Source organism: Herpailurus yagouaroundi, unplaced genomic scaffold (assembly GCF_014898765.1).
Source record: "Herpailurus yagouaroundi ecotype Mexico unplaced genomic scaffold, PumYag 197, whole genome shotgun sequence".
NCBI classification, from domain to species: Eukaryota; Metazoa; Chordata; class Mammalia; order Carnivora; family Felidae; genus Herpailurus; species Herpailurus yagouaroundi.
In genome coordinates, this window is record NW_024412428.1 from 19,668,552 (window position 1) to 19,798,215 (window position 129,664).

General features: G+C 44.2%; 1 protein-coding gene and 1 long non-coding RNA gene across 4 annotated transcripts; one reads left to right on the plus strand and one right to left on the minus strand.

The window, feature by feature from the left end:
* Positions 1-16,607: 16,607 nt before the first annotated feature.
* LOC121012920 (uncharacterized) lies at positions 16,608-21,886 on the plus strand. Its single transcript, XR_005782403.1, has 3 exons — positions 16,608-16,826; positions 18,314-18,420; positions 21,789-21,886. It is a non-coding gene; the product is annotated as an uncharacterized LOC121012920 (long non-coding RNA).
* FAM124A (family with sequence similarity 124 member A) lies at positions 21,171-121,050 on the minus strand. 3 transcript variants are annotated; one of them, XM_040448345.1, is made up of 4 exons: positions 120,817-121,049; positions 111,262-111,293; positions 91,866-92,599; positions 21,171-24,478 (listed from the first exon to the last, which is right to left on the minus strand). In XM_040448345.1, exons 1-4 carry the CDS (start codon positions 120,879-120,881, stop codon positions 23,681-23,683), a joined length of 1,629 nt encoding a protein of 542 aa, XP_040304279.1. In that variant the 5' UTR covers positions 120,882-121,049; the 3' UTR covers positions 21,171-23,680. The 3 variants fall into 3 exon arrangements, with proteins under 3 accessions (XP_040304279.1, XP_040304280.1, XP_040304281.1); XM_040448347.1 differs by lacking the exon at positions 21,171-24,478 and adding an exon at positions 83,921-86,007 and having other exon boundaries at positions 120,817-121,050; XM_040448346.1 differs by lacking the exon at positions 111,262-111,293.
* Positions 121,051-129,664: the final 8,614 nt, after the last annotated feature.

Genomic DNA, 129,664 nt, shown 5'->3' on the forward strand with positions numbered 1-129,664 from the left:
CCTTAGCATGGGATACATACTCCGTCAGTATTTGTTTGGGCTGAAAATAGAATTCCTGACTAAAAATAATTTAACAGAATTTTTAAAAATTAAAAAAAAAAATCAGGTTTTGGTCTTATCCCATAACAGGGAATCTAGAGGAAGGTGTTTCCTGATGGCTGGACTCTGGCTTGCCTTTGCTTTCGTTCTCTTGCCTTTTTTCTTATAGTTACAAGATGGCTGCAGTGAGAGAAGCTTCATATTCTCCAACCTATCTGAATGTAAGAAGGGAAAGGGGCTCTAATTTTTTTTTTTTTTTTTTTTTTTTTTTTACCAGGGAGGAAAATCTTTCCTAGAACCCCCTGGCAGACTTGCTCAGACCTCTTTGGCCAGACTGAATCATATGCCAATGCTTAGTGGCAAGTTGCCTGGGAAAGTGAGAATCTATTTTGGAAGAGAAACTCTATTTCTGATGCATAAGGGGAGCCGCCATGACTGTAGGGCAGGCAGTTGAATGTTTGCTCCAAGAGCCTCACGTACTTTCCTGAAGCAAAAATATGACTGTAAGGTGAAATGTAAAAAATTTATTTCCTGTGACATAAGGCTGGTTGCAAACATTTCTTTTGAATTGTTATGATTTATTGGCCAGAACACAACTTACCAAAACAACCTATAGTACAGATTTTGATAATGAGATAAAACAAATAAATTTGATTTTATTCGCAATGTATTTCTTAATGCTCTTAAAACACATATAACAGAAGAGTATTATTTATTTCTGGAATGGGATAGAGTTTAGCTTCAACTGCATTCTGATTTTTATGTTGTGGATTTTGGTTTTGAGTAGCTTAGCTCACTCAAAGAAGTTGATGGAGATGGAAGGCATTTTATAACTGCAAGTTCAGGTGGTTCTTTGGACCCTTCTGAGGTCTGTGCTAAAATCCACCAGGTGATCTATAATAAAAATCAGATTCAAAGTTCCAGGTGGGTGCGAGGCGTTCAGGAGAAAGGCAGGTGGAAAGGAGACCCTCCTAAGACCTCCACCAAAGGTTGATAGATCAGTTATCAGCAGAGGGAAGAGGGCAGAGGTTGAGAGCTGAAAATTGATTCTCTTAAAACCATCCGTGCTCAGTGTGCCTCTTGGAAAATGTTTGGAGACCCCAGTGATACATGTACCCCAGTTTAAAGACCACTGACTGTAAGGATCAAATGGGATAGTGCACATGAAAGCCTTTTGTGTGCTATAAGAGTGTTACAAGTGACATTAATAATAATCTGTTGCATGGTTTGTTATTCCAAAATTGTGGCTACAACCCACAAGGAAAAAAGCACTAAGTACTTCATGTTCTAAGTCTTGAAAGCCACCCACTATCAGGCAAGTCAGCTCCCCCACTGGGCTTGCTAAGAACCACCCCCAACAACCCTCAAGATAAAAGAAGGTTGGAGGAAGGGAGTGAGAGGTCACTTTTTCTGGGTGTGTTGAGTGTGGTTGGAGCAGGTGGGGAAGGTGATGGGAGAGGGTATCCCCTTGTCTTCTGCCTGGGTATCTGCTTTTCCCTGGTGTTTGCTGAATAAGTCTGGTCTATGCGAACAGAAGGAAGAGGCTTGGAGGGAGCCACTGTTACCCCTGAGGTCCCTATTCTAGCCACATAGAAGACATAACCTGCCCGGGTGCTCTGACCCAGGGGGCCAGACAAAACTGGGGTCTGTAGGTTTGCCAGGCTGCGGAGTGGGGCGAAGCGGCTCACCCGATGGTGTGAAGTCACCAGCTAGGGACAGCCAGGCCACAGGGTCACGCCACTGTCAAAAGTAGGAGGGAGATGCCTGGGGATGTGTCCTCTGCCAGCAAAGCTTGGGGACCACAAATCAGATTGGTGATAATGACCAATAAAAGGTGGAGAGTGACCTCAGTTCCACCACCATGCAATTGCTACGGATGGAATTGTCTTTTGGCCTTCTTACCCTCTTTCCTAGTCCAATACCTGGAGAACAGGCCCAGGAAAGGGGGTGGGAATTCAGGCCACACAGATCCCTCTGTTAACTCCACAAAGTGTTGCTCAGCTTGCAACAACTCCAAGTTCAGGGACATCACCTTGGCAGCTTCAAATCTACCTGGTGGGACTATTTATACCACAACAACAGCAAAAGCTAGAGGTCAGTGCTTCTCCCCTTTCTTCCAAGTTGAGATGGGTGTTAGGGTGTCTAACGTCCAGCAGCACATCACTGACTCCAAGTCCCTGGGCCCAGGAACGTAGCATGTGGTGGCGGGGAAGGATGTAAGTCAAATATGAACCTGTGATTCAAAAATGGACAGGGCTGAGTAACCAAAATGAAACTATGTTAATAATAGGAAGTGATTGAAAGCTGTTAATAGGACTAAAATGTCCTTACCCCGCAGAAGAGTAGAGTTTGGTAACGGAATGATGGTACATTCGAAAAATGATCTGTCTTATGACTATATTTCGTAAATTGAAGATCCACAATCAAATTGTATATCTCCTCTCAACACAACAGTAGATACTAAAAAGGGCCCATTTAAATCAAGAGCTGCTGAACACGGTAAAGTGTCAAGGTCTTAAGGAATTGCTCCCTAACATGATCTAGTTGGCCTCAAGCCTTTTTTCTCCCCTTAGATTTAGCCTCTGTGGCCCCTTGACCACAAAGCAGCCCCGAGGGGTTAGAGGCCTTGCCTGGCCTCCAGCCCGAGGCAGACTCCTGCCTGGCTAATCTGCTTCTGGCTCCAGAAGCGGATTCTACAGCAGGATCAGGATCACCCTCCCTCTGGTACTTGGGCTAGGCCATTTCTAAGGATGAGCAGCTGTGCAGAGAATGAGTTCTTTTGCAGAACAGAATCCTTTAACGAGACTAATTGTTTTTATAATAGGACTTTCACAGGAGAAGAAAAAACCTCTCTCATAAAAGCAAATGGATTCTCTGCTCAGAATGCACATCTTCAGCCCAGCAGGTACTGAATTGCAGATGGTGTTTTCACATTCCCAACTGGGTATTTAATGCAGAGGGAAAAGGGTCTAGCCTTCCTCCTCTCTCCCTGCCACTAACACTGGCGAACGTACTTCTGTTCTTTGAGATTCACTCTGAGAAGGAGAAAAATCTATTTTAAACAAAGGTAAAAGATTCAAGATTCAGATGGAGTTTAAATCTGGTGGGGGGCGGGGGGCCGGGTAGGGTAGAGAAGGAAACTGCATAGTTGTTTCCAGTCTGACAATATTTTAGGAACCAAGCCTGTTGTCCATAAGCTGCCGATTCCAGGTGATTTCAGAAACACTGGGAAGGCTTCTGTCTGGTTAGGGCTGAGCTCGGCTGACACAGCAGCATAACCAAACGGGATCTATTTTTCTCACACAACGAAACGTACGGCGTGGACAGCCCAGGGCTGATATAGCTCCTCGACAAAGCTACTGTGGGCCTAGGTCCCGTCTAGCTTCCAGCTCCTTCTTTAGTATGGACCGCCTGTACTTGGAGTATGGCAGGCTGACCTCCCTTCCTCTCGGTATTGCTCCCCAGGTGCAGACGGGAAGAAGGGCAACCAGCAGAGTCCAAAAGCGATGGGTCATGAGCCAGGGTTTTTGCTTCTCGCTATCTACCCAAGTTAGTTAAAAACTGCTATTCATACAAAAACCTGCACCCAGATTTTTCTGGCAGCTTTATTCATAATTGCCACTGGAAGCAACCAGTATGCCCTGCAGCAGGTGAATGGATAAACAAATTGGTACATCCAGGTGAAGGAATATTGTTCAGTGCTCAAAAGAAGTGAGCTACGAAGCCGCGAAAAGACACGGAGGGACTTTCAACCCACGTTGCCAAGTGAAAGATGCCAATCTGAGAAGGCTGTGTGTACTGTGTGATTCCGATACCTGACATTCTGGAAGAGGCAAAACTGCGGAGACAGCGAAGTCAGTGGTTGCTAGGGGATGTCGGGGAGAGAAGGACGAATAGAAAGAACACAGGAATTTTAGGGCCGTGAAACTTCTGTGTGAAGCTCTGGTGGTGAGTACATGTCATCATACATTTGCCAAAATCCATAGAGTATATACACTGGCAGGAAGGAGCCTGCTGCAAACTAGACTTCAGATGCGAACGATGGTTTCATGATGGTTCATCAGTTGGAACAAATGTACCACTCTGGGGCAAGCGTTCATGTGTGAGGGCAGCTGGTATACAGGAACTCTGGACTTGGTGCTCAACATGCTGTGTACCTAAAATGGCTCTAAAAATAAAATCGGGTGGGTCAGTTGGTTATGTGTCCGACTCTTGGTTTCGCCTCAGGTCATGATCGCACAGTTTGTGGGACTGAGCCTTGCACGGGGCTCTGTGCTGACAGCGTGGAATCTGCTTGGGATTCTCGCTCCCTCTCCCTCTCTGTCTGCCCCTCCCCTACTTGTGCGCTCTCTCTGCCTCAAAATAAATACACTTAAAAAAAAAATCTACTTAAAAAAAAAAAAATAATGGGCCAATTGAATCTATCCCTTTTCATCAATAAAATAGTAACTTCTCCAGAAATCCTATCCAGTAGACTTCTGTTTGTATCTCATTGGCCCAAACTGGGTCACATGACCATCCCAGGCTGAGTGACTATTTTATAATTGATTGTTGTCCTTTTTGCCCCCTTCCAGGTTTATTGAGACATAATCAACAAACAGCCCGGCATGTTTAAGGTGTACTGCATAATAATTAATATGTGTGTTACAAATGATTACCCCATTAGTTTAGCTAATAGCCATCTCCTATGGTTACAAATTTTTTTTTCCCTAGTAATGAGACTTTACACCCTTAGCAACTTTCAGGTATGCCACACAGCAGTACTAATTATGTTCATGATGTTGTATATTCTGTTCCCAGTACTTATTTATCTTAAAAAAATTTTTTTACATTTATTTTTGAAAGACAGAGACAGAGACGGAGAGGGAAAGTGCAAGTGGGGAAGGGGCAGAGAGAGAGGGAGACACAGAATTCAAAGCAGGCTCCAGGCTCTGAGCTGTCAGCCCAGATACCAATGCGGGGCTCGAACCCACAAACCGTGAGATCGTGACCTGAGCTGAAGTTGGACACCCAACCGACTGAACCACCCAGGCGCCCCCCCCCCCCCAGTACTTATTTATCTTGTAACTGGAAGTTTGTACCTTTGGATCACCTTCATCCAATTCCCCCACCCCTAATCCTCCTGCCTTGGTAACCACAAATCTGACATCTGATTCTATGAGTTTCTAGTGTTTTTGTTTTTAAGGTTTCACATGTAAGTGAAATCCTGCAGTATTTTTCTCTCCCTCATTTCACTTAGCATCATGCCCTTGAGGTCCATCCCTGCTGTGGCAGAGAGCAGACTTTTTTATGGCTCAATAGTATTCTGTTTATATAGATTCACTTTTTCTTTATTCATTCATCAGTTGATGGATACTTCAGTTGTTTCCATGTCTTGGCTACATAAATGTGGGGATGCAGATATCTCTTTGGCATAGTGGTTTCATTTCTTTTGGATATATACCCAGAAGTGGAATCGCTGGATTATATGGTAGTTTCATTTTTGATTTTTGAGGAACCTCCATACTGTTTTCCATAGTGGTTGGACTGATTTCCATTCCCCTCAATAGTGCACAAGGGTTCCTTTTTCTGTATCCCTGCCAGTATTTGTTATTTATTATCTTTTTTATAATAGTCCTTCTAACAGGTATGAGGTGTGATTAGGGGTATGGAACACCTTTTCATGTACCTGTTGGACATTTGAATATCTTCTTTGGAAAAATGTCTTTTCAGGTCTTTTGCTCATTTAAAAAATATTTATTTTGAGAGAGTGTGAGCAGAAGAGGGACAGAGAGAGAGAGAAGAGAGAGAGAGAGAGAGAGACACACACACAAGAGAGGGAGAGAGAGAATCCCAAGTAAGCTCCATGCTTGGCACAGAGCCTGACGCAGAACTTGATCTCACAACCCTGGGATCACGATCTGAGCCGAAATCAAGGGTCAGATGCTCAACTGGCTGAGCCACCCAGGCGCCCGTAGTGGTGACAATTTTTAAAAAGTACATTGCCGTCTTCTCCCACCCAAACTGCAAACCCACCCAAATTGCAAAACAATGAGAGAACGGAATCCAATGCCTTTTGCCTGGTGGAAGTGTTTGCCACAGCCTCCCTTCTTGCCAACTCGAAAATATTTGTCCCGTTGGCTGCCTCCTACCAAAAAAGTAGCCAATTGGCCTATTGTCCTTTTTACTTAAAGTACTGTTTTCTATCAGAGAGCAGAATCCCTGGGAAGGTAGCATCTAAGCATTTTTTGTCAGTCACATTTCAGAATGAGTAACTGCGTACAGATTCTTAGTTTTCCTCAAGGCGTAGGTGTCCAGAAGCACCCCACTTGGAGTCTGGGGCCCTTGCGTCTGTGGCTGTAGGGGATACTGCCTCCTGGTCAGAAGATGCAAAGCCAAGTCCAGCGTTACTGTGCCCTAAGCTGATACAAGAGGCCAGCTCGCACTGTGCCTTTGCCATGGACGTTTGTTACGAACGTGGCCTCCCACATCCTTGAACGATATTCTTATGATGTTTGTCTGCTTCCCAAAGGGAGAAGGCAGAACTCATTTCCCCCACCTGGCAGTTGAGGGCACAGGCTTGTGAAAAGGCACCCACAGAGAGCTGCTCCTGGATCAGAGCACGTGAGCAAGCTCGTGCTCGTGGGATCTATTCCTGGAAAGAATGGGGGGCTGGCTCTGGGGAAAGAACTGTAAGCTTTGAGGGGGCTGTGAGTTGGTCTCTTAGCGGCAGCAGCAGAGGGTCTTTGCTGAAATTGTCCCAGGTTGGAGTCTGGGTGTGGTTCCCGGCTGCATAACCTCTAACCTGACCCGTTGGCCCTCCCAGAGGTTTGGTGAGCAAACTAATGTCATTCACAAGTTCTGGCTATTTAAACAAGCTAGAGTGGGTACTGTTGTTTGGAATTCCTAACACTGCCTGGCACAACCTTACAACCTGCCGTCCTTAGGCCACTATCCAAAATGCAAGACGCTTTGGACCTTTATCCTCTTCCACGCTTGCATGATCACCATGCTCCGTGCTTTCTCTCTCCGTCGGTGGCCTCCTTCTCCCCTCACGGGCCTGCTTAGCGATCCCTTAAATACTACAGTGAAGTTCCTTCACTCTTGGACCCTCTATTGTCTGGCTAAATTTAGATCCTAGATCTCCCTCCTCTGTAGAGGGGGTGTGGTCATTCTTCCCTGCCCCACACACGTGGAGGCTAGCATGGAGAAGAGGGCCAGCATCTCTATCCATTTCTCTTCTCTCTTTGTGGATGACATCTGTGCCTTTCAAGTGAAAACCCTCTGGAGAGATCTTTTCATCCATTACATCTTAAAGCCCCAGCTTCTAGGAATCGCACACAGCTCTGCTTATTTGGCTTTTCCATGGGTGGCTGCCTTGGGTGATTGGTCACATTATCCATTCAGATTCCATTCCTCCAGGGACCAGATCTCAGACCATGTTTCTTCATACTTGAAAGCCTTGAGTCTAGTGTGCTGTTCTGCACGTAGTAGGCTCTCAGTAACTGCTTATTTAATGACATTTTTAGTGGACCTAAATCTTTTCGCTCACTCTCTCCTTATTTTCATAGTTTCCATATTGTGAGTCTCACCTTCCCAAGAAAAATGTCCCTAGGATACATCTCCCAGCCTCCCTTTCTACCTACGGGTGGACACGGGATTCAAAGTCCCCTAATTAGAAGCACTCACAGAAGATCTGAATGGAAAATCAGCAATGGCAGGCGACACAGGGAGACTGATCTCTTGGCAAGCATGGCGGCAGAGGCCTCTGGCTCTTCTGGGGCAGTTTTAGTGGAGAATCTGATGTCCAGTCCTGGGCATAATCTGCGCCCGTCACGGGTCAGAGCAGCAGCGGTGTTTCTGCCGGAAGAATGCCACAGAGCAGTTGGGCATCGCTCCTGGCTGTGTTATTCCTGGCTGTGTGGCAGTCAAGCCCGGGTCGCTGCCTCTTCCAGAGACTCTGCCTGGCATCCTTTAAGAAATCTCTTTCCAGATTCAAGTAAGAGACTGGATTCTGTTGCTGGCGGCTGAGAACGACTTCGAACCAAGCGGTGGGGAGGAAGTACAGTGTAGTGATTAAGAGCCTGGTCTTTGGAATCAGACAGATCTGGGTCTGAAACTTGACCCAGCCGTTAACTAGCTGTATGCCATTGGACAGCTTACAAAATCCCACCGAATCTCTGTTCTCTCATAGATCAAATCAAAGCTATCACACTGGGTTGTTCTGAGGATTAAAAATAGAATGATTATAAAGCTTTTAGCATGGTGCTTGGCACGTAGTTGATACTCAGTAAATGAAAGGGTAACTTTTCCAGTGAACCATACGTATATTTTCTCTTTTAACCTACTAGATTATTTAAAAACGTTTTTTTTTTTTCCAGTCATAAAGATGAAAAGCAAAAGGTTGGAAGTGGCTGGAAGTAAAAGCTCCTCCTTCTGTCCCCTGTAGATATTTTTCCACCTGTCATGTTTCAGAGGGCGTTTGGAATTCTCTGGAAGCCAGTAATGGGGTCAGGTACTGTCTCTCTAGAATGTGGTCAGGTCTTTCTACACTAGACGTTGGTTTTATCACTGGCTCTGATTAGGCTAATGCTACAGTGACCCTGAAAGTAGTAATTTGGATGGGACAGAGGGGGAAGAACAAAAAAAAAATGGTATCAGTCATGACTTCCTCGAGCCTTTTGCAAAGATATTTTATTCCACATTATAAAAACAGCTTCTGCTTAATTCATATCTCTTTGTTCCTTCATCATGCATTTTTCCTTCGTGTTTAAATCTTTCCTCCTGGTCTCCCTCTCCATTTGGTCCAAACATCCTCTTCGGTTATTTCTGGTTCAGCCGTTTAGAACATGCTGATTTATGGTGCCTTGCTAAAGATATGTGGTAGGGGAGGAAGCTGCCAAATGCAATGGAAGACATTTGCAATTCAGCAGAACGGCCTTAACTACAGTGCTATGTTTCCGCTGCAGGAATTTTAGACAGTGTCATTAAATGAGCAGACGAAAATCCAGACAGGCAGGATGGTTGCTTTGAGGACCCTCTATTTGTGATAGGAAAATCAAATACTCCCATTCCCAAATTGATTGTGCTTAGCTGGGGAAAGGCTGGATGAACTCTGATGGTCCGAGGGAACTCTGACAGGCTTTGCGCAAATGGCCCTCATTCAGGAGTGAAATCCGTGTGTGGGACCGTGGGACTCGTTTGCCTGCGCGTTCCAGATGCCTCATCTCGTTGCTTCATTTGTTCTGATGACCCCTGGGCTCAGCTGCATGCTCCCAGCCCTCTACTCCACTCCTGATTCCAGAGGTAGACATTGTAACTTTCCAAAGAGAGCAAATGAAAATGAATTTTGTTTTGAAAATTTTGTGACCTAATTGAAAATGTCACAGATCTGATTTTTGTAAACTATGTGATCGTGCACACATTATGATGCCTTTTCAATGCCTGATTGTGCTAATTTGTGATCAGTGTTTTAATGTTTTTTATATTTATTTATTTTGAGAGAGGGAGGGAGAGAGAGAGAGAGAGAGTGAGTAGGGGAGGGGTAGAGAGAGAGGGAGACAGAATCCCAAGCAGGCTCCGCATCTTCAGCGTGGAGCCAGATGTGGGACTCGAACCCACAAACCGTGAGATCGTGGCCTGAGCTGAAATCAAGAGTTGGTTGCTTAACGGATCGAGCCACTCAGGTGACCCAATGATCAGCGTTTTAAAATACCTGCCCTCCATGGCCACCAAAAGGCACTGTAGAGATGCAAATTCTCCATCCCACTTTGAAGTAAAGAGTGTGAAGAGTGCTTTACTGGTGTTGATGTACAGGGTTGAGTCAGGGCCTCCTAGGAACACCCAGGTACCCTGCTAAGGCCTCCCCATGTCTCTTGACCCTCAAAACCACAGCAGTGAGGAGCTCAGTGTGGAGCTCTGCTTTCATTTCTTCCGTCCTCGCTCCTCTTACCCCATAGTTATTTCCATGTCTTCTTCTCTTCTGCTTCAAGCATCAAAATGGTGGGAAGAATTTGGTTTTTGGTTGAAGGTGGAAGGAAGGCAGAGACTCCTCCCCCTTTCCAGGCTCTGTGGTTGCAGAGAGAACAGCTGGTCTCCCAGTCAAATCACAAATGTGACCGAGACTGTTGAAACGCAACTATGTGGTCCTCAGTGTGCCGATTATGGATGGGCCTGGAATTTTGTGTATTTGACTCTCCTAGAACCAGATCTTTCGTGTGTTATACCTGGATATTCCTGATGACCTTCCAAAGGCAGGGTCAGACTTGTAAGTTGGCACACCCCACTTCCATCTGATGCAAGCAGGGCCTTCCTATTTAAAAGGAGATGGGTTTCTCTCTAGTTAGTCTTGTTAATGACCATAATTAAGTCACAGGGATAGAATTCTAATAGAATCTGCTGATAACTCCTGAAACCTGAATTTAGCCCTGGACAACTGTGTGCTGCTCCTCCTGGGCTATCCCCATCAGGTGTCGTGTCTGAGAAGAACCATCCTGTGAATTCTGCTTACAGTTAAATTTGTGAACAAGTAAATAAAATGCATTAATATTTTGCTAACAAAAGAATGAGAAAATGATGCATGCTATACTGGATGTTGCTGGTTTAATTACTCCTGTTTTGGGAAATCTCAACTTAAGAAGTGTTTCTGCCTAGAAAAACTTTCTCACATTTTATTCTTAAAATTTCAGCCTTCTTCACAACGCAGCTCAGTTGTTACTTGCTTTCACAGGAGTGATTCCTCACTTCTTTACAAGAACAGAACGCTCCTATCACTTGCCAGGCACCTCACTCTTCCTCCTAGGTTGTCTGTGTTGTTTCATTTCACCTGTTGTACCACAAATTCCCGAGGGGGAAGTTCAAGTTACATAGAACTTTGTATGTTTTGATGTCATTTAGAAATTCTGAGTGTATTTATTTAACAGAATGAATGAATGAATGAATGATGATAATGTATTATTTCCTAGCTATGTGATCTAGGACAATTTCCTATCGACTCTGTGCTTGTTTCCTCGTGAGTAAAATGGTGAAAACTACAACTTTATACGTCTAAGATTAAATGAGATCATGTGTATAAAATAGCACAAGGCATGGGACATTGAATTCTCAATAAATGTCAGCTGTTTGTTTTATCATCATTGACAAGGAATGCAGTTTTTCAGTGGCTTCCTGGAGGTGAGGTGGTTTCTTTGCTGACCAAGGGCTTAGTGGTAAATGAAGGATAGACATGATCACAGTATCTCATAAAAGCAAAGTAACACCAATAAAGCTAGAGTCATTTCAACTGGTAAAATGATGCTTCAAGTTCTCTATACAATAATGGGCAGGTTTCCAGAAGGGCCCAATGTACTCTTAAGCATACATTCACCGCATAAAAATACAACTCAGCCTCATCATAAATTTGATCTATAGCCAAGATAATCTTGTCCATTATCAAGTGAGTGCATACCGCGTTGGTCTCCCTGTGATCCAGTGTGCCTTTGGTGGTATCTTGAGTAGTCTGCTCTTTGAAAAGGACTCTACAAGGAAGGTTGAATTAATGCCTTATTTCTCTCTGCATTCATTTCCCATAGCAAGCAGAGACCTTTGCAATCTATGACCCTCAAGTCAACAATCAAGTAGGTTTGGCTAATATCTCTGGACAATGAGGTGGGGGCACTTTCTTCACTAGAGATTCTTTTTTCAAAAAGCTGTATCCAGCATGTTTTCTCTTCATGTTCTCTACCTTCCCTAATTACCCCAAAGCCATTCTGTATCACTTTTCTCTGGCATCGTGGCTTTCACTCATCTTCCCCAACCAAACTCAAACATTCACCTCCCCCAGGAAGCTTTCCTTATTCCCCAGGAAGAGTTATTTGTCCTCATTCTGGGCAACGCATATGGTTCTTACTTGGGTCACTGCCATTATCTTACCGTAGGTCAAGGTTTAAAGGTTTGTGTCTATTGGTAGACTATGAGCCACTAAAAAGTGTGGATTTGTTTATGTCTCTAACACTGTAACAGGAGGGCTTGGGGACAGTGAGAAGACCATCTCTGAAGTCTTCTTTGAGCCTCCTTGGGGCAAAGTGCCTGTTATACTTGGGACCAGAGTGCTACTCCAATGGCCATGATGGCTACGACAATGGACCCAGCCCCAACCCCTCTCCTGATTTCCCAGCACCAAGTAAGCCCACATTATTATGTGATTCCTGGAGAGGGTGTGGGAGCCCCAGTGAAGGCCAGGATAAATTTCCTATGGGGACATGGGGATGGCAGGTCAGTGCTTCAGTAGATTACATTTGATCTATGGAAACAAAGGAGTCCAATAGATCATGTACCCTAGAGATGTGGATGAATGTCATTCAATACCAAATAAGTGCTCCTCATTTGTGTGGATATTCATTTACTCATCCTTTCGACAAAAATTTGTTGAGCACCTGTCAAATGTAAGGACAACGGTATGCGAGTTAGAGGAGGGCCTTGCTGTCAGGAGGGTACTTTAGTCAGGGTGCCAAATAAAAAATAATGCAACATATGGAGAAGACACTTAAAAATTGTGATCCATATCTGGAAGAAAGGCCAGAGGCTGACTGGAGAAGAAAAGGAATGCAGGGAAGGGGATACATGTGTGTATAGATAGGTGGCAAGAAGACACAGACAAGTGGTCCATCAAGGAAGTCCTTTCAGAAGAGATGGCATTTGCTTGGAGTCCAAAAGAATAAGGCAATCGAGGCGCAAAGCAGAGGCAGAAGAGCATCGCGGGTGGAGGGACTGCATGTGTAGATTGTATGGAGTGTTGGGTGACCTGTAAGAAGTATGTTGCATCAGCAGAGAGTGAGGCAGGCAGAGAGGGGGGTTGGGAGGGAGGTTGAGAGAGATGAGGGACCAGGTCATGTAGGCCTCTGTGGCTCGGGGACAGGCAAATGGAATTTTAGTCCAAAGGCAATGAGAAGCCACGGAAGGACTTGAAATGGGACAGTGACATGACCCAGCACACAGATCCCATCACCTTCTCCTCTTTATTTTTCTACTGGGCTGTGAATGCCTCACCAGCTCCTGCGGTGTCTTATGCAGGGAGGTTCTTACCTGCACGTTCCCAGGCGATCTGGTGCTGCCTCTTCTCCCAGGGTAGAGAGGGACACGCTGGCCCTCCTGAGGTCTGACCAATCTGAGGAAGGTGGCCTCAAAGCTGCTGGTGCACTAAGAGGGAGGCCAGGGCTCTGAGAAATGCCCTTGAAACAGACAGGTGGCCTCCCTCCTCCTCGATCATTGTTTGCCTCACACTGCTGGGTTATCGCACCACATTTCCTAGTACCCAAGTGTTGAGTCTGCTAGCTGTTGGATTTTTTTTTACTGTTTTATTTATTTTTGGGTGGGTGGGGGGAAGAGAGAGGGGGAGAGAGAGAGAGAGAGAGAGAGAGAGAGAGAGAGAGAGAATGAGCGAGCAGGGGAGGGGCAGAGAGAGAGGGAGACACAGAATCTGAAGCAGGCTCCAGGCTCCAACCTGTTAGCACAGAACCCGACGTGGGGCACAAACTCATGAACTGTGAGATTATGACCTGAGCTGACGTTGGATGCTTAACCGACTGAGCTACCCAGATGCCCCATCTGTTAGATTTTTTAAAGTATATGAATAATTGCATGGTAAGTGCACGGGCATGGTGAAAATGGGACCCGCAGCTCCAGGGCGCGGCTGTGGCTCTGAATGAGATTCTCCATGCACAGCCCCATCCGAGGGGACCCCGGGCTGTTTTGTGTTACACATGTGGCATTGGAGGGTACAAAATCTCCAAGGGCTTGGGTTGGTCTACCCTGAGGGAAATCTTGGAAGGTGATGATGGAAATGATTTTCAGTCTGAGGCTAAGAAACAGGTCAAATACCTGAGCCCTCAGATCTTCCTTGAAAGGCTGGGATTCTAACCTGAGGAACATTAAAGAGAGCAAGTAAGTGCGTTTATGCCATTTCAGTGTTCTTCAAACATGTGGATTTAAGCCAGCTGGGTTTGAAATCCATTCAGTTGGTGTTTTTGCCAAGAGTTTTGTGGGTGTAGAGTTTAAAAATAGCTATGTACACATAGGATGTCTGTAGGGAAATATGGGCAAATTCTAGGCTGGAAAAAGGTTCCGTGAGCAAGTGCCCTCAATGTTTAGCCCCGAATGTTTGTAAAGACCAGAAACATTTTAGAGGTCAGAGTAACAAGTCTGTGTTACTCTTGGTCCAAACCAGGGTGTGTCTGGATCCAAATGTGGGTGTGGATAGAGTGACTCAGAAATACGTAATGGGGAGAACGAAGGGCCCAGAAATAATAACTGAAATTTAAACAGAGGTGAGGAGGGAGGAACAGAGAAAATTCCATACAAACAGATCAGAAAAGTCAGGGTTTTTCAGTCTGGAAGCATAAAGGCAGATGGGATGGGAAACAGAAAACAAAGTTAAAAATGGCGGAGGTTCTGTGTACATCCAGACTTGCTCAGCATGGCCTCGTGAGTCTTCCTCCTTGCCTACAATTCCTTCCTCTCCGGCCCCCCCCTGCAGGACAGTTGGGTTGAATAACCATGAAGTGAACAGCCTGAGGCGGGTCAGGGGCCTCGACTTGGGAATGTGAAAATGGGGATTAATCCTGAATGGCACACCAGCGAGGCCGCTGAAGAGCTGTGACAAACGTGAATGCCTCCCTCATGTGCTCATTTGAATCTTGCTTACTCAGGTACTGCTTTGGACCAAGGACTAGTTTATAATTTGCCTGGGTAGATCAGCCTTGTACCTAAACAACAGCGAGACTACCTGTGATTTGTCCTGAGTTACGGGCGACCGAGTGCTTACACAGAATGGCACCAGAAAGTGCTCTGGCAGCAAGAACCGGTCAGACTTCCTGAGGGAGGCGCTGTTGGCACTGGCCTTGGTGGAAGGTAGGGTTTGGGTGTTGCATGGGCGGAGAGTTGGAGGAATAAGCTGAGCTTTGGCATGCGGGCGGGGAAGCTCAGGGTATATTTAGTGGAGAGTTAAGAGCCTGTTTGGCCAGAGCATAGCATAGTTAGTGCTAGTATGTACAAGGTGACGGGGGCCAGGTGGTGAGAACGTTGAGGGCGTATCTGGGGAGTGGGTACTTTTGCTTGGTTGGCAAGAAGGGGCCATGGCAGGAGGGTGTGCAAAGCACTTCTCAAAAAAAAATTGGCAGGAGTGGGGAGATGTGGGGGCCATGAAACTAGTTGGGAGTCTGTGGCCGTAGACGAGGGCAGTGGTAACACGGTTTATAAAGACACTGGATAGTGGGCGTGGCTCTCAGGCAGCAACATCAGGGGTGCAGAAATACTTTTGTAAATCAAACGGATTCGCACGTGGAGCCATCATCCTGTGCGTCGTAGGGAAGTTCCACTGTAGTTACAATTGAGTGCTGCCCTCCCCCGAATGGGGACATCCAGGAGTCCAGGAGGATTAATGGTAGGTGAACTGGGGAAGGGTCTCCGGTCTCTTGTGGTCTTACTGACAACCTTGTCATCCTTGCTGTTCAGCCCCAGAGGCATTCTTGAAGCCGGTTTCTGTATGGTGTAGACAAATTTCTTGAGAGGCGAAGTATCTGACCACCCTCACTTTACAGATGAGGAAATGGGAGTCATGGAAGGTTACAGAACTTGTCCAGGGCTTCACAGCTAGTAAGGAAGGAGCCAGGATTAGAAGACCCTTGCTCTAATCACTAGTCTACAACACCTGTGTGGCTAGGGTTGGGGGGAAGGAACAGAAGGCACGTAAAACCTGGAGAGGGCAAAGAAGCAGGAATGGGGACAGACGTGATGTGAAAATTGAGAACCCTCAGATGGCTGGGTGTCTCTAGTTTTACAATCCTTATTTGTTCATTATAAAATTAATAAATGTTTATCATGGAAAATGTGTCAAGTGCAAAAAAGAAAATGAAACAGAAAAAATACCCCCCATGATGATACTATCCGGAAGCAAAAGCTGTTCTGCTTTGACCTACTCCTTTGCAGGCTGTGTTTCTCTGCACTGTTTTACATGGTCAAGGGCAATCTATACACACGTGTTCAGGTTGTTTCCTAGTGGTTTGCTATTACAAATTGTACTATGACAAACAGATGCATAAGGCTTTACTTCCGTCTTGGATAATTTCTTTATCCATCCAGGGATAGAGGCCTGGAAATTGAGTTACAAGGCATGAGCATTTGTAAGGCTACTGAGATCTATTGCCACACTTCTCTCCAAAAAGGTTGCACCAATTACTGCTAAGAGCCACGTATAAACATAAATTGAGTATTAAGAACCTTTGCTAACTTGAAAAGTGAAAATGACCTCTTGCTGTGCCGGACTTGGCCACTTGATCTCGTTTGTTCCTTAGAATGACCCTATGAAGAAGGCCTCGTTTCTTAAAATATTATTAACCTTGCTGCCTCAGTTTGCTCCTGAGGCTAGTGCCCTATGCCCAGCTCTGATTTCCTCCACTTTATAAATGAAGAAACCAAAGGTGAGAAATGAAGGTGGTTTGTTTTTGTCTCTTTTTAAAATTTTTTTAGAGAGAGTGAGCAGGGGAGAGGAAGAGAGAGACTCTTAAGCAGGCCCCACACTCAGCCCAGAGCCCGACGCGGGGCTTGATCCCACGACCCTGAGATCATGACTTGAGCTGAAATCAAGAGTTGGACACTCAACCACCTGAGCCACCCTAGTGCCCCGAGAAATGAAGTATTTTGATTCGGGTCACACGGCCAGTATGTCTCAGTGATGACATCCAAATCTGTTTTTTTGGATGTGAATGCTGAAGAGAGAAGAAACCATGAACAGAACTGAGGACTCATATGGCGGAAGGAGCTGGTCTTGCCTGGTATGTGAGTGTGGTGCTAGTTGGGTGTGGGTCACACTGATTTGGGAACCGGATGTGTCCATGTGGGGTATGTAGCAGGAAGCTGAGAGTTCCGGGCTGGCCCACAGGAAAGAGTGTGACCAGATGTGTGAGAGAGGCAGGGTTTGGCAGACCTAGGGCCCAGCTAGACCCAGAGCAGGACCGTGACCAGGCAGAATTCCTGGGGGTGGTCACATGTGGTTGGGTCACGATCCTGAGTCTGCCTCCACAGCTGCCGCCGGTTCCCTGGATCCAGCAAAGGCACAAAGGCGAAGCTGGACAGGGAATCACTCCTGGGAAGTACGGGGCAGAGCCGTGAGCTCGGATACTGACCAAAGAAGCAAAGGGGTCCCTGTGGGTCCGCACAGCCAGTAGCAGCTCAGGTCATAGACCCAGACTGCCACTGAGCTTTATGGCTAAGGAGAATTCCAGAGCTGCTGGCATGGGGTGATTTACTTGTATAGGGCACAGGAGGCTCATTTTGCAGGAAGTGGAACATAACTGTTGGAGTGGAAATAGGACCAGGACTCTCCTTGCTCAACAGATCGGCTTCCTCTGTTGAGCTGGGCTGCATTTCCGGTCTTTAAACCACGTCCAAGGGCAGAGGACCTGGCGGTCAATCCGTTCTACCCATTAGTGTTGTGTCCTCTCTGATGAGAGTCAGACACACGGCAGGTGATGAGGAGGGAGGCCAAGGGGACGGTAGGCAGTTCTGGTCGTGGCCGGATGGGGGGCAGGCTCACTGCTGAGGGTAGTGCAAACCCAGACAGTTGAGGGGCGGTTGGCAAGTCGGAGCAGGTGTGGACGGTTGGAGCTTGTGAGTTGCGTGGAAGTTGGCCAAGCAGCGATGAAGGTGGGGTGGACGGTGAGCCCCCCCCCCCCCCAGGGAGGCCGGGCAGTGAGGCCGGGCCAGCGCGTGCAGGGGGCAGGACAGAGGGGAGCGTTGCAGGTGCCACACGGCCCACAGCGCCCGAAGGAGAGAAGAGGCGGGAAGGCACAACAGGTTGCACAGGCTTTAGGCGTTGGGGGTTGGTGAAGGGAAGCTCAGCTGGAGATCTGGGAGCAGCAGCGGCGGCAGGTGGGCACAAGCACAAGGTCTGGCTTTGCCGGCAGCCGCTTGAGATGGAGGAGAGACAGAAGCCGGGAAGCTGAGGATGTGATGACGGACAGGCACTTTCCTGTCGGGGGGAATTGTCCAGAGAGACAGTGGCGAGGGGACAGCAGAACTTGTGTTGTAAAAAGCGCTGGGAAGCCAGCCCTCACCGTGCTGCCTGCACTAGGGAATGTGAGGAGCCTGGAGCCCTGGGGTCAGAACACATGCCATCCTGCAGCCCCAGTGTAGAAGGAAAGAACCTCAGCCTTCACTCAGTATGGCTGTGCTGTAGGCATCGCAGGGCTTTTATGCAGATTACACAATTTAAGTCTCCTAATTATCCCCCAAGGTAGGTATTGTTGTCCGTATCTTACAGATGGTGAAACTGAGGCCCAGGAGAGTGAAATAACTTGCCCTCAGCTCACACAGTGGGTGATGGTCAGAATTGGAAGCCAGGCCTGGTTGATGCCAAAATCTGAACACGTAGGTACTTGCACCAGAGGTTAATTCCATCAGAGCGATCAGCGGGACTATAAAATCTAAACATTAATGATGGTAGTAGGGGCGGCTGGTTCTCTGAGGGAGAGATGACGTCTCTTCTGTTCAGTCCCGGGTCCCGAGCACCCAGCCTGACACGTAGTGGAGCTCAGTAAATGCTTGTTGGATGAATAAGTGAATCTCTTCAGAGCAATGAAGAAAGAGGTACGGGGACCTGAATTTGTATCAATTCTCAGGAAGCTCGGGGAGGGATGCTGAGGGGATTTGTAACTTATCAGGAAGGGCTTCCAAATGCCAGGGAGAGGGGTAGAGAGTGGAGTAGACTTTGGAACCACAGAGCACGGGTGAGGATGCAGAAGGGCCTCCAGAAGATGTAGACTCTCTGTGTAGGCGAAAACCATGGATAGAAGCCTCTGCTTTCTCAGTGGGATGTTGGCCTCATCACCTGCCCTCCACGTGCCAAACTATAGATTTGGTCTCCAGAGTGGAGGAAGCCAGCCTTCAGGCTTTCTGCCCTCTCCCCACAGTGTGGCTGGAGATGTCTAGCAAGGCTCAGTCAACCCATGGTTGTGTCTGCTCCTCCAGATCTTGTAAATTCCATCCCTCAAGAGAGCTATCAACTTGGACCAAGCTAGTATCCCTTGAGAGAAAATCACTCCTGGAAATCCCTTTCTAAGTGATTTTTAGAAATCTGTGCTAAGGAAAACTTGGTTCCCATTGAGGAATACCATCAGGGCAACTTAAATTATAATGAATATAAGGCATTGTCACTAGATTTTCAAATCCTATGTGAGAACCAGGCTATTCACGTTTCCCTTTTTGCTTTGGCTTCTGGGAGAGTCATCCACAACAGTTAGGTTTTTCTTTCTTTATGGTTGGCATATTTATGGACCCTTTAGCCCTTAGCCCTGCTTTTCTACTTCTATTTGCATTGTCTTCAGTTGTGATTTCAGTTGCTGTGATACCTTGTAGAAATAAAATAAATGCAGAATAATAAGTGGAAACGAAATGCTTTCTTGTTCATCTGGGTGGAGCCGTCTTCAACGAAAAGGGTGGTTGCTGGCCCTCCTGGGCATGGCGGCCAGCAGGTGGCACCAAAGCTTTCCCACGGCCAGCTAGCTAGCGAGGTGAGTTGGCCTGAAGGATTTCGTTCATCAGGCCCTTTCTTGGACTGTGCCACACAATGTGGAGTTGCTCCTGTTCCACAATGCTCTGGGTTTTGTTCTAGAGATTGGGCAAGGCTGACCTCAGATGCTCTTCTGGCTGGCTTCTTCCAGACGCTCAACTTCTAAGACCAGTGTTTCAAATAATGGGGTGGTTGCAGCAATCTCCAACTGGACTAGGCCAGTTGGGGCCTGTGCCTCATCTATCTAAGCATTTCTTCTATACCATCTTAGGCAGCTGGAAGTGGGACCCTCATCACAGATGGAGAGTTCAGAAAACATGTCATAGGGACCCAGAGAAGGGGCCTTTTCAGTCTCACCAAATAACTCTGGAGACTTCTGTCTGAAATGGATATGTCGATCCTAATTTTGGGCACATAATTGGACAATAGTTATCACATCTCTAGAAAAATTATTAAAAAAAGACCAAAGTGTGCCAGCATTACCATTGATATTTCTTCCGTTATTCTCTCAAATTATGTGATGTAAAGACATTTTGTATCTAGACTTCTATGCCCAGGATTAGAAAACAGCCTTCAGTAAAAGTTGGAAGAGTTTAATTATATAAAAATCTTTAAATTCAGGTTCCTGACCCCTCCTGAATCCATTTTTATAATGTAAAGTCAATTTCTCATGTTATTTTTCTCAAGCCTCTACTGTATCTGATCAATTATATTTCCAAGGAATTAAAGAGAAACAGAACCCTATAAATCATAAGAGGCATTTGTGTTGAGACCAGAAACACGGAGAGATGCGGTGGGCAGGGAGGGGGAAAGAGGACTATTCAGCTCTCTCCACTGCTCTCCTGAAATCCAGATTTGAGATTTGAGATCATTGACCACAATGGCTCGTTGATAGCATTCTGGGGGTTTGGGAGGGAGGAGCTCTTCGCGATTACTTTTATTTGTCCTTAAGAATCTCTTCCAGGAATTCTGAATGTACTTAGGTGTTTCTTACCTGATGAATTGGAGAATTCATTCATCTACACAGACTCCAGCAGGGGGAAGAAAGACTCCTGTATTTCTCCTGATGTACATGGTTTTCCCAATAAAAGTAAACATTTGGTCTTACTTGGAACGTACTTTACGGCACGGTCCCACTGACTTCCATGTGACCGTTCCCCTGTTCTTGGGTCACAGGGCTCAAAGAACACCCAGGACTATATTCCATCTTGTACACACGTCAGCCCTCCGATCACAAAATTATCTTTGGTAGCTCACCAACCCACCCCCCATGGGTGACCCAAGATGATTTCTGTAGGGGCTGGCAGGTCAGTTAGGAACTACCTAAGAAGCATTTGATCTTTCTAGCCCATACTGGGTGGTATTTAGAGTAGACCATGGTGGGACCATAAGCAGTAATTTGAGGAGTCTTTTTGGAAAAGAGACAAGACATGGGTTGTCCTAGACCAGGACATGTGGCACCATGCCCCACCCCCTGTGCAATGCTGGGGGGAGATAGAAGGTCAACAAGAGATTGGGTTCCATTAAATGACAAAAAACTAGGGCTAAAATCTAGATTTCCTACACCATGGAGCCTAATCCAGGAGGGAAATAATTTGAGACTGCCTCGTGTGTTTCAATTGAACAAATTTATTGAGCACTTACAGTATGTCAGCATCTATCACAACAAAAGTAATGCGGCTCCCCCAGTGGGTGTCAGGAGACTTCCTGGATGAGGAAAATGCTGGTGCACAGCCAGAAGTTGAAGCTGGGGCTTTGTCAATATCTCTCTGTGACATTCTTCTGCACAGGGTGTATGGCCACTTCTGACCACAGCCTGGGAGGGAAGGGGGGGGGGGGATGCATGAATGTGTGTGGTGGGCTTCCCTCAGTGCTCCCCTTGTGTTACAGGGGCATCTTGCATTTCCTGCTTTTAAATGGAATCACTGACATCCTTTGGGGTCGCTGAACTGGGTACACTGGACTGTGCTGAGGGTGGGTCACAAAGAAGGGATCGGACCAGACAGCATCAGGGTTGGGCTCCGAAGCAATCCTGGGGGTGCATGCAAGTATAATAAGGGTACTGGTAGGGGGGAAGCCAGGAGGAGCCAAACTTGGCAGTTGGTCCACTTGTTTATGTCTGATGGACCTTTGCTACTCACGAGCTTGCCTCCTATTCCTCAGAGGCTGCATCGACACCTCGGAGTTTTCTCTTCCCTAACGTTAACATGTTGTTTTTCATCCTCAGCTGCCGTGAGTCACATTTCCAGAGGGGAGGTACACAGCTAGTGGCTTTCTAGGAACCATCTCAGCAGAAAGAAGTCCCTCACTGCTCTGAGCCCTGTGGTTCTGTAGTCACTGGCATGACGTGAGGACCCCACAGCAGCAGAGGGCTGCAGACTGAGAAGCTTATTGTGGACTGTGCCCGAGATCGTAAATCATCCTCAGTCCAGCACGAGGCTTAGGCCGGTTCTTGTGAAGAAAGCTTTACTGGAACTCAGCCACGCCCATTCACGTACACATCTTCCATGGCTGCTTTCGCACTGTGATGACAGAGTTGAGTAGTTGCAACAGAAACCCAATGGCTGGCAAAACCTAACATGTTCCTTACCTAGCCCTTTCTAGAAAAAAGTTTGCTCTCTCCTGGCCCAGAATTATAAGAGATCGTGTTTTTATTTACGTAAAATGGAGCATATTATGATTTGGGAGGCCGGGAATATCCAGGATGTTTGGGACAGGATCTGAGCTTCTCGTTACAGGGAAGGCAAAGGCTTAACGACAGCTTGGAGGACAGTGTCGACGAGGATTCTGAGGCGGTGTCTGGACTGGTCTGGGCACTTCCAGAGAGGTGAGAGCTGGGCTACGAGTCATGTAGGCGAGGAGCACCAGATGAGGAAATGAGCAAGGCAAATAAATCCATGCCCTTCTTTCCCGAAGGCGAAAGCACTTGGCACTGCTGAGTTTGGAACTGTAAACATACCCTCACTGGAGTGAGAAAGGTGACACTGAACTACCATTCAAGCTTGACAGAGGCAGACAACAGGCAGAAAAGGCTAAGGTTGGGCTAGGCTAGCAATGAAACAGTGGTCGTCCAGGGTGGCATTTCCTATAAAGCTTCCCATTTGGAGAAGACGGGGGCATTTATTAATCTGTGCAATCGCAATGCCGCTTAAAAAATGTTACAAATTATTTAAGGACGAAAAGATCAGGGTGTGTGACAATGCACGTTTATTGGAGAAAGTGGTATAAAATGTGGCTCCTGTCATTTATATAGAGACGTATATACGTAGCCCTTGGACTGTGGGTTTTAAAGTTGAAGAATCTTAACACTACCTACTCCAATGAGCAATTCTTCAGTGATCCAAATAAATCCGGGTAGTGGAGTGGTCCTCCGCAGACTCTCCTTGTTGCGGTGAAGGTGTCATTGAAAGGTGGATGCCAGTCTGGTTTTGGGAACTCAAATCACAGAGTCTGTCACTCAGGATAAATCCTTCTAAAATATATTAGCTACCTTCGCATAAATCCAGATTTCCCAATGTTGCACGGCATCCAAGTGAGATGCTACCATAGTCTGATATATGTTTACTGTTTTATCAAGCTGAGGTTTTTCACTATTAAGCACTCCCTGGAAATTCTCAGGGCCACTGGTCCCTGGTAATGCAAATACGTACGCAGAATCCAGTAAGCTGTACGTTACGTTATTGTGCACTAATCTCTCCTACAGGTCACTTAGTATCTTTCCCACATTCAACGTTTTGGCTTTAATTGTTTTTCCTTCACAGCATGAAAAATTGCCAAATCAGCTCCGGCTGACTAGGTTTTCTTTTCATTTCAAATAATTATAGGAAGCATTTAAATTGTATTAAGTGCACTAGACCGTATCTCAAAGGGAACGGAGGATTCAAAAAATTTTTACAACAGAAGCTTGAGAATTTATTTGCATAAAAACGCTGGTATTTTTCCACCGAGTGTCTAGAAACCTGCCCCCTCTCAGGTAAGCATGGGCCGTGCGGCCAACGTGTGATGAGCCGGATCCCAGACAGACGGGGGAGCGGGGCTGAGAACGCGGGCGGGGTTCGGGGCCCAGCGGGGCCAGCAGGACCCGAGCCAGTGTGTCTGAAAAACAAGGGCACAGGGTGTTCAGATGTAGAATTCCTCCATGGCATTGTCCACAGGTCCGGACAACGCTGGCGGCGGTGGGGCATCCCCGCCGGTCTGCTCGGCGCTGGGAGCAGCACAGGGAGGCTCCAGCGCGGACTCTGTGAGCGAGGAGGGGCCGGAAGCAGTGGGAGCAGCAGCAGCTGTCGCGGAGGAGCTGGCGGGCCCTTTGGTGAAGAAAGGGAGGGAGGCCCAGGAGGTGTCTGTGGTCACCCCGCCCCCAGCGGGCAGTGGTCCGTCTCTGGAACCCCTGGGCTTGGACCAGTGGCCGCTGCATCTTGCAGAGGGGAGGGCTGCTTCCCCGGTGCCGCAGAACCTACTGGGTGCGGAATACGCAGAGACCACAGAGAGGTCCGAGGAGGACAGGCGGAGGCCTGTGTCCACGTCCGTCTCCTGGGCCCCCTCCAAGTCATCGATGGAGAGGAGGCAGCCATGCCTCCACTCCGATGCCCTGTGCCCCGCGTCACCTGTGTTTGAGAACCACTGTGGTAGGGCCGAGGAGCCCGGGGAGGGGTCTCCCGTGGGCAAACAAAACAAGGACTTGCTTCTCTGGAAAGACCAGGGGAGGCTGGGAGGGCCGCTGGCTCGTTGGGGCCCAGGAGGCAGGCCCACGGGGCCGGACCCCAGGTGTGACCCTTCCGGCAGGGGCTGCTGGCTGCCGCCAGGTGTGCTGCTCGGGGCCGGGGCCGCGGTGCTCGGCGGAGGCGCGGGATGAGGTCTCTGCTCGGACGGGGGCTGAGTTCTGCCGGGTTTCGGAAACTTCCTGTGCACCCTTTGCGCCTGTAGGGGGAAGAGGGCGCATCAGGTTAGCGGTGGGCGGGACTGTCACGAGACACACTTCCTGGTCACTGGAAACTTCCAGCAGGGTCAAGGCCATCAAACAAGACCAGGAATTTCCTTCTCCGAACTCTAACGCGAAGACAGAGGCGGCAAGAGCTCGGGGGAGTGTGGCTCACACTTCTCAGCCTGAGGAGCCCTCTCTGAACCTGGGAGGAGATGCAGGCCCTCGCCTTGCAGGGAGTAACTGCTCGCTCAGTGGATTAGCCACAAGAATGAGGGTTGGGCTGCACACGGAGGAGGGAGATAAGAATTACCAGTAAGTGCAAACAGGATGCTGGGAGGGTGTGTTTCTCTCCAACCAGAGCACCACTATTTTCATGTAACTCATGGGAAGATGAGGGCGATCAGGATGGGGTAGCACAGGGCATCTCGGCTCAGAAAACACGGGACTTGATTCCAGTACATGTGTGATTGCCAGGACATATCCTAGGGGTGGCCCGTGGCTCAGGGCAGTATATCTGTGACGAGTAAGGGGCTATCAGGAAATTAGCATTTATTTACTTGCCGTCTGGGGCCACTGATCCTCTACAGACCTTGCCTTCCAGGACCTGGACAGGAAGTGGGGGCTGCTGACTACTGCCTGACACCTTGGATGCCCCACAGACCTTGGATAAGCCATCTCTCTGCCTTTAACACCTCACCCTGTTGTGCTATTCCCCCACCCTCCCTGTGGCGCACCAGGAGCCTGCTTCCGTTGCACAGAACTGGGGACTTCTCTTTCCACTGCACATTCCCACTTGGGTCTGCTTCTCTGAGATTCTCCGCCTGGCCTAGCTCAGTGCCCAAGCTTACGGGCCAACCTTACTATGCAAAGTTTCCATGAAATAATGGTTTTGGGAATAGCAGGTCTGGCTCTATTAAGTACAGGATCATCTGATTTATGAATCCTTGAGATAAGGATTAGGAGGATGGTTTACTATCAGAGATATTTCCTGGCACCCACCAGGCTATGAGACACCGGCCCTTTCCTACACAACAAGCACCCTTACCTCCCTATTAAATGGGAACTGCGTCTTCCCACAGCCACTTGGGAAATACAGTTGAATGTAATATACATTTATCGTGCATCTGTTACAGGCAAAGGAGGAAGGACTGCGATGAGACTCAGTCTTTGACCACATGAAACTTACATTTCATTGAAAGGATAGGAGACAAAAAAGAAATTGGTCAGACAAGAACGAGACTGTGATGACGGGCACAATAATAGGGCTATGAGGGCGAGACCATGCCTGCCCGGTAGGAGCAGAGGAGTCTTCAGGGGAGGTGGCCCTCAAGGTGAGCCTTTGAGATGGGCAGCTGTTCTGCTGGTGGATGGCATGAGTGGAGAGGAGGCTGTTCTGGAGAGAGGCCAACTCAAACAGAGGCTGACTGTTGGCAGGTAAGCAAGGAACTTGCAGGGGGCACTGAGTAGTTTGCCTTGATTACAGTGCAGGTGCATGAAAAGCAGGGATGGAAGATAAGTTGCAAATGGAGTCTAGTGCCATAGTGGTCAAGGAGACCTTGACTAACTGGGTAAGAAATCTACATACTTCTCTTTATGTTGAAGTCTTAATTGTTGGAGTTTTTTTGACCAACAAATATATGAATATATGACCATTCCTTTCATCGATTTCTAAGATCTTTGCCTAATTGCAGATGTTGCAATCTTTTTTTAAAGTTTTAAAATTTATTTTGAGAGAGAGCATGCGCATGTGGGGGAGGGGCACAGAGGGAGAGAAAGAATCCCAAACAGGACCTTCGCTGATGTGGGGCTTGATACCACGGCCATGAGATCGTGACCTGAGCCCAAATCAAGAGTTAGATGCTTAATGGCTGAGTCACCCAGGGGCCCTGATATCTCTTACTCTTATAAACAGACTCAGTGACTCATTCTTTCAATCAACATCAACGAGGGTCTTTTATGCAGGGCTTCCTCACTGGTGTGTTTACGTTTTGAATGGGTTATCAAAGGCGAGCTGAGATCTGGATCTCTTTCACCAGCAGCCTGTTGCACTATATAAATATTATTATCATTTTCTATGTACTCTTTGGTGTGAGAAATGTCTGGAGGGCCAGGCCAGATAATTTTGCGTAAGACATGGTCTTAGCAAACAATTACCAATACAATGTTCAAGTATAATAAAGTGAGCTCTGATGATAAAGTGAATGGCAACATACAAGCCATGTTAAGGCACAAAGGAGGGAGAGGTTGAATAGGGGTGAGGCAGCATGGGGAAAGGTAGAGAAAGCTTGCCTTGGTAAGTCACACTTGGATGCAATCTTAGAAGTGGAAGAAGTGTTTGCCACCTGGAGGGCAATAGGTGAAGCATAGAAGCACACTCAGGCACAAAAGCAGCCTGATCAGAGGCTGGAGGCAGGAACCAAAGCCAAGAGGTGAGCTCTGAGAGGCGAGAGGAGTCTTGTCGTGGTGGGCCCCAAATCATGTGTACGTATAAGGCACCTGCATTTCAAAACCCAAAGGCTTGAAAGCAAGATGGTGGCATGGCCAAATCTGTGGCAGCAGGGTAAAGGAGAAAGGACCGGATGGGGGGGCAAGACTGGTGGCAGAAAGAGCATTTGGAAGATACTGCTGTAGTCTTTCACTTGTGAAGATTCATTTCAAGTAAGCTGTATTTTCAGTTGCTCGCATGAGTTTCTTAAACATCAGTTCAGATATTCAGGATTTTGTATGGCTTTGCTGTCCAGCCTTCCTGATCCTCTCCTTAATTCTCAGTCTCTACATTCTGTAGCGTGGATGTGTACCCTTGTCCTGCCGCTTCTAGTCCTGCCCTCCAGGCTCTGGAGAGCATCCTGAAATTCCCAAATCATTCTGCCAAGGGTGGCTTAAGGAGCTAAAGGTGAAAGCGGCAATTGAGATCTCTGACGGTCTGAAATTATTGACGCTTGAAGAACGTGACGCAGAGTGCTCTTAGCGCAGGTTCTAAGCGGGTTCGGTGTCAGTCTTCTAAAGATAGCACTCCACAAGGCCGTCCTCACCATGACACTTCAGTTTGCAGCAGCCCCAGCTTTTATGTGCACGAGGGACCTTGCTGAACATGGCAAGAAGACTTGGAGCCGAGCTGGTTCCTGCTGGAGGTATGATCCACTCAGTAGGGCTTGCTGCTCCGTGCTCCGGCATCTCCCGGACTCCCACCCAGCCCTTCGGACTCTGGAAGGGTAAGCATGAAGAGTCCTACCTTTGGGATGGGGACAGGAGCAGCCTCTGAAGGCACAGCTGTGCCCAGGAGGTATCACAGCGAGGTGGCTGTCGGGGAGGCAAACTGATCTTCTTACTCGCTGGAGTTTGGCCAAACAAGAGAAGATAAATCATGAAGCTCTTTACAGAAGGAAGTCCTCGGGGAAGGAGGATGCTTTGGGAGGGGAGAGGCAATGTTTATTAATTAAAATGTCTATCAGGGCCAATTCCCCGGGGTGCCCCAGTGTATTTTCTTACTTGGAAATTTTCTTACACATTACCCTATCACTTCCATCTTTGGAGACTTATTCGAGGAGCATGCTCTTGGCGAGCATGTTTGCATTCTCAATCTGCTTGAAGAAGGGAGGCTCTGAATATTACTTCCTGAGAAGCCAACGGCCAAGGTTCCCAAGAAAGAAAGTGCTAGGAGACATCTCAATCTTTCCGCTCTCAGGGACAGAGTGGTGTTAACTTTGACTTAAAACCAGGAACAACTGGCAGAGGAGGAACACTTGATGGCAGGTATTGTCATCGCTGTGCTTGTTTAACAAACCTACCTGTGCTCTCTTATTTTTACTCCCTTATGAAGGCAGGAATTCAGATAAACCCTAAATTATGCTGCTTTGAAGAGAGGAGGAGGCACCTGGTGTTTGTCACCAGAGGGGGGCCCAGGTGCACCGTGGAAGTGCCAGCTGGGCAGGTGGGCCTCCAACTGGACCGGTGTTGGCTGGTGGTAATGACAGGGTCTGGGGGCAGGGAGCTGCAGGAGGGTGGCTGCGAGCCTCCACACCCCAGCTCTCGGGCTGAGCACACGTGGGATGTGTTTGCAGCACATCTGGTATTCGCTGGTGGTATTCCCCAGCTCTGTACAGAAGAAGCAGGGTCTTGTCTGTCTGAAAGACAGGTCGCGTAGACCAAACACGGAGCTGCTTTCTTGTGTCCTCCTGGCTGCGGTAGCTGTTTCCGGCCTCTCTCGTCTGCTCGTCTAACTTGACCAGGAACACTAGAGGCTGAGAATGAATCGTTGGAGATGTTTCAGGAAACCCCTCCCCAGGTGATCTTTCCAGAGTTGAAACAATACCCTATGTGCCCTCCTTCCTTGGAAGCCTCTCTCTGCCTTCTGTGACAGCAGCAAAATACCTCGGGGTCACCTTCCTTTCTCTTTGAAGCAGTGCAGGCTAGCTGACTCACTGGAAGCCAGTGGTTCCCCCCTTTGCTATTTATGGAACGGAATGGCATTAGGTAAATGAATCTGCTTAAGGCAGCTAGCCAGGAGATCTGATTATGTCTCTGAAATCATCAAAAACCTGAAATTGCAGTAATCAACCCAGAAGCTTCTCATGCAACTTTGAGCATAGACAGTTTGCAGTTAGGGAGGTAGAGGAGTCTGAGCCGAAGCATCTTTTTCAATGATCTGGGTGTCAGTAGGTTCATTCCCTGGCACATGGGTAGACTCCCCAGTGAAGGGGATTCTGCCCCTGACCCAGTGACCCTGGGCAGTGTCATACCGGAGTTCACGTTCATCCTCATACTTCCTCTTTCTGAGAAAGGTCATTTCTTGTTGTGTCCTTGGCACGAACACAACGACTGTGGCATTCTCTGCTATGTAATGAGCCAGCAATAGAGCTTTTAACCCAGGGACTAATAAAAAAAAAAAAAAATTAGGGGCAATTCAAGGAAATTGGGCAATGGGTTCACATGAGAAATCAGATTTTTGTTCTAAAGAAAAACACATCTTCCTTCTCCTTTCACTGTCCTTTGGGAAGTTTCCATAGAACCACTAAGAGGGATACCCACAGGCAAAGCCTACGTTGTTTGTGAAATTCTTTAAAATTTTTTGAATAAAATTATTTTACCAAAACAATTCTTATTGAAATATAGTTGATATATAACATCAGTTCCAGGTGTACATAATTTTTCGATGTTTATGTATATTGTGAAATAAGCCTAGTTAATCCATCACCGCAGATAGACTTTTTTTTCATAATGAGAACTTTTAATTTGCTCTCTTAGCAACTTTCAGTATACAGCCCAGGATTGTTAACTACAGTCATCAAGCTGTGTTACATCCCCAGGGCTTATTTGATAATTGAACGTTTACATCTTTTGAACAGCTTCACCCCCCATCTCCCAATACTGACAATCACCAGTCAGTTCCTTGTATCTATGATTTTTTTTTTAATCCACATATAAGTAAGATCATATGGTACCTCTCTTTCTCTGACTTATCTTGCTTAGCATACTGCCTTAGCATAGATAGACCCTATGTTGTCATAACTGGTGGAATTTCCTTCTTTTTCTATGGCTAAAAAAAAATATTTTTCTTTACACGTTCATCTGCTGGTGGGCACATAGGTGGCTTTCGTACCTTGGCTATTTTAAATAATGCTGCAGTGTACGCGGGAGGGTGCGTGCAAATATCTTTTTGCGTTACTGTTTTCATTTTCTTTGGAAGAACGCTTACGAGTGGAACTGCTGGATCACATGGTAGTTCTATTTTTAGTTTTTGAGGAATCTCCATGATGTTTTCCACAGCGGCTGCAACAATTTACATTCCACAGCCTTTACTCCTCATCCTTGAGAACACGTTGTTTCTTGTCTGTTTGGTAATAGCCGTTCTGATTGGGGTGAGGTGGTAGATAGCGTTTGTGGTTTAGATTTGCATGTCCCTGATGATTAGCGACGTTGAGCACCGTATTATGTACCTGCTGGCCATCTGAAAGCCCCCTATAGAAAAATCTCCATTCAGCATCTCTGACCCATTTTTTAATAAGATTTTTTGTTTATTTGCTACTGAGTCACGTGAATTCTTTATCTGGATATCAACCCCTTACCAGATACATATTTGCACATATTTTCTTCCACTCAGTAGGTTGCCTTTTCATTTTGTTGACGGTTGCTTTTACTCTGCTGTGCAGAGGCCTTCAAGCGTGCAGCCTCACTGTTTATTTTTGCTTCTGCTGCCTTTTCTTTTGGTGTCAAATCCAAAAAATCATCACCAAGACCAATGTCAAGCAGCTTACCACCTGTTTTCTTCTAGGGATCTTATTTCAGTTCTTAAGTTCAAGCATTTAATCCATTTCGAGTTTGTTTGTGTGTGTGGTATAAAACAGTGGTCCAGTTTCATTCTTCTGCATGTGGCTGGCTGTCCAATTTTCCCAGTCCCAGTTGCTGAAGAAACTGTCCTTTCTGCATTGTATATTCTTGGCTCCACTGTTGTAAATTAACCAACCACATAAGTGTGAGTTTATTTCTGGGCTCCTTATTCTGTTCCATGACTCTTTGTGTCTGTTTTCATGCCAATACCATACTGTTTTTATTGTTATAGCTTTGTAATATAGTTTGGAATCAGGAAGTGTGAAGTCCCCAGATTTGTTGTTTTCTTACGATTGCTTTGGCTATTCAGGATCCTCTGTGGTTCCATACACATTTTAGGATTATTTGTTCTAGGTGTACGAAAAATACCATTGAGATTTTGATAAGGATTGCACTGAATACGTAGATTGCTTTAGGCTGTATGGACATTTTTTTTTTTTTTTTTTGGCAATACTGATCATTTCCTTCCAAACCATGAGCATGAAATACCTTTCCATAATCTGTGTCTTCTTCAATTTCATCAATGTCTTTGGTTTTCAATGTATAGGTCTCTCAACTTGGTTAAATTCATTTTCTGTACTTCATTCTTTTGATGAAATTATAAATGGTATTGTCTTAATTTCTCTTTCTGATAGTTCATTAGTGTATAGAAATGCCACAAATTTGTATATATTGATATTGTATCCTGCAGTATTACTGAATTCATTAGTTTTAACAGGGCTTTTTTTGTTTTTTTGTTTTTGTTTTTTTTAGTATAGGCTTAAGGGTTTTCTATTTATAGTATATCACCCATCAATAGTGACAGTTTTACTTTTTTCTTTGCAATTTGGGTGCCTTTTATTTCTCTGTCTTCGTTAACTGATGTAAGACTTCCAATATTATACTGAATAAATGTGGGGAGAGTGGGAATCTTTTGTTTCTGGCCTTAGAAGAAAAGTTTTCAGCGTTTTACCACTATGTATGATGTTAGCAGTGGGCTTAACTGTTATATATATACACCTTTATGATGTTAAGGTGTGTTTCTTCTATACCCAACCCCAGTTGTTTTGTTTTTTTTTTTTGTAAATGTGGAATTCTGTCAAATGCTTTTTCTGCATCTATTGTAATGACCATACAATTTTTATCTTTCATTTTGTTAATGTGGTATATAACACTGATATGCAGATTTTGAACTATCCTTGCATCCCTGGAATAAATCCCCCCTTGATCATGGTGTATAATCCTTGTAATGTATTGTTCAATTCAGTCTGCTAATATTATTTTGTTGAGGATTTTTCCATGTATGTTGATAAGGGATGATGATTTGTAATTTTCTTGTGGCATCTTTGTCTGGTTTTGGTATCAAGGCAATGCTGGCCTCGTAAAATGAGTTTGGAATGTTCCCTTCTCTCCTATTTTTTGGACGAGTTTGAGAAGGATTGCTATTTCTTCTTTAAATGTTTGGTAGAATTCACCAGTGAAGACATCTGGTCCTGGACTTCTATTGGGAAGTTTTTGATTATTCATTCAGTCTCCTTATTAGTAATTGGTTTGTTCAGATTATCTATTTCTTCATGATTTAGTCTTGGTAGATTTTATGTTTCTGACAATTTATCCATTCTTTCTTTTCTTAAAATTAAAAAAGAATGTTTATTTTTGATAGAGTGTGCAGGGGAGGGATGGAGAGAGAGGGAGACACAGGATCTGAAGCAGACTCTGTGCTGACAGCAGAGAGAAAGCCCAATGCTGGGCTCAAAGTTATGAACTGTGAGGTCATGACCTGAGCCAAAGTTCAATGCTTAACTGACTGAGCCACCCAGGTGCCCTGGCATATAATTTCTCATAGTAGTCTCCTATGATCCTTTTTTTTCTGTGGTACTCAGTTTAACATCTCTTTCATTTCTGTTTTTTTTTTTTTTTTGAAGGATGTCCTTGGTTTTTTTTGTGATGAGTTGAACTAATGGTTTGTCAATTCTGTTTTAGCTTTTCTTAGGTTCATTGATCTTTTTATTATCTCTTTTCTACTAAATCTGGGTTTTCTTTTTTCTTTTTCTAATTTCTTGAGGTGTAAAGTTAGGTTGTTTATTTGAGCTCATTGTGGTCTCTTGATGTAGGCATTTATCTCTATGAACTTCTGTCACAGAAATGCTTTAGCTGTGTCGCACATTTTAGCATGTGGAATTTCCATTTTAATTTGTCTCATTGACAAATGAGACACTATAAAATCATTATAAAATAACCTTTGTCTCTTACTACAGTCTTTCTTAAAGTCTGTTTTGTCTGCTAGAAGTATAGCTTACCCCTGCTTTCTTTCCATTTCTATTTGTATGGAAAATCTTTATCCCTTTACTTTCTGTCCGGAAGCATCTGGTAGGTAGTATATAGATACATCTTGCATAGAGATATGTTTTTTAAAATCCATTCAGCCATTCTGTCTTTGAGGGGAGAATTTAGTCCATTCACACTTGCTTATTTATTTGCTTATTTATTTATTTTGATAGAGACAGAGAGCAAGGAGGGGAGGGGCAGAGATAGAGGGAGACAAAGAATCCCAAGCAGGTTCCATACTGTCAGCATGGAGACCAATGCAGGGCTTGAACTCATGAACCCCATGAGATCATGACCTGAGCTGAAATCAAGAGTCAGATACTTGACCAACTGAATCACCCAAGTTCCCCCATTTACATTTAAGGCCATTATGGCCAGGTATGTACTTATTGCCATTTTGTTAAAACTGTTTTCTGTTTTATAATCCCTTTCTTTTCTTGATCTCTTCCTTTATGACTTAATGATTTTCTGTAGTGGTGTGTTTAGATTCCTTTCTCTTTATCTTGTAGTTTATATACTACAGGCTTTTGCTTTGGGGTACCATGAGGCTTACAAAAAAACAACTTATATACTGTAGTTTATTTTAAGTAAAACAACTTAAGTTTGAACACATCCTAAAGCTCTAAATATTTATGCTCCACCCCAACATTTTTGTTTTGATGCCATAATTTATATCATTTTATCCTGTATATCCAATAACAAATTACTGTAGTTATAGTTATTCCTACAACTTTTGTCTTTTAACCTCCATACTAGCATCATAAATGATGAACCCATCACCTTTACAAAATTAGATTTTTCTGAATTTTACGTATATTTACTTTTAGCAGTGAGATTTATACTTTTTTGTTTTCCTGTTACTCATTAACATCCTTTTGTTTCAACTAAAAGTAGTCCCCTCAACATTTCTTGTAAGACTGCTTTAGTGGTAATGAACTCTAGCTTTTGATTGTGTGAAAAACTTTCTCTTCTTCAACTGAAGGACAGCTTCACCCAGTATTCTTGGTTGGCAGTTTTTTTCTTTTCCTCTCAGCACTTTGAGTGTATCATTCCACACACTTCTGGCCTGCAAAGTTGCTGCTGAAAAATCCAGTGATGGTCTTACAGGGGTTCCCTTGTATGTAAGAAGTTGTTTTTCTGCTTTTAAGATTCTCTCCTTGTCTTTAACTTTTAACACTTTAATTATAATGTGTCTTACGTGGGTCTCTTTGGGTTCATCTTCTTTGAAACTCTCTGGACTTCTTGGATATGGATGTCTGTTTCCTTCCCCAGATCAGGAATGTTTTCATCCATTATTTTGTCAGATTTTCTGCTCCTTTTTCACTTCTCCATCTGGGGACCCTTATAATATGAATGTTAGTTAGCTTCATAGTGTCCCATAAGTTCCTTAAGCTATCTTCACTCTTGTTCTTATTTTTTTCTGTTTGCTAGTCTAATTGGAGGAATTCCAAAGCCCTGTCTTGAAGTTTACTGATCCTTTCTTCTGCTTCATCTAGTCTGTTGTTGAACCCATCCAGTGCATTTTTCAGTTCAATAATTATTCTTCAGCTCTATGACTTCTTATGTGGTACTTTCTTATATTTTCTTTTTGTTGAACTTCTCCCTTTGTTCATTCATTTTCTCCTGAGCTCAGTGAGCATCTTCATCAGGTAAATAACTTATTTCTGTTTCATTAAGGTCTTTTTCTGAGATTTCATCTTGTTATTTCATTTGGGACATGTTCTTTTGTTCATTTTCTTTGATTTTCTGTGTTGGTTGTGTTAGAGAAAAGAGCCACACTTCCCAGTCTGAAGGACTGGGATCATGTACGAGATGAAACTATTATTCATCCTTGCTCTAGCTCTTTATCTCAAAAATTTTGTGTTTGTCCAAGCAGCCCATTTTATTCCTAATTGCTCCAAACAATTGAGGGCGCTCTAAGACCTGTGAGTATCCCAGAGGGAGGATCTTGGTCAGCACCTAGATTCAGGCTGATGGAAAGCAAGAACCTCAAGCAGCACATTTGAAAGTATGCAAATATACCTCTTTCAGCAGAAGACTGGGTGACAGGCATTATTGTCTGCTCCCTCTGCACTGAGCTCTGGGATGACAGCCAGTTAAGAACCATTTCTTTGTTTGCTACCATCCCACTGAATCTGGGAACACAAGCCCTGCCGGACACCAGAGCCAAGCCACAAAACCTAGGGCACCAAAAAATATAAAAGCTCCTTTCGTGGAGACACTGGCAAACTTGGGCCAGGAAGAGGAAAAGTGTGAAGATGGAGAGCACAAGGATGGTGCCCACCAGCCCTCCCGGTCTCTGGAGAGGACGGTAGTCAGCTCCTATACAAGTGTTTAAATAAAAGCACGCCCCACAGGCCATAGCTATAAAGATATGCTAATAAGCTTCTTTTAAAGAGTATTTCAGTCTGATGCTTCTTTGCTGTGCCCTGACGTATAGCTGGTTAAGAACTCTTTTTCAGTTTGTTAAAATCCTGTAGAACCCATGAAAGTAAGACCCCCCTGGACACTAGAGCAAGCAGCCAAGGAGTGTCCCCTGGATGACAGCTGCAAAAATCAGGGCACTGTCTAGCCCTTTAAGAACTATTTCTCAGGGCGCCTGGGGCTCGGTCAGTTAAGCATCTGACTCTCGGTTTTGGCTTAGGTCATGATCTCATGGTTTTGTGAGTTCAAGCCCCGAGTCAGGCTCTGCATTGATAGTGCAGAGCCTGCTTGGGATTCTACCTCTCTCTGCCCCTCCCCTACTCACACTGTCTCTGCCTTTCTCAAAATAAGTAAACTTAATTTTTTTTAATAAAAAATTAAAAAAAATAAAAAAGAACTATTTCCCAGATCACTATAGCCTTGTGGGTCTCATGGACATGAGGCCCATGGTTTTCAAAGCTAGATGTTTTGGGGACTTATCTCCCAGGTTCAGGTCTTAGAAGCTATAGTACCGTAAGAGGAGTTCAAAGCCTTTACTCCACAGGGAGAGATTATGAGTTGTGAGATCCCTCTTGATGGTGGGTTACCTTGCCAGGGCTGAGATTCATTGTGAGACTGTGTCTCAGTCTCTCTGACCAATTTTTTTTTTTTTTTAAATTGAAGTAGAGTTGGCACACCACATTACGTACTTGCAGGTACACAACACAGTGATTCAACAAGTCTGTATGTTACACTATGCTCACCTCAATTGTAGCTACCAACTGTCACCATAAGACACTATGACAATAACATTGACTGTGTTCCCTATGCTGCACCTTTCATCCACAGGACCTAGTCATTCACTAACAGGAAGCCTGTATCTCCCACTCCCCTCCCCTCTGGCAACCATCAGTTCTCTGTATTAATGGGTCTGTTTCTGTTTTTTCTTTCATTTTAGTTCACTTAGCATAATAACCTTCTAGGTCCATCCATGTTGTTACAAATGGCAATCTTATCCTTTCTTATAGCTAATATTCCATTGTCTATGTATGCATTTGTGTATACGCATGCATACACACACGTATCTTCTTTATCCATTCATCTATCAGTGGACACTGGGTTGCTTCCATATCTTGGCTAATGCTACACTAAACATAGGGGTGCATATATCTTTTTGAATTAGTGTTTTTGTTTCCTTTGGCTAAATACCTAGTAGTGGAATTACTGGATCATAGGGTATTGGCTTTTAATTTTTTGAGGCACTTCCATACTGTTTTCCACAGTGGCTGTACCAATTTATATTCCCAACAGCAGTGCATCAAGGTTCCCTTTTCTCCAGATTCCTGCCAACAGTTCTTTCTTATCGTTTTGAAACTAGCTGTTCTGATAGGTGTTGATATTTCATTGTGGTTTTGATTTGCATTTCCCTGATGATTAGTGATGCTGAGCATCCTTTCATGTGTCCGTTGGCCATCTTTATGTTTTCTTTGGAGAAATGTCTATTCCGATCCTCTGCCCATTTTTTAATCGGATTATTTTTCTGATGTTGAGTTGTGTAAGTTCTTTGTATATTTTGGATATTAACTGCTTATCAGATACATCATTTGAAAATATCTTTTCTCACTCAGTAGGTTGCCTTTTCATTTTGTTGACAGTTTCCTTTGCTGTGGAAAAGCTTTTAATTTTTGGTGTAGTCCCAGTGGTTTATTTTTGCTTTTAGGAGACATATCTAGAAAAATGTTGCCAAGGCTCATGTTCAGTAGATTACTGCCTATGTTTCTTCCAGAAGCTTTATGGTTTCAGGTCTCACATCTAAGTTCTTAATCCATTTGGAGTTTATTTTTGTGAGTGGTGTAAGAAAGCTGTCTAGTTTTATTCTTTTGCATGTAGCTGTCCAGTTTTCCCAGCACCATCTGTTGAAGAGACTGTCTTTGTTGTATATGCTTGCCTCTCTTGTTGAGATTAATTGACCATATAAATGTGGGCTTATTTCTGGGCTCTCTATTCTGTTCCATTGATCCGTCATTTTTGTGCCAGTACCATCCTGTTTTGATCACAATAGCTTTGTAGTATAGCTTGACATCAAGGATTGTGATACCTCCAGCTTTGTTCTTTCCCAAGATTGCTTTGGTCATTCAGGGTCTTTGTGATCCCATACAAATATTGGGATCATTTTTTCTTGTTCTGTGAAAAATCCTATTGGTATTTTGATCGGGGTTGCACTGTATTTGCAGATTGCTTTGGGTAGTATGGACATTTTAACAATATTTTTCTAATCCATGAGCATGGAATAGCTTTCCATTTGTTTGTCTTCAGTTTGTTTCTTTCACCAATGTTTTGTAGTTTTCAGAGTGTAGGTCTTTCAGCCCCTTGGATTAGTTTACTGGCACGTATGTATTCTTTTTTTTTTTTTTAATTTTTTTTAACGTTTATTTATTTTTGAGACAGAGAGAGACAGAGCATGAACGGGGGAGGGGCAGAGAGAGAGGGAGACACAGAATCAGAAGCAGGCTCCAGGCTCTGAGCCACCAGCCCAGAGCCCGACGCGGGGCTCGAACTCGCGGACCGCAAGATCGTGACCTGAGCTGAAGTCGGACGCTTAACCGACTGAGCCACCCAGGCGCCCCCGTATGTATTCTTTTTTAATGAAGTTAGAATTGTTTTCTTAGTTTTTCTGCTACTTTGTTATTAGTGTATAGAAACACAACCAGTTTCTGTGTATTCATTTTGTATCCTACAACCTCACTCAATTCATTTATCACTTCTAATAGTTCCTTTGGTGGAATCTTTAGGGTTTTCCACATATATAGTATCATGTCATCGGCAAGCAAGTAGTGACAGTTTAACTTCTTCCTCCCCAATCTGGATAACCTTTATTTCTTTTTCTAACTGCTGTGGCTAGGACTTTCAGTTCTATTTTAAATGAAAGTGGCAAGACTGGACATCCTTGTCTTGCTCCTGATCTCACAGGAAAAGCTCTCAGGTTTTCATGAGTAGCAGGTTAGCTGTGAGCTTGTCATATACGGCTTTTATTATGTTGAGGTATGTTTCCTCTGAACTCCCCACACTGTTGAGTTTTATTATGAATGAATGTTGAATTTTGTCAGATGTCTTTTCTGCATCTATTGAGATGATCATATGATTTTTATTCTTAGTTTTGTTAATGTGGGTATCGTGTTGATTGATATGCTAATATCAAAGCATGCATGCATCCTGGAATGAATCCCACTTAAGGTGAATGATCGATCCTTCTAATGTACTACTGAATGCAGTGTGCTAGCATTTTGTTGAGGATTTTTACATCTGTGCTTATCAGGGATACTGGCCTATAGCTTTATTTTTTTCATAGTGTCCCTGTCTGGTTTTGGTATCAGGACAATACTGGCCCTGAAGAACATGTTTGGAAGCTTTCCTTCCTCTTCTATTTTTGTTTTTTGGAATAGCTAGTGAATAGGTATTGACTCTTCTTTAAGTGTTTAGTAGATTCACCTGTGAATCCATCTGGTACTGGACTTTTGTTTGTTGGGAGTGTTTTGATTACCAACTCAATTTTGTTACTAGTAATTGGTCTGTTCAGATTTTATATTTTTTCCTATTTCTCCTGGGTTGTCCTATTTGTTGGCATATAATTTTTTTGTGGTGGTCTCTTAGAACCGCACATTCTGTGGTGTTTCGTATTTCTGTGGTGTTGGTTTTTACTTCTGTTTCTGATTTTATTTGGGGCCTCTCTTTTTTTGAGTCTGGCCAAAGGCTTATCAATTTTGTTTATATTTTAAGGAACCAGCTCTTGGTTCCATTGATCTTTTCTGTTTTTCTTTTTCTTTTTCTTTCTTTTTCCAGTCCCTATTTCATTTATTTCTGCTCTGGTCTTTATGATTTCCTTCCTTCTACTTAACCTTGGGCTTTGTTCTTTTTCTAGTTCCTTTATTTGTAGGGTTAGTTTATTTGGGATTTTTTTTATTTCTTGAGATGGGCCTGTTTCACTATAAATTCCTCTCTTAGAACTGTCATCGTTGTGTCTCAAAGATTTTGGACCATTGTGTATTCATTTGTTTCCATGTATTTTTCGATTTCCTCTTTGATTTCTTCACTGACCCATTCATTGGTTGTTCAGTAGCATGCTGTTTAGCTTCCATATATGTCTGGGGTTTTGTTCCAGTTTTTTTTTTTCTTGTGATTGATTTCTACTTTTCATACTGTTACGGAGAAAAAAGATGCTGATTTATTAAAACTTGTTTTTGGCCTATATGTGATCTAGTCTGGAAAATATTCCATGTGTACTTGAAAAGAATGTTATTCTGTTGTTTTTAGGTGCAGTGTTCTGTTTACATCTGTTAACTCCATCTGGTCTAATGAGTCATTCAAAGACACTGTTTCCCTATTTTCTGCCTGCAGGATCTATTCATTGATATATGTAGGGTGGTAAAATTCCCTACTATTCTTGTATTTCTGTCAATTTTTCTCTTTATGTCTGTTAATAGTTGCTTTATGTATTTAGATGCTCCAATATTAGGTACATAGATATTTACAATTGTTATATCCTCTTACTTATGTAATGCCCTTCTTTAAAACAAAAGATACAGACTGTAACAAAAGAGAAAGTCTATTTCATCTGATAAAGCACTGCTATCCTATGCTTTGTTTTGTTTTTGTTTTTTTTTTTTGCATGGAATATATTTTTCCATCCTTTCACTTTCAGTCTTTAGGCATCTTTAGATCTGAAGTCTCTTGTAGGCAGCATAAAGATGGGTGTTTTGTTTTTGTTTTTAAATCTGTTCTGCCACCCTATGTTTTTTGATTGGAGCATTCAGATTATTTACATTTAAAGTAACATTGGGACACCTGGGTGGCTCAGTTGGTTAAGCATCTGACGTCGGGTCAGGTCATGATCTTGTGGTTCATGAGTTCGAGCCCTGCGGCAGGCTCTGTGCTGACAGCTCAGAGCCTGCTTTGGACTGTGACTCCTTTTCTCTCTGCCCCTCCGCCACTCATGCTTTGTCTCTCTCTCTCTCAAAAAATAAATACCACGTTAAAAAAATTTTTTAAAGGGGGAAGATTTATGTGATCTGAAGAGAAACCAGAGTTATTGACATGTATGTCCTTATTGCCATTTTGTTCGTTGGTTTCTGGTTGTTTTTGTAGTTTTTCTCCGCTCATTTTTTTCTCTTGGTCTCTTTCCTTGTGATTGATGACTTTCTGTAGTGTTATGCTTGGCTTTCTCTGTCCTTTTATCTATTACAGGTTTTTGGTTTATCATTACTATGAGCTTTATATATAGCATCATGTCTATATCAAGTGGATGGTCACTTAAGTTTTAGAATGTGTCCAAAGAACTTTTCTACTCCCCCTCCACATATAAAAATGCTGTCAGTTTTATATCTTTTTATTCATAATTTCCTTCTAATTATGGCCTTTTCCACATCAACATGTCCCTTTATCATTACTTTTAAGGCTGGTTTAGTGGTGATGTACTCCTTTAACTTTTATCTGGGAAACTTGTGATCTCTCCTTCACTTATGAACGATAACCATGCCGGGTAGAATATTTTCGGTTGTAAGATTTTTTTCTCTCCCAGCTTTTTGCATTCCAGAAGGGAGTAGCATGATACATTCCATTTCTGCTGAAAAATCAGTTAATAGCCTTATGGGGTGTCCTTTATAGGTAACTTTTTGCTTCTTGCAACTTTTAAAATTCTCTTGACCTTTAAACCTGTGGTATTTTAATTATTATGTGTTATGGTGTAGAACTCCGTGGGTTTATCTTGTTTGGAACTCTTTCTTCAACTTGGATGTCTATTTATCTCCTTAGGTTAGGGATGTTTTAAATTATTTCTTCAAATAAGTTTTCTATACCTTTCTTTCTTATTCTTTTGGGACCCCCCTATAATTCAAGTTTTTGTCTGTTTGATGTCCAAGAAATCCCTTAACCTGCTTCACTTTTCAAAATTATTTTCTCCTTTAGCTGTTCTATTGTTTTCCAGATCACTGATCCGTTCTTCTGCATCTGGTAATCTACTGCTGACTCCCTCTAATATATTTGTCATTTCAGTTATTGTATTTTCCAACTCTGATTCTTTTTTACATTTTTTTCTTGGTTGAAGTTCTCATTGGGTCCTTCTACTTTTCTCTCCAGTCCAGTTAGTATCTTCATGTACCATCACTTTACACCCATTATGAGGCATGTTGCTTATCTCCATTTAATTTGGGTCTTTTTCTGAAATTTTTTGTTTTTATTTGAAACCTATTCTTCTGTCTCCTCATATTGCTTGACTTTCTGTGGATCCATGAGTTAGGTAGAATAGCTACTTCTAAACTCAAAGGAATGGTCTTGGGTATAGTCATCCCCTTTGTAGACTGTGGGTGCAAGCCAGGGTGTCCTGGGGCTCTCCAGCAGAGGGCACTCTGGTAGGGCACCTGGAACTAAGGCATGGTGCCGCTGGGGGGTCCTGGAATGTTCTGGCAGTGTAACTAAGAGCTGAGGCAGGCATGAGCTGCTCCAGAGCACTCTGTACTGGGGGTACCCAGCTGAAGTTGAAGTGGTATGAGCCTGGAGTACTTCAGGGTGCTTGTGCCTGTGTCACCTTCGTGCAATAGCTGAAAATGTAGTAAGTGCTGAGCAGGGCTGTCCTGGTGTGTGCAGCACTGTGTTGAGGTCACCTCAGGGGGACAGCTGGTGTGCTGTGGGCTAGGGGCCTGGAGGTCACGGAGTTAGGCTGGCTCGGGCACATGGACCCTGCTCCCACCCATACTGCCAAACTTAGGGGTGGGGAAGCCTGCCCCTTAGACCCAGGGAGAGGTCCAGTAGCTCTCTTGCCTTGCGGCTGGGTTATAGTGCTAGTTCCTTTGTATTGTAGTTGCTGTTTTAAACTGCAGCCTTTTTTTTCTGTGCCCTAGGACAGAAGAATCAGCTCACAGCTCCTCTGTACTAACTCTTCCCACTTCAGTTCATAATGTCAAGGGTTGGGGGGGTTCCCTTCATGCCCCCAACTCTCTTGATTTGTGACTTCTCGGTCTTCTGTTATGCAGAAGCTGTTCATTCAGCCCTCAGGGGGGAACTGCTCCATAAACAGGTACAGATTTGATGTGCCCATGGAGGAGGGTGAGTTCAAGGTCTTCCTACATTATCATCTTGGATCAGAACTCCCGCTCTTACCCACTTTAATGTGGGTGTGCTTCTTGTTTGCCTGATCTGGGGGATCTGCTTACCTGGTTTTTGGGTTTCCTTCAGAAGAAAGCAAATCTCACAGCTGTAGTCTTAGTGTGTCCAGGGAAGGAGGTGAATTTGGGACCCTCCTGTCACCATCTCAACCTGAAACCCTGTGTTGTTTTTTAGAGTGGTCATTGGAAAGAAATGAGGACGGTTTAGAGGAAAATCGCACTGTAAAGGTAAACAAAACCTGGTGCATTTGGTGAAATCAGTGACATTTCTAGATAGGACATTTGAATAGTGTCAAAGAGATGTTTCTAGGCCATATAAATCTTTGCTAGATGGTCATTTTATCCTGTGTGTCATTCTATAATAGAAGAAAAGTACTTTTTCTCCAGAATTGGCCAAATGGCAGCCAAGTGATAACCATCCACACTGCCTGGCTTCCTGCTAACAGTCACACAGCCTCCCTAATTTCACTGCACACACCAATCTGCGTGATGTGGAGAAGGACAAATCTGAACGTGTCCCTTGGCGGAACAGACCGAGTAGCAAGCTCTGCAACACCGTACAGTTCCAGAAAGACACAAGACCGAAGGAGTAATCTTTGTGTTTTGCACCTATTTGGAAATGATATTGTTCCCCAACACACCAGGTAGGCTTATATCTCCATGACTTCATGCTTGTCTGCTTAGAGAACACTTGCCCATCTTCAGAAACCAAACTCAAGGTGATGGTGGGAAGCCTCCTATCGCCACCTTCCCTCTTTTGTGAACAATGTGCACTCACTTCTCTTGGGTGTATATCTAAAGGTGAGCTTATTTTTTTAGCATTAGAAGGTACTGGAAAACAAATGTCCAAACTGACTGTATCAATATATACTTCTACTAAGAATTTGTTTCAGTTGCCTCACATACTCACCAACATTTGGTGTTATTGTTCTTTAAAATTTTTGCCATCCTGGTGGGTTTGGCATTTTCCAGATGACTGATGATATTGAGTATCTTTTTATATTTTTATTGGCCTTTTGGATATCCTCTTTAGTGAAGTGTTTGTTCTTTGTGTATATTCTGGATTCAATTCTCTTTTCAGATGCATACATTCGGATGTAAATATCATCATTCATCATTTAAGGCTGGTACTTACTATGCTGTGTTTTAAGAAATTGTTGCTACCCATCTAGCAGCTATGCTAAGTCACAGGGTGGAGAACCTAACACAAAAAAAGCTTGGAACCCTGACGACTGCCACACATAAGACAGAGAAAGCAGCATGTATCTAATAAAGCCACTATTTGTCCTTTCATAAGCCTGACCTTGCAAATCGCCGAAACAGAGCCATTCGGCAGAAATGTATATTTATATGTAATTAGAGGGACTGGGTTAACTGTAAAATCCCAGTGCTGCAAGGCTTTTAGCAACTGGGTTGAATGACTTCTAATATTGGTATAAATGTTCATATTTGCACATAACAGTCACTTAATAAATTCCTACTGAATGAATACAAAAATACATGGGAGGTAAAAATACAGATATTCTAAAAGTGATTATCAAGGGAATTTTAAAGTGCTTATACATATATATATATGTGTGTGTGTGTGTGTGTATACGTATATATACACACACACAAATATTCATAAATGGTTTTTGTAGGAAAAGAAATCATGAGAACTCTGGGATTATGGTAAAGTGGCAGCAGCATCTATGATAAAAATAAATTTTTCAAGTCAAGGAATGCCTCAGGGACCAGCTTTGTTTAATATCAGTGGCAGCTCTTGGGAATATGTGGCAAGTATCATAGAAGATACTACATAGAAAGGGACTATAAACCGCTGGAACTGCTAGGAACCTACCAGGCTATTGGATATATATTAAAAAGCTATCCATTTGAGGAACAATAGAGAAAATCTGAGAAAAACAGATCTGAGGATTGGGAGCTGAGGCTGATACATTTAATGACAGAATCTGTATCTAAAATATGATTCATTAGAGGAGCATATCATGCCCAAAAGTTAAGCTTGGTCTAAGTCCTACAATTTTCCCTGAATGCTTTATGTATTACCTTACTATTGGCTGTAAAGTAAAGGGGCAACCCGAGCTGAGTTTTGTATTAACAAAGGAACGTTAAGAATTTGATTTCAGGATTTTCAAAAGAGAAACATCCCCTGTCATAGTTCAAATAAAGAGATCTTAGAAGTAGCTGGCTGAAGTGATTACCAACAACTTAAACAAAAATCCCATTTTTTGAAATTCAAAGAAAATGAAGAAATCCTATTTGAACTATGGGGCACGATCAAAGAAACCAACTCCTTCTGGGACTTCTAAAACAAGGATAAGAGAGGGAGAAAGGAAAAGAAATCTTAATGGCTGAAAACTCCCCCAAATCTGGGGAGAAATATGGTCATCCAGGCACAGGAAGCTCGAAGATCCCCAAAAAGATTTAAGCCAAAGAGAAGTCTTCACCAAGACACATTATAATCAACTTCTGAAAAATCAAAGACGAAACTTGAAACCAGCAAGAGGAAAAAGAACCATCATTACATACAAAGAACTCCCAATAAGGCTTTCAGTAGATGTCTCAACAGAAACCTTGCAGGAGAGTGGGGTGATATATTCAAAGTGCTTAAAGAAAAAAAAAACTCATCCAAGAATGCTTTATCCTCATTTCTTTTTTTTTTTTCGGGACAGAGAGAGACAGGGGGCAGGGGAGGGGCAGAGAGAGAGGGAGACACAGAATCGGAAACAGGCTCCAGGCTCCGAGCCATCAGCCCAGAGCCTGACGCGGGGCTCGAACTCATGGACCGCGAGATCGTGACCTGGCTGAAGTCAAGTAATGCTAATTGAGTCTTCAAACTGGAATAGGAGGATGCTAATTAGTAACATAAAAATATATTAAAGTATAAAATTTACTGTGAATATATATTGAAATTCAAAATAGTACAATGGTGGTACATAAATCACTTTGAAATCTAGCATACAAGAGACAAAAGGGTTGAAAATAACCATGGCTACAATATTATGTTAATGGACACAATATAAAAAGATGTAAATTGAGACATGGAGTCAAGGGGTAGAACTTTCTCATGCAATTGAAGTTTTTACCAGCCTAAAATAGAAGGTTATAAGATACCTTAAGAAAGCTTATGGTAACTGCAGAGCAAAAGTCTATGACAGATAAATAAATGATAAAGGAAGCAAACCACTACAAAAAATGACAGCAAGGAAGGAACTGTAAGGCGATCAGGAAGCAATTAACAAAATGGCTACAGTAAGTACTTACTTATCAATAATTAGGCTAAATTCTCCAATTAGAGGACACAGACTAGCTGGATGGGTTAAAAAAAAATGACCCATCTATATGCTGTCTACACAGGACTCACTTAAGCCTTGAAAGACACACAGGCTGAGTGGGAAGGGATGAACAAATATTTCAAGTAAATGAAAACCAAAAGAGCAGAGGTAGTTATATGAGATAAAACAAACAGTAAGTCAAAAATTGTAACTAATGGTGAGGCGGTCAATTCATCGGAAGGATATAATAGTTTTAAACCTCCATGCACCGAATATGAGAGCACTTAGAAATACTAAACAATTGTTAACAGAGAGCAACAGACAGCAATACAAATAATAGTAGACGTCAGTATGCCACTTGTAACAATGGGCAGATTATCCAGACAGAAAATCGCTAAGGAAATGGATTTGATGACACTTCAGACAAAACGGATATGAGACAGATACAGAACATTCCAGCAGAATATACGTTCTGAAGTGCACACAAAACATGTCTTAGCAAATTTAGGAGTAAATAATACCAAGTATCTTTTCTGATGCTAATGCCATGAAATCAGAAAACAGTAATAGGAGGCAAGATTCACAATTCACAATTGTGGAGATTAAACAACATAGTCATGAAAAAGCAATGGGTGAAGAAAGAAATCAAAAGGGAAGTAAAAAATATATATCAAGACTTATGGGATGCAGCAAAAGCAGTACTAAAAGTTCAGAGCAATAAATGTCCACATCTAGACACAAAGATCTCAAACAACCTCCCTTTAACCTCAAGGAACTTGAGAAACAATAAGCTAACACCAAAGTTAGTGGAAGGAAATAAAGATCAGGGCAGAAATAAATGAAACAGTAACTGAAAAGTTAATAGAAAAGATCAGTGAAAGGGCCCCTGGGTGGCTCAGTCGGTTAAGCATCCAACTTCAGCTCAGGTCTTGATCTCAGTTTGTGGGTTCGAGCCCCATGCTGGGCTCTGTGCTGACAGCTCAGAGCATGGAGCCTGCTTTGGATGTGTGTCCCTCTCTATCTGCCCCTCCCCTGCTTGTGCTCTCTCAAAAATATACATTAAAAAAAATCAGTGAAACCAAGTGTGGTTTTTTTGTAAGATAAACAAAATTGACAAACCTTTAGCTACACTCACCACAACAAGGACTCAAAATCAGAAATGAAAGAGTTGTTAAAATGGATACCACAGAAATATAAAGAAACATAAGAGACTACTATGAACGATTATATGCCAACAAACCGGACAACCTAGAAGAAGTGGATACATTCCTATAAATATACAATATACCATGACCGAATCATGAAAAGATAAAAATGGGTTAAAGACTTCTAGAGAAAACATAGGAGGTAAGCTCCTTAACATTGGTCTTGGTGATGATCTTTGAATTTGACACCAAAAGCAAAATAGACCAGTGGGAACACATCAAACTAAAAGGCTTCTACACAGCAAAGGAAACCATCAACAAAAGGAAAAGGTTACCTATAAAATGAGAGAAAATACTTGTAAAAATTTGCACATCATATATCTGATAAAGGGTTAATATCCAAAAAAAATAAAGAAGTCCTAACTCAATAAGAAAAAAAAAACAAAACAATCTGAGTAAAAAAGGGGCAGAGGATCTGAATAGACATGTTTCCAAAGAAGACCCACAGATGGCTAGCAGGTATATGATAAAATGCTCAACCTCAGGAATCATCAGGGAAATGCAAATCAAAACCACAATGAGGTATCACCTCACATCCATTAGGATGATTTACAGAAAAAAGACCAGAGATAACAAATTTTGGTGAGGATGTGTAGAAAAGGAAAACTTTATACACTGTTGGTAGAATGTAAACTAGTATAGCCATTATGGAAAACAGTATTGTGGTCCCTCAAAGTACAAAAGATTTAATTACCATATCATCCAGTATTCCCATTCTTGGATATATACCCAAAGGAATTGAGATCAGTATCTTGGAGAGAGAGCTGCATACCCATATTCACTGCAGCAATTTATTTCCATATCTTAGCTAAGTAACCATCAATGGATGCATGGATAAAGAAAATTGGTACATATACACAAGAATATTATTCAGCTGCAAAAAAGAAGGAAATCTGCTATTTGTGACAACATGGGAGGCCTTTGAGGGCATGATGCTAAGATAAGTTGGACAAAGATAAATATCACTTAGATATGGGGTCTAAAAATAATGAACTTGTAAAAATAGAATACAGTGATGGTTACCAGGGGCTGGGGGAACTGGGGAGACATTATTTAGGATAACAAACTTATAATAGGCAAGTTCTGAAGATCTTACATACAACAAAATGATTATGGTCAACAATACTGTATTATAACCCTCCACGTTGCTAAGAAACTAGATCTTAACTATTCTCAGCATAAAAAGAATTATGTCATGTGATAAAAGTGTTAGCTAATGCTATTGTAGTAATCCTACTGCAATGTTTTCAAAGCAACACATCGTGCACCTGAAACTTACACAATATGTCAATCATATCTCAAAAATATGGAAAGAACTCCGCTTTTGTTATTTTTGGTTTGAATTATCCAACTAATTGCTGCCGTTCTTCCTTTTAATTTTCTAGTGCACTAATACTAGACTGGGGGACTCAACCTTGGCCAATTAATATACTGCAGGCTATGGGGTTATTCATTAAAATAAAAACAAAAAACAAAAAACAAAAAACATTTGGGGGCCTGACTGGATCACAGGGATTAGTTTAATTCAAGGTTTCTCTCCTTCAGCACAACTAACATCTTGGGCTCGATAGTTCTTTGCTGTGGGTGGGGGGAGGTGTTCTATAGATGCCAGAAGCATCCTACTCACTGCCCCCGCCCCCCCCCCCCCCCAAACATGTTACAACGAAAACTGTCTCAGGACTTTGCCAAATGTTCCCAGACAAGGCAGGGGTGGAAAGATTCCCTCAGTTGAGAAGCACGGCTAGTCTTTTGTATTATGGAGACATAATGCCCTTTTATTAGCTCAGGGATCAAAATTCTATGGGAATGTCTCTCCATCATTTTTTTCTAAACTAAATTTTTATCAACTGAAATGTGGGCAGACTTTTAAAAACAAAGTAGTGCTGGAGCACCTGGGTTGTTCAGTTGGTTATGAGTCTGACTTTGGCTCAGGTCACGATCTTGAGGTTTTTGAGTTCAAGCCCCACTTTGGGCTCTCTGCCCTCAGTGTGGAGCTTGCTTGGGAACCCCTGTCTCCCTCTCTATGCCCCTCCCCTGCCGGCATGCGTGCACTCTCTCAAAAATAAACATTAGGAAGAAAAAGTTCTACAAAGCTTATGATGGAAAAAAGAAATGTTCTGCTCTGACCCCTGAGTCTCCTTTCTTAGAGCAGCACTGTTCAATAGAACTTTATGCAGTGAGGGAAACATTCTAGATCTGTACTCTCTGGTATGTTAGGCACTCAGCTGTCCGTTTTCCCTAGTCTCTCTCCATCTTTTGCTTTGGCATTTTAGAAATCTGGTAGCTTATATTCTTGAATCCAGTCAGGAAGGACGTTTGGCTGGTGCATGGCTGTCAAGGCCACAGAATTCCACTTGTTTTTTTCTGGGTTCAGTACAGCACTGCTACCCTCCATTAGGTTTGGTGTCCCCCCTTTCCAGAGAATAAACTTCAGTATTCTGATGGAATCAGGAAGAGGCGGCTGATTTGGGGTTCAATTGCTGTGTTTACAGGAAGAGGCAACAGGCCAGATGTGGCCCATGGTTCTGCTTTGTTGAATTCTGTCAGCAAAGCTTTTTATACCAACTTTTGAACAATTTTACCACCCCCTCACCTAGGCCAGAAATACTGTGCGTGTACTCCGGCCCATTTACCTTGGTTATCCTCCTTCCTCAGGGTCCTGGCGACACTGGGCCTGGGCCATCCAATCTTGGGCATTCAGTGGGTCGGAATGATAGTTTGTGGGGGGAGGTAGGGCGTGTGGTTTGGGGACCCTTGATCCTGTAGGGAGCAGAGGGGATGTGTTCTCCCAAAGATAACCTATTGACCTGACATGCCCCCAGCACTCCTATATGGAGACGGGGGTGGAAGGAGCTCTGGTTCTGCTGAATTGGGCCCCCCAGCATGCTTTGAAGAGGGAAATGGCTGGTTTCACAGTTGGAGCTTCTGTGAACTTCAAATGTGGGGTACTTATCACCTTCTTTGTTTTTTGGCCTGGACTCCAATTACTAATTTATGGATAAGTGTGTGTTCCTTACCACGTTCTAACATAAACCAATAAAAATGGGTTATCAAAACTCAAAGGCAGTGGTATTTCAAGGCTGAGTTAGCTGTCCATATCTGACAAGGAACTGCACCTAAAATAAGGCAAGACAGAGGCACGTCTACTAACCACCTTCGAAAACTTAAAGTGGGCTTGGCCAATGTACATGACTGCTAGACTACTGCTGGTCATGATGGTCCCCTCCTGGCTGTCTTCAGATTTGGCCCCCGACACCATCATCAGGATCACTGAATACGTGTTTACCAGAACAAATTTAATACATTAATTTTCCAGAACAGAGTCCTTAAAACCCAAGTTGTCTGAAAGCAGAATGTATCATATTGCATAGGTCGGTGGTTTACAATCCTGGCTGTACACACCAGGGAAGCTTTTAAACAATATTCCACTCTAACTGAAACAATCTCTGGGGTGGGCATCAGTTGAAAAACTCCCTAGGTGATTGTAATGTGAAGCCAGGACAGGAACCGCTGTTTTATTTTTTTTAAGTTTGTTTATTTTGAGGGAGAGACAGAGACTGTGTATCAGCATGTTGTATCTGAATGGGGGAGGCGGAGAGAGAGGGAGAGGGAGAATCCTAGGCAGGCTCTGCACTGTGAGCGCAGAGCCCAAAGTGGGGCTCAAACTCACAAACTGTGAGATGATGACCCAAATGGAAATCAAGAGTCAGACGCTTAACGGACAGCCACCTAGGCGCCCCCAGGGACCGCTGTTTTAGTTCAACTTCCTGATTTACCCTTAGCCCTGGCTTTATTTCTCTTGGGCCTGGTCCCACACCTATTTTTATGGCTACTGAAAGTGTATATTTTCAGGGCTGTATACTTTTCAAAACTTTAAAAACCCTTCTTCTATTGCTGGGAAGATGGACCCTAAGCTCATCTTGTCCACGTACACAATTACGTAGCACTCACATCAGTGTAAGTAACCCGGAAAATGACCCAAAGACCGGCAGAACAAAGTCCACAGCTAAACTTAGGGAAGAGGGTAGGAAGGGCAGGAGAGGCGGTGGGGAGCTAAAGGATCTGGACGACAGTCTGTGGGAAGAAGGGGCCTGTGGGTGAAACTGTCACACCAGTGAGCTCATGCTGGGAGGATAAATACCCATAACATTTGGCTTTGAAAACCAGAAGGGCTGAATTTCATGAGTTCTTACAATCAGCAGGACTTAAAAACTGGAATTAAAAAAAATAAGCAAGCTCAGCTCTGGGAGAGCTGGTAGGGCAAAAGGAAACTGAGTCCCTGCCTTTAAAGAGACAGCACAAAAAACAGACTGGGGAGATCACTTAAGCAGCAGTTTGAGAAATGCCTGGAGCATATGGGAGGGAGAATTGTTTACTAATTTCAGAGCCTATCCTAGAGGGCCAGAGATCATTGGAAGACTCTTCCAGGAACAAAGGAGCTGGCTGGTGCCATTTCCCTCCTCAGCTCCCCACCCCCCCAAGCCTGGCAGAAACACAGAGCCACCTGCATGAACCAGCAGACACTGACTCTTGTTACCTAACCTGCTAACACCGCAAATCCTGCTTTACCCACCCCCCCACACTTCAGTGGATCCATCTCCTCTAGCCAGGCCTGCCTCAATCCTGGCCCTGCAGGTCTCCATCCCCCAGAAGACCAGCTCAAACCTTGCTAACGCTGTGTCCTGCCCTTGCACAAGTTGAGATCTGCCTCCTTCCATTTATTCCTGGCTAAAGCCCATCCAAAGCGATGCTGTTGGCAAGCAGCTTTGACAGGGGCCAGCACCACCTCAAAGTGACTATTACCCCAGGGAGAGGAAAAGATTACCACGGACACCAGTCAGACTATGGCCCCAGCAGTGGGCTGAGGGCAGACAGCTGGTCTGACTGCAGGTACCGCCCACCAACTAAAGCTTCTCAAGGTACAACACAGAAGGAAAGTGCCCTGCCGTTTGGTGCTACTGCAGATGGCTGGTCAGCCTCAACTCAAGGCCAGGGTGGCCCCAGACTGGCCCATTAACAACACAGAGACCAAACCCTGCCCCAAACAGGCAAAAACCATTGCAAATGACTGAACGCAAAAGTGGCTCAGCCACAACAGCAGGGCACAAGCAACAACACATAGGAGACACCCCTGAAGCACCAGGTTCTGGTGAACAGGGGACACTGCACTGTAGGGCACTATAGAACCTCTTTTTCACAGGGCCACTACTTTCAAGAGCAGGAGACGTAGCTGACTTTACTAACTCAGAGAAATAGACACAGAGAGTTAAACAAATGAGGAGACACAGGAATATGTCCCACATGAAAGAAAAGAACAAAATCACAGCAAGATACCTAAGCAAAATGAAGATAAGTAATATGCCTGACAGAAAATTTAAAGTATGATCATTACTTGAGGAAATAGTGGAGGACACAAGTAAGACCCTTAACAAAGACATAAAAAAAGAACCAACCAGAGATGAGGAACACAAATGAAATGAAAAACACACTAGATGGAATAAATAGACTGGAGGAAGCAGAAGAACGAATCAGTGACCTGAAGGACAGAGTACTGGAAGGTCATCAAGCGAAGCAGATGACAGGAAAAAAAAATTACACAAAATGAGAGTAGACTTAGGGAACTCAGCTACTGCATCATGTGTAATTAACGTTCACATTATAGGGATCTCAGAAGGAGAAGAGAGAGAAATCATAGCTGACAACCCCCCAAATCTAAGAAGGAAATAGAAATCCAGATTCAGGAGGCACAGAGCTCCTCCAACAAAATCAACCCCAGGATGTCCACACCAAGACACATAGTAATTAAAATGGCAAAAAGTCATGATAATTTTAGAAGCAGCAAGAGAAAAGACAATTACACACAAGGGAAACCCCGTAAGGCTATAAGTGGAGTTTTCAGCAGAAACTTTGCAGGCCAGAAGGGAGGGGCATGATATAATCAAAGTACAGGGAGGAAAAAATGTGCAGTGAAGAATACTCTATTCAGCAAGGGCATAATTCAGAACAGAAGGCGAGAGAGAGAGTTTCCCAAACAAAAGTTAAAGAAATTCATGATCACTCAACCAGCCCCACATAAAATGTTAGAGGGGACTCTCTGAGTGGAAAGGAAAGACCATAAATAAAAGTAAGAAAAGGAGGAAGCAAAGTATACAGTCATACAAGTATATCTGTAAAAATGAGTCAAGGGACTTACAAAATAAAAAGATGTAAAGTATGATACCATATGCCTAAAACACTGGGGTGGGGGAGAGGAGTAAAGAATGGGTTGAAATTTAAGCAACCATTAACTTAAGATAGCCTGCTGTATGCAGAAGATGTTATATACAAACCTAATGGTAACCACAAATCAAAAGTAATAGGTATGCAAAAAATAAAGAGACAGGAATCCAGAGAAATATATCACAAAAAAGCCAACTAATTGTGGGAGAAAAGAAAAAAGGAAGAAACAAAGAACTACAAAATCAACCGTAAAACAAGTAACAAAATAGAAATAAATACATACCTATTGATAATTAGTTTGAATGCAAATGGACTAAACACTCCAATCAAAAGACATAGGGTGACAGAATGGATAAACAACAACAACAACAACTCATCTATAAGCTGCCTGCAAGAGACTCATTTCAGGCCTAAAGACACATGCAGATTGAAAGTGAGTGGATGGAGAAGCATTTATGCAAATGTATGTGAAACGAAAGCCAGGGTATCAATACTTATATTGGACAAAACAGACTATAAAACAAAGACTGTAACAAGAGACAAAGAAGGTATTGTATAATCATGAAGAGAACAATCCAACAAGATATAACAATTGTAAATATTTATGTTCCCAACATGAAAGCACCCAAATACATAAAGCAGTCAATAACAAACATAAAGTAATCAATAATAATACAATAATAGTAGGGGACTTTAACACCCCACTTACATCAATGGACAGATCATCCAAACAGAACATCAACAAGGAAATAGTGGCTTTCAATGACACATTGGACCACATGGATTTAATAGATATATTCAAAACATTCCATCCTGAAACAGAAGACACGTTCTTTTCAAGTGCACATGGAACACTGTCCAGAATAGATTACATATTAGGCCACAAAACAAGTCTCAACAAATTAAAAAAGACTGAAGTCATACCATGCATCTCTTCTGACCACAATGCTATGAAACTAAGAATCAGCCACAAGAAAAAATCTGCAAAGAGCACAAATGCATGGAGGTTAAATAACATGCTACTGGGGCACCTGGGTGGCTCAGTCAGTTGCGCGTCTCTTGATTTCAGCTCAGCTCATGATCTCACGGTTCATGAGATGGAGCCCCACATCAGGCTGACAGTGCAGAGCCTACTTGGGATTCTCTCTCTCTGCCCCTTCCCTGCTCACTCGCGTATACTCTCTCTCTCTCAAAATAAATAAACTAAAAAAAAATAACATGCTATAAAGAATGGGTCAACTAAGTACTCAAAGAAGAAATAAAAAGAATACATAGAAACAAATGAGAATGTAAACACAATGGTCCAAAATGTATGGGATGCACAAAAGCTTTACTAAAAGGGAAGTTTATACAGTACAGGCCTACCTCAAGGAGCAAGAAAAATCTCAAATTAACAACCTAAACTTACACCTAAAGAAGCTAGAAAGAGAACCAAACCCCAAACCAGTAGAAAAAAGGAAATAATAAAAACTAGAGAAGAAATAAATGAAACAGAACTAAAAAAAACAATAGAACAGACCAATGAAACCAGGATAAAAACAATTGATAAACCTTTTATCAATTGAAAAGATAAACCTTTTATCTTTGAAAAGATAAAAAACAATTGATAAACCTTTAGCCAGACTTGTCAGAAAGAGAGAGTGTGAGAACGTGCATATGAGAGTGCTCAAACAAAATCAGATATGAGAAAGGACACATGGCAACCAACAGCACAGAAATACAAAGGATTGTAAGAGAATATTATGAGAAGCTATATGCCAGCATACTGGACAACCTAGAAAAAAAAATGGATGAATTCCTAGAAACATATAACCTTCCAAAAAGTCAGGAAGAAAGAGAAAATCTGAACTGATTAACAGCAATGAAATTGAATCATTAATCAAAAAACTCCCAACTAACAAAAGTCCAGGACCAGATGGATTCACAGGTGAATTCCACCACATACTTAAAGAAGAGTTCAAACTATTCCAAAAACAGAAGAGGAAAGAAAACTACCAAATTCATTCTAAAAGGCCAGAATTACCCTTATAACAAAACCAGATAAAGACACTACAAAAAAGGAGAACTACAGGCCAATACTTCTGATGAACATAGATGCAAAAATACTGAATAAAATACCAGCAAACTGAATCCAACAATACATTAAAACAATCATTCACAACCTTCCTAGGTTGCAAGGGTGGATCAGTATTTGCAAATTAATCAATGTGTGATACATCACATCCACAAAAGAAAAGTAAAAACCATATGATCATTTCAACAGACACACAAAAAAGCATTTGACAAAGCACAACATCCATTCATGATAAAAACCGTCAACAAAGTAGGTTTAGAGGGAACAAACCTCAACATAATAAAGGCCATCTATGAAAGACCCACAGCTAAAATTATATTCAATGGTGGAAAACTGAGAACTTTCCTGACTTGGGGAACTTAACCAGGAGGTGAAAGACCTGTTGTCCTCTGAAAACTATAAAACACTGATGAAAGAAATTGAAGATGACACAAACAAATGGAAAGATAATTCCATGCTTATGGATTAGAAGAACAAATATTGTTAAAATGTCCATACTACCCAAAGAAGTCTACATATTTTAATGCAATCCCTATCAAAATATCAGCAGCATTTTATATGGAACTAGAATAAACAATCCTAAAATCCATGTGGAAGCACAAAGACCCTGAATAGCCAAAGCAATCTTGAAAAAGAAACACAAAGCTTCACAATTCCCGATTTGCAGATCTATCATAGTAATCAAAACAGTATGATACAGGCACAAAAACAGATACATAGATCAATGGAACAAAACAGAAAGTCCAGACATAATCCCATGATTACATGGCCAATTACTCTTTGGCAAAGGAGGCAAGAATATGCAATGGGAAAACGACAATCTCTTCAAAAATGGTACTGGGAAAACTGGATTGCTACATGCGAAAGAATGAAACTGGACCACTTTCTTACACCATATACAAAAAAGAAATTGAAAATGAATTAAGGACCTAAATGTCATACCTGAAACCATAAAATCCTAGAAGAGAAAACAGGCAATGATTTCTTTGACATCAGCCAAAGCAACTTATTTCTAGATATGTCTTCTGAGGCAAGGGAGACAAAGCAAAAATAAGAGAGTGTGTGAGAAAAATAAAAAGTAAAAAACATCAAATAAAAAACTTCTGCACAGCAAAGGAAACTAGCAATAAAACTATCAGGCATCCTAGTGCATGGGAGAAGATATTTGCAAATGACATATCTGATGAAGGGTTAGTATTCAAAATATATACAAGAACTTAACTCAACACCTAAAAACCAAATAATCCAATTAAAAATTAGGCAAAAGACATGAACAGACATTTCTCCAAAGAAGATATCCAGATGGCCAACACACACATGAAAAGATGCTCAGCATTACTCATCATCAGGGAAATGCAAATCAGACTCACAATGAGCTATCACCTCACACCTGTCAGAATGGCTAAAATCGACAACACAAGAAACAAGTGTTGGTGAGGATGTAGAGAAAAAGGAACCTTCATGCACCCGTTGATGGGAATGCAAACTGGTGCACCATTGAGCAAAACAGTATGGAGGTTCCTCAAAAAGTTAAAAATAGTACAACCATATGATTCAGGATTCATACTTCTGGGTATTCACTCAGTATGAAAACACTAACTCAAAGGGGTATATGCACCCTATGGTTATTGCAGCATGATTTACCATAGCCAAATTATGGAAGTAGCCCAAGTATCCACTGATACATAAATGCATAGAGGAGAGGTGGCATATATATACAATGGAACATTATTCAGCCATAACAAAGAACGAAGTCTTGCCATTTGTAACAATAGTAATGGATCTAGAGGTTATAATGCTAAGCAAAATAAGTCAGATACCATACAATTTCATTGCTATGTGGAATTTAAGAAACATAACAAAGGAAAACAAACCAAAAAATAGACTAACTATAGAGAACTAATGGTTGACAGAGGGGAGGTGGGTGGGAGGATGGGTGAAACAGGTGAAGGGGATTAAGAGTACACTAAGCCTGGGGCGCCCGGGGGGCTCAGTCAGTTAAGTGTCTGCCTCTTAGTATCAGCTCAGGTCAGGATCTCACAGTTCGTGCCCTGCATCGGGTTCTGCACTAGCAGCATGGAGCCTGCTTGGGATTCTCTCTCTCCCTCTCTCCCTCCCTCTCTCTCTCTAAATAAATAAACTTAATTAAAAAGTTTATTTAAGAGTACACTTATCATGATGAGCATTGAGTAATGCAGAGAACTGTTGATTCTCTATAGTGTACCTCTGAAAACAATATAACACAGTACGTTAACTATACTGGAATTTAAAAAAAAAAAAACACAACAAACCCTCTTTCTTACTTTTTGTGAAACGAACTCTTACAACCTTCCAGCCCCCAAAATTTGTGATTCTAAAACACCACGAAAACCAAGACCCAGAAAATTGAGCCTGGTATAATTTGCACTGAGAAAGCTAGTGGGAGAGGTGCAGCCAGCACACAGGAATATTCTTTTCTCTTTTTTACCTCTCTCATATCAATCAGAACAGCATTCACTTTTTCCTCACGTCATACAATTATTTTGGCTTAAGTACACTGAACTTGTTCTCTCAATTAACCTCTGTCTGGAAAATGATACAGATGATGGAAATCCCGAAGAAAAAGTTTCCACTGCCACCTTCCCCTCTCAGTAAGTTTTTACTCTGTTCTTATCTGAAAATCTGTTTTAATAACAAAATGTGCCTTTTAGCCTTGAATCCTCATCAGTCCCAACCACTGCTGTGGCTTACATAAGTTTCTTCTTGCAGTATTATCTGTTAACTCGCTTAGAACAGACACAACTATTGAATGCGTTCATAATGCTTACGCCAGAAACACGAGGCTGCCTCCATCAGAAGAGATCAACTAACTGCCCTACAGAACAAAGACCCAGGCTGAACAAAAGCCCCATCCAGCCTTCCCCAGAACATGCAGACGTCATTGGCATTGTACATTCTAAAGAGCAAAGATGGATCTAATCTTTTCCGTGAATCTGCCTCGCTGGGGAAAAACACGGATTGCTGAGATTAGTCTTGTAATAACAATGCCTCCACTCAGCGAACAAAATTTAGGACAGCACCTGAAAGTTTTGTGGGTTAGTAACATGTCAAGAACTCTCTACTGCTATTATTTGCAATGCAGCAGTACTATGTCCTTAGGTGCTCTCCTGGCTAGAACTGTGTGTGGGCTTTCCTGGGTGATGAAAAGTAAGTAAAAAAAAAAAAAAAAAAAAAAAAATCCTGTCTTTGAAGAGCTTACTATTCAAGACACAGATGCAGAAACAGAAGGACCTAAAGATGGAACAACTTGATAGATGTGCAACAAATACGTCAATGAAATAACCACTTTTACTGAAAATAAGATGGGATGCGAGTATCTTCATATGTTGCAAAGGATGAGTCATTTCAGGCTTGTATTTTCAGATACGGCGACAACCTGACATATGTTCAGTTGGCTGTTTGCCTGAAGAAATATTAGCCACTTAACCAGATATCAGGCCTGGAGGACAAATATGGGTCCAGGGTCACTGCTTGGGGTTGGGCCCACCCTGGGGTTGCAGAGGATCATCAAAGGGATGGGCTGGATCCCAATTCCCATGGGATCTTGGAAAGCCCTAAGTAAACAGAACCTCTCCCAGAATGCCATGAGTGGGAGTGGGTCCCCAGAACTGTCTCACTGGTCCTAAACTCACCCAGTTCGGTAGCTGGGCCCTTGGACTTTCTCCAGTCTTGGGGACGACTCCAGCTGTACATGGACTCGTTCTGGCTGGGATTAAACTCATCTTCCATTACTCACTTAAAATTCTAGAAGTTTTCTGATCTGCTTTTGTGTACAGAAAAATATCCAAAACTACTTTCGAAAAATTAATATCCCATTAATTAAAGTTACCAATTTCAAGTCCAATTTCTTCTTAAACTTACTGATTTGAGCTCAACTCCCAAATCTTATTATTCTCCTAATCTATCAAATGTTAACAATTAACACTTATTTTTAAAAGGGCTTTTGCAGCCTAATTAACTAATTTCCTTTAACATCTTAAAATACACTTATATATTTAATGTACTGATTTTCTAAGTAGTTAGTTCAGTGACTGCTGATTTAAAAAGAAAAACCTTTAAAATACTTTAAATATTCGTGTAAAGCTGATTAAACATATAAACATGGTGAATATTAAATCCTCTTAAACGTTTCAATTTTACAAATTTACTAAAACTTTACCCTATACCCCTCAACTTAATACTGCAAATATAAATCAATTATAAACTACATTTTAAATTGGAATCACAAAGTTGATCTCTTGCTCTAATAGACCAAATTCTCTAAAACACAACAAATTCTTTTTTTTTTTTTTTTTTTTTTAATTTATCTTCGAGAGAGACAGAGTGCCAGCAGGGGAGGGGAAGAGAGAGACAAAGCCACAGAATCCGAAGCAGGCTCCAGGCTCTGAGCTGTCAGCACAGAGCCCAACGCGGGGTTTGAGCCCACGAACTGTGAGATCATGACCTCAGTTGAAGTCGGACACTTAACCGACTGAGCCACCCAGGTGCCCCAACAAATTCCTAAAATATCAAACATGAACAAACTATTTCTGAACCTAAAGCAGAAATTGTAATATTATAGATTTTATGTACTTTATTATTTCTGTACTTAATTTTAATTTTTTTCTTGGATTAAAACATAAATATCCACTAAGGGGATAACTATGTTATTCCAAATAATTTGGGGTTGCTTTTCTAGTGGACTGAGGTTACACATGGATAGCTGTTTGGCCAGGAGATGTCCCAACAGGGAAAGAGAAGTAGGACCCTCTTCTATGGTTGCTATACCAGGGATTCCAGGATTTAAAGGGCCCATCTCCCTGGATAAGTTCGCTCATTATGTAATTTCTCTCTACTAACAGCCTCTGCAACCTGCTCTCAGACTGTGGCAAACTTCCATCACTGCTTCGTTAGGTCTCCATGTCTGTTTCTCTGAAGATATTTACACGTTACCCTATTGGATTCCTACCTTTTAAGGCTTTGCTGACTCTACAGTCCCCTGATAACCAGATATTCTTGGGTTCATGAAGCAGAGGAGCCTGTAAGGCCCAGCTATTTGAAATATCCCATGTGAATCTGGTGTTAATGGAATGACCCCCAAAGCAGGTGGGAACTGAGGAGAGAGGAAGGGTCAGGAAAGAAAGGTGCTAAGCTGCTTGGGACTCAACTAGCAACCCCATAAAACTTAATGGGATCATGGAAAAGCAATTTGATGCCCTGGCTTCCAGGGCCCTAAAAACTTGGCATCTTCTTGTGGCCATTTGTGGGCGCACAGGCTTCTAGAGTCTCTGCCTCCTCCTGAGGTCCCGCTTGGGCTTGTTCATGCCACATGGTCCTGCTCCCATTACCTCGGTTACAGAGCCAAGAAAGAACCCCCTCCCTAAGGGAAAGGAAGCGAAACAATGGGGTGAGTAACTGGATTCACTCCTGAACAAATACACACAGCCTAGGGTGGTCACACAAACAGCATAGCAGGAGTCTGAAGTTATGTGTAACAGAAAAAGTTATTAGTTCTGACCTTACCGCATTTATTCTGATGAAAAGGAGATGAAAGGCCTTTTTATAGTATTGGAATAGGTTATAAAGTTGTTTCTTTATTCAACAATGCCCAAGCTCTGGAAGCTTCCTCCATGATCGTGTTTATTATTTAACTGTTTTCATTGATCCTTTCTACAGCCTTCTCAAAAGACGGTGATCCAAACTGAATTTTGTCCTATAAGCCTGAATGTACTACCCTTTCAGTTGTCGAGGACAGAAACTCGTCTCATGCTTTTTAATAAAGGAAAATGTAATACTGAAGAAACACTCATAGCTGCAGAAGTGCAGTGAGCCACAGGAATAAGTAGAGCTAAGGATTCACAGGCAGCGCGGTCCATTCTTTTCTCTTCTCTGGCTTTTTCTTGTTGGTCAGCACCATTCTTCTCTCTCACAGCGGTGTGGCTTTCTCTATGTGGTGGAAAACACAGCTGCTAACTGCTCCATAGCTTTACATGTTAGAGCTTCAGCCACCTGGAGGGAGACTAACTTTTCTTTCCCAGCCAATACCAGTTCCCCAATGCCAAAATGACATCAATGCACAGTCTAAATAGTTCAACTAGAGCTGGGAGGCAGGACTGGGTTATCCTACCCTGGTGCTCCGCATGTACCTGTGTGAATGGGGGAGACTTGACAACCAAGTACTAGGAAGGGAATACCTTACTTGGCCACGATACAGAGATGACCAGTGCTAAACGTGAACAGAAGAACGTCTTAACCCTTATACTTCATATCGTAACTTAGATGGTTCAACATCAGGCTTTGTCTTAAATAAACTACATTTCTCATTTACATTGAATGTCTTTAGAATCTGAAAAGGTAGAACATAAAAAAGAATCTTACTTATATGAAAGTTAGGTGACAAATAAATTGCAAAACCTAATTTCCTGGAAATGTGTAGGGAGTGTAGTCAATAACTTAATGACAGGTGTGATTTCAGCCTGGCTGTATTAGGCATTTTCTTTACTTCTCTTTTTAAGGAAGATACCCTTCTCTTTTGAGGTCCAAGGGAGAAAAATCCATTTGTAGTTTCTGACAGCAAATATTGCAGATAAGCGATATATTGGGATCAGACTAAGATGACATGTATTTTGTAATTTTCAAAGTTATATACATATATTGTCAAGCGCACATGGAAGATTCTCTAGGATAGATCACGTGTTAAACCACAGACAAGTCTTGATAAATTTAAGAGTTTTGAATCCTATCCTATCAACCTTTTTTTTTTTTTTTTTTACCACAATGATATGAAACTAAAAATCAATTACAAGAAGAAGACTGGAAAATTCACAAATACATGGAGATTGAACAACACAGTACTGAGCAGCCAAAGGGTCAAAGAAGAAGTCAAACGAGAATTCAAAAATTACCTTGAGAAACACACAAATGTAAATACAACATACCAAACCTGTGAGATGTAGCAAAAGCAGTTCTGACAGAGAATTTTGCAACAATCAATTCCTATATCAAGAAACAAGAAAGATCTCAAATAGCCTCACTCAACACCTCAACGAAGTAGAAAAACAGCAAACAAAACCCAAAGGTAGTAGAGGAAGGAAATAACAAAGATCAGAGCAGAAATACGTTAAAGAGAGATTAAAAAGACAATAAAGAAGATCAATGAAACTAAGAGGTTTTTGTTTTTTTTTTTTTTAATTTTAATTCCGGTGAAGTTAACATAGTGTTATATTCATTCCAGGTGCACACTATAGCATTTCAACAATGAAGAGGTGATTTTTTAGAGATAAACAAAATTGACAACCTTAGACAGACCCACCAATAAAAACAGAGAGGACTCAAATAAAATTAGACATGAAAGTGGTGTTACAACTGATACCACAGAAATACAAAGGATCAAAGATACTACTGTGAACAATTATATGGCAATAAATTAAACAGCCCACAAGAAATGGATAAATTCCTGGAAACATACAACCTACCAAGACTAAATCATGAAGAAACAGAAAATCTAAACAGATCAATTATTAGTAAGGAAAGTGAATCAGTAATCAAAACCTCCCAATCAACAAAAAAGTCCAGGACCAGATGGCTTCAGTGGTGAAATCTACCAAACATTTAAAGAATTTATGCTAATTCCTTCTCAAACTCTTCCAAAAAAATAGAATTGGAGGGAACACTTTCATTTTATGAGGTCAGCACTTCCCTGATACCAGAACCAGACAAGAGTATGACAAGAAAAAGAAATTACAGGCTAATATTCCTGATGAACGTAGATATAAAATTCCTTAACAAAATATTAGCAAACTGAATTCACAAGATGTTAAAAACATCATACACCATGTTCAAGTGGGATTTATTCCAGGATTACAATGGTTAAGCATTAATCAATGCAATATACCACATCAACAAAATGAGGATAAAACATACATGATCATCTCAACAGATGCGGAAAAAGCATTTGACAAAATTCAACTCCCAGTTACGATAAACACTCTCAACATACTAGGTATGGAGGGAACATACTTCAACATAATAAAGGCCATATGGGACAAGTGAACAGCTAACATCTTACCCAATGGTGAAAACTGAAAGCTTTTCCTCTAAGATCAAGAACAAGGCAAGATGGCCACTGTCACCACTTTAATTCAATATAGTATTGGAAGTCCTAGCCAGAGTCATTAGACAAGAAAAAGAGATAAAAAGCATTCAAATAAAAAGGAAGAATGAAAACTGTCTCTTATTTGCAGATGACACTATATTGTATATAGAAAGCCTTAAAGACTTCACCAAAAACCAGTTAGAACTAATAAATTCAGTAGAGCTGCAAGATACAAAATCAATACACAAAAATCTGTTGCATTTATATACACAAATAATGAACTACCAGAAAGAGAAATTTTAAAAATCCCATTTACAGTTGCATCAAAAATGAAATGAAATGAAATGAAATAAAATAAAATAGCTAGGATTCAATTTAAGCAAGAAGATAACAAATTTGTATACTGAAAACTGTAAGGCGTTGGATGAAAGAAACTGAAGATGACCAAGTCAATGGAAAAGTATCCCATGCTAATGGGTTGGAAGAATTAATACTGTTAAAATGTCCAGACTATCCATGGCAACCTACAGATTTAATACAATCCCTATCAACATTCCAATGGTATTTTTCATAGGAATAGAAGAAACGGTCCTAAAATTTGGATGGAATCACAAAAGACCCCAAATAGCCAAAGCAATCTTGAGAAAGAATAAAGCTGGAGGCATCACGCTTCCTGATTTTAAACTATATTACAAGGCTAGAGTAATCAAAACACTGGTATTGCCATGGAAACAGACAAATGGATCAACTGAAACAGAACAGAGAGCCCAGAAATAAACACATGTCACATGTATGTATGGTCAATTAATTTATGACAAAGGAGCAAAAAAATACAACGAGGAAGACAATGTCTTTTTTTTTTTCAATGTTTATTTATTTTTGGGACAGAGAGAGACAGAGCATGAACGGGGGAGGGGCAGAGAGAGAGGGAGACACAGAATCGGAAACAGGCTCCAGGCTCCGAGCCATCAGCCCAGAGCCCGATGCGGGGCTCGAACTCACGGACCGCGAGATCGTGACCTGGCTGAAGTCGGACGCTTAACCGACTGCGCCACCCAGGCGCCCCTGACAATGTCTTTAATAAATAGAGTTGGGAAAACTGCACAGCTACATGCAAAAGAAGGAAACTGGACGACCATCCTACACCACTCACAAAAATTAACCTGAAATGGATCAAAGATTAAAATGTAAGATTTGAAACCATAGAACTCCTAGATCTTTGACACTGTTTTGGCAATAATTTCTTGGGTAGTCACCCAAAGTAAAGGCAACAAAAGCTAAAACAAACAAATGGGCATACATAAAAACTCAAAATGGATGAAAAACTTGAACGTAAGACCTGAAACCTAAAGCTCTGAGAAGAAAACACAGACGGTAAGCTCTTGACATTGGTCTCGGTGATGACTTTTTGGATTTGACACCAAATGCCAAGGTGACAAAAGCAAAAATAAGTAGGACTAAATCGAACTATAAAGCTTCTGCACAGCAAAGGAAATCATCAACAAAATGAAAAGGCAACCTACCGAATGGGAGAAAATATTTGTAAATCATTTATCTGATAAACGGTTAGTATCCAAAATCTATGAAGAGCTCTACAACTCAATATCAAAGAAACAAACAAAAAACCCAATCTGATTTAAAAATGAGCAGAGATCTGAAAAGACATTTTTCCCAAAGACATATAGATGTGCCAATAGACACACGAAAAGATGCTCAACATCACTAGTCATCAGGGAAATGCAAATCAAAACAATAATGAAATATTACCTTACACCTGTCAGAATGGTTATTTTCAAAAAGAAAAGGAATAACAAGTGTTGGCGAGGGAGGACGTGGAGACAAGGAAACCCTTGTGCACTGTTGGTGGGAATGTAAATTGGTGCAGCCACTGTGAAAAACAGTATGAAGATTCCTCAAGAAGTTAAAAATAGAACTACCCTACTATCTGGCAATTCCTTCTGGGTATTTATCTGAAGGAAACAAAAACACTAACTTGAAAAAATACCTGCACCATGTTCTTTGTAGCACTATTTATAATAGTCAAGACACGGACACACCTTAAGTGTCCACTGGTGGATGAACAGATAAAGAAAAGTAACACACACACACACACACACACACACACACACACACACACAAGAATATTACTTGGCCATAAAAAAGAGAACATGCAACAACATGGATGGACCCTGAAGACATTATGCTAAGTGAAACCAAGTCAGGGAAAGACAAGGGCTGTGTTATTTCTCTTCTCTGTGGTGTCTAACAGATACAGAGAACACACTGGTGATTGCCAGTGGGAGGGGGTGAGGGTGGGCAAAATAGATGAAACTGGTCAAAAGGTACAAACTTCCAGTCAGGAAATAAGTCAGTCACGGGGATATAACATACAGCATGGTGACTACAGCTACAGAATACTCAGTTACCTACTGGAAGTTTCTAAGGGTAGATCTTAAAAGTTCAGGTAATGGAGGGGCGCCTGGGTAGTTCAGTGAAGCATTCAACTTTTGATTTCAGCTCAGGCCTTGATTTCATGGCTTGTGAGTTTGAGCCCTGCATTGGGATCTACACTGACAGAACTGAGCCGGCTTGGGATTCTCTCTCCCTCCCTCTCTGTCCCTCCCATGTCTGTGATCTCTTTCTCTCTCTCTCAAAATAAGTAAATAAACTTAAAAAAAGGTTCTGGTGATGGATGTTAACTAGACTTACTGTGACCATTTTGCGACACATACAAATCATGATGTTGTACATCTGAAACTACTATTATTTTTGTTAATTGTACCTCAATCAGCAAACGCCAGAGAAACAAATCATCACCAAGGTTCCTGAAGTATAGAATAGAACAAAACATGTTGGTCCAGATTCATTAGCTTCAGTCAAAAGAACATGAATCGGTAGGTATGATGGTATATGCATTTTTATCAAATACTCTAGGAGATGTTGATGCAAGTGTTCAGAAAAATAAATTCTCTATATATATTTTGTATAATATATTCCGCAAAAGCGGAAGAGGGCATTTGAAAGCTAATATGGTCACTTCTCCCAAAGGAAGTTTATCCAGATGTTTCTAGAAGTTTTTGCTCTGGGTGACAGTGAATCTTAGCATCTAGGAGGACAAATACTGCTTGACTAAAGTAAATAAAAATTCTTAGGCTTTGAAGGTTTAATTAGCAGTGTTTTGATAAACAGAATCAGCCTTGCACTGCAAGTCTTACAAAGTGTGAATCCATTTGTCCCCCCAAAGTATCTCCTAACATACTATAGAATTTATTATCTGTCTCCTCCTGCTCGTATAGAAATTTCATGAGGATGGGGATTTCTGCCTTGTTTACTGCTGTGTTCTGAGCTCACAGTGCCTGGCACAGAGTAGGTACTCTGTAACTTGGGTGAATGAACAACTGGTTAAATTTAGGCATGATGTAAATTCACTGTGACCTACACCTTACAGGTCTGTGTTGATGCCACAAACTGCCGTAAGGATTAATTATGGGAGCGGAAGGCGTTGCGGGACTGATCTTATTCCCAAGGGCCAGCACGAGAGCAGCAGCGCCCGGTGGAAGCCACAGGGCCTTGTGTGGGCAGAGGCCAAGGAACATGGCCACACAGGAGGCAGGCCATACTTTCCCTAGGTGGGTGGCCTTGTCTTTTACTGGGAGAATACTCAAGTTTCTGCTCTTGCAACCTCCATTCCTTATAGACATTTTTACAACGGCTATAAACTTATGGTATTGTAAATCATTAACCTATATCGCCCCAAATGGGCCTCATCCCCTTCTTTAGAGTCAAGCTGCCAAGTGCTGCGATAGGCAAACTGCACGTGCTTACTAAGCATTACTGAGCCCCACTCGCTCAACTGGCTTTGGGGTCAGATAAGAGGATTCCTGGTTACTAATGCACGTTAAAATGCTGCTTTAGACATCCAATTCAAGAGTAAAGGAGCACTGTATTTGTTTATATTTTACCTAGTATATTATAGTTTTTACATATTCTAAATACAAACCCTACAATGTCTATGCAGTAGACTTTAATGAAAGGCCCTCCAAACTATCCCTAAAAATGACTGAAAATATGTGTATTTTTTGCCAATGTTTATTATTTAACTTTTCAAGTATAGAAAAAATGTTGAAAGAATAGTACTAGGAATGCCCCACATACCACAGTTATTTTGTCTCATTTTCTTTATTTACATATGTACAGAAAGATTTTATACGTGTGTATATTTTACCCTTCAATTTGTCTATATGTATACACCTATTTATGAGAATACGTATATGTAGTAGGATCAATATAGAGCTTTTTGCTGAACCCCCTGAAAGCAATGTGTGGCTCTCATAACATTTTATTCTTACATATTGCAGCCTGCATCTCCCAAGAATAATGTAGGCATATCCCATTTATGTGGTAGAGGTGAGCACATGTTCATATGTATCAGTCAAGTATCTTGAATTCTTGTTTCAGGCAGAAAGGTGCCAGAATTGTTATATTCTGGAGAGAGGCCCCAGAGGCTGGGAGGTCCTGGCAGCCACCAGTTCAGCTAATGGCAGAGCCACCTGTGTGCATGTGAAACCTTAGTGAGCCACTTATTAGCTCTGTGGCCTGGGGCAAGTGGCTTACTAGCTCTGAAGATGATGATAGCGATAATAGCAGCAAACACCTACTACCTTACTATGTGCCAGGATTTACTATTCTAGATCTTCTCCCTAGGAGGGACATCTCCAAGATGCTACCTTTACTCCCCTTCACAAGAATAAGCACAACTAACAACTATTTGTGAATGAGACACCACTGACAAAATCGTAGACCTGGGGGGCGAGGCTGATGAACCCCCTGCACCACAGAAAACAAGACAGATTCATTTAGAAGGGTAAGAGAAGCAACTACACCTTGACCGCATTGCCCCATCCCCAGGACAGCACAGCACCATGCAGAGAGGTCTCCCTTGAGCCTCCAGTGGGAAGAGAGAGCCCAGGGTGGACATCCCGCTCTGCCAGCATTGTGCGTTGCTCCTTGGGAGCTCCCACTCCTGTCTCACCTCATGAGGATCATGAGGGCATCTGCAGAGCTTGACGACTGGAAATCTGATCACGATGGAGAAGGTGGGAGGGGCTTGCAACCACCAGTAGTCGGATCTTGGCTGAGTTTCTACCTGCAGCACCCAAGCAGTAGTCCCAACCGACCTTGCTCATCTGCAGAGCCAAGATGGTGGCACAGTCTGACCAGGGAACTAAAACACAGGTCTGCCTGATTCAGGACTCACGCCTTCACAGTTCTGGAGCCCGGTCTGTCCTCTCACCCAGGCAGGGGAGCTGAGTCACAGTCCCGTCCACTGCTGAGTATAGCTCCTGGTCCCGCCTAACCAGGAAGCCACACTGGAACACCTGAAAGCTGCACAGTCCAGCCACACTTGAGTGGAGTCCAACAGGCAGAAGAGACACAGAAGAAATCCAGTGGCACCATTCAGCCAGGGTACCTGAGGTATGTGTTGACTTGAGTCAAGACCACACAGAGCCTTGTCAGGCTTGGAGCCAGTTCTCTGTTCCACCCAGGTAAAGGGGTTAATTCAGAGTTCCATCAGAACAGCTGGGAAATTACATGAAGTCAGCTCTCCTACTCTGTCTGGAAAAGGGAGCTAATTCATAGCTTCACTCTACTGAGGGTAGCTTTGAGCCCTGCCCAACAGGGAAGCCTGGCCTGAGCACCTGGGTAACAGCTTGGTCCAGCAGCGCTAGAGAAGAAAGCCCAATGAGCAGCCCAGCCTGTCTTCAGAGGCAAGCTGGTGACCCAGTCTAGGCAGAGAGTTTGGTGTACAAGTATGCCTGATTAGCTCCCCAGACAAGAGTCTTGTCAGCTTTCGGGTATACTCTGTGTGCCATGTCCCCTGGCCCCTTACCCCTCTGGGACAGGGAAGCTAACCCGTAGCCCTGTCCCGTGCTGAATACAGCCTCCATCCCTGCTAACCAGGAAACCTAACAAGAGCTCCTGGGAATCTCAGTAGCCCACCCTGCAGCCCTGATTACTGTGGCATTTGAGCAGAAAATCCAACTAGTAGCTCTGTATCCACAGAGCCAATATTGTAACCTCATCTGTACAGGGAGCTTAATGTGTAGGTCTGTGTGATTTGATTCCCAAAGAGCCTTGCCAGACCTGGGGACTGCTCTGCAACTGTGCAGGGAAGAGAATTTATTGCCACACCCAAAGCAGAAGAGCCTCCAGCTCTGGAAACCTAATCAGAGCTCCCAAGAATCTGTATAGGCCAATTTATAACTCCTATTATAGAAGCACTGAGTGGAGAGCCCAGCCAGTGGGCCCACTCATCTCAAGAGCTGGGACAATGCTCTGTCAGGCCACAGAACTTGGTGCATAGTTCTGACTAATGTGATCCCCAAACAAGAGCCTTGCCAGTCTTGGAGCCTGTATGGGGCCCTGCCTGGGCAGAGAAACTAATTTGTAGCCCCATCCACTACTGAATACAGCTGTCAGCCCACCCAACTAGGAGACCTAAACAGAGCACATGAGAAGCTGTGTAGTCTGCCCTACAGCCCTGCTTACAGTGACAAATGAATGGAGAGCACAACACAGGGCTTTGCCCATCTGCACGGCAAAATTGGTAGCCTTGTCTGACCAGGATATCCAGTCCTCAGATAATGAGCAGCATGGGCCTCGAAGCCTATTCTGCTACCCCACCAGGACAGGGAAGCTAATTCATAGCCATGGCTACTACAGAGTATAGTACGCCAGTCCCAATCACCTGGGAAGCCTGACCAGAAAACTCCAGGAATCATGGAGCCTATCCTACAGCCTTGCTTGAACAGGGAGCAGTCCTATCCAGTGTTATCAGCAGTTAGCACTCCCACCCACCCATGACCTCAGAGCCTTGTCAGTGGCCTCATCCAAAGATAGACTCTGATAGCAACCTCCACCTGCTTGAGTATGTTATCAGCTGACATGGCCAGATCACCAAGAAGAATGGTGAAGGACTGTCTGACAGAGTGAATGTGCAAAGTCTGGAAAAGGAAATAGCTTATTCAAACGCACAGACACTAATGTAAGGAATCAAGGATTGTGAAAAATTGGGTAAACATGAAACCATCATGGGAAATTTATAAAGCTCCAATAACTGACTTAAAGAAATGTAGATCCATGAAATCTATGAACTGTCAGACAATGAATTCAGAATAATCCTCTTAAAGATATTTAATCAACTAAAGCAACACACACACAACTAAATGAAATTAGGAAAACAATGCATGAACAAAAATAAGTTCAATAAAGAGATGGAAACCATTTAAAAAAACACCCCAGAAATCCTAAAGCTAAAAAAATACAATGACCGATCTAGAGAATTCAATGACCGATCTAGAGAATTCAATAGAGAGTTTCAAAAGCAGACTTGACCATGTAGAAAAAAGAATCAATGACCTGGCACAGGACATTGGAAATTATCCAGTCAGAGGAGCAAAAAGAAAAAAGAGTGAAAAATAGTGAAAAAAGCCTACAGGATGTGTGCAACACAATCAAAAGAAAAAACATCCACATTATGGGAATTCCTGAAGGAGAAAAGAAAAAGGACAGAAAGTAGATTTAAAAACAATCATGGCTGAAAACTTCCCAAACCTGTAGAGAGAAATGGACATTCAGAACCATGAAGCCCAAAGGACCCCAGACAGGTTGAACCTAAATAGGACTACCACCACCCCACATTATAATTAAAATTTCAAAAGTCAAAGACAAAGAATTCTGAAAGTAGCAAGAGAGAAGAGACAAGTTTCATGCAAAGTAACTCCCATCACATTATCATCAGGTTTCTCAACCGAAACTTTTCAGACCAGAAGTGAATGGGATGATATATACAAAATAATGAAAGAAAAAACTCTCAACCAAGAACTGTATACCCACCAAAGCTGTCCTTCAGAAATGGAGAGACAGACTTTCCCAAACAAGCAAAAGCTGAGGAAGTTCATCATGACTAGACCTGTTTTACAGGAAGCTAAAGGGAGTTATTTGAAGGAAAGTAAAAGGACACTATTTAACAGCATAAAAACATAAGAAGATAGAGTGAAATTCACTAGTAATGGTAAATATATAGTCAAAGTTAGATTCTGTAATAGGGTAATTAAAGGTGGTGTGTAATAAACTTACAACTTTAGTTTAAAAGTTAAAAATACAAACAAAATAAAAATAGTCACAACTGCAATAATCTGTTAGGGAACGCAAAGTACAAAAATACTAAAATGTGAGTGGGAGGAGAAGTAAAAGTATACAGTTGTTATCAGTTTAAAATAGGGTGCTATAATTTTAACATATTTTATGTATGCCTCATGGTAACCGTAAGGGAAAAATCTGTAGTAATTACACAAAGGAGCATGATACAGAAGTCAAGGCATACTGATCCTGAAAGACATCAATATATTTAAATACGTATGTATGTATACATATAAAAATTTATAAAATATGTACATAAAAATATATGTAAAATATATATACTATATATAAATATACATAAAAGCAAAAGAAATAAGGAGAAATGGATATACAAAACAGTCAGAAAACAATGAACAAAATGGCAGTATTAAGGATCTATCAACAATTATTATAAATGTAAACGGATTAATTTCTCCAATCCAAAGGTAGAGAATGGCTGAATGTATATATACATGTATATATAACCCCACAAGATCTAAGGATATGTTACCTACAAGAGATTGACTTAAAGATACATGTAGACTGAGACTTAAAGAATGGAAAAAGATATTCAAGCAAATGTTAATTAAAAAAAACAAGGATACCCATATTTATGTCAGACAAAACAGACCTTAAACAAATAATGGAAAGACGATACAAAAATGGCCATTATAAAATGATAAAGAGGTCAATCCTTCAAGAAAATATAACAATTTTGAGTATTTATACTCCCAACATTGGTCCACCTCAATATATAAAGCAAAAACTAACATAAATAAACACCAATAAATAATAGTTTGGGTCTTTGTAAAACCCTCTCAACAATGGTTTGGTCATTCATACATTAAATAAATAAGGAAACAGAAGATTTGAGCAAGACTATAGACCAAATGGACCTAACAGTCATGTACAGAACAGCTTATCTAACAAAGCACGATACACATTCTTCTCAAGCACACATGAAACATTTTCTAGGACAGACCATATGTCGCATCACTAAACAAGTCTTAGAAAATTCAAGATGAAATTATATCAAGTATCTTCTCTGAACACAATGGTATAAAACTAAAAAATCAGTAACACGAGAAAGCTGCAAAACTCACAAATACGTGGAAATTAATGCTCTCTTGAGCAACCAATGGATCAAAGAATGAAAAGAGAAATTTCTAAGTATCTTTAGACAAATGAAAATGAAAATACAATATATCAAAACTTACAGGATGCAACAAAAGCATTGTAAGAGGAAAGTTCTTAACAATAAATACCTACATAAGCAACAAAATAACAAAGTTAAGTCTATGCCTCAAAGAAGAGAAAACTAAGTCCTTCAGCTGGAGGAAGGCACTAGTAAAGAGCACAAATATATGAAACAGAGAGAAGGAAAACAACTGAAAAGATTAATGAAATTAATGTTGGCTCTTTAAAAGATAAACAAACTTGACAAAACTTTAGCTAGACACCAAGGGAAAAAGAGGGAGGACCCAAATAAACAAAAGTATAAAGGAAAGAGGAGACATTACAACAGATATTACAGAAATTTAAAAGATCATGAGAAGCTACTATGAACATGACAAACTGAACAGTCTAGAAGAAATGGAAAAATTCTTACAAACATGCTACCTACCAAGGCTGAATCGTTAAGAAATAGAAAATCTAAAACACCAATTGAATATGTACATTGAATATGTAATAAAAAAAATCCCCCCCCCCCAAAAAAAACCCAGGACCATGTGGCTTCACAGGTGAATTTTACCAAACATTTACAAAAGAATTAACACCAATCCTCAAATGCTTCCAAAACACTGAAGAGCAGGGGACACTCCCAAACTCATTTTACAAGGCCAGTAGTATTACCCTGATACCAAAGCCAGAAAAGGACACCACAAGAAAACTATAGACCTATTTCTGATGAATATATATCCAAAAAATGCTCAATAAAATAGTAGCAAACGAAATTTAGTGGCATGTTATAAGAATCAGTCACCATGATCAAGTGAGATTTATCCTTGGAGTGCAAGATGTTTCAACATATGCACATCAACAAATATGATACATTAATAGAATGAAAGAAAAAAATCATATGATCATCTCAATAGAGGCAGAGGAAGCATTTGACAAAACTTAACATCCATTTATGATAAAAATTCTTTTTTCTTCAATACAAATTCTTAACAAATTAGGTATAGAAGGTACTACCTCAACATAATAAAGGTCACATATGACAAACCCACAGCTAACATCACACTCAATGGTGGAAGGTTGAAAGCATTTCCTCTATAATCAGGAATTAGACCATGGTGCCCACTCTCATTACTCCTGTTCAACACTTTACTGGAAATCCTAGTCAGAACAATCAGGCAAATAAATTAATTAATTAAATAAAATGAAGATAAATAAGACATTAAAAAAATAAAAAAAAAAGATAAAAGGAATCAGCACTGGAAAGAAAGAAGTAAAATGGTCTCTAGTTTCAGGTGACATTATTTTACATATAGAAAATCCTAATTATGCCACCAAAAAAACTGTTGGATCTAATCAATGAATTCAGTAAAGTTGCAGGATACAAAATCATATGCAAAAATCAGTAGCATTTATATAACAGCAAATTATCTGGAAAAGAAATAGAGAAAATGATGACATTTTATAATAGCATCAAAACCAGCAAAATACTTAGGAATAAATTTAACCAAGGAAATGAAATTTCTCTACAGTGAAAACTACAAGATAATGATGAAAGAAACTGAAGATTACACAAACATAAAGGGGTTCAATGTACATGGATTAGAAGAACTAATATTAAAAGTGTCGGGGCGCCTGGGTGGCGCAGTCGGTTAAGCGTCCGACTTCAGCCAGGTCACGATCTCGCGGTCCGTGAGTTCGAGCCCCGGGTCCGGCTCTGGGCTGATGGCTCAGAGCGTGGAGCCTGTTTCCGATTCTGTGTCTCCCTCTCTCTCTGCCCCTCCCCCGTTCATGCTCTGTCTCTCTCTGTCCCAAAAATAAATAAACGTTGAAAAAAAAAATTTAAAAAGTGTCCACATCACCCAAAGACTTGTATAGATTCAATGCAATCCCTATCAAGATTCTAATGCCATTTGTTATAGAAGTAGAAAAAACAATCCTAAAGTTTACATGGAACCACAAAAGACCCTGAATATCCAAAGCATTCTTGAAAAAGAGGACCAAAGCTAGAGGTATCACACTTCTAGATTTGAAGCTATTTTATAAAGCTATGATAATCAAAACAGTATGGCACTGTCATAAAACCAGACACAGAGACCAACAGAACACATCTGAGAGACCAGGAATAAACCCATAAGTAGTCAACTAATATATGACAAGGGGGCCAAGAATACTCAATGGAGAAAAGATAGTTTCTTCAATTAATGCTGTTGAGAAACTGGATATTCACATGTAGAAGAAAGAAATTAGACCCCTATCTTACCACTCACGAAGTAACTCAAAATGGATCAAAGACTTAAATGTAAAATTAGAAACCATAAAACTCCTAGAAGAAAACATAGGGAAAAAAGCTCCATGATATGGGTTTTGGCAATGAACTTTTGGATATGATCCCTAAGGCACAGCAGCAAAATAAAAAATAAGTGAGATTACATCAAACTAAAAAGGTTCCTCACAGAAAAAAAATTAAAAAGTGAAAGGAACACCTATGGAATAGGAAAAAAATTGAAAACTACATATCTGGTTATTTTTGTATACTATTTGTACATAAAATATAAATATATGTGTGCGTGTATGTATATGTGTATACACACATTTATATATATAAATATTATATAAATATAACATATTTATATAAAGATATATATAGTAATTATATATCTTATATTTATATATATTTATATAAATTTATATTTATATGTCATATTTATAATATTAAAAATTTACATTTTATATATATACACTTTTACATTATACTTTACATATAAATATAAAATATTACAAATATTTACATATAAATTTACATTTATATAAATATAAATTTATATAAATATGATATATAAAGATATATTTATATAATTATAATATATATAAAAATACACTTATGTATATATTTATACATATATTTATATATATAAAATCACTCAATAACAAAACACCAAATAATCCAATTTAAAAATGGGCAAAGAATCTGAATGGTAATTTTTCCAAAATGGTACACATATGGCTAACAGGTACATGGAAAGGTGCTCAACATCACTAGTTATCAGGGAGATGCAAATCAAAACCACAATGAGACAATGCCTCATGCCTGTTAGAATGGCCATGCCCAAAAAGACAAGAGATAACAAATGCTGGCAAGTGTGTGGAAAATTCTTTTGTGTACTGTTGGTGGGATTGTGAAGTGGTGGGCCACTATGGGAAACAATCTGGTGGTTCCTCAAAAAATTACAAATGTAATTACCCTATGACCCAGCAACTCTACTTCTGGGTACATATCCAAAGGAAACAAAAAGTCATGATGTCAAAAGATATCTGAAACACCATGTTCACAGCTGTATTATACACAACAGCTGAAACATGGAAACAACCTAAGTGTCCATAGTGACGGACACTTCTTTGAGTAAGGAAGTTGTGGTATATATTCACATTGGAATGTTACTGAGCTATTAAAAAGGAGGAAATCCTGCTGTTTGCTACAACATGGAAAGATTTTGAGGGCATTATGCTATGTGAAATAAACCAGACAAAGACAAATATGTGATCTCACCTACAAGTAGAATCTAAGAAAAAGCAAGCTCATAGAAAAGGAGATCAGATTTGTGGTTCCAGGGGTTGGGTAGGGGGATGTGTGTGGGACCTGGATGAAACTGGTCAAAGTACCAACCTGGAGTTATAAGAAAAATAAGTACTAAGGATGTCACGTACAAAATGATGGCTATTCACAACGCTATATGGCATGTTTGAAAGTCATTAAGAGCAAATCCAAAGAATTCTCATCACAAGGAATAAACTTTTTCTTTTGGTAACTATATGAAATGCCTGGTGTTCACTAAACGTCTCAGGGTGATCATCTCACAATACATGTAGGTCAAATCACGATGTATACTTATATACAGTGCTATATGTCAAATATATCTCAATAAAACTAGAAAAGAATAAAAATAAGTTCCTTCCCTGTATTTCAGTGACTCCATCCCATAATCATCACGGCTTTGCATTGGGTCAACTTAGCTATGCGGAAACTATGTTTCCTGGAATTCCCTTCTCTGTATGATTCTGTGTAACGTTGGTCACAAGAGAAATGTGCTTGGGACGTGAGGTGGAAATGAAGGAGTGGCCATTTTTCACGCTCTACAGGTTGGAGCAGGGTGCTAGGCACCGTGGCGCCTTGTACATGCAGTGCTGGTCTGCTTGCTTGCCTGGTGGGCATGTGGCTCCCACTGGACCTCCACTGTCAGCTGCTCCTGGCCCTGGTCAGGTGTCAGGTGCATTTCAGGTCCATTCCAGCACACCTTTGACCTTGACTTCCCCTCAGCTTTTTCTCCTAACTGTTGATCAGATCTGGGGAAATCTCAGGTCCAACACCAGGGGCACAGCCTTCTCTGCCAGTTCCCATGATTATGTACAGTCCTTATGGTAGGTCACTCATAAGCCTGAGTGAGCCCTGGTTGATATAGCTGTCCTACGAGGTGCTTATTTTTATTACCCTCCTTGACAGATCTAGAAACTGAGGCAGAGAGAATGTAACTTGCCTGGGGTCATAGAGTTAAGTTTCTGGAAGACATGGGATACAAATGCAAACTGTGGCTCAGAGGCCAAACCTGGGATAATCATTTTTCTAATATGGAAAATGGTAAAAAAAAAAAAAAAAAATGATTCTCAGCTTTTGGAGATTAAAGGTGATATATACCCACAAGAGAGGCAGATATATGCTTATTAAGTGGAAGCCATTGGTTTCAGCAGAGAGACATCTTAAAGCATGAGCCACCAAACCCAGTGACAGAAGGGGACTGATATGTGGGGGCAGGGGGTGTTGGGTAGGAGTGAGGATTGAGTCCCGAAGGATGTACCAGCAGAAGGTGACTTGGGTTTTGAGGGACCCTATGAGAACAGGAACAAGGACAAGCGGCAGGGAAAGAAGGTGCCTCATGGGTCCACCTGAATGGTCGCTCCCATCCTGTCACTATAAGGTTTTATGTACGCCATCTATAATTTATTTCCTCTTCCCAAGTCTTTGACAAATAACAAGCATTAAAACACTTCCAGAGCAAACAGGACAGCATCTCTCACCTAAACACAGCAATGGTTACAGCGACTAAAGTCATCAGTCATCCTCGACTTTATCCCTGGCCACACAAAAAACATTTCTGCATCTTCTAAAAGTCATAGCTGAAGACCATCCACTGTTATCTTGACTGATTGTTATAAAAGGAACCTGCTGAAACTCAGCACCCAGAAACATTTGTGTTTTCAGATCTGGATTTTTTTTAAATCAAACAATGAAAATTGTACTTCTCTTTCTGCTTTGGCTTTCAGGAAGCTCAACAATGAATCCCCAATTCCTTTTTCTCTGCCGTTCTCTATATGTTTTCTGATCTCTCAAGACAACTATTTTTTTTTTAAAGAATTTTTTTTTTCCCAACGTTTATTTATTTTTGGGACAGAGAGAGACAGAGCATGAACGGGGGAGGGACAGAGAGAGAGGGAGACACAGAATCGGAAACAGGCTCCAGGCTCTGAGCCGTCAGCCCAGAGCCTGACGCGGGGCTCGAACTCACGGACCGCGAGATCGTGACCTGGCTGAAGTCGGACGCTTAACCGACTGCGCCACCCAGGCGCCCCTCAAGACAACTATTCTGCGATATACACACTTACTTAAAACACTTGCAGAAGTAAGGCAGTACATAATTTATATATACCAAATACAGACATTAAGAAGTATTAACGAAATAAAAAGTAAAGTAAGGCAGTACATAATTTATATATACCAAATACAGACATTAAGAAGTATTAACGAAATAAAAAGTAAAACCAAGCAGGATTATGTAATATTATCAGTAAGTAGAAGTAAAATGAGGGATACTGCTTGCTTGCCTCCTTCCCAAAGTGATTGGAGATATCTGTGTGCCCAAGTGGAATGCTATGCTAGTTTTAACCACATCCCCCCTACTTACAAGTCACTGAGTCTAAAGCCCATTTAGAAAAGGCTCACTTGGCTGAGCAAGAGCCTTACTGTGAGACCCAGTAGAGATGTGTCTCTGTCACTTGTTAATCACAGTGGCTCTTCAGCCAGGGGATGCCTGATGGCCTTTTATTTAACAGGGAAGGACTCGGTGAAGAGGCATCTTCAGCGATACAGTGAGATCCAGGGGCCAGGGAGGTGGGCAAAGAGGTCAGGAACCACTCAGATCCCTTTTGGCCAGAGCAGGACAGTCGAATCCAGGCATCTTCCTCCTGCACTTGCAGAGTGCTCACAGAGAAGGCACTCTACCCGATCTGGAGTCACACTTGGTCTCCTGGGAGCAGAGCTGGCATTGGGGCACGCAGGCCACCAGCTTTCAGCAGCAGGTGGAGAGAGAGCCCTGTGGGCCAGGCTGGGGGTTGTTCAGGCTCTTCCTCCTGCTGCCACTGCCCCTCCCCATGACTGAAACCCTCCACTCCTTCCTGCCTCCCTTCAGGACCTACTGATTACCCTGCCCCACCCTTGGTCCACACAGCAGAAGGAAAGGTCACAGCACAAGGTCACTCAGTAGGAAAGGTTAGGGCTCCCACCCGAGGGTCTGCAGACCTTCTGGCTCCCACAGACATCAGCAGGGGCTATACTGGGTCCAGGAGCCCTCTCTACTTCACCATGGCCCTGGGGGGGGGGGGGGGGGGGGGGAAACCTAAAAGTCCACTGCCAGTTGGTACTGGCAGTGTGGGGCTATTATTTAAAAGCAGGTATTTACTGGAGCCTGCTGTGAGCGGGCTCTGTGACAGCCACTCTGGTACATATTAACCGGATCCTCCCAGATGTCCCCTTCCAGACCACCTTGGGAAGAAAGTGATTCCTCTTAGGTGACAAAAATCCAAACTAGTGGAACCTAGGCTTCTCAGGTGGCAAAGCTGTATGTGAATACAAAGAGGGACATAGAAATTCCCTCAGCATAAAGTTTCAGAGGGTCCAGGGGCTCATTCTCCCGGCATGAAGCCAAGAATCAGGCAGAAAGCTCCTTAAACTCAAAGTAACATTTGAATTTCCATTTCGTTGGGTAGAAGGTTGGAGGTGAGAGAGAGAAAATCAACCAAAAGATCTGAAGCCCTTTAGCAAAATGTCTTTGCTGACATTTCTTTTTGAGGACAGGTGAGAAAGAGAAAGCGAACAAAATAGGTTTTTAAAGAAAATGGATGTATACGTTTTACGTGACCAAAACCCCAAACAAAATAAAACAAAAACCGAAAGCTGGAAGAAAATGCACAAAAACGTTCTGTTATGGTGGTAGCAACAGCGTCGTCGAGAAAAACTCTCACTTCCAAAAGTAAATTTGGGGAATTTGGTTTCATTACTTTCTAAGGAAACTTAGAGAGCAATGAACACATCAAAGAATGCCTAATTGGAAGGTGACAAAAAAGTCTATTAACACAGGAGGAAAAGTCACTGGAGACTAAAGTAGGTGTTTGGTGTGGCGTTTCACGGTTTGGCCAAGCTGACAGGGCTGGCAGGTTACCAGACAACAGGATTCGGTCTGGATCTGTGAGATCTGCAGCCCAAACTCCTAACGGCTGGCTCCCAGAAGGCATCGGCCGAGGTCCTGTTGCCCCTGGCCCCAGAGGGAGGCGCCCCAACTCCGGAGCATACACACCACACCCCACTTGGCCGCACCACACTTGCACACATCCTGCTCCATGGAATGGTCTGGACTGGCTGTGCACTTGGAGCCCAGGGACTCTCCTGGTCTTGAGAGGAGACATTCAAGGTGTTTGCTGACTCAGACGGCTCCCCAGAGTGCCAGACCATCCGTTTCTGTTGCAGTTTACTTACAGACACAGTGAGGTTGGCCTGGAGGGGACTGGCCCAGCTGGCCGGGAGCCGTTTGCCAGGTGCAGAAACAGCAGCACTTTCTTCCAGATCTACCACCAAACCTGACTCCTTTGGGAGCACAGCCCTGGACAGACCAAACTAAATAAACTAAGTGAGACAGGCAGGCCAAAAGGAAAGGTGCTCTAAGACTAAGAGCAGAAAACATGCTTAAAATTCCTCACTCTCCTCCCTCTGCCTCAGAGAGCTGATTCTGAGTCTTGCCAAGGCTTCAAATCACAGTTTGCTTCTTCCCCCCCCCCCCCCCCCCCCAAGGAGAAAATTACTCTTCCTTCCAAGCCTGAAAGAGCTATGATGTCACTTACACATTCTGCAGAAATACCAAGGCCAGACGATGCTCTGGGAAATGATTTTCAGGGGGCGACTTTCAACCACCCTGGGTAGTCTGCACAGATAAAATAGCCCAGTATCGGCACTGTAGTTGGTTGAAAACAGTAATTTTCTTCAGAGTCTGGACTGGGAGCCACAAACCTTGTGAGTAGAGCCAAGTGGCATGCCCGATGGCCTCTGGTTCACGTGGTGTGAGTAGATACCTTGCCCCTTGGGTCACTGCACCCCTACCCTGAGAATACTAGAGACCAAGGGGGAGGAGCTAGTGTTTACTGAGTAGCTGCCGTGCACTGGACATCAGGCTTAGCGCTGGGAACAGGATAAAAACAGTTTTAGGTTTTGCACAGCAAAGGAAACCATCCGCAAAACAAAAAGGCAACCTACTAAGTGGGAGATCTCTCAAATCATATGTCTGACAAGGGATTAATACCCAAAATATATAAATAACTCATACAACTCAATATCAAAACAATAAACAATCCAATTAAAAAATGGGCAAAGGACCTGAATAGACATTTCTCCTAAAAAGGCGTCCAGATGGCCAACAGACACATGACAAGATGCTCAACATCGCTGATCATCAGGGACATGCAAATCAAAACCACAATGAGCTATCACTTCACACCCATCAGAGGGCTATTTTCAAAAAGACAAGAAATAACAAGTGTTAATGAGGATGTAGAGAAAAGGGAACCCTCATGCGTTGTTGGTAAGAATGTAAATTGGTGCAGCCACTGGGGAAAACAGTATAGAGGTTCCTCAAAAAATTAGAACTACCCTATGACCCAGCAATTCTGCTTCATGGGTGTGTGTATGAAGAAAACAAAAACATTAATTCTAAAAAATATATGTATCCCTATGTTTATTGCAGCAGTTTTTACAAATGTGGAAGCAACCTAAGTGTGCATTAGTAGACGAATGGGTAAAGATGTGGTCAACGTAAGTATGCGCGTGTGCGTGCATTGTGCACGCACATACACACAGAAATATTACTCAGTTACAAAACAGAATGCAACCTTGCCATGTGCAACAACATGGATGGACCTAGAGGATAATATGATGAATAAGTCAGACAGAGGCAAATACTATAGGATTTCTCTTCTATGAGACATGTGAAAAAAGAAAACAAACTAAACAAAACAGAGGGGCGCCTGGGTGGCTCAGTTGGTTAAGTGTCCGACTTCAGCTCAGGTCATGATCTCTCATGGTTCGTGGGTCGGAGACCCGCAGGGGGCTCTCGGCTGTCAGCACAGAGCCCGCCCGCTTCAGATCCTCTGTCTTCCTCTCTCTCTGCCCCTCCCCTGCTCATCTCTCTCTCTCTCAAAATTAAACATTAAACAAAAAATATTAGGAAAAAAACCAAAACCAAACAAAGCAAAAGCAAAACAGAAATGAACTCAGAGACACAGAGAACAATCTGGTGATTTCCAGAAGGGAGGGAAGTAGGGGATGGTCGAAATAGGGGAAGAGGATTAAAAGGTACAAACTTCCAATTACAAAATAAATAAAACATGGGGATGCATGGGGAATGTAGTCAATAAAACTCTAACAACTTTGTATGGTGATAGATGGCAGCCAGATTTCTCGTGGGGATCACTTCATAATGCACATAAACATTGGATCGCTGCTGTATACCTGAAGCTAATATGTCAATCACACTTCAATAAAATAAAATAAAAAATACCCTCAACAAACAAATGGGCTCCAGTGGGTTTCTTGTCACTGAGGGGAGGTAGACAATATATTTTTTTTAAGAGGAAAAAAGCACAGTAGCAATTTCATTCTGATGAAAACAAAACAAAACGAAACAAAAACAGTGTGAGGAAGTTCTGCCCACTCTCCAGATACTTCCTGCGATTTGACTTTTTTTTCCTTGAAAAAAAGAATGATACATAACTGATACGTAACATTATGTTCATTCCAGTCGCACAACGCCATGATTCAATACGTGTATGTATTGGGAAATGATCACCACAAAACTGTGACTTGTGTTCTCAGCCTTCTGTCCCAAGCCTGCTACTAAGTACAATATACTTTAGAAAGTGGACACGCCCCAGGCAGCAATAATCGAACACAAAGCGGCCACTGGGTAGTCCTGCCTTATACTATCCCGCGTATGGTGAACACGGAGGGTGTTACCAGCCGCAGCACCTGGGAGCTGGTCAGAAACGCAGGATCTCAGGCCTCACCCCGGACCTCCTGGACCACAGTCTCCGCAGGCACGCCCTGACAATCTGTGATTTTCATGCCTGCTGAACTTAGAGAAGCACTGCTGGAGGGAATGCCCAGGCCCCCACCGGGTCCCCCGGACAAGGACACGGACTAGCACGACCAATGTGTGCTCGTGAGTCAAAGGTGCCGAGGGCCACTGCTAGTCCCCCCAGTTGCTGTTGGTGATAACGCCCCTGGGGGACGGGCAGGGAGAGGCCAGGGGAGGCCGCCCACCCCTCCTCTTTGCCCTCTGCCCAGTGTCCAGTGGCCTGAGTCCCACCGCAGTCAGCTAGGACACTCCTGTCTCCGTCTCCTCCTCCGGGTCCTTGTCTCTCTACATCCCCCTCGCCCCCAACCTCCTCCTAACAGCCACGTGCGGGCTTTCCACCACTCAGTCTGCCTGCACTGGGCAGGTCCGAAACAGCCCAAAGTCTCCCACCTCTCTCCCCTTCTGTCTTTCCTTCTTTTATTCATTCAAACACTGAGCCAGACACTATTCTGGACGCTAGAGATTCACCAGTGGGCAAATCAGAGAAAGTCGCCGCCCTCAAGGTGCTTATGCTCAGTCACTAGAGAGCAGGTTAAAAGGTGACAGTGCAGTGGAGACCAAGAAGGCAGGGCAGGGAGCCGGAGCGTCTGTGTGCGAGAGAACAGGAAACGGGTGTTTTTCATTGGGTGGCTGGGGAGGCGTTGCTCATGAGGGCACGCTGAGCGGAGACCCGAGGGGGCTGAGGGGGCAGCCACAGGGCCCTTGTGTGGCTCCAGGCAGAGGGGACAGAGCAGAACGGGACAGACAGCAAGGCAGGTGGCCGGGTGGAGTGTGGCAGGCGAGGCAAGAACAGTGGACCTTGGAGAAGCAGGCTTGTGTTCCACGTGGGGCGGGATGGGCAGCCCCCAGGGGCTCTGAGCAGAGGACTCCCACGGTGTCACTTGTGTCTGAGAGGGCCCTCTAGCTGTGCAGCGGAGAGTCAGCTGCAGAAATCAGGACGCTACTCAGGGGCTCCCGGGGAAACACCAGCGGCTGAGCCGGCCTGAGGTGGCAGTGGTGAGAGGTAGGTAGAGTCTGCGGGGATTCTGGAAGTGGAATAAACAGGGACCTCCTGAAAGAGAAGGCCCCAGAATGACTCTGGCGTTTCTGTCCTGAGCATCTGAAGAGTGGTTTGTGTTTCCAGTAGCTGGTTTCTCACTAGCTGCCTCCCTGCCCTCAGGACGGCAGCCCTGGGCCCAGCAGCCCTGCCTGGGTCTCTGTGTCTGCTGCTGCCCTGGGGCTCCCCTGAAACCCCCGGACCCACGGCCACCCTCAGTCAGCTCAGCTCAGGCATCAGTTCTTCTAAGAAGACTCTCGTGACCATCTGATCCCTGGCCAGCATCAACCAATCCACCCTTTGTGTAACAATAGCCCCTGTTCACTGATTCATGGGTGCTGACTGAGAGGTAGCTCAAAGGCATTCTTTCCAAATGTCCAACCTTGCACGGTTAAGAATTATAATTCCGTATTTGCAGATTGGAAAACAGAGTTTTAGCAACGTAATGTCACGTGCCTGGAGTTACTCAACTCGCAAGTAAAAGAGTTAGGGTCCGATCCCAATACATCTGACTACAACGCCTGTGTCGTATACTGCCCTGTGTGAGTATTTCAAATCACAGCATCCGGAACATTTTGCTGGATATTTTTCAGTCATGGTTTGCATGACTGCTGCCTCCACTGGGCTGTGAGCTACTGAAGGGAGGTGTGGGGTGCGGTGGTGGTGACGGGGATACTGTTGGCACAGAGGGGTTATCTAATAAATGTTTGCCCAAGTTTGTTTTCAACAGGGGATCACAACCCAGACGTAAGAAGCTATAGGGCGGTCATGGACCCATTTGAGATTCCAGTAATGGCTCTAGGCCCTCTTGCCCAACATCACATTCATTCATATACTTATTCATTTGACAATCTAGTAGTAGAGATAGATAATATAGAGGTAAATATACAAAATAATTTTAGATGGTAGTAAGTATGTGAAAAAAATAGATAATATCATAGAGAGTGCTGGGGTCAGGCAAACGGAGCTACTTTAAGTGAGGCAGCAGGGAAGGCATCTCTGAAACCCAAATGATGAGAAGATCTTGGAGGAGATGATTCCAGGTGGAGAGAACACTGGGTGCAAAGGCCCTGAGGCAGGAGTGAGCTTGCCACATCGGAGGAACAGAAAGCAGGCCAATATGGAAGGCGTGAGGGAGCAAGAGGAGAGAGAAGTGGGAGATAAAGCTGGAGAGGTAGGTACTGACCAGCTGACGTAAAGCCTTAGGCCTTGGTGAAGGTCTGGAAGGGCCTGCAGGGGCCATGAGACGCCTCTGGAGAGTCTTAATCTTGAAAGAGACAGATCTGATGCACCTTTTCCAATGATGCACGTAAACACATGCATACAACCTGTGCATGGCATCCAAGGATGGCAAGTCAAGAATTTCTGCTGTAGAGTCTAGTTCTAGAGTACATGGGGTGCATCATAATAAGACAGGCCTCACTTCAATGTTTGCTCTATTCTTTCCAACCTCCTAGAGCCGAAAATGACATGCTGTGGCCTCACAAAGAGCAAGGCTTTCTCTTCTTTGGCAAAAAATAAGTCTTACCCTGTGTGTTGTTGGTGGAAATAGAAAATAGTAGAGTTGCTACAGAAAACAGTATGGTGGTTCTTCCCTATAAAAAAAATGAACACAAATTACCACACGATCCAGCCACTGCACTTCTGGGTGTACGCCTGGAAGAAGCAAAAGTAGGAACTCGAAGAGATATTTGTACACTCACGTTCACAGCAGCATCATTCGCAAAAGCCCAAAGGTGGAAGCGACCCCAGTACCCATCAGATGAGTGGATAAACAAAAAGGCGGCATGTTCACAAGGGAATATCGGTCAGACTTAGAAAAGAAAGAAATCCTGACATGTGCTACCACGTGGATGACCCTTGAGGACGTTATGCTGAGTGAAACGAGCCGGTCATGGAAAGACAAATACTGTATGATTCCCCTTATGTGAGGTCCCTAAAGTAGCCGAATTCACAGGGACAGAAAGTAGAGTGGTGGTTGCCGGGGGCTGGGGGAGGCGGCACGGGGGTTGTTGTGTGATGGGTAAAGTTTCAGTTTTGCAAGACGAAGAGAGACCTAGAGATTGATGGTGGTGGTGTGGGCACGACGTGGATGCACTTCACGCTACTGAACCACACATTTAAAAATGGTGAGGATGGAGGCGCCTGGGTGGCTCAGTCGGTTAAGCCTCCAACTTTGGCTCGGGTTCACGACCTCACAGTCTGTGAGTTCGAGCCCCGCACTGGGCTCCGTGCCGACAGCGTGGAGCCTGCTTGGGATTCTCTCTCCCTCTCTCTCTCTCTCTCTCTCTCTGCCCCTCCCCCAATTGCCCTCTCTCTCTCAAAATAAATTTAAAAAATAAAGACAGAAAAAATGTTTAGGATCATAAATTTTATTATGTGTCTTTTACCACAATTCAGCACTTTTAAGAAGTCTCTGGAGCCCCCTCAGTCCCTCAACTGCATCCTCATCAGCCTCTGTCCCCATGACCTCACAGCACCGGTGTCCCCCGTGTCCCGAGACTGGTGGTCCACTCCATCCCCTCACTATGTAAGAAGACAAGTAAAGTAGCTGGCACGGATGAGGCCTTAAAAGCTCTCCAGTGAAGAGAGTCTCAGAGATTGAGCCTGGCATCTCAATAATTATGTGTCTGGTTTCTTGCCCATTTTTAAAAGTTTACTTTCTTTTGAGAGAAAGAGAGCGTGCGCACTCATGAGCAGAGAAGGGGCAGAAAGAGAGGGAGAGAGAATCCCAAGCAGGCTCCACACTGTCGGCATGGCGCTTGATGTGGGGCTCGAACTCAGAAACCATGAGATCCTGACCGGAGCCGAAATCAAGAGGTGGACGCCCAACCGACCGAGCCACCCGGGTGCCCCTGATTTCTTGCCCTTCAAATCTTACCTGACCCATTTTGTCCAAACGGATTTCCCCTTTTGCCTTTTGCGGACACAAAGAACAGCTGGTGACCATCCCCTATGGAATAAGACTCCCAAAGCCTTCGACAGCATTGTTCAATTACCTTGCTTCTTTGAAGATGCTGTCAACGTTCCCCAGCCTGAAGCTGCAGTCACTTGCTCTTGAGGAACCGAGCCTTGTGCCCTCAACTGTGCTTTGCGTGTGAGTTTGGGTGCATCCCAAATCATTCCTTAAGGACAGCTCTGGCTCTGCCCATGGCAGGGCCTCCAAAGGAGGCAGGTGGCCCTCCATTCAGGCCTTGGAGAAACAAACTTGAGGAGACTGCTTGAAGATGTATCCCTCCTTTTAGGATTAAGCCAAGTGCCCAGGGGCTGCTGGCAGAGACTGCCTTGTTTTGCCCACCCTCTGTGCGGTGGCTTTTCCACACTATGCTTGGCAAGGTACCCTGGCCCACTCTGAGGACACCGTATAAGAAAGAGGTCTGTAAGGCCTCGGTGCAGTTATTCTAGGGGTACAGGTGAGGGCGGGCTGTTGATCCTACCGTGGACATGAGAAGGTGTGGGTGGCACTGCTCCCACGACTCAGAACGAGGCAAACCTGCACATCTTAGGCATGGCTTATTTTTCCCCATGGACTCTAAATCCTGTCACTGATGAGTGTCCCCTGTGTTTCTGCTGCTAGAGAACTCTAAATCAAATATGAGGACTACTTCTGGAAGGATGCTGTCCAACAGAACTTTCTGTGATGATGGCAATTTTATGTATCTGTGCTAGTCAATAGTGTAGCCACTAGCCACGTGTGGTTACCGAGTCCTTGAAGTGTGTTGAGATTGAGAAATTGGAGTTTGCATTTTAATTAATTCTGATTTTAAATTTAAATGGCCACATGTGGCTAGTGGCTACCAATTAGCTCTAGATACTATATGGGAAATGCATGCATCCTGATATCACCTTTGGCTTATGTGATTTTCCGAGCAATATATTCTGTCTACTTCAAATCCCTTTGCTGTCTAATTATTTATAATAATCTTCTTGTGTGGTATATATCATTGTCAGCTACCTTAAATCTTTTTAAAATTTGAGATCTTCGGGGCGCCTGGGTGGCTCAGTCGGTTAAGCGGCCGACTTCGGCTCAGGTCATGATCTCGCGGTCCGTGAGTTCGAGCCCTGCATCGGGTTCTGTGCTGACAGCTCAGAGCCTGGAGCCTGTTTCGGATTCTGTGTCTCCCTCTCTCTGACCCTCCCCCATTCATGCTCTATCTCTCTCTGTCTCAAAAAATAAATAAACATTAAAAAAAAAAATTTGAGATCTTCTTATAAGTACAAAAAAAAAAAAAGATAACATACCCACATTCCCAATTTCTTGGACTAGATACTTCTTCCCCACTTGCTGCAAAACGGAGTGATTAGTATGTTCGTTTGCGGGAAGGGCATTGCAGGAGTGGGGAAGAAGCCTTCTCTGCCGTCTCTTCATCTGGATGCTGCTTACACAAATGTTCAATTCGTGAAAACTCACTGAGCTGTGCACTTAGGATATACGCACTTTTACTATATCATTTATTCTTCAATAAAAAGTAAAGGGAAACCTATAAAGAGAACCTGCCGTGTCCAACATACAATGTTAGTTTAGCTCAAGGGGATGCGGAAAGATTCAGACAACTCGGATCGTGACTCCAGAAAACTGCAGTTTAGTGTCACTGAGCACGAATGGAAATTTCTAGGATGCATTTTCCAGAGGGATCTCGGGCAACTTGTGCTAGCAACTCCCCACCCTCCTCTTCCCTGCCTTCCCCCCGCCGAATCAAGCAGTGCCAAGAAAGGAGAGAGGAGTTTCAGGAGGAGGAGGTCTTTCTTTCCATCTTATCGTATTTTAGTAAAAAACATTTCCAGGAGTGCCTGCCTGACTCTGTGGGTAGAGAAGGTGGCTCTTGGTATCAGGGTCATGAGTTCAAGCCCCATGTTGGGCGTGGCGCCTACTTAATTAAAAAACAAACCAATAAAAACCAAAACATTTCCAAATTCTTATAAAAGGCTGGGTAACTCCCAGAAAAAACCGTCCGTCTCTTCCAGGGGAATTAAATCAAAGGAAGAGTTCTCTGGAATACGGAATGTTAATAGGGCAGGACGAGGAAATAAAATGCAATCTGTATTTTAAGAAAGCAACTAAAAACTACCCAAGATTTGCTTCAGTGTATGGGAACTCCACCCAACTGAACAAAAGCATTTATATTAGAAATTATAATTGAAAATATAACTTGGGAGACATACACTGCTAAGGATGATGTGGCTAAAAGGTACTCTTCCAGGCAGGTCCCTCTCTCCATGACTTAACTATCTTAATGTTGCTAAAGACTGACACATAAATTTTTATTTTGAAAGTAACTTAAAGAGATGGGCGGGTGCATATTTCATGCTAGAGCAGGTTGCTTTCTGCACTGATTCTGTCACAGTAACCTGTACAAATGGCCATAATCAAGAATTATGGGGGGGTGAATATTAGTCATTTCTGTCCACAGAAATGGACAGAATTTGCCTCCTCGACATATTACTATATGGAACAAAGGCCTGCATTCCTGAGACCCAAGATACAAATCTTTTTTCTTACCTTTTTCACACTTTGATGCTCTAACTTCAAAAGCCTGCACCTGTACAGATTTTATAACCATTTAAATGTGTGACTCTTTGAAATATTCTTTCAATGGTTCCTCTGAGCACAGTCCAGGCCAAGTTTTTATACTTTGTTCTTTCACTTCCGTTATTACAGGCATCAAGAGAAAAAGTATTCTAATTACTGCAAAAAAGGAAGAAGTCCCTTCAAAACAATCATATTCATTTTGGCCTTTTAGCATAAACAAAACCCTTCCATTTACTTTTACTTATTCAACTGCATTATATTTTGCATACAAGCATCAGCAATCTTCAAACACAAGAGACAATGGAGCAAATGCTAGCTAGCATTCAGTTCACTGAATAATAAAGCAATATTATTTAGTTTCTTATCTGTATAGTTCAAAGAAAAAACTGAAAAGTGTCTGTGTCCCATAAACAGTAAATATCTCAAGGTGATCTTTCTGACTTGAGCAGTGTGGCCCGCCTAAAGTTTTAACCAGCTATCTGACATGTGCCAAATTCTCACTTCATTTTGGGATGTGTGGATTACAGTTCTGATGCTTAATGTCAAAATCAAGAACAACTATGAAGCTGTACCTGTGATTCGAGTAACTACAATCAGCATCTTCAGGAGGTGATTTCAAGATAATGGCCCCTAATTTGCTATCAACTTTCTCCTTCTAGGTAGCCAAATGTGAAAACTGAGATGCCCAGGCCAGGGATTTTTCAGAAAAACAAAGTCCTGGGGCACCTGGGTGGCTCAGTCAGTTAAGTGTCCAACTTAGGCTCAGGTCATGATCTCACAGTTGGAGTTGGAACCCTGCATCCGGCTCTGCTGACAGTTCAGGGCCTGGAGCCTGCTTCCCATTCTGTGTCTCCCTCTGTCTCCGCCCCTCCCCCACTCGTGCACGTGCTCTCTCTCTCTCTCTCTCTCTCTCTCTCTCAAAAATAAATAAAAATTAAAAAAAGAGAGAGAAACAAAGTCCTATGTGCTTGGAACTGATTTACATGTTAATTCCAGAAAGCCTGGGTTTGGAAAGCACTTATCAGGTAGGGCCAAGTGCAGGACATTCTTAAATCTACCTGCTGAATTTTGAATTCTAGAGCATGATTAATGATCCTGAAAGGGTGTCAGACAGCCACTGGAAGGATGGGAGGAGAAAGGGATCCAGCAATTGAGTGAAGGATTAACCACAGAACGGGACTTTCTACTGCATCCATTTCCTTAAAATGAATTCACTCGCCTCCTCCCAGACTTAATGAAACCAAAAACTCCAAAGGCATCACTTACTCCTTACAGTATTTATGAGAAAGTAATTTTTCAAGCGATCACTGGATTCTAACAACCTACTTACTGCCTAGTGGTAGAAGGGATGGAAGGTGGGGAGGCACCAAAGGGAAGAAGAAAACAAGCACATCCTCTCTACGGAATGTCAACATAGTTTACAATTTTCAAAGAGCTGGGTTTTCCTGGAAGTCCTTTGTGGAAGGGAAGAATGCACTGGTAAAAACTCCCTAAGTGTGAGGGAGTAGATTCAGGAACCTTCCATAACAAGCAAGGTCCCTGGGATATAAGCTCATCTGAAATCCCCAGGAGTCACTGGCATTTAGCGGATGCTCAAACAGTGGGCGAAGAGGGACGCAGAGGCCCTGGAAGTTGCTTGCTGAGGCACAGAGCCAAGGCGGTGAAGTGAAAACAACCCATGCAAAGAGCCCTTGATGCCTCCTCTTGTGTTCCGGCACAGTATGGACGCCTCGATTTCGTCTAAGAGCCAGACAGGGGGCCACTGATCCCTCCTTTTTGTTTCTTAACTCATTGCTCTTTACCAGGTACTAACCAGAGTTTCTGGCAGAGCCAACCCCCTGGTTTCTCTGTTCCCCCAAACAGACAGGGAGGTAGACACAGACAGAGACCTCCCCCCCCCACACCCCCCTCCGCCCCAGGTACCTGCAGGAGGATCTTGTTCCCGTCGAGGTCCTCCGTCTGCCAGCGCCCCTCACTGATGGGGCTGCAGGGGTTGGGCAAGAGAGGCACGAGCTCGCCGATGTCCTTGACCCGGAACTCCAGCACCGAGGAGTCGGTGGGGACGGGGGTCTGGTCACAGGGCAGTCTCTTCAGGGAGAACTGGATGTCCACATCCAGATTGGAGAAAATGGGGAAGATGCAGAAGTCCGTCTTCTTCTGGCTGGGGCTGCGCCGGAGGATCAGCTCGTAGAACTTGAGGATGTCGGCGTAGTTGTCGTGGCGACAGTAGATGGTGAAGCGCACGATTTCCTTGCCGTAGTGCACGGGCCGGATGGCCCACAGCGGCGTCCCGGGGGCCAGCGTGAAGAAGTCCTGGCTGCAGGGCAGGTAGGGCAGGAGCCTGCGCGGCACGCGCTCCGTGTGGTGGTGGCGCCAGGGCGGCCGCTGCAGCGTGCGGTGCAGCTGCAGGATGGGCTCCTCGCCGTACTCCTCCTGAAGGAACAGCACCACGGCCAGCGCCGGCTGCGCCACCTTCGGGGGCTTCCTCCGCCGCCGGGGCGCCCGCCTCTCTGAGACCCGGAAGAGCTGCAGGTCCGGGTGGATCCAGGCCAAGACCTTGTCGATGGCCTCCTGCAGGGGCTGGGATTCCCCTGGGTCTGCGATTATGTGGATGCTAACCAGGAAAGGGTCCTGCGCCTCCTCCACGGAGAGCTCACCTGGGGGGCGCAGAGAGAGAAACGAAAAGGCCGTGTCATTAAAGGCGTCCCGTGAAGACATGCAAGGCTTCTACGGGAGGAGAGGCTAAATCGTCACTGAGCCGGCTCCGTGATCGTTCGGAGCCGAGCAGCAGAGACCTGACTACTGCTGGGAAGTTCCCACTCCGGCCGGTGCTAGGAGGTCCCCGGTGCCGGACTTCATCAGGTCCAGTGTTACTTTGTATTAGGCGGCAGAAAGTCCAATCTCCACGGATGTGGAAGGGACAGCACGCCCATTAGAAGAGACGCGGCCACATTCAGTGCACGTAGGCCATTTAGTATTTCCCGAAGGAGCTGCAGGGCCTCGCGCCACGAAAGGTCCCTGTAGCACTGCACTCCTCTGATTGGCTTGTTTTGCTGGTTTACGTTGTTCACTCATTTAACAAACATTTATGGAATCCTTTCTTTACACTTCCTGCTAGGTGCTGAGCCAGGTACTCACTCTGACAGATAAAGCCCTGGCAGGGGAGGCTCGCTGTGTCCTTTGAGTAGGCTGATCAGGTGGGGTGGCCTGGTCCTGACCACCTTGCTGCTGGAGCAACCATGGGGGTGGGGGAGGGGACTGTGCACGGGGAGCACAGTGTTCTCACAGTGTTCTTGCTGAGGCTGCTTACTGGGGCTGTCGTTAGGGATGGGGGGGCACATGATGGGGCCATTGCTGCCTGCTTAATGCTATCTTATGGGCTTCTCCTTCGGCAACGTCCACTCAGGGGCCCACACATCCTGAACGGGTTGTGTACCTTCCCGATGTCTCTGGCAGAAAGAACATCTGAGAGCATTGAATTCAAGTGTGAGGTCGGCCATTTAACTTGGCAATGCTACCCCACAGGGTGAAAAGTTTGCTGGCCACACTGGTGTATTTCTAATTCGGAAATATTGAGCACATTTTCTCAGCCTGATATAAGACTTGTTCTTGGGGCGCCTGGGTGGCTCAGTTGGTTGGGTGTCTGACTTTGGCTCAGGTCGTGATCTTACGGTTTGTGAGCCCCGTGTTGGGCTCTGTGCTGACAGCTGAGAGCCTGGAGCCTGCTTCGGATTCTGTGTTGCCCTCTCTCTCTCTGCCCCTCCCTGCTCACACTCTTTCTCTTATAAATAAACATTAAAAAATTTAAAAAAAAGAGACTTGTTCTTTTAAAAGGTAACTCTATTTGCATTTTTACAGGCTTTATGACTCATCCAAGGGAAATCAAGAAATCTTTAAGTCCACTGCGACTTGGGGGGAGCGGCTAGATTCATCTAGAATGTAGATCTGTCATCACACACATGCCTCACAATGTCCACTAGGGTATTAGACCGAAGTCAATCATGCAGTCAATAACGTTTGAGAAGCGTGATGTGCTTTTGTGCTTTTAGGAACAATAAACTCGATCAATTCACAGGATGGAAAGTCAATTTTTTTTTTCTAGGTTCGCAAGACATGCCAAATGGGCTTGCAGGTATATTTCATTATATTCACCTGTAATAACATGGTTTTAACTCTGTTGGATCAAAACCTGTCTGAATTTCCATCCCAACTCCGGCTGTTAGATTATTTCACTTGGGAACAGTTAATTCAGTCTGTTGTGGCCTTTCTTATTTACTCATTTATTTACGCAGTTGTCGGGCAATCAGTATGTAGCAGACCCTTGAGAGACGAGGAAGCTGGTATCATCGAGTACTATGGGAGTCTGTCGACATAGACCCCGGTGTGAATACTGCTGCTCCCCTAGAATTGTGCAGGATATAACCCAGACAACCACAACCGCAGCCCTCTAAAGAACCATTAAGTCACAAATGAGAACGTCGTAAATACAGTCATAAAAAATTAAAATTCAATCTGATATATGCCTGTAGGAAACACAACAGAGTAGCATTTTAGGCAGGGGTTAGAGTCTAAGGTTACCCTGAGCTAAAAATTACCTATAGACAATATTACTATTGAAAAGTCCCTTAAATTTCCACTATGGCACTGAAGGTCCTGCTTGTAACAAGACAGCATAGTCAGACAGGTGTTCCTCTGGCTGAACCCCAGATGAAATAACAGGCTTGCTGCACGGCTTATGTTATAAAAGAATAGTCTTGTATCAGTAAGCACCAGATCCCTACTCAGCAGGCTCTGCCTTTCCCCCTGCGAGAGGCTTCTGGAACATAAGGATGGCCAAGGTAACAGCAAAGTCAAGTCTCAGCACTTCCATGATCATGGACTAGAATGGTGGGTGAAATTATATAACTCCAGCCCCTTATGGCTGAGCATGTATTCTTGAACTTGTACCAGTTAAATATGAGCGCGATGTCCTTCCAATTTACTACTGTGTGACAAAGGACGGAGCAACTTTTCTTCCAGACTGCTTCTGGGAAGGTTTTCTGGAGTTTTCTGAACTGGGCCTTGAAGGGTAAACAACATCTCACTCATAATAACCTCCAATGTGGGGGAGATCACTGCGGGAAGAGGGAAGACTGTTTATGAAGGCACAGAATGGTGCAAAAAAACAAGCACATTTGGAAGGGGGTGGTGAGTAATTCTGAGACGTGGTAACAGACGCAGCAGGGAAAAATGGACTGGAGCCAAGTTGTACAGGGCTTCAGCTCAATTTGGTAGTGATAAGGGGCAGTGGAAAGTTTTAATAAAGGGATGCTGGGATCCAGTCAGGGGGAAGCCAAGTGAGAAGTCATAAAATGAGTAAACAGCCTAGACAACAGATAACAAGACTTGGCCTTGGAGGAGATGGCGTTACTGGCCCTCGTTCTTTTCCTGCCCTGTATCCTTGCTCTCTGCCATGGGACTTTATAGTTCCTCCCACTAATGGGTGAAGTGCTTTCCCTTCCCTTTGACTTCGGGTTCGACCATATGTCTAACTCTGCTCAACAGAAAGACACAATGGTGACGCGTGTTGGGGCCCGCCTTCTTGTGCTTCTGACATTTCCCTGAGAAGAATGTGCTCGGGCTAGCACATTAGTGCCAGAAAGCAGGATAGGAGACACATGGACCACAGCCGCCCTAGCTGAGTCCGGCCTGTATCAGCCAATCTCATACACCCACAGAAGAAACATGGGAAGAGCCACCCAGCTGGGCCTGGTCTGGAGCACCTAAGACATGTGAGAAATAAGAATTGACTGTTGTTTCAAGCCAGTGTTTGGGGGGGGTGGTTGTTACACAGCAATATTTCCAGGTTCAGTGGATATACAGAAAAGGCACAGATTCACAGGCTCTTGAAGAGGCACAGGGGACTAGCTTTGGAGCCCACAGGCCTGGGATGGGAGGCAGGGAAAGCAGGAGAGGAGTGTACCATGATGTCTCTGGCTTGAGTAACTGGTCAGTTATCGATGCTTAACTTAGACACACATAATAGAGGAAGAAGGGCAGATTTGTGGGTAAAGATAAGGAGTTCCGCTTCGGCCATGTTGGTGAGACGGACAGCCGGAACGACTGTCAGGAGGGATGTCCTGTTAGCAATGGGACCTATGCGCTGTTGAGGTCATGGGCTGAACTGAAGGATGGATCAAGTTACCTTTCGACTGTATTCTTGCTTTCATGCAGTTATCTGATACATGTGTGCCCCCATATAGATCTGAATCAGTGGAAATCATCATGGTGGCTTAAGAAACAAATCAGAATTCATGGGCTCTTGTGGTTTTTCTCTTTGTTTGCTCTTCCGCTCACCTGGCTAATTTCTGTTTCGCTGAACAACCACTATCAGCAGAAGTGCAGCACAAGGCAAACCAATGAAATTTCCCACTGGTCAGCAACGCCAGCAAAGGTAGGAGAAGGTACCACAGCCAAGTAAAAGGCGTATTTCACTTTTCCGCGGTCACTTGATCTCCCAACAGTGGGGACACGCGACTTTGCTGAACATTTATGAATGTTCAGTATGGACAGAAAGAGGTAGAAAGGCTTGGAAAGATTTAGGGGATGAAGAAATGTACTTGAGAAAACTACAGATGATTTCTGTGAGAGAAGAAAAGGACATATGGAGTAGAAAAAATATTTGAGAAAAGGAGCTGTCAGAACAGCGAGGCAGTCCCGCTGAGATACTGAGCCCACTCTCAGGGTGTGTGCCTAGCCACGTATGTGGAGAGACATTAGCTAAGACACATATGATGTTCTCTGTGGGCCAGCACTTTCTCAGTGTTCTATGTATATAAACTCATTTAATCCTTAAAACAACCCTGGGGGGGGGGGACTATCATTGTCTCCATTTTAGAGAGCAGAAAATCGAGGCACAGAGAGGCGAAGTAATCTGCCAAGGTCGCACAGCATCCGAGGCGCGTCTGCACAGTCACCGACGGTTCTGCAGGGAAGTGTGCTTACCCTCCAGCGCTGTATTCGTTTCATAGCAGGAGGAGAGCGGCCCCGCCCCATCATTTCTGGTCACACTACTAGTCACCACTCTCCACTGCTTTCCTGCCTCCTTCTGGCCAGCTGGCTTCTCAGCCACCGGCCACCAGCTCCATGTCCTGGTCACTCATTTACATCTCTTTCTTCTGGCCCTGGGTGTGCGAAGAAGAAGGATCCAGAAACCACCTCCCCGATGGCACACACCCAGGTCTTTACATCTGAGTGCTGCCCTCTCATGCTTGCAGGCGAGCGTGAGGCCTGGGTGTGGAGAGGTCGCAGGGAAGGTGGCTTCTGAGTCCCCGAGACAGAGTTGTCAGGGCGCCTGGCGTCAGGACACCTCCATCCGCCACACAAAGGTTTCCCAGAGAGAGCAGTAACAAAGGCCATGCTGAAGCCCCCGCGGATGAGTGCATGTTGACAGCTTTGCGGAAAGGCAAGATGCCCAGCCTTCGAGCAGGGTGGGGGCACGGCGAGAGGCATCTGACCGAGCACCGGTTCGCCTGGGCAGCCTGGGCAGCCTGGGCAGCCTGGGATGCAGCCAAGAGCAAGCAGGGAAGGAAGATGGAGACCCGACCCCCGAGCTCCCTTTGCACTGCGTGCATCAGGGCGATGTAAGTCGATAAAATCCTACCCTGAGAAGAATGAGAGTGAGCGGTGGCATTAATAGGCTCCAGCCATCACCAGCACGTGCCCACTGCACGAGGCCTTAAAATAAACGGGCCCCAGGAGCCACAGTGTGCAGCTCCAAACCGTCACTGGGTGCTGGGTGCTAGGGTTATCCACACCCCAAAGAAAACGTGCCTCCTGGAGCTGGATAGGAAACCAAGTATTTGAGGGGAAGGAGAGGAAATGTGAATAATTAATTGTCATGGAAAGCCTCTCTGCCTCCCTGGAGAAGCAGGGATGTTGCGACTGTGGGAGATGCTCTGCCTTTATCGTATCTATTACACGTCTTCTCGGAGGGCCTCAGACCGCACCTGTTCACTTAGGGTGAGACACAGACCAGACATGAACTGGGCAACAGACAGACTTCCCCAGGGCCGGTTAGAGGATAGGAGCTGTTCATAAATTTACAGGTATTACCAAAGCTGTCAGATTCCTTCCCGTGTGATCATACACAGTTAGGTTTTTTTTTTTTTTTTTTTTTTTTATAATGTAAAACAAAAAGCAGCTCTAAGTAAAGCACTGTCAGAGTCAGGCCTTCTATGAGGCAGAAGGTGTACTATGAATCTGTGTATTTGTTACATTTCCCCCAATATTTCACCTCTCTTGTATATCCCTTGTCTCTTATTTAGGTATTAAGAAAAAATGTTTTTTTTAAATAGAAATTTCTCTTGAGAGAGACAGAGAGAGAGAGAGAGAGAGAGCACGCAAGAAAGCATGACTAGGGTAGGCACAGAGAGAGGGAGAGAGAATTCAGAGCATCCCGGGCCTGCCTGGACGCGTTAAGCTGGAGTCTGGTAAAGTCTGGGCAGGGACTGAGGTCCTTCTGCCTGTTGACAGACATCCTGATGCTGGACCTCCCACTCAGCTGTCTCAGTGCTGCCTGCATCGGGACTCCTGCCGTCCTTCGCACCCGGGGGGCTTCACCCCATTCTCGCCTGTGCTGTCTCCCACTGCCTGGGGCCTGCCAGGCTGGCCCTCCTCCCAGAACTGGCAAACTACTGTGTGTCCCCAAAGTATTTCCTTCCCAGCAGCAGGTATGTCTAGTTCAAAGTCCGGATCTCTCATTTCAAAGGCAAGGCCCAGCCAACTCTCAGGATACAAGTTCAGAGGCCTCCTTCTAGAAGTTTTGGACGATGGCTGACGTCTCTGTCATTTTATCCACCATTTGTCGCTGACGACTTACAATACAAATCATTTACCGAACCAGGCAATGTTGATTGAACACCTACTCTGTGCTGGGCACCGCAGGATACAGTGGGGAACGAAAGACTTTCTGCCTTCCTGGAACTTATAATCTAGTGGGGGAGTCAGAGCAAGGAAATATAGAAGATGAAGTCAGGCAGCTAAGTGCAAGGGACAGACACTTCACTGAGCAACCTATCCTGAATGTGGTACCCTAACAGGTTTCCAAGGCAACAGCCATAACCAGTTAGCATCACCTGAATAAACTGCCATGTGCCATTCTAGTGCCACAAGAGGCTAAAAGAATCAGACCAAGGGCACCTCCAGCTGCTGCCGGTTTAGGGAAATTTGGCCCTGGAGCTTGCCTGGACATTTCTCGAACCGCATATGCAGGAGGCTGAATAAACTCCTTATTTGCATTTCTAAAGCCCCTCTCTGTGGCACTGAGCCGTTCAGGGACTTGGATCCTTGGTCTGGTCAACCAGACCCTCATGACTGAGTGGCAGAAAACCCAGGTGAGACGGCGGATCGGGTGTGCAACAAAGGCAGGCCGGGCGCAGGCGGACGCTGGGAAGAAAAATTAGGTCAGGAAGCAGGAGGAAAAGAGGCTCCAGGGTGACGAACACAAAACCGACTCCATTGTCAAGTGCCACAAAAGAGCCAGCCTCCCCCCACTAAGCTGCCCGGTCTTCCCGGGAATGCCTGCCTGAAGTGAAGGCTCTCAGAAAGGGGCTTCCAAATTCCTTCTCCAGAGAGTCTATTCATCCCGAATGTAATGAATAACCTGCCTTCATCGTTTTTTTTTTTTTTCTTTTTTAACAGTTTTCCTTTAAAGCTAGTTCCTCAGACCTCTGAACTAATGAACAAACTGAAGCAATTCCCTTTGCCCCTGCCAATAGCTAAGATAAAATCTCAGGCTTTCTCAATCCTTAGTAGTTTTAGGATTTTGACAAGGCTTTTGGTTGACCTCCAATGCTGGGCTGTGAAAGTGGCAAGGCTGACCCCAGTGCCAGCCCCGGCCGAAGCCAAAATTAGAGGCAGGGTGGGAATAGCGAGAATCTGGTGGCAACAACGTGACACGCAAGGTTTTTTAACATTGGGGATCCGAATAATGCAGATAAAATTGTGCTCCTCTCGGGGCAACTGGGTGGCTCGGTCAGTTGAGCGTCTGACTTTGGCTCAGGTCATGATCCCACGGTTCATGAGTTCAAACCCCACGTCAAGCTTTCTGTGGTCAGCGCAGAAACCACTTGGGGTCCTCTGTCTCTCCCTCTCTCTGCCCCTTGCCCACATTTTCTCGCTCGCTGGCTCAAAGATAAACAAACATTAAAAAAAAAAAGTTCTCCTCGGGGCACCTGGATGGCTCAGTCGGTTGAGCCTCCGACTTCGGCTCAGGTCATGATATCACGGTTCGTGAATTCAAGTCCCGCATGGGGCTCTGTGCTGACAGCTCAGAGCCTGGAGCCTGCTTCAGATTCTGGGTCTCCCTTTCTCTCTCTTCCTCCCCTGCTTGTGCTCTCTCTCTCTCTCTCTCTCAAAAATAAAGAAAGATTAAAAAAAAAAAAAAGTTCTCCTCTCTCAGCCTGAGTTCACAGTACTTTCTTGTAATTGAAAAATGGAATATAGGCTGAGGTGGTTAAGCCAAAACCTATATTTTCACTTGGCAGAGGAAAACAATGTGGAATCTTTCTGATCCTTAGGCCTTTTCCAGCCATAACGATAGCTGCCTGCCTTCTCTTTTCTCAGCATCTGCTGCAGGAACGACGTCAGGGATCTGGAAGTGTGGCACTCGCGTGCCAGTGTCCTGCTACACTATCGAGACCCTATTAAGGACACTGTTAAGGACGAAATAATAGAGAAAGTAAGACAGCGTCTTTAGACACCCTGCATATTTTTTCCCCTTGAAAATGAAATACGCATTTTATTTTGTACGTACTTCTAAGTTTCATTCTGAAATAAACCTCCAGATAGGAAGAAGAGGGGGAAGCAAAGGCCAGCCACTCACCAGAGAGCAACGACAAAGACCCTTTAAATTCCAACACAGCCTGGCATAAATTCTGAAAGGGGACTAGGAGGTTGCTAGGTCATTAGTGTGAGAAGGTATACAAGAGGTAGGAACGAGGGCCATCTCTTGATGCCAGAGTTGTTATCTAAGTCCTTACGACTGCAGTGATTTTGAAAGTTTATGAGAAGGTAACACAGGTCTGTTGCCCACCGAAGTCTGATGCTTAATACTGGACAAAGACCCTCGGAGTATAAAAGGTAAAGGGCTCGACGTGACAGAAGCGATGCTAGTATTTTACACAGAATCCTTTCTTCTACTCAGGAATGTGCACTCGTTTTCAACCGCTTCATATATACCTTGTCATTTTCAGCAGTAGCAAAGTCATCCTGAGAGCCAGGACCTCAAGAAAATTCTACAGACTGGGAGATGAGGCAGCAGGGCTCGCAAACAACAGGGTTAGGATATTCATTGTGTTTTGAGAGGTAAGCTACATCTATCACAACGGAACAGACAAAAGCGGACGACGGTGACCAAAACCTACCCCAATGATTTGTTCATCAACCAACCCCAGACCTCTAGTAACTGGAGCTGGTGGGAGAAGTCCTCACAATTACAGTAATTAAGACTTATTTTACAAAGGGGTTTATTCTGGCAGGATGTTGGAAAATCAAACGTTTAGCTATTACAACTGTTTTAGGAAAAAGCACTACGTAGGTGCTCATAAAATATATCCTGACCGCCACAGGAGGAAGACCAGTGATGAGATCTGGTGCTGGCTTTGCTCATGATCAAACTAGCAATGCAGGGAAGGGAGCCTGCGGACTTTTTTTTTTTTTTCTGGTTTAAAATTCGATCAAATGTTCCACTGCTTGACCAACCTCAACATGATACTGACACGTTCCTGGTCCTTGTTTCCATTTCCTTAGAAAATATGTACCTTCCAACCCCCTGAAGAACAAGCCTACTGGACATGACTAGAAAATGAAAGATGGAGGAGGCATTTAGTCTAGCCTCCTCATGTCATAGATGAGGTCCAGCGACTTGCCCAAGTTGACCGGCCACTTAATGGCAGGTCTAGAAAGGAGCAGACATCTCCCAGACTCCCAGTTCCGGGCTCTGCTTCAGCTCTCCTGTAAACAGCCCCAACGACTGCACGGCAGGAGGACACATGCATGTCCCTTCTGGAGCTCACGACCTAACTGAGGAAGCAAGGTATTCACACATGACAAAGAGAAGGAAAACAAAGTGGGAGATGTGTTCTAAACGACACAGCAGATGAATTTTAGAGAGAATAACCAAAGTTCCCATTTACCACAATTTTCTTCTTGCCTTGCGGCCCTCCACCTGCACATTCGGGGCTGTTAATGGCTTCCAGGAGGGTGGGGGCAGATAGGCCCATGAGTCAAGTTCCTGAACTCATATATAGTTTCCAGATCACAGCAGAGAAAACAGTCTTGAAGGGCAACAGCCCTCTCTATTGCAAGGGCTGGGGCTCTGGAGACAGAAGAGGCTTTCTGGGCTAAGAAAAGCTAAAAACCTAGAGCAGAGAGGGTTTTCCCCCTGCATCACCCGTGCCATGTTGCCAGAGTGGGCTTTTCAGCTCAGAGATTGTCAGGTTTGGGCTTCCGGTGGAAGGAAGAAGACTGGAAGGGACCTGACCGACGTCTGGATGGCAGAGGGTTTCCGAGAAAGGATCATGTACCGAAACTTCTGGGCCGAGGCCTGCAGGGGTGGAGGTCCCACAGCAGAGAGCACCGTGCCTTCAGCTGCTAGGCGTGAGGGCAGCTCAGAGTGAAGTTCAGCTTCAGTGTAAGCGCAGTGGTTCTAGTCTTATGCCTGAGCATGTGACTGTAAAAATTCATAGTCACTATAACAGGAGGTTCAAATAGAGTTCTCAACAGAGAGTAGAAAATGCTAGAATGTGACTCCTGAAGCATGCCGTCTCATAGAAAGATGCATCCAAGCTTGAGTCCAGGTTATCCGTGACCTACACACATTTTAGCCTCGCTGTGCTCAAGCCTGAGGCTGTGAAATAAAGATGAATCACAGAGGAAGCCCAGCTCTCTCTGCAACAGACAAATGAAGGACTTCTCACAACTGCTCTTGTTACAAAGGACAGAGAAGCCTTCCGGTCACAGGCTGCACTGCCTTTCTGTGCTAACAATAGTGGCAGGAGATGCCAGGTGAGATAAAAACAAGAGGGGGAGGGAGAGCAGATGGAATATTCCTTCCCTCCCGTAACCAGCGGGTCGTACAAAATAGACGTTTGATCGACGTGGAGGAAGGAGAGAAAGTTTACAAAGAAGAAACGAAGGAAGGAAGATGGGCAGGATCCTCTTTGCCTTCCTAATCAATTCTGAATATCGTAAGCTTTAGTGGGTACGACCTGGCTTTTTGCACAATAGTCCCCAAACACTTCCAACTTGTCATAACGCCTGTGCAGAGTGCTGATGGATTTGCTGGCTGTTCCTGCTGCTAATGTCACAGCGGGAGTGTAATCAATACTGTACTTTTCAGGAGAAACACAGAAGAGACTTCAGGTTGCAGGTCTCCAAAACCCGAGAGTCTCCCCATTTATCACCGACTCTTCAGAGCACTTTTGACCGTTGTTATTGTGTGTGTATCTGTCAACATTATTTTTCATTCACAAAAATCACAGTTTTTAAGAGGCCCTGGCACCCTCATCCATGCCGGGGGGGGGGAGGGGGGGCGGCAAGTGAAATGGTACCCCTGGAGAATGAGCTGACGGTAAGCATCAAAAGCTTTACATGTTTATAGCAATTTCACTTGTAGGAATTTATCCTAAGGAAATAATGAAGGATACACACAAGGATTTAGTATAAAAATACTCCTGGCAGTGCTGTTTATAATAATAAAAAAGTGAATATAACCTATGGTGCCAACAACTGGGCACTGGTGAATGTATAGAAATATAATGGAATACTGCACAAACTATTGTAGAAGTTTACTGACAACAAAGAAGTTCACATATACTTATTGAGAAAGTTAGACTATAAAACTATACTAGTTTTGCTAATAATATATAACTCTAGCAATATAGATGCTCAGAAAAAAAATCTATAAAGGCAAATTACGACTGTTGGTTATTTCTAGATGGTAGCAATCTGAGTTTTCTTCTTTTTGCCAATATGTATGTTCTCAATTGTCTACAATGACTATGTATTATCTGAGTAATGATAATTACTTAAAATTGAGAAAAGCACCAAGCATGTCAGGAAGATGGCATGGAAACTACTCACTGCAGACTGTGTTCCCTCCCTCCCTGGGGTGGGCAGTCCGGACGACCCCAGTAGACCAGCTGTCCCTGAAGGGTTACTTCAGCTTCTAAAGGAGAATGTGGTTGTGAGAAGTCGGCCCCCATCTTTCCTTCCTATCCTGGACAGAAACTGACACCACCTCTAGGAGCTGAAGTCACACAATTAGAACTTATCTTTGGACCCATAGGACTGCCCCCTATTTGGATGCCAGCGTAACAGAGCATCAAAGGAGTTGTTTAGGTGGTAGATGGTCTTCGCCCCTTGATTTCCTAATGTGTACCTTTGCTTGTCGCTTTTTTCTTACCAACTGCCAAATACCAGTGTTTCCCAGCCTTCCGGATTCCCATGCAGAGGACTTTGGCCGTACAGAACCCACGCTGTCCAACAACGTCTAAGTGCACTGGTTTTCAGTTCCAGTACCCTCGTTCATCTCAGGCTTCATTCGCTAGTCTGTGACCTTACAGATAAGGCCGGCGCCTGCTTCTCAAAAACGAACAAACAAAACAAAACAAAAACAAAACAAACCAAAAAACCCCAAACACACACCTCTAGCTTGCTTGATGAGGACAAACTCTATGTTGTAAAACAAACTACTCAGGAGACAAGGACAAAATTCTATGTTTTAAAATGAACTACTCAGGAGAGGAACACAGTTTTCTTCTTTTAAATTATCAATAATCTATAATTTAAATATTTGTCAAGTGAATTTTTTTTCTCATGTAGGTATTATACAAGTCCTAGAGTATACAGATTATGCCATTAAAAATCAGAATCTAAAAGAAATCTGGATAGACCATACCTACCTTGCTCACCGGGGAGATGAGCTAGATTAGTGCCCCTTAAAGCTTCAGTACAAACAACTCACATGGCTCAGGGGGTCTGGAGCGGGGCCTGGAATTCTGAATTTCTAATAGTCTCCGGGGCGATGTTGAAGCAGTGGTCTGTGGACCATACTCTGAGTAGCAAGTTTTCCAGTTTGGAGATTTATGTGCTCTGCCAGACCAAGAATACCTTCTCTGGGCAGCTGACAAAATGCTGAGTGAGTGGACCCCAACCTGCACCAGCTGGCATTCTGTGGCTCTCAGGCTGCGGCTAAGCCTCCACCTGAGTGGCTTTGAGACCCAGGCTTGCCAAAAATGACTCAAGTGGCCTTTTCATTAGAGTTTCCTGCAAGCTACATGCTAAGTGGCTCCAGATCTAAGAGGAAGGTCCAGGAACATAATGAGCGTCTCAAACCAGGAGCCATGCTTGTCACAGGAAGCCTCGACGCTTGGAAGCATGAGAAGAGCCACCAACAGCAGGGCCCTCTCTCTAAAAGTCAGGGCAAGCTGGAGGGAGGCCAGAGCATTCCCAGGAGGAGGGAAGAAGCCTTAAGGGCTCTTTCTCACACAGTGACAGGAGCAATGGCTGTAAGTGTACCAGGTGCCCGCTGCCAGGGGATACGATAGAGACTTCTGAGTCCAAGCTTTAATCCTAGAGTCACCGTGGAAGGCAGAGCCACAAAGGAGGACAGAATGGACAAAGCAAGCAGACTATCTGTCCACATGCAAAACATCTTCATGATTTCCGATGTGTCTCTGCAGCCATGGCCACATGTCTAGGAGGGCTGTGTTATCAGGGCCACCAGCGTCCAACACACGGCCACTCACAGAGACCCTGCCTAGGGTTGCAGATTCATTCCAGCTATGTGGCAGGTCACCCTGAATCTCCTTCGAGAGCAGTTCTGGACGCAAGCATGCTTTTAATGCACACTGAAGATGGAAATCGCTCTTATTTAGGGTTCATTTCTGGATGCAGCAAAATTAAGAGCTCCCGGCTCAATGGAATGACCAAGTAGGAGTTCAAAACCCTGACTTTCCTCTACTTGGAAATAAGTATAGTGTTTCTCCCATGCTTTGTTTTATGTCACCTGTTGGCTTTATGACAGTGTATCAAACATCATTAGTATCACTAATGAGCCCCGAGGACACTGAAGATGTGGGAAATGGATGACAGTCGTGATAGTCTTGAATGAAGCTACTTAAGACACTTGTCAGATTAGCCCCACAGACCATATTACCATCCATAACCAACTTTGCCTACAAGGCCACATTCTGATCTAGAGAAAATTCGTGCCTTTTCTTCTGATGGTTTCACTGCAATAGGAGCGTTTAGCTGGGGATGGACAGGTGGATGTTTTAGTCTCTTTGCAAAACTGTGTACATTGCCAACTTCACGCTGGCCACAATATTATGCACAATGCAATGGCTAAAATTGTTCTTCATAAGGATTAATGAATAGATCTGGGTTTTCCCCGGATCTTAGGAAATAAGAGCCTACAGGAGCAAGCATTTATTCTGAAAATCATAATGGAGAAAGTATTGTACACAGAGGAAAAAAATGAAAACTATGAAATGTACCCATGGATCAAAGTTAAATTGGCTACCATCACCTTTTCTAAGATACTGACCGTCCTTATTTGCACAACTGGCTTCTTTAAAACATCCATCTGTCAATAACTTGTCTAACAAACCCAGAAAGAAAACAATGAATATTTCACTATCCCAAGTCTGAAGTTAGCTCTTGGATACAGAGCCACAGATCATTTTTATTTCAACCTTCCCCACCAGCAACAAGTTCCAGAGAGCACCCCATGTCCTTTCAGTGTATTGCCTTCAAGGCTCCTTACTTTTACTAATTAAATCGCAATGAGGCTGACCTTTCCCTCTGTGCTGAGGGGAGGCACAGATGTGGCCAAAGACAAACTTAAAACGTGGGGTATTTTAATACCTTAAAACTTCAAGGAAATGATGAGACTATGGAGACATGAAAGGGAGAAGATGGTATTTATGTGGAAAGATGTGCCTGTGAGACGAGGCAGCCTTGGGAAGGGATAAGATGTCCTCGCAGACAGCAGGAAGGCAGGACCCACAAGCCCCTGTAGAAGCTCTAAACTAGCCACAAGGCCTTGTGATGAACTGAAGACGCCCGACTTTCCTAATTGAAAAATGCCTGGGATCACTTGACCCTTTTTCCTCAAGAAGAGATTGTGTCCAGAGGCCCGCGGCATCAGGTCACAGATATGGCGGACCCAGGAAAGCTAAGAGAACAGAACTCCACCGGACTTACAGCCTGTGGGAGCTCTGGACCAGCAGGGAGAATGCAGGCAGGAAACCGGGAAGCTGCCTGAGTCACTGGAAGGACAGAGCAGGGAGCTAGGAGAAGAAAGCTGGGGAAACGTCAGGAGAGCAGGAATCTGAGGCCTGGGCGGGTTGAAGAACAGATTCCGCGACTCCTGCCCACCCCATGATGGGTCCCTTCCCTGCATCCCTTGGTATGCGGTCCTGGGCTCAAATCCGCAGAACACGCTGTTCATGACTCTTTCTCCATAATTTCAGACACGGGGAATTCCTCAGGGCATTGCCAAGGGCCTCGGTATCACTTCAAAGGATCATCTACCATTTGCATTTTGAAAAGTATGAAGTGGCACAAAATTGTGAGGCATTTCTGCTGCCACTGGCAGTTTATACGGTAAAGAGTTAATGACTGTACCTAATTGTGAGAAGGAGCAGTTTTAAGGCACAGATTAGGAGGGCAAACAGAGGAGGCTGTTGGAGAACAGTCTCCAATAAAGAGAACAAGTTAATTCTTTGACCCCCTTCTCCTGGCATTATCCTGGGGCTAGAGATCCTCAAGAAACGTCACATTGTCCTAGAGACACCATTTTTAAGCTCCCAACGTATTCTAAGAATAATTCTCCAAGTCTGATTATAATCTTTATTTGAATGAAAATATTCAATCACACACGATGGGAATTTCATTAGCATTACGTGGCACAGTTGATTTTCTTCTCCCAGCATAATTATTGTTTTTATTTTATCCTGTTTATAATTTTTTTTTAATTTAAATCACTTAAGAATGCAAATTGTACATACTGGCTTGATGATCTTCTAACCAGGTTTCAGGAGAAACCACCTAAAATTCTGGGAGTATAAATCAAATTCATCTTTCCTAGGAAGTATTGTGATTTCTTGAGATCTGAGTGTTAACAGTGTATTTCGCTTTGTAGAAAGCACGAAGGAAAAGCTTGTCAGCTCTGTCAATCTAAAAAAGGCAAAGGGACCCATTGCAAGTAGGAAAAAAAACTTACCCAAACTGACATTTACCCCATTTACAAAACTATCCATTAAAGAAGCCTCCTCAGCCGCTTCCCCGAGAACTGAAAGTGACACCAAACACATTCAATGGAAATGTGATTCTGTGATCCTTGAGGTCAAGGGAAAACAGAATGCCCAGTGAGCCACATGCCCTCCCTGACTCCATTCCGGAAGTAGGATGTAGGAGACCTAAGTCCCATACCACTGCTTGACTACTTTCTCTTGGTGATGACCTTTCTTCTTCTGCCATCAGGGGCAGGCAGCATGAGGAAACAGCCCCTGCATTCTGAGGGAAGACAGGCCACCTAAATAGCAACCAGTGCCCTTGGAGGAAGCTTTCCGGCCAATTCTAGCAATGATGAAACCCGACCGTGGACAAACGGACTCTAACCCTAGCTCAACCCACGCAAGTTCTTATGCCCCTGTGAACTCAGGAATGTATGGGTAAAAGAGCATCGCGTGAATGTTGAACAGGAACCACTAGAAGACAGAAAAATCCATTTCCTAACAGTGAATGGTTAGAACCAAGGCTCAGATCCCAACCAGAAATCAGAACTGAGTCATTCAGAGAGACTGCCCAAGGGCAGGGGAATGACGAGGAGATGCAGGGTCAGGACGACAAGTGGGAACTGGGACCAGTCAGCTCTGTGGGTCCTGCCAGTCACATAGAGGGTGTTGGCACAGGTGGGGCTGTGACAAGGAGCGACCCTGGAAATTGAATCCTTCAGGATGGACAGTAAACATCTCTCTACTCAGTCCTCTGAATGTGATTATCTCGTTCTCGGGGAAATGAGGTTTTTAACATCTACCTGGAAAATACTTTTTATTATTAGAGCACTGTCAAACTTATGTTTTTAAAGGACAGATTTAAGGCTTCAGACTTAATTTTTTTTTCTTTTCAGAAGGGGCCCACTCTGTTACCTTTCACTGACTGCTAAAGGGGCCTTCTCCTACATCTGGGTGTGGCCAGGATTTGTGCTCCTGGCTGGGAGGAAAGACAGGCCAGGCAAACACTAGGCAAAGACAGCCAGGGACCCAGCAGTATCCACTCACCCCTTCTTCCTGCCCAGAACAAGGATGTGATGCCTGTGGTAGAGGCAGCCATCTTGTAACTCTGAGGCAACCCTAAGGACAGAAGCCAAAAGCCAAGCAAAACGATAAAAGAAACTTCCCTATCAGACCTGCATTGTCTCCTCTGAGTTTTTTTTTTTTTTTAATGTTAGAGGAAAACAAACCCCTACTGAAGTCCTTATTTTTTTCTCTATTATTTATAGCCAAATACACGTCCTAACTAAAATATGAAATGCATATACATCCTCACTTACCTAGAGGTCCCAACACTGAAGACTGAGGCAGGAATCACCAAACATTTAAAGAGGAAAGGAAGAGCAATAAATGGCTATTGATCCCAGTTGCACTGAGAGAAATTCCAACTCAGAGATCGCAATTAAAATAATGGAGAGGAAAGCGTCCCAAACCAAATTACCGGTTTCGCTGACAAGAGAGGTGCTTTGTTGTGACCCAGAGGACTGATTTGAGAGCTACGAATTGAGCAAAGGCTTTAGGCAAGTATTTCATAAAAATCATTCTTAAAGAAATGTAGCTTCTGGGCAAAACTGAGTGGAATGAGAATGGCAGCATAGAGAGAGAGAGTTCAAGACAGGCTTCCCTGATTTGTAGGAATCCAGAAGCTTCTGGGAGGGAATGCAAATCACTGGAGCATTATTCTCATTATTACTAATGGTTCTTAATAACTAAGGGGCAATGTTGAGTCTCCAGTTGACTGAAATGATCACAGATTATTCGCTGCAGTTATACTAATAACTAAATATAATTTGACACTAAATTACAATTCCAGAAATACAGCTTTCTGCACAGTCTCTTATTGCAAAGGAAAACTAAGCAAGAACATCAATAAATAGAATAATCCAATTAAGTGGCCTTCCATTTGAGTACTACTTAGAATTGAGGCTTAACAGGGAAGTAAGATAGGAAAAACAATTCAGTATTTACTGATTCAAATAATCAGGGCTTTTACTGTAAGACAATTTTTTGTTATTTTAAAATAGGTGTTTAATTAATCTGAATGGCTTTGGTCATTTATGTAGTGATCCTAATCACTGCAAATTGTTCCTAGATATAAGGCCTAATTTCCCATGAGTAGATTTACTTGTAAATTAGCATTTAATACAGGCATATTTTTCTATGCTTACAGTGTGTTTATAAACATATTCCCAATCACTTTTTCTTTTTTTTAAATTTTTTTTTTTCAACGTTTATTTTTTTTTGGGACAGAGAGAGACAGAGCATGAACGGGGGAGGGGCAGAGAGAGAGGGAGACACAGAATCGGAAACAGGCTCCAGGCTCTGAGCCATCAGCCCAGAGCCTGACGCGGGGCTCAAACTCACGGAGCGCGAGATCGTGACCTGGCTGAAGTCGGACGCTTAACCGACTGCGCCACCCAGGTGCCCCAATCACTTTTTTTTAACCACATAGGACAATCACCTATGACATCTGTCTGCAGATACAAAACTACAAGGGAGGACATTGACCCAACAGATGAACCGAGGCCACCCCATGCATGCTCTGAGCTGTTAGCCTTTGGGCTGTAGGTTTTTGATAAATGTTTGTTGAATGAATGAGTAACCTCAGATTATTCAGAGAGGCTGTTTTAGAAGCATCCGTCCTAACGGAGCCTAGGCTAGTTCCTCTAGACTCAGTTTCCAAAGGGAAAGTAGTGGCCTTAACAGAAGAATCACCCAAGGTATCCTTGCCAAAGAGCATGATGCAGGATCCTCTGACTCTGAAAGTTGGGGCTTTTCCTGGAGAATTGAAGAACTAGTTAGTTCTTAGAGCTAGTTAGTTCTGAAATCAAGGTACAATTAAATTCTCCAGGAAAAGCCCCAACTTTCAGAGTCAGAGGATCCTGCATCATGCTCTTTGGCAAGGATACCTTGGGTGATTCTTCTGTTAAAGCATGGGTTACACACGTAGGTGGGGCTGAGAGGCCAGTGCTGAAGGACATTTAAACCATACTTACTGCTGGTGGAGGACATGTGGCTGTAGTCAGACCTGAAACACAAAACCTTGGTGTTAGTAGGATTAGACATTATTTTTCTTTATCCAAATGATTTCTTCATGCCAGAATTTTAAAAAACAGTCTTACAGTGGTAAGTAACTATTTAAATGTGAGGAAATGGCACACATCAAAAATTGTAGTGCAGAGGGATTTTGTGTAAAATAAAGTTATGTCTGAATGTGAAGGCAAAATTTTAAAGGCCTTTTTTAAAAAAATTTTTTAAATGTTTATTTTTCAGAAACAGAGAGTGAGTGAGAGACAGCGAGAGCATGTGTGTGAGTGGGGTAGGGGCAAAGATGGGGTGGGGACAGAGGATCCAAAGCAGGCTCCATGATGAGAGCAGAGAGCACAAAATGGGGCTAGAACCCATGAACTGTGAGATCATGACCGGAGCCGCAGTTGGACGCTCAACCGACTGAGCCACTCAGGCACCCCCAAAGGCACTTTAGAAAGCGGGGTTCCTTCATGTGGACTCTCTGGATCTCCAAGATGGCAGACCAGCTGGGTCCTGAACCATCTAAATTCACTGGCAAATTTTTGAATGGAAGCTTGTTTTTCTGGAGAAGGCTCAAAGTTTTCAACAGATTCTCAAGGGGATTCGTGATTCTCCAGAAGGTTAAACCTCCGCAAATGAGCACCCTTCAAGTTAGCTCCACACCACGGGGAAATGTTTCTTGGCTGCCATCAGCAGAGCGATGATGGAACCTGGCGGCAGTGTGAAGGGACCCTGGCTTGTGAGGGCTTCCACAATCAGGGTGTGGCTGGCCCTCAGGAAACACAAAGGCACAACGATGCTTGGCTGATTTCAGTTCCAGCTGAGAAGAAATCCTGCTGCATATTAGAGTAACAGGATGTGGGCTGTGATAGGGAAAGGGAAAAAGGCAGGGTAAGGGCCAGGGTGAAATTACCCATCAGTTTCTAGGCTGAAAGACCAGCTCCTGGCACTCAGCCTCTGTGAGAATGGGAATCTGGCCAAGGATCTGCCTGCTTAATCTCTATGAAGTTTCTGCTCTACTTGTGTGGCTGGGAAGCCTTCCCTCTCTGGCAACGTATATGCTATAGAAGCTCTTGGTTTTCTCCCCCCAGTGTCCCAAAGTCATTCTCAGTGGGAAATTAATCTCTCAAGCACGTAGGGATTTATTATGCAAGTGGTAGTTAGGGGATATGGTCATGCAAATAAAGTAGTTAATTATGTTTAATTTTCCACATACACCCTCCTTTTATTTACTTAGTCTCATGTTGCCTTTCTTAAATTATCCAATTTTCACTCCACTGACTTTGTTACCACATCAACAACGCATATACAAAGCTTCAAAAAACATCACAAAAAAAGCACACCTCTTACCCGTTGAAATAACCTACATCTCTCATGCCAAATGATGCACTGATTTACTGGTAGAGGAACAAAATGGAAGGAAAACAGCATGTAGTTTCCCCTTTTCAAATGAAATGCTTTAGCAGTTACAGAATCACTGAATTTTAAAGCTGGAGAGAATAGCAACTACTAACATTTGCAAATCCCTTTAGGTATTGCAAACTGCATCCGCCTACATCTAATCCGATTTTTTACATTCCTGGTTAGGAAACTAAACTGATACTATTGGCGAGGAGATGAGGAGGTGAGCAATGATAGGGACTTGAAGTACGAGGGCAGGGTGATGGAAAGACAGGGGCTGAGAGGTGGAAGGATTGGCCGGGGCATGGTGACACGCTGGCTAAGGAAAATGCAAGAGAGGACGGTCAGGATCATTAACCCCAGTGTTGGGGCATTAAATTCTTTCTGGAACCAGGCGGGACTAAATTAACTTCAGGACAAAACTTAGAAATCTAACTGTAGGGCCGCCTGGATGGCTCAGTCAGTTAAGCACCTGACTCTTGATTTCAGCTCAGGTCCTGATCTCCCAGTTTGTGAGATTGAGCCCCCTGTCGGGCTTGGCACTGACAGAGCAGAGCCTGCTTGGGATTCTCTCTCTTCCTCCCTCCCTGTCTCTCGCTATCAAAATAAATAAACTTAAAAAAACAAACAAGAAATGTAATTGTATATGAATGCAACAAATGGTCAACAAGCATTTTGCAACGACCAAACAATCCCAATCCAATATGATCATCTTAGGATGGTCAGGCTTTAAAGAAATTTCATGACAATTCAAAGGAAACATTCAATGGCAATGTGTGATTGGACTATGTATTAAAAATGTGTATTTTCAGCTAGGATTTTCCAAATACTCCTGAGGCAGATGCGTTTCACAAATGCATACAGGCACAAATGCATGCAGATGGATGTGAACGTAGAATGGAATTTACATGCGACACCTATTTCGAGAATCTTAAGGTATAACGGCAGTATTTTTAGGCTAGGTGCTTGTGTAACAAAGGTCCCGGCCGTGCATCTCTCTGTATGTAGTTCCTGTGACTAAAGGCACCGCCTGGGTCAGGCCTGACAGCTGGTCAGTCTCCCGACTGTCACTCTCGTCTCGCTCCAGTTCCTTCCCCAAACAGCAGCCAGTCTTTGTGAAGCACAAATCTGATCCTGTCACTCTCTGGATGAAGCCCCAGCTCAATAGTGTACCACCTAAACCCCTCTTTCCACTCTCTGGATGAAGCCCCAGCTCAACAGTGTACCACCTAAACCCCTCTTTCCATGAATGATGGCCTCTGCCCAGCTCTGCAGTCTCATCCATCACCCCAACCTCCATCCCTGTCCACCATCAAAACGGAAATCAAACAGGAAGAAAAGTCACTTCAAGACTCACAGTGCTCTCCACCCGCTGATCCTGTTTATGTAATTTGTACACAGTTGCCATAATGATGGAGATACAATTCTAAACTGCTCTTTTACCAAATACCGTCCCAACATGTTGCTATAGTTCCTGTAATTATAATTGTAAAGTGATGTACTATAATTTATTCAACCATTTGCCTGTTGTTTGCTATATGATTGTTTCTGATTGTTCACTTCTGAAAGCAGAGATGAGATACTCATAAATATAGCTTGAGATTTACTTTCTTTTCCTTACAAAAATTATCATGAGGGGAAACAGGAACTGAGTCAAGCTATGGGCACTTTTATAGCTCATAAAATACATTCCAAATAACTCCAAAAGATTATTTACTGCAATTATTATATTGCTGGTGAAAGACAAACTGTAAAGCTTAAAACAATTTTGTGCTTAAAGAGGTTCAAAAAGTTTCAGCTAATGACTACAGTTCTCTGGAGGGGCAGATCATCTCCAGTTTTTAAAAAATTTTTTCTTAATGTTTATTTATTTTTGACAGAGAGACAGAGCATGAGCGGGGGAGGGTCAGAGAGAGAGCAGGACACAGAATCTGAAGCAGGCTCCAGGCTCTGAGCTGTCAGCACAGAGCCCGACGCGGGGCTTGAACTCACGGACCGCGAGATCATGACCTGAGCTGAAGTCAGACGCTCAACCTCAAATGACTGAGCCCCCAGGAGCCCCTCCCCAGCATTTTTTTTTTTTATCGTTTATTTATTTTTGGGACAGAGAGAGACAGAGCATGAACGGGGGAGGGGCAGAGAGAGAGGGAGACACAGAATTCGGAAACAGGCTCCAGGCTCTGAGCCATCAGCCCAGAGCCTGACGCGGGGCCCGAACTCACGGACCGTGAGATCGTGACCTGGCTGAAGTCGGACGCTTAACCGATTGCGCCACCCAGGCGCCCTCCCCAGCTTTTTTTTTAAGGTAGGAGGGAACAGTAGTGTATCCTGTTTATTGGTCTCACATCCTAAGAATTGATCCACTTGGTTCTGCACAAGACATTCAACTCTACGAGAATAAAGCATGAAAGGTGAATCCATGAATTTTAGGAAGAAAATGTATGGGCACATGACACAGATAAGTAGAATAATGCAAGGATTGTAGATCTTCACATATCTGACACATATAGGAGACACATTTGCAAATATTACATTTATTTGGTACCTGTGCCAATAATAACCAGAAAGTTAGATGCAGTTCCTTCACTGTAGTTTACTTACAATTCTACATATAGGGGTTATATATAAAAGGGCCTGCACTTAAGACAGGTTATCACTGTCAGCAGCCACATATACCTTCTTAAATTCTCTTTTCCAGGAAAATCTTGGCAGAAGAATTGATCTTGGCATTTTAGTAATATTGATCTTGAGGTTTCTCTAAAACATCAGCTCAGTGCATTATGGATCTCACCTGTTAGCTCTCAGTCCATTGAATTAGATGCCATGGTAATTTAGAGCTAACTAGCCCCACCTTGAACACAAAGATAATAGAGTGCCTAATAGATCATCCTGTCTTCTCTGCAAGATTTCACCTTTTACTGTTCTCTAAACCTGTCCCATCTTCAAATTTATTCCCCCTAACCTTTCCCATTCACCTGCTTTATAAACAGTAGACCTGTGAATTGTTTGCTATCTCTTAAATCACACTGAAATGTCAGGTGGAGGTCACCCAAAGGGTATGGTATGACCCTATGTTTTCAGAAGCTCAGTGACAGGTGACATGGAAGTGGAGGTTCATTAGTGCCAGATCAACCTTCTGAATGAAAATAATCCAGGGCGCCTGGGTGGCTCAGTTGGTTAAGCATCCAACTTCACCCTAGGTCATGATCTCATGGCTCATGAGTTTGAGCCCCGTGTCGGGCTCTGTGCTGACAGTGCAGAGCCTGCTTCGAATCCTCTCTCTCTCTCTCTCTCTCTCTCTCTCTCTGCCCCTCCCCCGCTCACCTCTCTCTCTCTCAAAATAAGTACACAAACGTTTATACAGTATTAAAAACATAGTTCATCAGATAACGGTCATATTTGAAAGAGTGTCTCAGAAGCCAAATCTGGGAGACACCACTAATGAAACACCCGTTGTAAAGCATTCGTCTCACTCTGTGTCTTTTATTTTGGTTTACAACAACACTGCCTATCCCTCTGTTAAGGGATTCTGTTTCTTAAGATAGTTTCTTAAGATAGTAACTGGCTTGCCAGTTTTTTTTTCTAACGAAAAGTACACAGAAGCACAAAGCTTGCTTTCACGTGCATTTGGAAAAGGAGAGCTTCAAAATGACATCAATTGCCACCGAAGAATACTAGTTTGCCTTTAATCTTGGCCTGTACTAGGTGGGTCAGACAGCAGAGATAGCATTTCGAGCAAAAGACAATGCCTGAGCAGGAAACGAGAATTAATTGCAGATCGATGGCTCTTTGAGAGGCACAAGGTGGGAAGCATGCTGGAGACCCAGGCTTCCATTTTAGGCCACTAACTAGTCGTGCACCCTCTGAACCTCCATTTCCTCCTCTGTAAAATCATAACATTTGTCCTATCCTCTCGCAGATGTTCTGAACGATGATCAAATTTCTTGGGGCATTGAAAAACATCAGAGCATCCACTGCGAGGAGTATAAAGAACATATGATCGTGAGGGCACCTGGAAATATACATTTTTATTAAATACAACTGTAAGTTTGTCATTTGGAGTGTTGTTCGTAACAGCAGTAATAGCATGATGAGAAATAACGTACTGAGGGTTCACTTACACCAGGCACTGTTCTAGGGGCTTTAAATGTAGAGGCTAATTCCCACAAGCACCCTGTCAGGTGGGTACTTTTATTGTCATCCCCGTTTTACAGCAGAGAAAACTAAAGGCACAGAGTTGAACCCCAGTAACCCGACTCTTTTGACTGTCACTTTTTAAAAATACTTTTATTTGTTTTTGAGTGAGTGAGAGAGAGCCTGTGAGTCGGGGAGGGGAAGAGAGAGAGAGAGAGAAGGGGACAGAGGATCAGAGAGCCCGATGCAGAGCCTGAACTCATGAGCTGTGGGATCATGACCTGAACCGACGCTGGAAGCTTAACTGACTGAGCCACGCAGGCACCCCGATTGTCAATGTCAAAGTGAGCAGCACAGTGTGCCCACCGGCAGTTGGGACGCACAAAAATTCTTAGAGCCTTCTCTTTGATCATGCTACCGAAAGGATTGATAGCTCCGTCGATACCTCCAAATCCCTTGCTCCTATGTTTTGTTCACACTGGCCTGGCAATAGGCCCAAACCTTGATGATCTCAACCACTCACCGTCTCCCTTACTGCCTGTCCCTAAGGAGCTGAGCAGGAAAGTAAATAGCAAGGTGGGGCGGTCCCTTCATCCAGTCACAATCACTGATCCCAGTGATCCCAGATGGGTTCTCACTCAGCGGTGCCCAAACTATTTCAAACCTCCATTTTCCTGAGGGAGGGGGCCGCACCTGCCTGGAAAGGAAAGCCATCTTCCCCGCCAGGTTGTAAGAAGAGACGGGACTCCCTTCTACGCAAAGCCCATCTAACCGAGGGGTCTGAAGTCCAACATATCTCCACCTTTTCAGAAAGTGGACGTCACAAACCATCGGTTTTTCTGTATCTCTATTCTTTCCCTTTCACAGAGTCTTTTCTATAAACACGTATTTACGGGAGACCGATTACTGCCTATGTTTCGGGAATCCTTCCTGCACCCCCTCTACCCTCCTCCTGCTACGGCCTCTCCTCACCCCTCCCTTTTTCGGACACAGCACTCTAGCGACCTCCCTCTGCAGCACGTTCTGCTCCCTCCTGGAGTCAGGAGGAGAGGACGTGGCTTCTGCCTCCACCACTCCTCTACTCCACCCTTCCTTCATTACCTCCGTTTGAGAAAAAGAGCACCTTGCTTCCTGCATCTTAACGCACTTCTCAGTGGCACAGCTGACGCCTTTCCCTTCTTCCCCTTGGCCTCTAGGAAACCACATTCCTCCTTTTCTTCCCCATGCCTACTTTTCCTTAGGCCCCTTTATTAGCTCCTCCTCCTCCACCCACTTCTCAAGGCTGGTCTTAAATAGTTCCTGCTTCACAGCGTTGTTGAAGGATGACGTAAAAGGCTCAGCGCAGTACCCAGCATGGAGTAAATGCTCGTAAGGGTTTGCTATTTACTGCCTTTAGTTGATTTAAATCTGCTCCCAGGACTGCAACTGCCATTTTTAGGCCGACGGTTCCCCGATGCAGTGTCATCAGGCTGACCTCCTCTCTAAGACAGATACACTCAACGGCTGGCTCATCACCTTTCAGACGTCTCCCGATACCTCAGACACAACACGTTGAAAATGAAACTTCTCCTACGCTACCCAACTTCCTTTGGAGGGGATCACAGGCTACTTCGAGCATCTGATGAAAAACCAGTCTCTTCTCACAAAAAGCCACAAAGAACATCATTTTGCATAAAATTTCAAACAATTCATGGACCTCAAATTAACGATCCCTGCCCGAGCATCTGTGTCACTTGAGCTGAGTCTGGAATGAAGGTAGAGTTTCACCCGGTGGACAGGTATGCCAGGTGGAGAAGGGCATAGCTGGCGAAAAGGGCGGCCCGACAAAGGCAAGGAATCAGAAACACCTTGCTCATGTGGCTTGATGCTGGGTACGAGGGCGGTCCTGCCGAAACATAAGGCCAGAGAGACAGAGGAGGACCCCGTAACCCCAGGGGGACTCATAGGCCAGTCCAAGCTCTTTGTTATAGATGCCAGAGCCACTAAAAGTTTGGAAGGGAGAGGGAGAGAATCAGGTTTGTATTTTAAAAATAGTCATGATAGCAAACACGTATTAAGTGCTGTCTACATGCTTGGTAGTCTCGACAGGTAGCTTTAGGAAAGCGAGAGAGGGCTAGAGGGGGCAAACTCTGCAAAAGCCAGGAAACTGCGAGCGGCTTTTTCGTAACCAAACCAAATTTCAGGAAATATAGGACTATGTGGCCAATGCAAGATTATTAACTCTACATCAAAACTCTTTTATTTCAGTGCATGCCATTTTACTCTGATCTTTAGCTTAAGGATGCTACTAAGGCCATAAGTAAACAATTCTATCCTGTTACAACTACACACTTCAGTGACAGAAGCAGTGAACAGAAGTTCTGGTGTCCGTATGTTCAGCAAGCCCCTCCCAGGAACCCTGGCAGCTGTCATGTTGTTCGCCGGGATCCCAGGGAGTTGTCACTCCTGGGTCAGGGCCTCCCCTCCACTTCTCCGGGACAGAATCTTTGGGGAAAATCCCTGTCTTAGGTGAGCTCTGCAAACTGAAAATGGATGAACCTGTTAGTGCCTTATTTAACCCAGCTGAAAACGAGCTAGTTTGTTTTGCTTTGTTTTCTTCTTCTATTCATGGCCTAGCTAACTAGGGGCAGAAGGAAAAAAAAAAAGCCAAGGATCTTCAATTAAAGTTGAAAAATGCCGTATACACTACGTATGGGGGGAAAAACAAGGGAGTGCAGTGTTTGGAATCAGGTTACTTCACCAGAATGTAACTGGGCTCCACGGTGAGCCATAAATGATTGCAAGTTGGGATGACAAGGAAAGCCCATTGCTGTAGGGTGTAAGGTCCCAGATTTGGGCTAGGAATGGGTGGAGCCTGCAGGGAAGGCTGGGGCTGGGTCCGCAGGAGTGACTGCCTAGGAAGCCTAACCGCTTGTGCCCATTCTGGGACTGGACTCTCTTCCTGTCCTCACAGGGCTGCCAAGCCCCGAGATTATAGTCTAAATGTCCTCAACTTTCCAGGAATGAGGCTTTCTGTAATCTGGGCAGCTCCAGCCCACCCCCAGGGTTACTCCAGAGAGGAAAGGACATCCTTTCCTCCTGGGTCAGAATTCGCATCCTGGATGTTTGCTGACTCTGCACAGGGAAATCCTCTGGCGATAGGAGCTGGGTGGAAGCATTTACAATGACATTCATCTCCTTAAAGATACTCGGTCTTTTGTCCCACTCAGGAAAACCGTGTCGTTGGGAGAAGGCTAATTAGCCCCCAGAGATAAAGGTCTGGGCTACATGTTTGAGTCCGATGGAGCTGTTTCTTTAAGCAGGGCTGGATCATAGCACCATTTTCATCCCACCTGTACCCAAGGCTGGGACAGGTGCGCAGAGAGAAGTTCGGCGGAGAAATAGGAGTCGAGCAGCGGGTCTCAGCAAGCACAATAAAGCCGGGAATGAAAAATGTCACCCTCTTATAGGATTCTGAAAGAATTTTAGGTGCCGGGTGTCCTATCCTCTTCCCGTCCCCAGCCCCCAGCCCGGACTCCAGAGAGCTGCGGGGCTAGAATAAAGTCCTCGCAGAAGGTGGAGACAAGTGCAAGCGCATCTCCTAACGATGATCTCAGGGGGGCACCGCATTTGCCGGGTACGCGACATCATCTCCGCGATAACGGGGGGCAAGGAGGAGCGGGATGTGGTGGTGTGCGGGGGGTGGGGGGGTTACTCTGAACCTTGAGTCCTTCCACTTTCCTCCCCCGGGGGGTGGGGCCCGCCCTGCCCGGGGGCAGCTACGGACCACGCTGCGCTGCCCTCGGGGACCGCCCAGGAGGAAGCCGGCCCGCCACAGCCCGTCTGCCTTCCACCGGGGGTCCGGCAGGAGGGGCAGCCCGCGCGGCCCCGTCCGGCCCCAGCGGCTCCGGTTCTGCCGCGGGGTCCGGGAAGGTCCCGGGCAGGGAGCAGCCGCAGCGCAACTCGGAGAGCGTCCCCCGCCCACGGCCCGGCCCGGCGCGGCTCACCCTCCGGTCTCGGCGCCCGAGTCCACGCAGTCATCCTCCTCGCCACCGCCCGTTTTGGGGTCCATGGCGCGCTCCCCGCCGCGCTCGGCTGGCGGGCGCCGGCGTGACCCGGGGCAAGCTCCCTGTGGGCCGCCCCGCCCGGCCCCGCCTAGCCCAGCCCGGCCCGAGCTGGCTGGGCTCACTGCGAGCGTCTCGCGGCTCCGGGCTCCGGGAAACAACTCGGGCGCCAGCCGCGCTCCGCAGCGCCGCGCCGCGCCCTCTCCTGGCTGCGCCCGGCCGCGCACTGGCTGCCGCTCCCCGCCCGGCCCCGCCCCTCGCCGCTCGGCCGTGTGAGCGTGTGCGTGTGCACGCGGGGGTGCGCCCGCGTGTGTGCGGGTGAGCGAGGGCACGTGCGCGCGCAAGAGGGTGGGTGCACGGGGCGTGTGCGCGTGTGCGCGCGCGCGTGCCGGCGAGCGAGGGGGTGGGCGCGCGCGCGAGAGGGTGTGTGCCCGGGGTGTGAGCGTGTGCGCGAGCCTGTGCCAGCTCGTGTTTTGCGCTTCCGTGTGTGGTTTGAGTGCAGGAGCGGGCGAGGCGTGTGAAGTCGCGTGCCCCTTGTTGTGTGATGTGGGTGGTTGGGCGAGGTAGATGTTTGTCGGTGCGCGCTTGCGACCGCGGGTGGTGTGTGAGTGTGTGTGTGTGTGTGTGTGTGTGCGCGCGCGTAGGAGCCGCCCCTCTCGCTGGGGCCCACAGCCCCAGAATTCTGCGTCCCCGGGGTTGCCCGAAGGTGCCTGAGCCCCGTAGCTGGGAGCAGCACCGAGGAATAACCCGACCCCGACCGCACCGTGAAAGCAAGGAGGGGGATCTGGTTCACTACTGGGACCAATTGGAACACCTAGGTGTTTTCGTATAGTTTCCTGAGAATTGCCAACACTGAATTCATTATCGCCTTTCGTAGCGCAGGTCTGAGTGGCTTCCCGTCACCCCACGACACTTACAATCTGTGTCATGCATTCTTTTGCTATTTTTAAAAAATGCCTTTAAAAATAAAGACCATTGGATGTACCTGCAGGGGTTGTTGCAGTAAGGGTATGATAATGGATGTTTGTAAAGGACCCCCATCAGCGCCTTGCGGGGAGGTAATGATCACTCTTGGAGGGGCACACCTCTCCCTAGTAGGTAATGTGAGGCTGAAAGGAAACTCGAGGGAAGGCGGGATGAAAACAATTCGGATTTCATTCTGACAGCCCTCTCCAAGCCTTTGGAAGGCACTCATTTCTACTTTCTTCTGTGTTAAGGCCAAGTTATTTAACTTCTTTGAGCCTTAATTTACTCATCTAAAAGATGGGGCTATTGATATCTATTTTAGAGCCTGTTGTGAGTTTAATGAGAACATGCATGTAAAAATACTTAGCATCGATCCTGGTAATGTCAAGTACTACTCACAGGCAGCTATTGTTACATTGAAAGCATGAGCTAGCTACATTTCCGATCCTAACTTGCAAAGCAGTGACAAGCTATATCTTGAAGAGGAATATAATTTCTTTCCTCTCTCCTTCTCCCCTCTCTTCTGTTCTTCCTCCCTTCCCTACCTAAATATCACTCTTTTTAATTTGTATCTTAATTAAATTACACGAAAGAGAAATCCAATTAATAAAAGAATACAAGTGCAACCTCATCAAGAAAACGAGCACAGGTAAATATGCCAACGCCAAATCTTAACTGAATTATCTTTACTGAACATAAAATTCCTTGCATGGAAAACAGATATGGGTGTATTATACTCAATTTGTGCTCATTAGCTGGAAGAAAGAAGAGTGCCAGTACTTTAGGAGAAACTCCCCTCACCCCACCCTATGTACTGACTTTTAAAAGAAAATTCTCACACGAGGCAAAATTACATTGTGTGAGGAGCACCTGAGTGGCTCAGTTTTCAGCCCAGGTCAGGATCTCTTGGTTTGTGAGACTGAGCGCTGTGTTGGGCTCTGTGCCGCCAGCATGGAGCCTGCTTGGGATCCTCTCTCTCCCTCTCTCTGCCCCTCCTCCACTTGTTCTCTCTCTCTCTCTCTCTCTCTCTCTCTCTCAAAATAAATAAACTTAAAAAAATTACACTGTGTAAGTGATCTGCCCAATGCCATTAATAACCATTTTCAATGTATCAATTCATTCAAAAACTATTTAAATATCAGACAAGAGGGTGAATTCTGGATACACAAATAAAAGAAAATGGGAACAGATAGGACACCTGCCATCACGGGGTTTATAATCCAGAGGGGGAGACTAATTAAATTCCTTATGTTAATATAAAACACGCAAATGGAGAAAAACACCCCAAGGAGAATGGTGTGTCCTGAGAGAGAGACAATTTAAGGAAAGCTCTCTCAGGAAGGGATATTTTAGCCCGCCTCTGCCTCAGGCCCTTTGCACTTGCTGTTCCTTCTCCCTGGAATACTTCTTCCCAGATTTTCTGCAAGATTCCTGCCACGTGTCCTTCAGGACTATGTTCAGATGGCCCTTTCCTTGGAGAACACTTCCTAGCTAAACCTGAATTACAGTATCCCCTTATCCTGCTAGTCTTTCTTAAAGTTCTACCAGCCATGGGCGTATGAGAGATTTATTTACTAATTAGCTGCTCTTCCCTCCCCTACCCCCTGAATGCCAGCTCCAGGAGAGCAGGGACTCTGTTTAGTTCACTGCCACATCCCCAATATCTGGAGCAATGAATATGTGTCAGTGAATGAAAGGGAAACAGCCCCAGGGTGGAGGCAGGAGTGAGGAGAGCTTTCCAGGTAGAGAGACCCGGGGGTGTGAGGCAGGAGGGGGCGCTAAGCATTCAGTTAGAGTGGAGGAAAGCTGGGTGATGAGAAGAACACCAAATGGCAAAGGCAGGGAGGCATTTCAACGTAAACGCGACATTCCCGAGAGGTCAACAGACCATTATAGCCTATGTGCAAAGTAGAAGGACAAATTGTGTCAACGCAACCAGATCTAAAAAATTGATAAAACGGACGGAATGTGTAAGTAACAGACATTCTACCGTGTTATCATCCTTAGAGCTGTGAGGAAACCTACTTGGTCAGTTCTGTGTGGGGACGATTCATTTTTGTCCCCATATGCCACCTCATTTAGTCGTCAGTAAAGGTCGGTGAGGTACGTTCAGTTTTTCACCCTACAGTCGAGGAAACTAAGCCTCAGCAAGTCCAGGCGCCTTGCCCCAGGCCACCCGTGCGTACCAGAGGAGCAGGGTGCCCATTTAATGTGGACGGAACCTACATCACCTAACTGGAAGGCCGACCGCTGGCCAGGCACAGCCTCGAAGGATGGCAGGAGAAAAGGGCGGAGGAGAAAAGGTGAACTAAGTACGGCCCCAAGAAGGAAGGCCATGGAAAATGGGTGCTCCTTGAATTACTTCCGTTTTCCTCCGATATCTCGAAAAAGGTCAGAGCAGGCCAAAAACCCGGGCTGCACCTCAACATGATGCACTGATTCAGGTCCCCTCAACCACAGGGGCCGCAAGTGCTGCTTATCATTGGCACAAGGGCTCATGGTAACTCAGTGATGCGTTTGTTATCGGGAAGAGAGGTTTGAACAGTAATCGTGGTCCCTCTGAGCAGCCGTGTCTCGGTTACAGGAGGGCTCCCACGTCAGTCCTTGGGTCTTAGGAGCCTCATTTGGTTTATTTGGTACAAGAGTCGCCAGCGGGTAATCAGCATGAGGACCTTGTGGCAACCACACAGGGGGTGTCTTGCCCGTCACCTGTACATGGTTCCCGGGCTCCACTTCCAGTCACTGAGCATCAATGGCTTTGGTCCTGGGGCGCAACGCCCTCCTCCCTCCCCCCTGTAAGATGGGGGCAGGGGAGTATCCGTGGTCTTCTGAAGGTGGTGTGCCTGCTGCCCCAAAGACATCAAGTCTGTCTGAGGATGGTGTCATAAGCCAGGAAATGTAAACCCTGGGTTCTGGACCTGAACATCATGTCACTAGAAGAGAGGGTGCCTCGCAACTCTTTTAAAAGCTCTTCCCGAGTCCTGGGCATTGTGCCAGGGGGCTTTACATACACGATCTCTTTAATCCTCACAAAATTCTCGTGAGGCTTCCTTCGTCCTTAAACTAGGGCTGTTGGTGTCAATCTCGCAGGAGACTTGAAGCCCTCTAGAAATTGCGAAGCATACCAACACAAGATATCCTTGATTTTTTAATCTCTCTCTCTCAGACGAATTGAACAGCATTCTCATGTTGTATTTCACCTATAATGCCCATTTCAGTCGCTGTTGATGTTGTTGCCTGTGTCGGTGTGTTAGAAAATAAGGCCACTGATCCATTTATTTATTGGGCACTCACGGTGTGCCAGGCAGTGGCTGGATGCCAGGGACAGGATGGAGAACGAGCCAGAGGCGGGGCCTGGCCTAATGGAGCTTTCGAGGTCAGGAGAGGGCAGTTTATCAGGTTCTGGGCCCCCAGGGAAGAGCTGGTTTCCTACCAAGCCTACCCTCCTTTAGAGGGCCCCTCAGAGCCCCACAGTGCTCCCGACAGGTGCACGGTGCTGTTGTCACTAGAGTGGGACCGGAATATCAAAGCCCTTAACCAGAGGTGGGGGGGACCTCAAACTAATCTGATGGTAAGTAAGAGCATCAATTTTACTGATGGAAGACACAGATTAGTAATTAACAAGGTCACAAGTAATTGGGAGGGGCTGAGGGTTTGGAACAACCAGAAGATAAGTAGCTTTAAGAATAAGAACTTGAAGCAATACAGATTGAGAAAGATAAACATTTAAATCTCCTGGGCATGGGATTTGCCTGGGTTTGAGTTTCAGTTTGGAGGGAAGCTGGGCCACACTTTCTGTGAGTGTAAACCTTCTGGACCTTTTGCTGTGAGGCCAGCCCAGATCTAAGATAAGCTCTTGAAATGAAATACTAGTTTAGGTTATCCAAAAGCAAATAGAACGGGAAGATATGTTGGTCTGGGAAGTTTTGCTCATTCTTATTTATTTAGTTAGTTATTTAGTTAAAGAGAAAGAGAGTGAGTTATTTAAAGAGAAAGAAAGTGAGAGGGGCTGAGGGAGAGAGAGAGAGAGAGAGAGAGAGAGAGAGAGAGAGAATCTCAAGCAGGATCCATGATCAGCATAGAGACTGAAGTGGAGCTCAATCCCACGACCCTGGCATCACGACCTGAGTCAAGGTCAAGAGTCAGACGCTCAACTGACTGAACCACGGAGGCACCCTATTCACTTTTATTTAATACCTTATTTATAAACCACGTGTTCCAGAAGCAAAAATTTCAGGTTAAAGAGAGATATGGGGTGGGGTGGAAATCTCTTTCTTCCAAGTCTCCAGAAGAGTTTGTCTGATGTGAAAAATAAATATTATGATCATGACAAGAAAAATTATCAACTATTGACAAGTCTACTTGGACAAAGAAAGCCACTAGCCTTACGAGCAAGCATAAGGGGACCAGATGGCCAAGAGATAAAGGAAACTAAAGATAAACGGTTGAGTTGGAAAATAATCTCATTAAAGTACAAACGACATCGGCTTGGATAAGGGAAAGCAGAGACAGTGGTCTGGCCTGGGAGGCTTCTTAAGACTCTGAGCCTACAGTTCCCGGTGTGAGCTCTGGAGTTTAAGATCAGACACCCCACGGTATACCCACGGTTACCCCTCCAACCGCCAGGGGTGGCCGAAAAGTGAGACAGGGTGGGGACAGACCTCTGGAAAAGTGCTGTGGAAATTCAAAAGTACAACGAAACCCGGGACTCAGGACAGTGAGGATAGCCACACCTCCTGGGAATTATGGCAGGTCACCCATTCGTCATCATACTAATGATCTAGACTTGGAAAGGCTGGCTGTCTGTCCTCTTCACATTTTGACACTTTCCTTCAGTGACCCAATCTTCCACAGCTCTGACCGCCTGCATTAATATGCTAGACCTGTCAGGGTCACCTGAGTGGCTCATTCTGTTGAGCGTCTGACTTTGGCTCAGGTCATGATCTCACGGTTCATGAGTTAAAGCCCCACATCAGCCTCTCTGCAGTCAGCACAGAGCCCGATTCGGATCCTCTGTCCCCCTCTCTCTCTGCCCCTCCCCTGCTCACACACTCTCTCTCAAAAAGAAATAAAAACATTAAAAAAAAACCGCTAGAACTGTTATAATAACGTACCACAGACCAAGTGGCTTAAAGAACAGGAATTTCTTACAGTTCTGGAGGCTACAAGACCTGGATCACAGTGGTGATGAGTTTGGTTTTTCCAGAGGTCTCTCTCGTTGGCTTGCACATGGCCACCTTCTCTCTGTGCCCTCACATGGTCATTCTGTGCACACACATTCCTGGTGTCTTCTTTCTGTGTCCAAATTTCCTCTTTTTATAAGGACACCTGTCTGATTGGATTAAGGTCTACCCTAATGGCCTCATTTTAACTGAATTATTTCTCTAAAGACCTTATCTCTAAATATAGTCACATTCTGGGGTGCTGGGGGTTAGGCTTCGGTCTATGGATTAGAAGGCACACAATTGAGCCCATCACACTGCCTTTGAAGGAGTCTCATGCAGGACGCAGGATAGTCTGTATAATGGGTAAGACTGATGCTGGCCAGACTGCCCAAGTTTAAACTGTCCCTCCATCACTTTCTAGGTTTGTGATCTGGGGCAAGTAAACTCTCTAGGGGACAGATCCCTTGCTTGTATCTCGGGCATCCTTCGGGCTTTGGGAGGATGGAAAGCTACCTCGCAGAGCTTGTGCCTGGTGTGTGAGAAGCGTTGGGCGTTATCATCTTGCTCTGCAGTCAGCCTCCAAGTCCGTATCTCTCTTTGTGAGCTCTCTTGGGTTCCATGTATGACCATCCAAATGCCCTTGACTCTCTCCACGCAAATGCCATGCACTCACTCACTCCTCAAAATGATACTGACTTGGGGATCCTGTGGGATCTGGTCCACATAAGAGAGAGAGAGAGATCCTGCCTTTGAATCCTGACAGTCATTAGTGGGAGACCCAGGCAAGTAAACCCTAATCCTCAACACGATGTAATGAACGTTATGACAGACGTGTGTGCGGTTCAGTCTAGAAACACGTACAAAATGCTGTTAGAGCCAGTGGACGTGAGTGAACAATACATCCTGAGCAGCGTGGGAGGGGTGGGGGAAGGAGGGCGAAGTGACAGGGAAAGGTTTCACAGACTAGAAGATGTAGGTTGATTAAGTAGGTGGTGTGGATTCAGGGGTGCCCTTGTTGTGATCAGCACCAGGTGATGTATGGAAGTGTGAATCACTATATCGTACCCCTGAAACTAATATAACACTGTTTATTAGTTTATATATATTAATGTTGATGATTAATTTATTAACTAACTGGAATTAAAATAAAAACTTTAAAATAGAATAAACTTTCTTCCGTAAAAAAAAACAAAAAGAAAAAGATGTTTGTTGAGATTGAAGGAAGGAATAGGTTCACAGACAGACAGGGGAAGGGCAGAAACCTTGCTTCTCGGAGGCTCCCTTCCCACTCCCTGGACCCCACTTCTGAGGAGTGGACATTACAGACATCTTGGTTCCTCCCCTGGTCCAACAAGGACCCTAGTATTTGCCCACATTCATCCTTTCTACCCCAACCCTGCTCATTTTCCACCTGCTCCAAATGCAATCGGCAATTCCCAGGTGCAAATCTATGACTGCCAGTTCCAACCTTCCTACTCTCGTTTCTGTCTCCCGGTCTGTTCCTTAGCCTCACAGAGACTTCTATTTGCACATCTTCAAGTGAAACCACCCTGAAATGGGTCTGGATAGATCTGCTGCTATCGCCCGACAGCACGGCACTTAACTTTCATCACTACCGCCTGACTCATGGAATACAGGCAAACACGTCGACGTGACACTTGTCTTTCCAGCCTCATTTCTGTCTCTACCTTCTCTCTACTCCCTGTGATGAATCTGTCCTGGTCCATCAACTGCTCTGTATCAGGTACAGCACTGGGCATTGTGAACACACACATGGGGCACAACCCATGCCTTTAAGCAGCTACCAGCCGTATCCCAGAATTAAAAAGGAACTAGACAGTTTGGCAACCATGCGATAACCTTTCTCAAATCCAAAGCCAGGCTGAGGGAGTTCTCCTTACCTCTTTGGCCTCCCAGACCTTTTATGTAACACCTATTGGTGTACTTACCTTGTTCCCTTATTTTATTTTATTTTATTTTATTTATTATTTTTTTTCCAGAACTATGTCTGGATCCCTGGAGACTTCTGTGAGATATGTTTACAAGTATCATGAACCACAGAATGAGAAGATTGCTCTATTTTTTGGGCTGCCTGGGGTTGTTGAGCAAAGCTCAGGCTCAGGCAACCACCGTCCTGGGTAGACCAGTAGACAATGCCCTGACCAGAACGGCTGTCCTCAGCATGGCAAGGACAAGATCAACTGACAGTATCTTTGGGATTCCCTGACGCTGGCAACAATGCTACTTGCTCTGGTAATGTGGTCATTGTTTTTTTAATAGTCTAAGAACCTGACCTTGTCAACACACACAATGACTACCTTCAAAATATAGTCTTTCCACTTAAGGAAGGCTTCTATCCCCTCTAGCCTTCTCAGAAATTGTTCTCTATTGCTTGCTCCTTCTATCTGTGGTCTCTTCAACCTCTCATGGGTCTCTCCACTGACATTGAAATACACTCATCTCTCTCATGTTGAAAAAGAGAAAGACCAGGGCACCTGGGTGGCTCAGGCAGCTACGTGGCTGACTCAATCTCAGCTCAGGTCTTGATCTTAGGGTTATGAGTTAAAGCTTATGTTGGGTCCCATCCTGGGCGTGAAGCCTACTTAAAAAAAGGAAGGAAGGAAGGAAGGAAGGAAGGAAGGAAGGAAGGAAGGAAGGAA

What these genes read in the sequence shown, in the direction of transcription:
- FAM124A (XM_040448345.1), bottom strand. Translation starts at nt 120,881, where the DNA reads ATGGACCCCAAAACGGGCGGTGGCGAGGAGGATGACTGCGTGGACTCG. An exon ending in TCGGGCGCCGAGACCGGAGG is followed by an intron (nt 111,294 to 120,816) that starts GTGAGCCGCGCC and finishes TTTGTGTTTCAG; the next exon opens with GTCTGACTACAGCCACATGT. An exon ending in GGAACAAGATCCTCCTGCAG is followed by an intron (nt 24,479 to 91,865) that starts GTACCTGGGGCG and finishes TTCCCCCTACAG; the next exon opens with GCGCAAAGGGTGCACAGGAA.